Source organism: Xenopus tropicalis, chromosome 3 (assembly GCF_000004195.4).
Source record: "Xenopus tropicalis strain Nigerian chromosome 3, UCB_Xtro_10.0, whole genome shotgun sequence".
NCBI classification, from domain to species: Eukaryota; Metazoa; Chordata; class Amphibia; order Anura; family Pipidae; genus Xenopus; species Xenopus tropicalis.
Window position 1 is genome coordinate 8,191,193 of NC_030679.2, and position 114,059 is coordinate 8,305,251.

Consider the following 114,059-nt stretch of genomic DNA (forward strand, 5'->3'; position numbering starts at 1 on the left):
AGGCTATGAGCAAACTTAGGGGGCTGTTCCTGCTGAATTGTGCTTAGTACAGGGGAATCCCTATGTGCCATAGTTTTATGGTATCTTTCTGTACAGGCTATGAGCAAACTTAGGGGGCTGTTCCTGCTGAATTGTGCTTTGGATCATTTTCATTATGTCATTTTTTTTGTGTTCTCAGTAATTTCATTGTTTCTCCCCCTGACAGATGAAGTCAGACAGGAAGCATAATGCTGGGTATATTTGGCTGACACCCAGGAGAGAGTTAGCAACAAACAATAGCTGAGTTTATGAAATGTGTGACTGTCCCTCCATCTCTGTTCTTTCCGTAGGGAAAACAAATTTTCCCAATATATGAAATTCAGAGGCGCTAGGGGGGGTTCCCTGGTTATTACACAGGCTGGGCCTGTAACAGTGATGTTTTCTCCAGGGTCACACGGTCCAATGGAAAGGCTGCCTGCTCTCTACTCCAGCAATTTTTGGATGGAGAAATATAGTTACCGAAGGTTTATATGCCCTTTAAGTTTGTTTTTGGGATTCTAATGGTGCCCCTACATGGGCCAATTGTGACCAATCGGTCTAAGGGACCCATATCGGCAGCTTATCGGCCCCCATACACGGGCCTCATACACGGGCCGATTCTAGCTGCCGATATGGGTCCCTTAGACCGACTCAGCAGCTAATTGCCCCGTGTAGGGGCACTAACGACGGGTCTGTCCGACCGACATCTGGCCTGAAATCGGGCAGATATCGATGGGGCAGGTTAAAAAATTTAAGGTCCCCATACACGCTGAGACCCGTTCACTTGGCGAGATCACCAAGCGGATCTTCACCCGATATCCCCATCTATGGGTGGGCGATATTGGGGAGCGTATAGTTAAAAAAAAAAAATAATTAGATCGTTTTGCCCTGGGGCCAAACAATCGAATTATATTGGCGGCAATGGGGCAGTCGGTTCGGGGGCTGCATCAACGAGCCAATGAGGTCCCCGATCCGACTTAATTTTCTAACCTGCCCGATTGATATCTGGCCAATTTCAGGCCAGATATCGGTTGGGCAGGCCGGTCGTTACTGCCCCTACACGGGCTGATAAGCTGCTGAGTCGGTCTAAGGGACCCATATCGTCAGCTACAATCGGCCCGTGTATGGGGACCCTTTAGTCAGATTGGGGACCACATTGGCTCGTTGATGCGGTTCCCGAGCTGACAGACGCCTATACCCGTCGTTATAATTCGATCATTTGGCCCCAGGGCAAAACGACCGAATTAGCCTGAATTCACCCGATATCGCCCACCCGTAGGTGGCCACCTTAAGAATTGTGGTTTAACAAGAGCCGAGGGGCTGCAGGTCTGATCTGAACCTGACTTAAAAACGGGCATAACTACAGGAACTTATTATTTCCTATTAAAATGTAGGAAAAGGTGGTAGAATTATACACACTGGGGGCAGGGGGCGCTGCTGCAATGAGGGAAGATGAGAAACCTGCCTCGTATTGCCCCAAAAGGTAACGGGGCAGCAAAATTCCATTTCTAGTAACTTAAAGAGATTAAATAACTATTTTTAAATACAGGTATAGGAACCCTTATCCAGAAAGCTCGGGAACAAGGGTATTCCGGATAAGGGGTCTTTCCATAATTTGGATCTCCATACTTTAAGTCTACTAAAGAATCAATAAAAGATTAAATAAACCCAATAGGGCTGTTCTGCCCCAATAAGGGGTAATTATATCTTAGTTGGGATCAAGTACAGGTACTGTTTTATTATTACAGAGAAAAGGGAATCATTTAACCATTAAATAAACCCAATAGGGCTGTTCTGCCCCCAATAAGGGGTAATTATATCTTAGTTGGGATCAAGTACAGGTACTGTTTTATTATTACAGAGAAAAGGGAATCATTTAACCATGAAATAAACCCAATAGGGCTGTTCTGCCCCAATAAGGGGTAATTATATCTTAGTTGGGATCAAGTACAGGTACTGTTTTATTATTACAGAGAAAAGGGAATCATTTAACCATGAAATAAACCCAATAGGGCTGTTCTGCCCCGATAAGGGGTAATTATATCTTAGTTGGGATCAAGTACAGGTACTGTTTTATTATTACAGAGAAAAGGGAATCATTTAACCATTAAATAAACCCAATAGGGCTGTTCTGCCCCCAATAAGGGGTAATTATATCTTAGTTGGGATCAAGTACAGGTACTGTTTTATTATTACAGAGAAAAAGGAAATCAGTTTTTAAAATTCTGAATTAGTTGATTAAAATGGAGTCTATGGGAGATGGGCTTTCCGTAATTCGGAGCTTTCTGGATAACGGGTTTCCGGATAAGGGATCCCATACCTGTAGTAATTTCAGCACAGAGAGCGAAGGCTGCCTCAGGGCGGCACTAGGGGCCGAAACTCCCCCGACTGGGGGTTATGGGATGTGAGTGTAGGTAATACAAGGCTTGGGGGGAACCAGTGGTTAAACTTTAGGGGTGTAACTGCCCCAGGGACCCGCTGCCATCAGTGGCATGAAGCTGCCTTTTTCTCTATGTTTATTTAAACTTGGCACCCATTGGGGCTTCTGATTTGGGGGGTAGCAGGCGCAGGGGTGGGCAAACTACGGCCCGTTTGGATTTTTAATCTGGCCCGCCAACTCCGCAAGTCTCATCACAAGTCTCTATTGTGGCCCTTCTTTCCTAAGGATAATCCCAGTAACCAAGTCGGAGAAGTTCCTAGGGCAGGAGTTTCCCCGGGGTATTTTGCTGAGTCAGAGTCAAGTGTTTATTTGTCAGTCCCAGCTGCCAGCCCTGGGGGGGGGGGTATGGTGTTGTCATTACAGCAGTGGGTTCCCCGATATAAGTCGAGAAAGATCCCTGGGAAGACATCAAAACAACAATGGAGACGCTTCTGAGGCAACATAAGAGTTAAAAAAAAAGTTGAGAAACTTTTAACCCCACCCCCACAGCTAGGCTCCTCCTCCTTCTCCTTTACTACATCCTGTTCTACTGAGTGAGTTTCAAAACTGACTGAGGTTCAGACTCTCAATCATCAGACCAGGAAGCAGCGAGGGATTTCATTGCCCTGAACAGAAAAGAACCGTTTCTACCCAAAGAAGCCTGAAATAGTCCCAAAGTCGGTCATTGGCCGCCTCAGGATCTTATTAACCCTTCTCATTCTGCACTGAACGCCTGACTTTGGCTTGGGAGCAAGTTGATTGGTAAGTCTTGGGGGTGGGGCAGAGAGGGAAAGTGCAAAGGAAAAATATTCCATATATATATATATATATATATATACCTTCTTCTAAACGGAGTGGGTGCCCGTTGGAAGGCCCTACTGGTAAATAAAGCATTAGAGAGGTTATTATATGATCCCCTTATATATTTATACATAGTTATCATGTCCCCCCTTAAGTGCCTCTGCCCCAGTGTAAACAAACCCAACCCAGTCTTCGTAACTGAGACTTTCCATACCCTTTACCAGCTTAGTTGCCCTTCTCTGGACCCTCTCTAACTCAATCATGTCCCGTTTGAGCACTGGAGACCAGAACTGAACAGAATATTCTAGATGGAGTCTATAGTAAAGGTGGGGGGGTCCTATAGTTACGCCACAGGAGGATAAACCTGGTTGTAACCCTCGTTTGACAGCTCTGAAAATCTATTTTCCGGGTCGGGCAAGGCGCGGCTCAGGACTGTCACAAGGAAAAGGTTTTGATTCTGAGATTGGTGATCGTAGATGAGTCACGTTTAACTGCGCAACAAGAGTGCAAGCTCTTCAGGACAGGGAAATGACCCTGGACAAACAGGCAGCCGGTTAGTTATATATAGTTAAAGGAGAACTAAACCCACTTAGCTAACAAACATTCCCTTCCCCTCCCGAAACTCAGCTCCCCAAGACGTCCCTGTTCCCCCGTATTGCACAACACAGTTCCTTTCTATATATAATATATATTAATGCTCGGCATTCTGCACCATATAACCAGGGGCTGAAGCTTGTTGGGACTTGTAGTCCAGCAACTTCCCAAAGATCCTCCAGTACTGTTTTATTATTACAGAGAAAAGGGAATCATTTAACCATTAAATAAACCCAATAGGGCTGTTCTGCCCCAATAAGGGGTAATTATATCTTAGTTGGGATCAAGTACAGGTACTGTTTTATTATTACAGAGAAAAGGGAATCATTTAACCATTAAATAAACCCAATAGGGCTGTTCTGCCCCCAATAAGGGGTAATTATATCTTAGTTGGGATCAAGTACAGGTACTGTTTTATTATTACAGAGAAAAGGGAATCATTTAACCATGAAATAAACCCAATAGGGCTGTTCTGCCCCCAATAAGGGGTAATTATATCTTAGTTGGGATCAAGTACAGGTACTGTTTTATTATTACAGAGAAAAGGGAATCATTTAACCATGAAATAAACCCAATAGGGCTGTTCTGCCCCAATAAGGGGTAATTATATCTTAGTTGGGATCAAGTACAGGTACTGTTTTATTATTACAGAGAAAAGGAAATCATTTAACCATTAAATAAACCCAATAGGGCTGTTCTGCCCCAATAAGGGGTAATTATATCTTAGTTGGGATCAAGTACAGGTACAGTTTTATTATTACAGAGAAAAGGGAATCATTTAACCATTAAATAAACCCAATAGGGCTGTTCTGCCCCCAATAAGGGGTAATTATATCTTAGTTGGGATCAAGTACAGGTACTGTTTTATTATTACAGAGAAAAGGAAATCATTTAACCATTAAATAAACCCAATAGGGTTGTTTTGCCCCCAATAAGGGGTAATTATATCTTAGTTGGGATCAAGTACAGGTACTGTTTTATTATTACAGAGAAAAGGGAATCATTTAACCATTAAATAAACCCAATAGGGCTGTTCTGCCCCAATAAGGGGTAATTATATCTTAGTTGGGATCAAGTACAGGTACTGTTTTATTATTACAGAGAAAAGGGAATCATTTAACCATGAAATAAACCCAATAGGGCTGTTCTGCCCCCAATAAGGGGTAATTATATCTTAGTTGGGATCAAGTACAGGTACTGTTTTATTATTACAGAGAAAAGGGAGTCATTTTGAAAAATTAGAATTATTTGCTTATAATGGAGTCTATGGGAGATGGGGTTTCCGTAATTCTGAACTTTCTGGATAATGGGTTTCCGGATAAGGGGTCTGATACCTGTATTATTATTCATCCTGGCATTAGGGAGATCATATGGCATATCAAAGAACTTGACGAACCTGACGTCCATATATAGCTCTGTGCCAAGGGGCATTTAAACATGTACTGGGGATATGGGAACAATATACAGAGCTTTACTGCAATCTGTAGCACCTCTGTATCTAGGGTAGGGGAATCACGGCAACAGGAAAATTATTGGTACATTCAGTGCCCACTTGTTATGTATAGGAAGCATAGTGCCATGCATGGTTGGCACATAAACTGCATCTCTCTGTTCTGGTTACATAGAGATCTACTCTGTCCCCCCCAGGAGCTGCCAGCATGGTGATCATACAAGAGGGCATGATGGAGGAGGTCCCACTGAGCGATGAGGAGAATGGCATTGAATACAAAGTGCTGATGGCCTATGCCAAGCGCCAGCTCTCTGACAGCAGATACCAGCGACTAGTAAGAAATGGCAACGTGGCACCGGCAATGCCAGAGGCAGAAGGCGCCACCGGGCACGGGGCCACAAGCAATGGCTCAGGGAGTGACGGAATCCAGTCTGCGGCCAACAAAAAAAAGAAGACGGGAAAGAAGCAGAAACGTTGGCGCAGATTGATACCCAGCTGTGTAAGGGCAGAGGAGGAGATGGGCAAGAAGAAGGACAAGGTGCCCGCAGGTGAGAGAAAAGGCACATTCTGTGCCAACTTACACTGTGTGCCCAGCCAGTCAGCAACCAGCTTTTACTAGTCTAATGGCATTAAACCAAGCAGAGCTGATTTCTGATTGGTTTCTCTGGATTCCAGATCTGTTAATAAGGTAAAGGGCTTTCGAGGGGAATAAAACTGCAAAATAGCCAGATATCAGAAACGTCCCTAGTACTGACGTGCGGGTCAGGAATTTCCCACATTTTACCTGCCCCTTCTCAAAACCCACATCTGAGCCCCCCCGGTCAGGGAGGAATGGTTTCCTCTGGGGGTTACAGAACTGGGGATGGTGGGCTATGAATGGTGGGGATGGACCTTGCTAGAAAATGGACTGCAATCCCCTACTGGAGTTGGTATGGACCGCAAACCCCTAATAGGGAAAATATGGGCTGCAACCCCCTACAAGAGTTGGTATGGCCCGCAACCCCCTACTGGAGTTGGTATGGCCCGCAATCCCCTAGTGGAGTTAGTATGGGCTGCAACCCCCTACTAGGGATAATCTGGGCTGTAACCCCCTAGTGGAGTTAGTATGGACCGCAACCCCCTACTAGGGATAATATGGGCTGCAACCCCCTACTGGAGTTAGTATGGACCGCAACCCCCTACTAGGGATAATATGGGCTGCAACCCCCTACTGGAGTTAGTATGGACCGCAACCCCCTACTAGGGATAATATGGGCTGCAACCCCCTACTAGGGATAATATGGACCGCAACCCCCTACTAGGGATAATATGGACCGCAACCCCCTACTAGGGATAATATGGACCGCAACCCCCTACTAGGGATAATATGGGCTGCAACCCCCTACAAGAGTTGGTATGGCCCGCAACCCCCTACTGGAGTTAGTATGGGCTGCAACCCCCTACTAGGGATAATATGGGCTGCAACCCCCTACAAGAGTTGGTATGGCCCGCAACCCCCTACTGGAGTTAGTATGGGCTGCAACCCCCTACTGGAGTTAGTATGGGCTGCAACCCCCTACTGGAGTTAGTATGGGCTGCAACCCCCTACTGGAGTTAGTATGGGCTGCAACCCCCTACTAGGGATAATCTGGGCTGTAACCCCCTACTGGAGTTAGTATGGACCGCAACCCCCTACTAGGGATAATATGGGCTGTAACCCCCTACTGGAGTTAGTATGGACCGCAACCCCCTACTAAGGATAATATGGGCTGCAACCCCCTACTGGAGTTAGTATGGACAGCAACCCCCTACTAGGGATAATCTGGGCTGTAACCCCCTACTGGAGTTGGTAAGGCCCGCAACCCCCTACTAGTTATAATATGGGCTGTAACCCCCTACTAGAGTTAGTATGGACAGCAACCCCCTACTAGGGATAATCTGGGTTGTAACCCCCTCCTGGAGTTAGTATGGACCGCAACCCCCTACTAGGGATAATATGGGCTGTAACCCCCTACTGGAGTTAGTATGGACTGCAACCCCCCTACTAGGGATAATATGGGCTGCCACCCCCTACTGGAGTTAGTATGGACCGCAACCCCCCTACTAGGGATAATTTGGGCTGTAACCCCCTCCTGGAGTTAGTATGGACTGCAACCCCCTACTAGGGATAATATGGGCTGTAACCCCCTCCTGGAGTTAGTATGGACCGCAACCCCCTACTAGGGATAATATGGGCTGCAACCCCATACTGGAGTTAGTATGGACTGCAACCCCCCTACTAGGGATAATATGGGCTGCCACCCCCTACTGGAGTTAGTATGGACCGCAACCCCCCTACTAGGGATAATCTGGGCTGCAACCCCCTACTGGAGTTAGAATAGACCGCAACCCCCTACTGGAGTTAGTATGGACCGCAACCCCCCTACTAGGGATAATATGGGCTGCAACCCCCTACTGGAGTTAGTATGGACAGCAACCCCCTACTGGAGTTAGTATGGACCGCAACCCCCCTACTAGGGATAATATGGGCTGCAACCCCCTACTGGAGTTAGTATGGACAGCAACCCCCTACTGGAGTTAGTATGGACCGCAACCCCCCTACTAGGGATAATATGGGCTGCAACCCCCTACTGGAGTTAGTATGGACCGCAACCCCCCTACTAGGGATAATATGGGCTGCAACCCCCTACTGGAGTTAGTATGGACCGCAACCCCCCTACTAGGGATAATATGGGCTGCCACCCCCTACTGGGGATCTATTCTGTATTTAGGAATGGAATCTTCCATCCTTGGGGGTATATACAGTATGATATACTGAATATATGTAATATAATGCACGGTATATATAATTCTGTGTGTGTTTATGGCCAATAGAGGCAGTGACGGCGGATTCAGACACTAATCGGGCCAATGCAATCGCCCATCGCCTACAGAAAATCATCAAGTCTCTCTCGAAAACCAATGAACTGGAATTTCGAAGCTTCATGCGGGAAACAAGTATAGAGGCAGACGGAGGTAAATGAGCACAGATCTTTTATATCAGTAGGGGCTGACATATCGTTTTCCCTGATGATACCGTACAATGGAATTTGTTTGTATTTATACATGGGCCCAGGGCTGCCGTGGGTAATAATGGGGCCCTATGATATTCTGTTAGCAGAGCCCTTACATGCAATATCCATTCATGCCCACTAGTAGTACTGTTCTATTGGTTCAGTAACTATGCATTGGGCGATACAAGCAATATGGCAGCTCCTAGGGCTACATTAGGGAAGCTACTTTTAGTAATGCGTGATCTCTGCTACTCAGTAGGGGCAAGTTACTGTACTGAGTCTTTGCTTTATGCCCGACCCCAGTGTCGGACTGGGACCCCAGGGGCCAACCAGAAAGCCTTAGGCCAGTGCTGTCCAACTTCTGCGGTGCCGAGGGCCGGAATTTCTCGCACATACATGGTGGAGGGCCGCTAATGGAAGCCACCCCCCCCTTTTAAACCATACCCACTTCAAACCACACCCATTTTATCACAATGGTGGTAGTGCAGCAAAAACCCAAATGCTTGGTCCTCACTGCAGGGATATAAACCATCATTCATATGTGAAAGAATTATATTATGTCATATAAAGACACACCCTAAAATCCATATGACTCCTCCTCCCCTGTGGATAGCACAGCAACCCCCAGCACATAATTACACACCTTAGGGACCATTTAATGGCTGTTTCCAACTGCTAACAAACTCCCACAACAAACCCCTGCCAGGTTCACCTCCCACAGGCAGCATAGGGTAGCACTCTACCTGCCCTACGCTACCTGAGTGTGCCATACTCTGCCTGCCCCATGATGCCTGTGTCTGCCATATGCTGCCTTTGTGTGCCATACTCTGCCTGCCCCATGATGCCTGTGTCTGCCATATGCTGCCTTTGTGTGCCATACTCTGCCCTACCCTGCCTGTGTGTACCATACTCTGCCTGCCATATGCTGCCTGTGTGTCATACTCTGCCCTACCCTGCCTGTGTGTTCAATACCCTCCCTGTCCTATGCTGCCTGTTTGTGCCAACGATGTAGGGATTAAAAGGTGTAAACAACACAGGGGATTATATGTTTAAACAATACAGAGGGATTACAGCCTGAATCTGAGGTGAGAACCATGCAGGGGGGCAGTTAATCTCAGTATTGATACCATTTAAATCTTATACAAGGATAAACCATCAAAGCAGCCAGACAGGTGGGGGGCCACACAGAGGGGGGTCGCGGGCCGCATGCGGCCCGCGGGCCGCCAGTTGGACAGCACTGCCTTAGGCTATAGGCTCACTTCGCCCAACCTCTTTATTCTCCCAGTCCCTTTTATTTCCATGCTAGCATCTATTCTTCCATCTATTTCCCCTCTCTCTTCCCATTCAGAAATAGGGAATGGCCATGAAACCGGCCAAATGGGCAGGAGCAGGAGGGCCACTAACACCTGGGCCCACCGGAGTTTCCCTGGTATCCTGATAGGCCAGTCCGACACTGCCTTGCCCAGAGCCTGTCTCTCTAATTCTCAGCATTTTGTTTCACAGACGACAACTATGAACAGTTGATACGGGAAATTGCATTGGTTCTGCGGTCTTCTGGCGACCATCTCAATGACCAGGTAATTGTGCTGCAGCGGAGGAGGCATGGATTTAATTGTGTATTAAAGATGCAAGAAAGTCCTCCAATAACATGGCCTCAACCCTTTCTCCTTGTAGATTGTAAGCTCTTTTGGGCAGGGCTCTCTTCACCTCTTGTATCGGTTATTGATTGCTTTATATGTTACTCCTTGTAGAGTGTAAGCTCTTTTGGGCAGGGCTCCCTTCCCCTCCTGTATCGGTTACTGATTGCTTTATATGTTACTCCTTGTAGATTGTAAGCTCTTTTGGGCAGGGCCCTCTTCCCCTCCTGTATCGGTTATTGATTGCTTTATATGTTACTCCTTGTAGAGTGTAAGCTCTTTTGGGCAGGGCTCCCTTCCCCTCCTGTATCGGTTATTGATTGCTTTATATGTTACTCCTTGTAGATTGTAAGCTCTTTTGGGCAGGGCTCTCTTCCCCTCCTGTATCGGTTACTGATTGCTTTATATGTTACTCCTTGTAGAGTGTAAGCTCTTTTGGGCAGTGCTCCCTTCCCCTCCTGTATCGGTTACTGATTGCTTTATATGTTACTCCTTGTAGAGTGTAAGCTCTTTTGGGCAGGGCTCTCTTCCCCTCCTGTATCGGTTATTGATTGCTTTATATGTTACTCCTTGTAGAGTGTAAGCTCTTTTGGGCAGGGCTCCCTTCCCCTCCTGTATCGGTTACTGATTGCTTTATATGTTACTCTGTATGTCCAATGTATGTAACCCACTTATTGTACAGCGCTGCGGGATATGTTGGCGCTATAAATAAATGTTAATAATAATAATAGTTACCTAACATAGGGAGACTGGGCATATTAGGCTGTTGATACAAACATCAGAAGAGGGGATATAGCACTATTTAGGGGTTCAGCTCCGATCCCATGGAGTAATAATAACTTGAAGACAAGGCAAGGTTTGCTGGCGGGCCCCTGGCTGCTGAGACAGTCTTCAGCCTGAGATAATTCCCCCCCTTTTTTTTTACAGATAAAGGCAGAGCAGAAGGAGAAAATCAGTGGTGCCTGGTCCTATGGGTTCTTCCAGAGACTGACCGATTTTTACCTTCAAAGTTCCCCGTCGAGCAAAATGGAAGAGCCGGAGACACAGAGCAGCAAGGTGGCACTTTGCATCGACGTCACCACCAGGCTGACGGCCCTCGAGAGCCTGCCCCCCAACAAGGTCATGGTCTATGGCGCTAAATACCTGAAGGAAAAATATACCTCTTGGATTGAAGACCAAGGCGGTTGGGTAAGTAGCAGGGATGAAGGGGAGGGCAATGGGCACGTAGAAGTAATAAAGGTTTCAATTTCTGCCAGTGGCCATCCACTGCATGGCACCGCAGGGGTTAAACTCCTCCCCCGTAGCTCCGGTTATGGAAACGAAACTGCCCTTCTGTTTGCTTTCTGTAGTATCGTATCAACACTCTCCCTATGCTTGCATAACTAAAAGATGTGCCCATAGGCTTCTGATTGGTTAAATCGACATGCATACATAATAGGCAGATTAATATGCAGAAGTAGCAGCCAGTAAAGAAGAACCTTTGTTCTTTGCTGATATAAAACACATTTTTCATCTGAAAATCGTTTTATGCTGTCGGAATTGGGGGTGGGGCCTATAGTTCTATACATCATAAAACCTACTCTCTCTCCTTTCCAGGAAAAGGCAATGGGGATCGAAGAAGAACTCGACTGATACACAGTAAGCAACTAAAGTCGCCCTATGCTGGACTGTTTGATAGCTGCTACCTCATACTGCAAGGATGAATATAAAATGGAGGGATAAAGAACACTTTTTCTATGAATACTATAGCCCACATGAACATATATAATACATACAGTTTAATGAATATGACTCAAGCAGAGACTGATGAGGATTGGTCAGCAGTAGTAAACAGACATTGGATGTATCCGTACTTTGCTGTGTTAGTGCCGACATCAGCAACCACATTGGAGATGCAAGATGGCAACCTGTAGGGGGTGCTGTGATGGAACTTTATGTAAACAAGTCAATGCTTTACATTCCTGGGGCTTCCCTACATCATCCCCTGCAAACAAAATATGGCGGGGGGGGGTACCAAGGGGGGGGTGGGGGTACCAGTATAGCCCAAGGTACCACTGGCACAGACCAAGGAAGAATGTGCTAAGTGTAAGTATTAATTGAGAAAAAAAAGACTGTCTCTTTAAGATGAGCAAATGATAAAGAACTGGGGGCCTGTATTCCGTCCCTGCCCAATTTTCTGTGCTGTGGGTTCCACCTACTGGTTGGCAGAGGGTATTACAGCTGAGATATTATTACATTATGGCAACTTCTGTGACCGCCGCTGCTGCTGCTGCACTACAAACAATGATAGAATATTTATGCTTATTTTTGTTATTATTATAGATAAAAAAAAAGTGAATTTGAAGCAGAGCATTGAGCTCGCTTAACCCTTTCTATGCCAGTGGTTTGAAGAGGTTTAAAAACAATGGGAAACAAGTCTCTATGGCGCTGGCTTGTACTTCAGGTGACGGGGAGATGTGATTTAATGGCATTTGTTTGTGCTTTAACTTCTTTTAGGGCTGGGTAGAGAGGGTTGTTTTACTGGGGCCCCACCCCTCAGACGGGGCTGTTGGTATTAAGGATAAAATGTGCCTTATTGCTTGCGTTGCATTGTCCTACCAGCACCCTACTGGGGTGCTGCAGGTACTTTTGTAATAAAACTTTTGGGTTCAAACATTCCCTCCGTGTTGCACCAACTCAAATGTGAATCAGAATTAAATAAATCATTAATAAAGCTCAAACTGAACCAAAATAATGTTGGGTATTTTTTTTTTCCATGAAATATGATGGTGTAACAGTCACTTCTCTGAGAAATATGTTGTGGATGGAGGGAGTCTATTATTGCATTGCAGCTCCAACCCGGCCCGAGGAAATAAGGCTCAATGGCACTCTGCAGCTCCAACCCGGCCCAAGGAAAGTCTCCCATAGGGCTCAATGGCACTCTGCAGCTCCAACCCAGCCCAAGGAAAGCCTCCCATAGGGCTCAATGGCACTCTGCAGCTCCAACCCGGCCCAAGGAAAGTCTCCCATAGGGCTCAATGGCACTCTGCAGCTCCAACCCGGCCCAAGGAAAGCCTCCCATAGGGCTCAATGGCACTCTGCAGCTCCAACCCGGCCCAAGGAAAGCCTCCCATAGGGCTCAATGGCACTCTGCAGCTCCAACCCGGCCCAAGGAAAGTCTCCCATAGGGCTCAATGGCACTCTGCAGCTCCAACCCGACCCAAGGAAAGCCTCCCATAGGGCTCAATGGCACTCTGCAGCTCCAACCCGGCCCAAGGAAAGCCTCCCATAGGGCTCAATGGCACTCTGCAGCTCCAACCCGGCCCAAGGAAAGTCTCCCATAGGGCTCAATGGCACTCTGCAGCTCCAACCCGGCCCAAGGAAAGTCTCCCATAGGGCTCAATGGCACTCTGCAGCTCCAACCCGGCCCAAGGAAAGTCTCCCATAGGGCTCAATGGCACTCTGCAGCTCCAACCCGGCCCAAGGAAAGTCTCCCATAGGGCTCAATGGCACTCTGCAGCTCCAACCCGGCCCAAGGAAAGTCTCCCATAGGGCTCAATGGCACTCTGCAGCTCCAACCTGGCCCAAGGAAAGTCTCCCATAGGGCTCAATGGCACTCTGCAGCTCCAACCTGGCCCAAGGAAAGTCTCCCATAGGGCTCAATGGCACTCTGCAGCTCCAACCTGGCCCAAGGATAGTCTCCCATAGGGCTCAATGGCACTCTGCAGCTCCAACCTGGCCCAAGGATAGTCTCCCATAGGGCTCAATGGCACTCTGCAGCTCCAACCTGGCCCAAGGAAAGTCTCCCATAGGGCTCAATGGCACTCTGCAGCTCCAACCTGGCCCAAGGAAGTCTCCCATAGGGCTCAATGGCACTCTGCAGCTCCAACCTGGCCCAAGGAAAGTCTCCCATAGGGCTCAATGGCACTCTGCAGCTCCAACCCGGCCCAAGGATAGTCTCCCATAGGGCTCAATGGCACTCTGCAGCTCCAACCCGGCCCAAGGAAAGCCTCCCATAGGGCTCAATGGCACTCTGCAGCTCCAACCTGGCCCAAGGAAAGTCTCCCATAGGGCTCAATGGCACTCTGCAGCTCCAACCCGGCCCAAGGAAAGTCTCCCATAGGGCTCAATGGCACTCTGCAGCTCCAACCCGGCCCAAGGAAAGTCTCCCATAGGGCTCAATGGCACTCTGCAGCTCCAACCCGGCCCAAGGAAAGCCTCCCATAGGGCTCAATGGCACTCTGCAGCTCCAACCCAGCCCAAGGAAAGTCTCCCATAGGCTCAATGGCACTCTGCAGCTCCAACCCGGCCCAAGGAAAGTCTCCCATAGGGCTCAATGGCACTCTGCAGCTCCAACCCGGCCCAAGGAAAGTCTCCCATAGGACTCAATGGCACTCTGCAGCTCCAACCCGGCCCAAGGAAAGTCTCCCATAGGGCTCAATGGCACTCTGCAGCTCCAACCCGGCCCAAGGATAGTCTCCCATAGGGCTCAATGGCACTCTGCAGCTCCAACCCGGCCCAAGGAAAGTCTCCCATAGGGCTCAATGGCACTCTGCAGCTCCAACCCGGCCCAAGGAAAGTCACGATACTGAAGCTTGAATGAATTCTGAATACAATTTTGTTGCAGAAATTATTGCAAAGTAAAAAAAAGTCGTGGAAAATCTTCACAGTTTTAAAAACCGAAAAAAATTAAAAAAATTTCTATTCGTAACCAATCATACATTGATAAATGGGTCCCTATGCATAATGTACGCATGCTCGGGTATGAGAAGGCCAGCGGGACCCCTAGGGGGGTGCATGGGGGCCCTGGCAGGGGCCCTTTGGGGGGTGTGGGGGCTTCCGGGTGGGCCTTACACCCCCTAGTCTCCCTAGCACATAAAATACAGGCAATAGTTTTTTATTCAGTCGGATGAATAAGTAACATGGCTTAAAGCCGGGGCCCTCAAACTTCTGAACCAAGGGGCTGTATCACCTCAGACTGTTGGGGGGCCAGACCGCCATCACCAGCACCCTTCCCCCGCCACCGGCAGACTGTGGCCCAAACAGGTCGCATTCCACTCTTTTCCAACGACCCCCCCCCCCCCCGGCGCTCCGTTCATTCTCGCTGAGTCCTACCTGTTCCAGTTCCCCCCCCCCCGGTCTGCCGTCCGTCCTCCCTCTCAGCTCCTCTCTCTCTGCTACCAGGAGTGAGGATGGGATGCAGCTGGGGGGGGGGGGGGGGCAGGTTAAATTCCCTTGGGGGGGGCCTGACCACTCGTTGCCGCCACCGTCATCAAACTGTACTAGGTGGGCACTGCTGGCTACCAATGTATTAGGGGGACACTGCTGGCTACCAATGTATTAGGGGGCACTGCTGGCTACCAATGTATTAGGGGGACACTGCTGGCTACCAATGTATTAGGGGGGCACTGCTGGCTACCAATGTATTAGGGGGACACTGCTGGCTACCAATGTATTAGGGGGACACTGCTGGCTACCAATGTATTAGGGGGGCACTGCTGGCTACCAATGTACTAGGGGGACACTGCTGGCTACCAATGTACTAGGGGGGCACTGCTGGCTACCAATGTATTAGGGGGGCACTGCTGGCTACCAATGTATTAGGGGGACACTGCTGGCTACCAATGTATTAGGGGGGCACTGCTGGCTACCAATGTACTAGGGAGGCACTGCTGGCTACCAATGTATTAGGGGGGCACTGCTGGCTACCAATGTATTAGGGGGACACTGCTGGCTACCAATGTATTAGGGGGGCACTGCTGGCTACCAATGTATTAGGGGGGCACTGCTGGCTACCAATGTACTAGGGGGCACTGCTGGCTACCATGTACTAGGGGGGCACTGCTGGCTACCAATGTATTAGGGGGCACTGCTGGCTACCAATGTATTAGGGGGCACTGCTGGCTACCAATGTATTAGGGGGACACTGCTGGCTACCAATGTATTAGGGGGGCACTGCTGGCTACCAATGTATTAGGGGGACACTGCTGGCTACCAATGTATTAGGGGGACACTGCTGGCTACCAATGTATTAGGGGGACACTGCTGGCTACCAATGTATTAGGGGGGCACTGCTGGCTACCAATGTACTAGGGGGACACTGCTGGCTACCAATGTACTAGGGGGGCACTGCTGGCTACCAATGTATTAGGGGGGCACTGCTGGCTACCAATGTATTAGGGGGACACTGCTGGCTACCAATGTATTAGGGGGGCACTGCTGGCTACCAATGTATTAGGGGGGCACTGCTGGCTACCAATGTACTAGGGGGGCACTGCTGGCTACCAATGTATTAGGGGGGCACTGCTGGCTACCAATGTATTAGGGGGACACTGCTGGCTACCAATGTATTAGGGGGGCACTGCTGGCTACCAATGTATTAGGGGGACACTGCTGGCTACCAATGTATTAGGGGGGCACTGCTGGCTACCAATGTATTAGGGGGGCACTGCTGGCTACCAATGTATTAGGGGGACACTGCTGGCTACCAATGTATTAGGGGGGCACTGCTGGCTACCAATGTATTAGGGGGACACTGCTGGCTACCAATGTATTAGGGGGGACACTGCTGGCTACCAATGTACTGGTCGCATTCCCCCCCCAGCGCTCCGTTCGTTCTCGCTGAGTCCTACCTGTTCCAGTTCCCCCCCCCCCCAGTCTGCCGTCCGTCCTCCCTCTCAGCTCCTCTCTCTCTGCTACCAGGAGTGAGGATGCAGCCGGGGGGTGTGGGGCAGGTTAAATTCCCTTGGGGGGGGCCTGACCACTCGTTGCCGTTGCCACCACCGTCATCAAACTGTACTAGGGGGGCACTGCTGGCTACCAATGTACTAGGGGGGCACTGCTGGCTACCAATGTACTAGGGGGCACTGCTGGCTACCAATGTACTAGGGGGGCACTGCTGGCTACCAATGTATTAGGGGGACACTGCTGGCTACCAATGTACTAGGGGGGCACTGCTGGCTACCAATGTATTAGGGGGGACACTGCTGGCTACCAATGTATTAGGGGGACACTGCTGGCTACCAATGTATTAGGGGGGAACTGCTGGCTACCAATGTACTGGTCGCATTCCCCCCCCGGCGCTCCGTTCATTCTCGCTGAGTCCTACCTGTTCCAGTTCTTCCCCCCCCCCCCCCCCCCCCCCCCCCGTCTGCTGTCCGTCCTCCCTCTCAGCTACTCTCTCTCCACTACCAGGAATGAGGATGCAGCCGGAGGGTGGGGGGGCAGGTTAAATTCCCTTGGGGGGGGGGGGGGCCTGATCCAGCCCGCAGGCTGTAGTTTTAGGACCGCTCGTTTGAAGGGTTAAATAACCTGAACCCACTGATTTCAAACTACATTGTATGAACCCTTGGATGTAGCCCATTCCCAGCTCTATACCTGGCATCCTCAAACCACGCCCCCCCAAGGTAATTCACCCGGCTCCCACTAGGGGGAGGACTTTAGTCCAGCCTATGAACCCCAGTTCAACACAGTATCTCACCCGATCAGATTCTATTATTAACTTACATAAGAACAAACCACTCAGCCTGCGCTCTCTCCCCCCGACTCCCCTATAATAAAAGGGAGCGGAACGTTCATCAATACAAACAGCAGCCACAATAAAGCAGCGCTGAGACCTCACTTCCCGCTCAGGAGAGAACACTGACAGCTCCTCATCGTGGTTTGTGAGTTCAGACACTTTAGAGCGCATCTCACCAGGTACAACCTATAGAAATGATCCCTGAAAGTATAGTCTTACTGATACCCTGGAACCAGCAGCCCCCCACCGCAGAAAAGTGTTTGTTACACTTGTGGCGACAAACTATTACGCCACAGAACTAACGCGTAGTGGCCACTGGGAAAAATGTTCATCTTCTTTAGCTTGAGATTTACTTTCTCCAAAGTTGAAGGATTTTGTCTGAAAAGTGTTCAAACTAAAGCCTTCAACTAAAAGTACCGGGCTAATTTGCATTTGGAACGCCCACCGACCAATTGCGGAGCGGAGGGCGTTCCCACAAGGGATTGGATTTCATTACATCTCGCTGTGTCAAAGCTAAAGGCTGCTGCGCATGCACCGACGTACAAAACCCGGAAATCCGGCAGGTGAGGCATGCTGGGAAATGAAGTCCCATGGGCAAATGCCAGTGTCCATAAAGCGGCACCTGATTCAGATGTTTCAACAAGCAGTTACCCCCCCAGACATGTAGGCTGCTAGTACATTGGTAGCCAGCAGTGCCCCCCTTGTACATTGGTAGCCAGCAGTGCCCCCCTAGTACATTGGTAGCCAGCAGTGCCCCCTAGTACATTGGTAGCCAGCAGTGCCCCCCCTAGTACATTGGTAGCCAGCAGTGCCCCCCTAGTACATTGGTAGCCAGCAGTGCCCCCTTATACATTGGCAGCCAGCAGTGCCCCCCTAATACATTGGTAGCCAGCAGTGCCCCCCTTATACATTGGTAGCCAGCCCAGCCAGCAGTGCCCCACCCCTGGCGTCTTTTTCGGCTCCTCCGACATCATCTTTGGGTCCCCCCTTATACATTGGCAGCCAGCCCAGCAGTGCCCCCTAATACATTGGTAGCCAGCCCAGCAGTGCCCCTAATACATTGGTAGCCAGCCCAGCAGTGCCCCCTAATACACTGGTAGCTGCCCAGCAGTGCCCCCCTAATACACTGGTAGCTGCCCAGCAGTGCCCCCTAATTCACTGGTAGCCAGCCCAGCAGTGCCCCCCTAATACACTGGTAGCCAGCCCAGCAGTGCCCCCTAATACACTGGTAGCCAGCCCAGCAGTGCCCCTAATACATTGGTAGCCAGCCCAGCAGTGCCCCCTAATACACTGGTAGCCAGCCCAGCAGTGCCCCCCTAATACACTGGTAGCCAGCCCAGCAGTGCCCCCCTAATACATTGGTAGCCAGCCCAGCAGTGCCCCTAATACATTGGTAGCCAGCCCAGCAGTGCCCCTAATACATTGGTAGCCAGCCCAGCAGTGCCCCTAATACATTGGTAGCCAGCCCAGCAGTGCCCCCTAATACACTGGTAGCCAGCCCAGCAGTGCCCCCCTAATACACTGGTAGCTGCCCAGCAGGGGCCCCCTAATACACTGGTAGCTGCCCAGCAGTGCCCCCCTAATCCACTGGTAGCCAGCCCAGCAGTGCCCCCCTAATACACTGGTAGCCAGCCCAGCAGTGCCCCCTTATAAACCGGTAGCCAGCCTGAAAATACTGCCCCCTAGTGTGCACCATAGGGACTGTGGATTACTTACCTTTTTGCATAGGACCAATATTTTTTCCTTGACATTTTTTTAAAAAAACAAAAACAAACCCAACGGGTGAATTTAAATTTTTGCCGTTTTGTTTTATTATAAAAATCAAATTTTTTTCTTTTCCGTTACAACGCAAGGTAATAGTAATTATGAAATATTGTTTTTTTTTTTTTACATGGTCATTTTTTATTATACACAGCTTATAAAGTAAAGCACTTATTTTACATACAAATGAAATCGTGTTGCTAGTGGCTCTGAGCTGGCCAAATGTTGGCCGTTACACAATAATACATACCCTTTGTGCAATATCTGTCGTACCGGTTGGCAGGACAAATGGAGCTGGGGGGGGGCGTAGAACAATATAAAAACCACAGGGATATAGTGTTTCCTTCACTTTGTAAGAACTGTACAGATCGGGGGGGGGGGGGGGTATAACGCGGGGGGGGGTGTCAATGTTCTGCTGGGGGGGGCATAGGACCCCCAAAGTTTAGCATAAAGTCACAGCACTTACTGGTCTCTATTATATTAAAGGTACATGCCACCCAATTAAACTCAAGGGACTGAAATCTGCCCTGCTCTTAAAGGTACAGAGTTGAATGCACCAGCGAGGGGCGGAATGTACCACATTGCAGCTGTGGGGGGGGTACCTACCATTAAAGAACAATAAAAAACACATTTCATTTACACACTGCCCCGCCAGTCGGAAGGTTGCACCGAGCATCCCTATAGAAGCATTTAGCTCCTCCCACCCCATGGCTCCTCCTCAATCAAGGGGGCATGTGGGAAATGGTTCCGTTTAAAACAACCGTGAAAGTCAAATTCTAAGCAATGTGGTTAGTTCACCTTAAAATTAACCCCTCGTATGACGTAGACTGCGATAATGTGCAATTATTTCACTTTAGGTTCAAGCAGCTCTCTGGTTGCTAGGGTGTTGTTTACCCTTAGCAACCAGGCAGTGAATAGGAGAGAACATAAGGAATGAAAAATAATAACGATAAGACTGTGGGGCCTCTCGGAGAAATAGCTTTTTGGCTGCCGGGGGCCAGTGACCCCCCCATTTGAAACCTGGAATAAGGAATGCAATCCATTTAAAAAAATGAAGAACTGAAAAGTTGCTTAGACCGGGACATTTTATAAAATTAAAAAACTATCCAATTAAAGGGGCACATCAACATAAAAACCCCTCTGTCCAATAGCTGAATGATTGGTGTTTAAACTGCCTATGGAACTAAAATGGCCCCTATGAACAGTCCTTGTACTAAACTAATACAGTTCTCACCTTTAAAGGGATTATGAGCCGTTTCCACAGTAGAAATGGGCCACTATCCCTTTAATAAACCATCCAGTTGCACCCCTTTATGGACCTGCGTCGGCTACCCCCCTATGTCTCACTACATGAAGTCGTGCTTGGGGGGGTGGGCTAAATGCCGACCCCCCCAGGCTAGAACCCAAGTACTAAGACACTAGTGAGAGGATACATTGCTAATAAATGGTGTCGCTATCACTTTAAATTAAAGAGGACACATGCTTACTTCTTTCTGAGCCATTATGTGTCTTTAAGGAATGGTATGAAGCCCAGGGGCAACTTCAAGCACCCCGCCGCCCCCCCAGGGCAGACCTTCGACGGCACGCAGGGAGCTGCAGTCGCACAACAAGTGCCCCTGCTACTAGAAAACAGCACAGAAAGTGCATGAACCCTGTATAGTGGTAGTTAATTACGTCAAAGTACTGCAAGGATATATTCTCCATAAACAAAAATGGAAGTTAAAAAAAAAAAAAAAAAAATACCCCACAAGTTACAATTACGTTTTATAAATACAATACAGTATAAAACAAAGATAAAAACAGACTTAACCCTTCTGCTGCCAGAGGCCGCTAGCCCGCATCTAGCAGTAGGAAGGTTAAATAAAATAAAAAAAAACTACTTTGGTGATGAACTGATAATGAAGACACGATCACCTCTATTGTCTTCCCAGTAGCGCCCCCTTGGGGCGGTTTAGTGGTATCGGTAGCGCTTTGTGGTAGTGGTACGGCTACACTGTAGTGGTTACGTGGTCGGGGGGGGAAGAATCAAACGGCTGGCTGCTAAAAAATCTTTCTAGCAACCTTCTTTGGCCCTCAAGTCAAAGATAAAATCATAAAATAAAATACACAAATTAAACAATTATTGTTGCCACTCAATCAATTATACAAGCCCAAGTCAGCTTGATGCACTCCCATATAGCCACAGTACAAGCCTGTATGTCTGCCCTGTATCCAGGTATATTGATACCTGGATACAGGGCAGGCATACAGGCTTTTAAGGGGCAGCTGGAGTAAAATGTAATTTAATATGGTGGGATAAGGGACCAGTGAAGCTACTGGGCTTTCATGTAGCAGAGATTCCATGTTATCCCCATAACCGCCAAGAGGGGGCAGGCTTGCTCTGCGCCTAAGCTTGGCACCAGTCGAATGGAGGAAAGAAAGGGTTAAAAAAAAAATAAAAACAATTAAGAACCATTCTCTAAAATCCGCTGGTCTGTGCTCACGTGCATTTTTTTTTTTTTTTGGTATTAAAGACCTCTTCCTATCCTATCCGTCTATTTAAGGCATTTTGTGTATTCCATTTGCAAAAATAGATATTTATATAGAGATATATATATATATATATATATTTGTACAAATTACTGTTTCAGTGGTCATGGGATTTCTTCCACACAAAAAGGCAAGGGGATTGCCCTTTCCGGGGAAGGATGGAAATATAAGCGTTACATTTATGGCACAAGTATGAAGAGGTGTAAAAAGGGTTAAGAAAATATAAATATTTGTTGTTTTTTTTTTTATCGTCTCTGTACAAACGTCCATTGTCGGAGACCCTTCTGCCCTCCTCTGGAGGGGTTCATGGTTCTGGAAACTATACACAACGGGGGCCGGGGGGTTAGATTGGGAAAGTACTCTCTCTTCATACAGTATTTACAGAGTGGGGGGGTCTCAGGAAGAGTCTGTACAAGGTGACGGAGGAGGGGGGTAAAGGTGGTGAGAGTAGCTTCGTTCCGTGTAGGGAGAGGGCGGGCAGCTTTCGTAGTTCTCCTCGGCTGAAAGGTACTGGCTGCGGGGGGTTGGAGGCGGAGGCACCGGTTCCGAGTCGTAGTTGAGATCGCTGGTGTAGCCCTTCGCCGCGGCGGAGGTGATCCGGTGGCTGGGGGTGTAGTCGCTGTCGCACACGTCGGTGCTGCAGGGAGTTGTAGGAGGGGCAAAATGCCGGTAGCTGTAGGGTCTGTAGCTGAGGAAGAAAGAGAAACATTAGGAAATATAGCAGACTGCTTTTTATCCCCAGGAATATAATGATTTTGACATGTTAAGGTCCCCATACACAGGCCGATTCTAGCTGCCGATATGGGTCCCTTAGACCGATTCGGCAGTTTATCGCCCCGTGTAGGGGCACTAACGACGGGCCTGTCTGACTGATATCTGGCCTGAAATCGGGCAGGTTTAAAACTTTAGTCGGATCGAGGACCGCATCGGCTCGCTGATGCAGTCCCTGAACCGACTTTGCCTATACCCGTCGTTATAATTTGATTGTTTGGCCCCAGTGCCAAACAATCAAATTAGCCCGGATTCTCCCGATATCGCCCACCCGTAGGTGGGGTATATCGGGAGAAGATCCGCTCGCTTGGCGTCTTAAGGTGTATGGGGACCTTATGTGATGTGGGGTAGTGCACAGTGTGTGTCCAATACACATGGGGTAGTGCACAGTGTGTCTCCAATACACATGGGGTAGTGCACAGTGTGTGTCCAATACACATGGGGGAGTGCACAGTGTGTCTCCAATACACATGGGGGAGTGCACAGTGTGTCTCCAATACACATGGGGTAGTGCACAGTGTGTGTCCAATACACATGGGGTAGTGCACAGTGTGTCTCCAATACACATGGGGGAGTGCACAGTGTGTCTCCAATACACATGGGGGAGTGCACAGTGTGTGTCCAATACACATGGGGTAGTGCACAGTGTGTCTCCAATACACATGGGGTAGTGCACAGTGTGTCTCCAATACACATGGGGGAGTGCACAGTGTGTGTCCAATACACATGGGGTAGTGCACAGTGTGTCTCCAATACACATGGGGTAGTGCACAGTGTGTCTCCAATACACATGGGGTAGTGCACAGTGTGTCTCCAATACACATGTTTTGGATTCACTCCCACGGTCGTTACAACTCGATCGTTTGTGTATATATACACAGGAACAAACGGAGCACACCATCCAGAGAATCCAAATCCCTGGGTGCTGGCAAAAGCAGAGGGCCGCACACACTGGGACTTTGCAAAAAAAAAAAAAAAAAAAAAAAAAGTATTTATTGAAAAAGATCCGACGTTTCAAGCACTAACGGCGCTCTTCTTCAGGGAAAAACTGTTTTTTCCCTGAAGAAGAGCACTGTTAGTGCTCGAAACACACAGGGACTTAGATATATATATGAATAGCCCCAAGCTGAGCTGAGACTGCCCCAGCAACAAAGAAGCAGCCAGTTGTAGAAAAAAAGTCCCTCTCTAGTAGCAGCCTACAGCAGGGCCTTCTAGATACTGTGGGGGGGGGACTGGAGTAAAAAATGCACTCACCTGTATGATCTGTGGGTGGAAGGACTGTTTGAGGAGTAACCAAATTCCATTGTGTAATGGGAACGCTCCGTGGCTGGGGAGGGAGGTGGGTTCAAGATCTATAACCAAAGGAAAAGAATATTCAGGTTTATGGAACATCTTCTGTTTATGTATAAACACCGTATGGGGTAGGAAACACGGCAGCTGGATACCTACCGGTGGGAAATAGGTTCCTTTAGTGCTGGAGGAGCTGCTGGATGAGGCTCCGGTCACATGAGCCCGGTCATACGGTGGCCCGCTGCTTCCAGCCATAATGCTGAGAGAGCTGATAACAGATTTCCCACGAGACATCCCTGTGTTAAGCAAGAGAGTGCTTAGATAAGTGCTTTCTGCATCAGCAGACCTTAGAAATGATTCATCACTGCATTGTTAAACTGCAACACCCCTTTGTATTTCACCCTCATCTGGCGCAGCGGTTGGATCCCTGTTACTTAAGCTGGTTTCAACAGAGTTTAATGGCTTTCTACTAATGAATGGCCCATGGAAAGTACAGCTCTGTGATCTCTTCCCACAATGGCCCGCAGCTGTTACATGACACTGCTGCGCACACAATGCAACAAGATGCTCTCGCTGTTTAATAGAAGAACTGGAAACTTTGCTGCATCCTCGCATTAAAGGCAGCGGGAGGATAAAAACCCCACAACAAAGGGGCGAGAAGGAATCATCGCAAGGAGCCAAGCTGCAGGGGATCTTTTTTTTTTTTATCCCCACCCCTAGATTTATTTCTGTTTAACTTTGTATGTGAGCTGGAGAATGCACAAAACCACATGAAAGGCCTCATAACAAAAAAACCTGCGAGTGGAGGAAATGATCCATTACAAGCAGGTTCCTGCATGGACTGGCAGTCAATACAGGCATGGGATCCCTTAACCTGTTATCCAGAAAGCTCCAAATTATGGAAATCCGGTCTCCCATAGACTCCATTTTAATCATAATAATTTAGAAATTTGAAACGGATTTCCTTTTTCTCTGTAATAATAAAACAGTACCTGTACTTGATCCCAACTAAGATATAATTACCCCTTATTGGGGCAGAACAGCCCTATTGGGTTTATTTAATGGTTAAATGATTCCCTTTTCTCTGTAATAATAAAACAGTACCTGTACTTGATCCCAACTAAGATATAATTACCCCTTATTGGGGCAGAACAGCCCTATTGGGTTTATTTAATGGTTAAATGATTCCCTTTTCTCTGTAATAATAAAACAGTACCTGTACTTGATCCCAACTAAGATATAATTACCCCTTATTGGGGCAGAACAGTCCTATTGGGTTTATTTAATGGTTAAATGATTCCCTTTTCTCTGTAATAATAAAACAGTACCTGTACTTGATCCCAACTAAGATATAATTACCCCTTATTGGGGCAGAACAGCCCTATTGGGTTTATTTAATGGTTAAATGATTCCCTTTTCTCTGTAATAATAAAACAGTACCTGTACTTGATCCCAACTAAGATATAATTACCCCTTATTGGGGGCAGAACAATCCTATTGTGTTTAATTTATGTTTTATTGATTTTTTTAGTAGTCTTAAGGTATGAAGATACAAATTACGGAAAGACCCCTTATCCGGAATACCCTTGGTCTCGAGCATTCTGGATAACAGGTCCTATACCTGTACAAGAGCATTCAGCATTATATTTATTGTATCTAAATGGAAAGAGTACCATCTTGGAAAATAAACAGCAGGCATTTTGGTGCTGGAGTCACCGGCTCTGTACTCACCAGGCAAGGATCCAGTCAGGGAGCTCGGATGTGGCACGTATGCTAAGGGGACGGAGGCGGGTCCATGCACCACATAATCGTTGGCCATGGTCTCCCCGTCTCCTTTCATGCGACGACACAGCACTCGCTGACAGATAAAATACACTCCCCCTACTACGAATACGGTGAGGATCACGCCGATGATGGAGCCGATGGTGTTGGTCGATGGAGGAGGTGGTTCCTCTGTGGGATCTGGAAAATGTAAAATAAATTGTGTGGAGAGTTGAAGAGTAGGCCTGGAGAGAGCCTTTAGCCTTGCAGATTAGGAGAGGTATGCACAGCTTGCATCAAGGCAAAGGTTCAAATACAACTCCCAGAATATCATGGCAATATTTGGCTGATGCTGATAGTTGCACATCAACATCTAAAGGGTGAAGACACACAGAGCTACTAGAAGCAGCTACTTTTTCACACCTACTAAGCACCAGAAAATCCCCTGCCATAGACAATACAGAGGATTGCCTCTGCTAAAACACATGTAGAGACAGTTATCAGTAAATGATCAGCATTGTCTATTTTAGTAGCCACGACAAGTAGCTGCTACTAGGGCTACTGGGTGTCTTCACCCTTCAGGGGTGCTAAAGTGCAATGGCAAGCTTGAGACTCCCATGCAACTTTTAGGGTAAAGACACACAGCTACTTAGTAGCAGCTACTTGTCACGGCTACTAAACCCCAGAAAATACCCTGCCATAGACAATACTGAGAATTGCCTCTGCTAAAACACACGTAGAGACAATTATCAGTAAATGATCAGCATTGTCTGTTTTAGTAGCCACGACAAGTAGCTGCTACATTAGCTCCGTGTCTCTTCACCCTTAAATACAAGTCCCAAATCTCTGCAGGACCCCGAATGTGACATGCCAGGTTTGTAACAGAACACACACACTATATGACTTTTTGCTGACAACTTTATTACTGAAACTTAGGCCAGCAGTTATAATAGCAGCACTTACAGCAAGCTTGCTCGTCTGAGCTGTCACTGCAGTCCGGGCTGAGGTCACAACGCCTGTGCTTCCCGATGCACTGTCCGCTGCCACAGTGGAACTGGTCTGGAGCACAGACTTCTGCAGAAAGACCAGAAAAAGCATCTTCATTATTAGCAGCCTTCATAATTGACTGGTTCAGTGTGTCAACTTAGCTTATTCATTTCACATCACTGGTACCTTAGGGGTAAAGACACACAGAGCTACTTAGTAGCAGCTACTTGCCATGGCTACTAAAAGCCAGAAAATCCCCTGCCATAGACAATACTGAGAATTGCCTCTGCTAAAACACAAGTACAGACAATTATCAGTAAATGATCAGCATTGTCTATTTTAGTAGCCACGACAAGTAGATGCTACTAGTAGCTCCGTGCGTCTTCACCCTAAAAGACACTGGGGCTCATTTATCAACACTGGGCAAATTTGCCCGTGGGTAGTAACCCATAGCGACCAATCAGTGACTGGCTTTTTTCAGCCAGCTGCATATACAACAATGAATGCAACAATTTCATTGGTTGCCATGAGCTAATGCCCATGGGCAAATTTGCCCAGTGTTAATAAATGAACCCCACTTTCTTTTCCCAACAGGCCTCTTTTAAGAGTGCTTTCACAAACTCTTCAATGCATATAAGGGGGGGGATTCAAACACCAACAAATGAATGTCTGAATAAAACCATTTTCAGAAGCAAGCCCGTACCATTGCAGTTTTTCTCATCAGACTTGTCCTGACAGTTGGCTTCTCCGTTACAGCGCAGAGAGGAGTCAATGCACTGGCCGCTGGCGCACTGGTACTGCGTGTCCGAGCACATGGGGCAGTTCTGCTCGTCGCTGTGATCCTCGCATTCTGTAAAGCCGTCGCAGCGCCATTCCGCCGGGATGCAATCAACCTCGCCGGTGAAACAGGTGAACTGCAGGGGAGAGCAGGTAGGAGGCTCTGTGGGGAAAATAAAGGAAATTATGTTATACCCACTTAATAACATTTTAGGGTACATCTAGATATACGCAAAGAATAGACACATAAAAAAAATCAAAATATAGCCACAGGATTGGATGTCCCAATTGTAACCACTAGATGGCAGTGTCAGAAAGCGGAAATGCACACACATGCTTTCTCTGGGTAATTCTGCGTATAGTAGCAATACCCTGTACCCAATTTTGTATCAATGAAAGAAACCAGAAGACAAACCTTATATAAAAACAAACAGGGTGTGTTTTTGCAGTTACCGTATGGCCTGAATACTATAACAGACAGAATCTAATCCCTTAATGGCCTAGCACAGGCACTAATATTCTGTTACACAAACAATGACTTTCATTGAGTGCTCTGACCTCTAGTAACCTACAAGCAAAATAGAGCAAATGTGACCCAGGGCGAAGAGCCGGCCGGTTACAACAGAAGCCTCTGGCAGTGGAATCAGAAAAGAACACAGTATCATGGGGTTGTATAGCTTTGAGGGTCCTCATTGTAAGCAGCAGTCCTGCCCTGCTTTATGGCTGAGATTCTAGCTATCTGTATAACAGAGCATTCTGTCACAGTGGCACAGATCCTATCTGATCCCCCCATTGTAAGCAGCAGTCCTGCCCTGCTTTATGGCTGAGATTCTAGCTATCTGTATAACAGAGCATTCTGTCACAGTGGCACAGATCCTATCTGATCCCCCCATTGTAAGCAGCAGTCCTGCCCTGCTTTATGGCTGACATTCTAGCTATCTGTATAACAGAGCATTCTGTCACAGTGGCACAGATCCTATCTGATTCCCCCATTGTAAGCAGCAGTCCTGCCCTGCTTTATGGCTGAGATTCTAGCTATCTGTATAACAAAGCATTCTGTCACAGTGGCACAGATCCTATCTGATCCCCCCCCATTGTAAGCAGCAGTCCTGCCCTGCTTTATGGCTGAGATTCTAGCTATCTGTATAACAGAGCATTCTGTCACAGTGGCACAGATCCTATCTGATCCCCCCATTGTAAGCAGCAGTCCTGCCCTGCTTTATGGCTGAGATTCTAGCTATCTGTATAACAGAGCATTCTGTCACAGTGGCACAGATCCTATCTGATCCCCCCATTGTAAGCAGCAGTCCTGCCCTGCTTTATGGCTGAGATTCTAGCTATCTGTATAACAGAGCATTCTGTCACAGTGGCACAGATCCTATCTGATCCCCCCCCATTGTAAGCAGCAGTCCTGCCCTGCTTTATGGCTGAGATTCTAGCTATCTGTATAACAGAGCATTCTGTCACAGTGGCACAGATCCTATCTGATCCCCCCCATTGTAAGCAGCAGTCCTGCCCTGCTTTATGGCTGAGATTCTAGCTATCTGTATAACAGAGCATTCTGTCACAGTGGCACAGATCCTATCTGATCCCCCCCCCATTGTAAGCAGCAGTCCTGCCCTGCTTTATGGCTGAGATTCTAGCTATCTGTATAACAGAGCATTCTGTCACAGTGGCACAGATCCTATCTGATCCCCCCCATTGTAAGCAGCAGTCCTGCCCTGCTTTATGGCTGAGATTCTAGCTATCTGTATAACAGAGCATTCTGTCACAGTGGCACAGACCCTATCTGATCCCCCCATTGTAAGCAGCAGTCCTGCCCTGCTTTATGGCTGAGATTCTAGCTATCTGTATAACAGAGCATTCTGTCACAGTGGCACAGATCCTATCTGATCCCCCCATTGTAAGCAGCAGTCCTGCCCTGCTTTATGGCTGAGATTCTAGCTATCTGTATAACAGAGCATTCTGTCACAGTGGCACAGATCCTATCTGATCCCCCCATTGTAAGCAGCAGTCCTGCCCTGCTTTATGGCTGAGATTCTAGCTATCTGTATAACAGAACATTCTGTCACAGTGGCACAGATCCTATCTGATCCCCCCATTGTAAGCAGCAGTCCTGCCCTGCTTTATGGCTGAGATTCTATATATATATGATTAGCAGTAATACAAAATAAATCTACACAGCACTCACCCCCACAGGACAACTCATCTTCCTGCAGAAGGACAAGGTGCATCGGGCAAGAACAGCGGGTGGTTCCATCTCCTTTCACTATGCAGATGTGGGAGCAGCCCCCGTTATCCTGGGAACAAGGGTGTTCCTCTGTTAAAACAGAAAAGGGAAAAGAACAATGAGAAAACAAGGCCATGATTCCAAATTTCAAAGCTTAATACCCCAAGATTTGTAATTTTACTAAATAATTCTAATATTTGAAGTGGTTGTTGCTTAGCAACTCCAAAACGTATCTACAGAAAAGGAAATTAGTATTAATAAGTGGATACTAACTGTATTCGTCCATGCTCAGTTCTGTCACAGCATGGATATCAGTCAGCAGAGGGATACGAGCTTGGATCTTGGTGCGACCCACGCGTCCGGTTTTCTCAATGCGCTCAATCATTTGTTGTTGCCGGTCAATCCAATACAGGTGATTGCCAAAAACAGTGAGTCCGACTGGCTGCAGCACGTTAGAATCTTCTAGAACTATGCGATGGCCACCTGGAAAGTACCAGAGAGCAGTGTAAGCGTTGACCAATAACATAATTAAAGGCCATTTTACTGTAACGATCAAAACTAGGTATGCAAAAAAAATATGTAATAAATGCACTTGGAACAATGAATGAAGTAGGAATCACTCTATCCAAACGGAAAGCATGTGATTAAAATCACACAGCATTCTTACTTTCCCATTAAGTTGGTACTAGACCACAGAACGGAACCATACTAGAACTCATAACTGTCATTTTCAGTTTTAGTCCTATAAATTCGCTATTCTCGCACTTTACCGGATAGGTCACTGCTTTCGATCCTCCTCAAGTCAGAGTCGGCCCAGAAAAGTTTCCCCATTTTGTTGTCGAGCGCAAGCGCCACTGGTTTGCTCAGGCCGGTGAAAAACAGCACCTCTCGCTCTGTCCCATCAAGAGCAGCTCTTTCGATTTTTGGCGATCGCTCCTGGAGGTTGGTGAAATACATGTACCTAGAAGATCAAAGCAAATGGGAGTTTCAATGCAAAGCTGGTTCAGAACCCCTACCGGCCCATTAACCTGGAAGTGTAAATGGTTCACAATATTTAATTTTTTCAAATTATACACCATATCCCAACTCCATAAGCAAAGAAACTACCCACACAGTCAGGAAATCAAGGCAGATCTGCCCCAAAACAGACAAATTTATATTGGTCATTTTTTGTTTTTGAACTCAGGGTGCTGAACTCAGGGTCGGACTGGGGGGTGAAGGGCCCACCGGGGCCCGTGCCCATAGCCTGCCCATATGGCCAACGCCCATAGCCTCCCCCCCCCTGGAGGGGCCCCCCTAACCCCCCTCGCAGGTTCCCCCACCTGACGTTCTTCCCCGAGCGCGTAAATTTAACACGTGGGGACAGGAGCGGTCGTGCAGGGGGAGCGCCACAAGGGTTGGGTCTGGGCCGCTGGGGCCCACCGGGATTTTTACCGGTGTCCCGGTGGCCCAGTCCGACCATGGCTGAACTTTTTCACAAACAACTGACATTTATACTGTAAGAACGGACTTCTGCAGAAATTTATATTTATTTATTTATATTGGTCTTTTTTGTATCTGACTTTTTAAAAAACTGTGGTTATGCTGACGAAGGGAGGGAGCGCCCCCCCACCCCGAAACGTTGATTATTTTTATGGTACATTGGCAATGGGGTAAGCTCCTCAGCTGAAATTTTGCTTGAGTGCAGTCTCTATTTCTGCTTTGTTCTATACATTGTTGGGGCGTTGCCATACATCTAGAAGACTTTGCACCACAGAAAATTGCGGGTGAGTGCAGCTGTGCCCCAAAACAAACCATCTTGTGGGTGGTTCTGTAGGTACCCACCACCACAGACCTGATTGTAGATCAGGGAAAAAGAATAAACTATGCGTAGATAAAGTTCTGTATTTCCTACCCTCTCTCTGGATTCACAAGGATAGCTCTGGGACGGTCTTGTTCTCCCTTTAGAACCACCCCGATGGCTCTCCCGTCCAGCCGCGTGACGTTGATGACATTGGTGGCTTCGCAGGTCCAGTAAATCAGGCGACTGTAGACATCGATGCTCAAATCGTACGGCTGCATGTCTATATTCTGGTTGGGGACGGTGCTTGCCACTACGGTCATGCTCTGTGAAAAGGGACAGGTAAAGAATAAAAGGATGTTGTTAGTATCAGTGTTATTTGTGCAGCTTATGATGCAGACTGAAACCTGCTGATGTCCCATATCCATAACCCTTGTGATACACAAGCTAATCATATGAAGACACAATGCCGAACATTCTTTACAACACATATATACATATATACAATATACAGATGGGAGAAAGCCATGTGACTCATAAGGTGTTTAAACTCATGATGTTCTAGATCATGGGTCCTCAAACTTTTTAAACCGGGGGCCAGTCCATAGTCACTCAGTCTGTTGGGGGGCCAGACTATATTCAGTCCTCAAACTCCAGCCCTCGGCCCCTGCGCCCCGCTGTGTCTTCACCCCTGGCTACTACCTGTCTGGAGTCGCACCGGCCAACTCTAATTACGTTGGACGCGACACCCTGGGGCTGAGGACTGGTCAGACAGGTAATAGCCATGGTTGAGGACGCAGCAGGGCTGGGTAAATGATCTTGGGGGGCCACTGGACCCTAGCAACCAGACAAAAAGCTAAACAATTAAATAAAATAAAGCCCAATTGAGGCTAATTGTACCTGGCTGCCATCTTCCTGAGCCCGGCGTATATTCTGCCGCGAGTCAATCCAGTAGAGCTGCTTCTCCAAAGGGTCGTAGTCGATGGCTCGGACGTTGCGTAGGTTGTGAATGGGCAGGATGATGTCGGGACTCTGCTGCTCATCGATCACCATGCGGTTTATGGCATTTTTCTGACTGAAGAGCAGGAAGGAACTTGGAGCTGAAACACACAAAACCCCATTAGTTTTCTTTAGATTGATGCGTATTTCACGACAATACATTATGATTTTAAATATTCCATCTACTAGAGAGATATTATCTATATATTATCAATATATATGGCTATATAGAGATATATATATATTATATACTTTTACTACACTGCTCAGTCTCCTTAATGGCATTTTGGAGATCTTGGGTCATGCAGCAGGGCAGGGACGTGTATCAGCCCAGCATTTCATCACAATAACCCCCCCACCACCCCCAAAGCCAGCCACAGAATATGCTTGACTTACGACTGCAGGTTTTGTTGTCCGCATTCAACGAGTGGTGTACCGGGCACCCACAGGTATAGCCGCTGACAGGTGTGGCCAAGCATAGATGAGAACAGTGACCATTGCTGGAGGCACACTCGTTCCAACCGGCCTGCCGGGAAGAGTGAAATACTAGGATGTCCATGACGTAGTCCAGGTCATTCTGGATCATGGTCCGATTCTGCCCGCTGGTCTTGTTGGCTCTCTCAATACTCCGTTGGCTCCAGTCTGTCCAGTAGATATAGTCCTGGTACTGGGTTAACCCAAAGGGGTGGGGCAAGTCGTCGGCAATCACTACCCGGTCCAACCCTAAGAGCACAAGAGCATGATTACTAAAGGCAACATTTCAGCTGAATACATGTGGCATGATCATTTAACAAAATTATAGAATTATTAAGTATAGGATCAGTGGTGTTTGGCCTTCTCTAAGGCCAAACAGAATAGGCAACAATGACAGAGCATTGATAAACAAAAGGTGGGCAATTAAGAATGCCTACTGACCCATTTATGGGGTATATGGCTGACCCAGAACTACTACTACTACTACTACTAGTACTAGTCAGCAACAGGCTATATTTTGGCTACTTAACTATTTAATAACATATAAAAGCCATTAAAAAGGGGAAGAAAAATAATCCGTTCCCATAAATTTTAAAGCGGTACGGTAAGAATTACAGATAGTTATAAGACAGAATGAGAGCATCGTGTCAATTTTTGGATTTTCTATTTGGACAAACCAACACCTAATGGGTTAAATGATAGAATGGAAACCCATGTGTTTTAGAATTAGGAATAAGGTATGTTAATAGCTGGTATAAAATACGGGCTAGATAGTGTTATGTGATATTTGATTTGTTGCATTTATTTATTTGCTTCATTAGGTATGGCTTGTATTTTTATTGGTTATTACTGGAGTTAACTTCTGCCACTAAAAAGGAAGGATTTTTCGTCGGGGACTTGTTGATGGGGTCCCCGAACCGACGGACGCCTATACCAGCTGTTCTAATTCGATGGTTTGGCCCCAGGGACAAATGACCGAAATAGCCCAATATCACCCACCCGTAGGTGGGGATATTGGGAGAAGATCCACTCGCTTGGCGACATCGCTGTATGAACACTGATAAGTATATGTAACCGGATCCAGCAGATTGGAAAAAGGCTATTTGCCCAATAAGCTTTTTTTAAAATCACGCTTGTGAGTAGTAATTAAATGTTTTTTATAATCAACACTATTAGCACTTGTAACTTTCTTTTTTTTTTGTCCAAAACAAACGTGCCTGGCCCTTTAAGAGCAAATGCCATAAAGCGTCAGGGCGTAGGGGATGCGCAAGGCACGGGGAAGATGCTGATAGAAAGGAGGCTTTTGTACAAAGCGGATCAGTTACTGAAAACATGATGTTAAACATTTCCCCCTGCAGATAAATCCTTTTTAATGCAAATCAAGTGCGCACAGCGAGCGGAGCTTGGCACCTCTCCACGTACAGGCGGGCTCCGGCGCAGCCGGCCGGGTCTGTGCAACGGGCTGCAGAATGAGCAGCACAGCTGGGGGGGCAGCCGCTTCACCCCTATAGTCAGTCCTATGCAAACATAAGCCTGACTATAAACAATAATAATTAGCTGGGTTATTAGGGCAAAGACACGTGGGGGGAGAACAGGGAGGGAATTGCTTCTCACCCAGCATATTTGAAGATTCAATAAGATTAGTATCCAGATCCGTCCAGTAAAGCCGCCTCTCCGCATAGTCAATTGTCAGCCCGTTGGCCCGGCCGACATCCGGCACCAGAGTGATGCGCCCACTTCCATCCATGGCGGTCCTGTCAATCTTTGGTTTTCCACCCCACTCAGTCCAGTACATAAACCTACAAGGAAAGAAACAGAACATATCACATACAATTCACATACTATTCACAATATTATCATCACAAATGGACCTTATTTTACATAGAGGACCAAATAGAAGGATAAGCAATAAAGACTACTTACAAACTGTATAACTAGATCAGCATCTCAGGGTAATACCAGAGTGGGCTAATTCAAACTTAGGGGGCTGTTCCTGCTGAATTGTGCTTAGTACAGGGGAATCCCTATGTGCCATAGTTTTATGGTATCTCTCTGTACAGGCTATGAGCAAACTTAGGGGGCTGTTCCTGCTGAATTGTGCTTAGTACAGGGGAATCCCTATGTGCCATAGTTTTATGGTATCTCTCTGTACAGGCTATGAGCAAACTTAGGGGGCTGTTCCTGCTGAATTGTGTTTAGTACAGGGGAATCCCTATGTGCCATAGTTTTATGGTATCTCTCTGTACAGGCTATGGGCAAACTTAGGGGGCTGTTCCTGCTGAATTGTGCTTAGTACAGGGGAATCCCTATGCTGCCATAGTTTTATGGTATCTCTCTGTACAGGCTATGAGCAAACTTAGGGGGCTGTTCCTGCTGAATTGTGCTTAGTACAGGGGAATCCCTATGTGCCATAGTTTTATGGTATCTCTCTGTACAGGCTATGAGCAAACTTAGGGGGCTGTTCCTGCTGAATTGTGCTTAGTACAGGGGAATCCCTATGTGCCATAGTTTTATGGTATCTCTCTGTACAGGCTATGAGCAAACTTAGGGGGCTGTTCCTGCTGAATTGTACCTATTCTGGGACATACTTATGCTGGCAACATTTCATGGTATCTCTCTCAACCCCCGAGATTCTCTGAACAATAACACAACATCCCTGGGGTCAGTAAGCAGACAATTGTGCATTTTCTGGCCAAAACCCAGACAGATGCTGTGCCCACAACATGCAGGGAGGGCGGCAGCAGAGCAGCAGTTTCTCTGTGGGTGTATTTTTATCAGGAGCAGATTCTGCGCTTCGGGAGTGTGGGACATAACACATGTTATGCCTATGAACATTGCAAGCCTAAATGGCCATACAACAGGCAAATATTTCACATATACATTTAAATGCTGAATGAGAAGAACGATAAAGCAGTAATTATAGAGTTAAAATCCCTAAAACATTAGGGGGCTCACTCCCCAGGCTTGCAGTGATATACGCTACCCTCTCCCAGTGTTCTGCCCCCACTACAACTGCCCTGACCTACTTTAAACTTAATATCAGTTAACAGGGAAATGGGATAGGGCCCGGGTCTGTCTGGCTCAATTACCGGCTCATATTTCATGTTTGTGTTCCCACTGAGGATAATTAATGATACCAGACTGTAGCCTGCGCCCATAATGTGGCTTTGTCAGGGCCAACAGAATAGCGCACAAAGAGCCCCGGGGGGACTGACAAACACACACAGGATAGGATAGGGTCGGGTACGGGGGGGAATTTTTGTCAACCAATCCATTGCTAGTACAGGTATGGGCCATCTCCCATAGACTCCGTTATAAGCAAATAATTCTAAATTTTAAAAATGATTCCCTTTTCTCTGTAATAATAAAACAGTACCTGTACTTGATCCCAACTAAGATATAATTACCCCTTATTGGGGGCAGAACAGCCCTATTGGGTTTATTTAATGGTTAAATGATTCCCTTTTCTCTGTAATAATAAAACAGTACCTGTACTTGATCCCAACTAAGATATAATTACCCCTTATTGGGGCAGAACAGCCCTATTGGGTTTATTTCATGGTTAAATGATTCCCTTTTCTCTGTAATAATAAAACAGTACCTGTACTTGATCCCAACTAAGATACAATTACCCCTTATTGGGGGCAGAACAGCCCTATTGGGTTTATTTAATGGTTAAATGATTCCCTTTTCTCTGTAATAATAAAACAGTACCTGTACTTGATCCCAACTAAGATATAATTACCCCTTATTGGGGCAGAACAGCCCTATTGGGTTTATTTAATGGTTAAATGATTCCCTTTTCTCTGTAATAATAAAACAGTACCTGTACTTGATCCCAACTAAGATACAATTACCCCTTATTGGGGGCAGAACAGCCCTATTGGGTTTATTTAATGGTTAAATGATTCCCTTTTCTCTGTAATAATAAAACAGTACCTGTACTTGATCCCAACTAAGATATAATTACCCCTTATTGGGGGCAGAACAGCCCTATTGGGTTTATTTAATGGTTAAATGATTCCCTTTTCTCTGTAATAATAAAACAGTACCTGTACTTGATCCCAACTAAGATACAATTACCCCTTATTGGGGGCAGAACAGCCCTATTGGGTTTATTTAATGGTTAAATGATTCCCTTTTCTCTGTAATAATAAAACAGTACCTGTACTTGATCCCAACTAAGATATAATTACCCCTTATTGGGGGCAGAACAGCCCTATTGGGTTTATTTAATGGTTAAATGATTCCCTTTTCTCTGTAATAATAAAACAGTACCTGTACTTGATCCCAACTAAGATATAATTACCCCTTATTGGGGCAGAACAGCCCTATTGGGTTTATTTAATGGTTAAATGATTCCCTTTTCTCTGTAATAATAAAACAGTACCTGTACTTGATCCCAACTAAGATATAATTACCCCTTATTGGGGCAGAACAGCCCTATTGGGTTTATTTCATGGTTAAATGATTCCCTTTTCTCTGTAATAATAAAACAGTACCTGTACTTGATCCCAACTAAGATATAATTACCCCTTATTGGGGCAGAACAGCCTTATTGGGTTTATTCAATATTTAAATGATATTTAGCAGACTTAAGTTATGGAGATCCAAATTACAGAAAGATCCCTTCTCCGGAAAACCCCAGGTCCCGAGCATTCTGGATAACAGGTCCCATACCTGTACTTGCACAATACCTGCAAAGTGGTAGGGTATCAGAGTGTTTCCCTGGCTTTGTGGCCAGTCCACATGTACCATGCTTGGTTACCAATTTGTACCCTCTCCCCCAACCCAGATGATAATACTATTTCCCCCCTTAGTTGGCCGACCCACATTCAGAGTGACATCACTTCCAGTTTCGCAGGCCCCCGGGTCAGAAGGTAAACTAACCTACTGTGGGGAGGGTTGTGTTTGCTAGCCCGGGTCAGGTCTGCCCAATCAGACCCATGCAGGTCTCTATCCTAGGAGATGATGACGGACACCCCCCCCTTCCTTAAAGAGAACCTGTCACCCACACATAAAAAAAAACCAATATAATTAAAGTCCTTTATAAATTAAACATGAAACCCAAATTCTTTTTTGAATTAAATCGTCCATACCTGTTATAAATGCATTTAAAAATCTGAGCTGTCAATCATATATTGCCTGCCCCGCCTCTATGCCGAAGGCATAGAGGCGGGGCAGGCAATATATGATTGACAGCTCAGATTTTTAATTGCAACTGCTTTCATTTTCCATTCAGCACTTCCTAGATATCACCTAGATGCAAAATGCATACAAAAACTTGCCTTTGTGTCCACAAAATGGCGCCGGTACCCCTGCTCACCCCCATTTCCCTTCCTTCATCGATTGCACAGCATTATTCACAATGCCAGCCAATAGGATTAATGCTTATGGAACAGAACTTTTTACGGGTGACTGCACCTTTCCTGCTGATCAGATATGCACCAAAGAAGTCCCTAATGCCAAAATAGTTATTCTGCCAATAGGGGGGGGGGGGGGGGGTCCCAAAGAGAACTTACCCTATAAAGGGGGATGTAAAATGTCCATACAACACTTCCACTGCTCTTCAAATAAAGATGTTTTTTGCAGCACAAACAATTAATAGGTTAAAAAATAAGATTTCACGGGGGGCTCATGAGTCTTTGCGCCCCATTGAAAATAAAACAAACATCTACACCGTCATTTGTACCAATATCTAAAATCAATAGAAGCTACAAAACCCAGAAATAAATCCCCTTACGAAAGGGGTGGGGAGAAGCTTCCAGCTGAAATGGAAAGCCTTTTGGGACGAGGGGGCCAGATGCAGACAATTCCAGGCAGTGTCGGTGTTTATGCAGCAGCCTGGAGCCGACTCGGTTCCTCCCTGGAGTTTACTAAAATCCAGATTCAGTTCCGTCCCGCATCTGGAAAACTACACAGCAGGGACGCCCAGCAGCAGAGGTGGAACCTTATCAATTAGCCGTGGAATGTGCACAATTTGCCAGTCAACTCCCTCTCGGCCCGAGCGGAGGAAATGGACTTTTCACCAGCTGCCCGCAGAGTCACTTCCAGATAAAACATATAATTAATATATATATATATATATATATATATATATATATTTCCCCCAGCCTTGCTTATAAAGCCAACTGCACAGTATGCAAACTCACAGAAATAAATCTGTCTAAAGTAAACAAAGTTTCAATAAAAAGAAATAGTTTTCAGATCCAGTATTTGGATTCCCCCCCTTATCCTGCTCCTCTAAGGAACAGATCTGGCCAAAACCTCATAGAAAAAGAACATTTTCTTTTAAATACAAAACCTCAAATGACGATAGGAAGGAAGAGCTGGGAGAAAAGTTAACTAATGCAGAGCAAACGCTGAAATTCCTAATATAATATCATTGCAAATTTGCAAAAGATCTGTTTGTTAGGCACGGTCACAAGTAAAGGTCCCCATACACGGGCCGATTCTAGCTTCCGGCATTAGTCCCTTAGACCGATTCGGCAGCTAATCGGCCCGTGTAGGGGCACTAACGACCGGCCTGCCCGACCGATATCTGGCCTGAAATCAGCCAGATTTCAATCTGGCAGGTTAAAAAACTCTAGTTGGATCGGGGACCGCATTGGCTCGTTGATGTGGTCTCCGGACCGACTTTGCCTATACCCGTCGTTATAATACGATCGTTTGGCCCCAGGGATTCTCCCGATATCACCCCAAAGATCCGCTCACTTGGCGACATTGCCAGCGAGCGGATCTGAAGGTGTATGGGCACCTTAAATCACTGCACAATCTGACCCCAAGCTTGGCCTTGGAAACAACCAATCGGTCACACGAAAGATCGTTAAATCCGCCACTAACCTTCAGGGCTGAAACGGCAGATAAGGAGGTAGAAACAATAGGGTTTCTACCTCTTTCTGTCGATTCAGCCCTGACGGCAGATTTTGCTCAGGCACCTTCTATGGCGCCCGATCAAAATCTTTTAACCTGGCCGATCGGCGAGTCGACCGATATCAGCAGCCTCCTGCAAGGTTTTGTACGATATTATCGGTGCGTGTATAGCCAGCTTTAGACTGGCTCAGACTAAGGGCAAATGAAGACCAGCTAAATAAGGACCTCAACATTGCGTCATTCAATGGCATTTTCAAACTTGCCCAATAAATATTTGGCCGATATTTAGACAGATATCAGTTGGGCAGACCATTAGGATGCCCCCATACATCAAGTCTGAAGGCATGAGTAAGCTTAAGCTGGCCATACACGGCAAGATTCGCTCATTTGGCAAGGTCACCAAACGAGTGAAACTTTCTACCAATATGCCCACTTAAAAGGGTTGATATTAGAGCGTGGCAGATTATAACCAACCACCTACTTACCCTTCTGCTGGATCCAATGCAAGAGCCCTTGGGCTGTCGAGGTCTTTCCAAACTAGGATCTGTCTGTGCTGTCCATCCAACTTCGATACCTCAATACGGTTAGTACCAGTATCCGCCCAGTATAGATTTTTCCCCAACCAATCCACTGCCATTCCTTCTGGATAATCCAGGCCGAACTGTACCACATGTTCAAGGGCACTGCCATTCATGAACGCTCTACTGATTGTCTGTAAGGGTAAAAGACATTCAGTGCCGATTTACCTAGTGTAAAGCCAAGATACTTCACCTTCAAGCAAATTACATAAAAGAAATTCAGGCCTAGCGCTAGTGCATTCACTCACCTTTAGACTGACGTCTGTCCAATAGATTCTATTGTCCGTGACGTCAAAATCGAGAGCCGAGGCTTCTTTCACTCCAGTCAGGGGTATGGCTACATGGCTATTACTAGTCTCCAGGGATATACGGCGAATGTCAGCTCTGCGGGAGAACAGGAGAAAAGCTTCGGGGACGATGCAGGTTTTCATGTCACTGATCAGTTCCAAGCCGATAGGGCAGGCACAGCGAGGTCCTTGCGGCCGGAACAGGCAAAGGTGACTGCAGCCGCCATTGTTTTCAGCACAGCCATTTGTACCTAGAACACAATCATATATATATATTATTAAATACCAAAAAATGGCCAAATGCTTGCTTTATCCTTATTTGGACTATTGCACACTATCAAGGCCTTACTGTAATAATATAAAACTCAGCAGGGACCACCTACCAGACATTTTATGTATGTTGGTGGCTTTCAGCCCCATGAGATCAGGCAGCTGGTCTATAATGACCTCGCGCTCTCCTGTACGCTTGTGAACCCTTTCAATGCTGCGTCTCTGCCAGTCAGTCCAATACACATAATCGCCCAGAAGTGTGAAGCCGAAAATATGGGGCAGCTTGTCTTCCACCAGAACTCGCCTGCCTGTGCCATCTGTTGTCATAACCTAAATGAAAAAAAGAATAAAGTATATTAAATTACATCAATCTCACAACAACTTTGTGTCAGACTAGCAACATCCATTAGAAATATTTCCCTTCAAAGTATCACACACCAGCAAATAAGGAATGGGAGGCATCGGGTGATTGAGTAGAGTAAAATACTCAAGATCACCCTTGTGAGATGCAATGCATAATCCCTTTGTATAATAACTTTTAGTATGACACAGACAGTGATATTGCTTTCACTGTTTAGCCATTTTTCAGTTTAGTTTTTTGCTCAGCATCTATCTGGTTAATATTATTAAAATGGTAGCCTCATAGAGCAATAGTAGTTTGGCTGCTGGGGTCACTGACCCCCATTTAAGGGTGAAGACACACTACTTTTTCATGGCTACTAAACACCTGAAAATCCCCTGCCATAGACAATGCTGAGAATTGCCTCTGCTAAACCACACGTAGAAACAATTATCAGTAAATGATCAGCATTGTCTGTTTTAGTAGCCACGACAAGTAGCTGCTACTAGTAGCTCTGTGTGTCTTCACCCTAAAAGTCCCCATTCACATTAAGATCCGCTCGCTTGGCGAGATCACCAAGCGAGTGGATCTTCACCAGATATCCCCACCTACGGGTGGACGATATTGGGGAACGTGTAGGGCCAAACGATTGAATTATATTGGCGGCAATGGGGCAGTCGGTTTGGGGACCGCATCAACGAGCCGATGAGGTCCCCGATCTGACTGAATCTTCTAACCGATTGATATCTGTCCAATTTAAGGCCAGATATTGGTCGGCCAGGCCCCTCCACGGGTCGATAAGCTGCCGAATCGGTCCAAGGGACCCGTGCTGGAATGAATACCGAACCGAATCCTGGATTTGGTGCATCCCTAACTTGAATTAAAGCAAAACAAGGGCTCGTGGGAAAGGGCCTTTCTGACTCCTGTGGTCTATTCAGTGCAATGAGGTACTCTGCAAAAACCACAACACGGCAGAGATAAGTCTTCCCATAAATGAGATCCCCATTTAGTGTCCCCAGCGATAGTCGAGTCTTTGCATCGAGTGTGAAAGAACCTTCAAGTGGTTTGTGCATTTGAAACCACTTTGCGGTGCACAGTTTCACATTCTGGATCAATATCTAAACACTGGGGTCAACCGCAAAAGGGGGGAAAAAAAAAAAAAAATCTTCAACAGGAAACACGTGTGGCTTAAACCACTTCCACCGTATTAGGCGGTGTTAGAGCTGGCAGGGGAAAGTGCATGATACACCTTCAAGGGTCTTAAAGTGGAACTGTCAGAGCCATAAGAATCAAGAAAACAGGGACACTATATTGATCGATTTTGGGTTAAAAATTCCACTCGGAGCAGGCGTCTGCTGCTTAGTAAAAGAATACATTTCTCAGTGCCCCGGTTAACTCACCTCTTGCTAATAATGTATTCTGGGCAAGGTTGAGAGTGCCCCATGGTGTGTGGCTTACACAAAAATGCCTCCCCTACTGCCCACAGACCCAGGACAATGCACGGCAGCCATTTCAATCCCGAGTAAGATTAATGTCACTGCCGTAGACAGTCTGCTGCGGGCTGCCAGATAAAGTGGGGAACAAAGGCTCCTTCTGAACCCCCCGCCGGGCTCCATTAACCACAGCCGTCAGCTTATCGCCGTCTCAGGGGTTGGCAAAGAACCCACATAGCAAAGGCGGCGCTGAGGAATAAAACTGCAGCTCGTGACTAGCAGGCCGACACAATTAAGGCAGCTTCCCCACGCCGGGCCTTTTATTGCACTCACAGCGAGCACCTTGGGTATGTGCCACTCAGCAATAGGGAAGGGCTAAAGGCTTCCATTAGTGGCAGAAAATAAACAAAGAGCCATTCGGGTTAATGCTAATACAGGTATGGGATCCCTTATTCGGAAACCTGTTATCCAGAAAAGCTCCGAATTACGGAAAGTCCGTCTCCCATAGACTCCATTATAATCAAATAATTCAGATTTTTTAAACTGATTTCCCTTTTCTCTGTAATAATAAAACAGTACCTGTACTTGATTCCAACTAAGATATAATTACCCCTTATTGGGGCAGAACAGCCCTATTGGGTTTATTTAATGGTTAAATGATTCCCTTTTCTCTGTAATAACAAAACAGTACCTGTACTTGATCCCAACTAAGATATAATTACCCCTTATTGGGGCAGAACAGCCCTATTGGGTTTATTTAATGGTTAAATGATTCCCTTTTCTCTGTAATAATAAAACAGTACCTGTACTTGATCCCAACTAAGATATAATTACCCCTTATTGGGGGCAGAACAGCCCTATTGGGTTTATTTAATGGTTAAATGATTCCCTTTTCTCTGTAATAATAAAACAGTACCTGTACTTGATCCCAACTAAGATATAATTATCCCTTATTGGGGGCAGAACAGCCCTATTGGGTTTATTTAATGGTTAAATTATTCCCTTTTCTCTGTAATAATAAAACAGTACCTGTACTTGATCCCAACTAAGATATAATTACCCCTTATTGGGGGCAGAACAGCCCTATTGGGTTTATTTAATGGTTAAATGATTCCCTTTTCTCTGTAATAATAAAACAGTACCTGTACTTGATCCCAACTAAGATATAATTACCTCTTATTGGGGGCAGAACAGCCCTATTGGGTTTATTTAATGGTTAAATGATTCCCTTTTCTCTGTAATAATAAAACAGTACCTGTACTTGATCCCAACTAAGATATAATTACCCCTTATTTGGGCAGAATAGTCCTATTGGGTTTAATTAATGTTTTATTGATTTTTTAGTAGACAAGGTATGGAGATCCAAATTAAGGAAAGACCCCTTATCAGGAACACCCATGGTCCCAAGCATTCTGGATAACGGGTCCTATACCTGTAGTATCAAAACAGAACCCCCAGTAGTATTGTAAAACCCTAAGAAAGGCTTGCTGATGTACTGCCTCTTTCCAGTGTTCGTACAGGTATCTGACCCCAAAAGCAAAGAGATAAAGAAAAGCACTGTAATTCTACAATTTTATAAAGTTCTTTTCAGCCCCTCTGTGTTCGTCTTCCAGTCTCTCAATTACAGTAGTGTCTGGTTGCTAGGGTAAACGACAGCCTAGCAACCAGACAGCTGCAGAAATTTCAAACTGGTGAGCTGCTGAACAAATATCTAAATAAAGGTGGCCATACATACCTGAATGTCAATGGAGGGAACGAACCATCTTTCCTGTGACCAATGGTGGCAGGAAAGATCAGGGCTGAATTGTCAGATACAGAGGTAGAAACAATATGGATTATACCTCCACCTGACAATTCAGCCCTAAACGCAAATTCTGCTCAGGTGCCTTCAACGGTGCACGATCAAAATCTTTTATCCCGTCCGATCGACAAGACGACCAATATCCAAAATCCTTGCATTATTGGTTGTCTCGTCAATCCGTCAAACACACACTGAATAATGTACGAAACACGGTTTTGTACGATACTATCGGTGTGTATGGCCAGCTTAATTCAAGCACTAACCCTTTAAGAAGTAAAATATTTTATATAACAAAGTCTCGTCATTTTGTACGAAACTTGGACCCACCTCTATCTTATCGGTCTTGGCATCTCCCCAGTAGATTTTCCCTTCTGCATAATCCAGTGCCAGACCATTGGGCCAACCAAGTGAGGTGTTCACTAATATAATCCTGTCTGAGCCATCCATTGCAGCACGCTCAATTTTAGGGATTTCTCCCCAATCAGTCCAATACATGTACCTATATAAAAAAAAAAGTATATTATTTTATTATTCAGGTTTGGAACCCTTTCTCTGGAAACCAGTTATCCAGAAAGATCCAAATCTATGTCCCATAGACTCCATTTTAAAAAAAAATATATCCTTTTTCTCTGTAATAATAAAACATACATGCAACACTGTTCTAGTACCTATAGGGCTTTCGGTATACAAAAACCACTGATGTTGTATGGGTGCTATAAGCTATGGGGTATTCCTTGGTTGGTAAAGGGGGAAAAAAATAAATAAATCGTACCCATTCATAGGATCTAGCACTATGGCTCGTGGTTCATCCAGGTCCTCGGATATGAGGATCTTGCGCATAGTCCCATTCAGCCGAGTGACTTCAATGCGGTCCGTCCCCGTGTCGGTCCAGTACAAGTTCCGAGCCACCCAATCAACAGCGATACCATCCGGATGGGCCACTTGGGAGGTGACAATGTATTGACTGGAAGAGCCATCGATCTGTGTGCGGCGTATGGCTCTCACCTCGTCGTCCGTCCAGTAAATGTACCCTTCTACAGGATCATAGTCAATGGCAATAGCGTGGCGAATATCGTCCAGTGGCAAAACAATATCTGTGAAGTCCGGAGTGTCCAGCGATATTCGCCTGAGGTCCGTCCTGCGGACAAGCAGCAGCAACTCTGTAGCACCTACACAAATGGCAAAGAGATGCAAAAGTTCAACTCAAGATACATGTTATTTTAAAATTCATTCATTCAATTCTTCATTTTTATTTTGGCAGTTTAGCTTTCTGTTAGTTTGTAATTGCAGCAGCTAACTAGTTGCTAGGGTCAATTTAATCTAGCAACCAGGCAGCGGTTTCAAATAGAGATAGCAATATCATTAGAGGAGGGTCTAAATAGAAATATAAGTAATAAAAAGTAACAACAGCAATAAAAAAAAAATGTAGCCTCGCTGCCGGGGTCAGTGAACTCCATTTGAAAAAACTATAAACAAATAAAAATTGAAGACCTTCAGCTTTGTACAGGTATGGAATCCCTTATCCGGAAACTCGATATCAAGAAAGCTCCGAATTACGGAAAGCCTGTCTCCATTTTAATCAAATAATTCAGATTTTTAAAATTGATTTCCTTTTTCTCTGTACAGGTATGGGATCCCTTATCCGGAAACCCGTTATCCAGAAAGCTCCGAATTACGGAATGCCTCTCTCCCATAGACTCCATTTTAATCAAATTATTCAGAATTTTAAAACTGATTTCCTTTTTCTCTGTAATAATAAAACAGTACCTGTACTTGATCCCAACTAAGATATAATTACCCCTTATTGGGGCAGAACAGCCCTATTGGGTTTATTTAATGGTTAAATGATTCCCTTTTCTCTGTAATAATAAAACAGTTCCATGTAATTGATCCCAACTAAGATATAAATAATGCTTATTGGATGCAAAACAATCCCATAGGGTTTAATTAATGTTTTATTGATTCTTTAGTAGACTTAAGGTATGGAGATCCAAATTACGGAAAGACCCCTTATCCGGAATACCCTTGGTCCCGAGCATTCTGGATAACGGGTCCTATACCTGTATTAATAAAACAGTACCTGTACTTGATCCCAACTAAGATATAATTACCCCTTATTGGGGCAGAACAGCCCTATTGGGTTTATTTAATGGTTAAATGATTCCCTTTTCTCTGTAATAATAAAACAGTACCTGTACTTGATCCCAACTAAGATATAATTACCCCTTATTGGGGGCAGAACAGCCCTATTGGGTTTATTTAATGGTTAAATGATTCCCTTTTCTCTGTAATAATAAAACAGTACCTGTACTTGATCCCAACTAAGATATAATTACCCCTTATTGGGGGCAGAACAGCCCTATTGGGTTTAATTAATGTTTTATTGTTTTTTTTTTTAGTAGACTTAAGGTATGAAGATCCAAATTATGGAAATACCCCTTATCCGGAATACCCTTGGTCCTGAGCATTCTGGATAGGGGGTCCTATACCTGTACAGTGAAGCCTACAGTAGCTAAGCTTGACAAAGTACCTATGTTTCCTTTGTACAGCTAAAGCTCAATATCCAATAGAAAGTCTTGTCATGCTATGGTATATCTGTTTAGTAATCAAGTAAGTGGCAGTAAGGTGCTACACCACGAGAACAGTAAGTGGATAATGCAGCCCTCCAGCTACAAGTCATATAGAAGAAGATCAAAAGCAGGAGGGCTGCACAATGGATTTTTACAATGACCAGCTGCCAAATTCCCACATATGGAGCTAATAGCAGTAAATCTGTTTGCTCCCTATTAATGCCGTATTTTATGTCTATCACATTATCTAAATCTGTGTTTTATTATTTGGCAATGATTACATAACACGCGTGTGTGTGTGTGTGCGCAGCCACAAGGCTTCCCACTTTTATGCCTCGGTGCGGAACACATCCGAAGGGAGGGGGGAATCAATGTTTAGTCTAGGGATTTTTTTTTCCTTCTTCGTGTTCTAGAATTACAACTTTTTCAGGTAGTCGCAGTTGGTTCAAGGGCAGGACCAACATTCCAGCAGCCGACAAGGGGGGAGCCAGACGGGGGGCTGAGCCAAAACAACCGAAAAGGGGGTTTGGAGGGTGGGAAGGCAAGACTCGTGGTCCTGGAAGGAGATTGCAGCTAAGCTTTACTCATTGATAGGGGGGGGGGGGAGCTGCCATGTTGCAGGTCTCTCTCTCTCTCTGACTAAGGTTGCGTGAGAGAAACCAGACAAATGTCAGCAGTGCACACCTGCAGTGATTGTTATCTGCATAGTAAACATTGCACAAACACACAGACGCTGCTTCCTCTCTCCCCTCCGGCACAGATAACTTCGGCAGGGTCGGACTGGGCCACTGGGAAAAAAACCCAGTGGGGCCCAGACCAGACCCTTGCCGGCGCTCCCCCACGGTGTTCCTTCCCATAATGCGTTGAACTTAATTGCGCTCAGGGGGTTAGGGAGGCTCAGCGGGGCCCCTAGGGGGTATGGGGGGACCTGCACCCCCCAGTCCAACACTGAACTTCGGGCCAGTGTCCGACGGACCCACGGGGATATCAGGGAAACTCCCGGTGAGCCCTCCTGCTTCGGACCATTTGGCCTAATTCATAGTCATTTCTATTTCTCTATGGAAACAAATTGATTAAATATAAAGAAGAATAGATTATGGTACGTAAAAGATAAAAAACTAGAGGTTTGGTGAAAAGTCTTCTTGTGGGCCCTGGCATCCCAGTCCGACACTGCTCCGGGCCCACCAAATGCTTGGTATTCAGCAAGGCCTTTATAGTTTGCAAGATTAAAATATCAGCATGGCCATGGCTGGCAAAATGAAAAAAATATAAATAACATTTAAAAAAAAAAAAAATCATCACAATGGGGGTCACTGACCCCAGCAGCCAAAAAACTATTGCTCTGTGAGGCTACAATTTTGTTAGTTATTGTTAATTATCTTATCTTTCTAGTCAGGCCTCTCCTACAAATATATTAGTTGTTCACTCATAAAACTACCTGGTTGCTAAGGTCAATTGAACCCTGGCAACCAGATTGCTGAAAATCCAAACTGGAGAGTTGCTGGAAAAAATTTAAAATGAAATACCCAGTTAAGTAAAAGGTGAACAACCCCAAGTAGCTCTCGTCTAGCATTCCCCAATGTGTTATAAGGAAGAATTTACATGTATTTTTTTGGAAGCGCAAAATCTCCCCACCCAGTTCAGAAGAGAAAAATAATTCTTTGACAAACAATGCAGTATTGTTCTGGCCGCTTACATGGCCGGCGATCCAAGCCCTGCAGCTAAACCTTCCACAGATCTGGCTGCCCTGAAGACAAAGATCCCTTATCCGGAAAAGCCCAGGTCCCGAGCATTCTGGATAACAGGTCCCATACCTGTATTAGTGTTGCATTGTTGTAATTGATTATTATGGAGTCTGTGGAAGATGGCCTTCCCATATTTGGATAACAGAGATATAGATATGTATCTATACAGGTATCCAGAATGCTTGGGGTTTACTGGTTCCGTAATTTGGATCTCCATACCTTGAGTCTGCTAAATATCATTTAACCATGAAATAAACCCAACAGGGCTGTTCTGCCCCAATAAGGGGTAATTAAATCTTAGTTGGGATCAAGTACAGGTACTGTTTTATTATTACAGAGAAAAGGGAATCATTTAACCATTAAATAAACCCAACAGGGCTGTTCTGCCCCAATAAGGGGTAATTAAATCTTAGTTGGGATCAAGTACAGGTACTGTTTTATTATTACAGAGAAAAGGGAATCATTTAACCATGAAATAAACCCAATAGGGCTGTTCTGCCCCCAATAAGGGGTAATTATATCTTAGTTGGGATCAAGTACAGGTACTGTTTTATTATTACAGAGAAAAGGGAATCATTTAACCATGAAATAAACCCAATAGGGCTGTTCTGCCCCAATAAGGGGTAATTATATCTTAGTTGGGATCAAGTACAGGTACTGTTTTATTATTACAGAGAAAAGGGAATCATTTAACCATGAAATAAACCCAATAGGACTGTTCTGCCCCCAATAAGGGGTAATTAAATCTTAGTTGGGATCAAGTACGGGTACTGTTTTATTATTACAGAGAAAAGGGAATCATTTAACCATGAAATAAACCCAATAGGGCTGTTCTGCCCCCAATAAGGGGTAATTATATCTTAGTTGGGATCAAGTACAGGTACAGTTTTATTATTACAGAGAAAAGGAAATCATTTTTAAAAATTAGAATTATTTGCTTATAATGGAGTCTATGGGAGATGGACTTTCCATAATTCGGAGCTTTCTGGATAATGGGTCCTATACCTGTATATATAAAACCAAACTGAGAACAAACTGAATTTGCACAAATGACAGATGTTAGGAAAGATTGGTAACTATGATGTTCTGGTATCTCTGGTCACTTAACAGCTGCTTTGGTGGGAATCCCATAATATCCCAGTAGTAGCATCCCGCCACACACACGCACACTACTAAGCATGAGATCACCCACAGCCGGCAAGAGCAGCTTTGCTTTCCAAGAAGTGTCTCATCAGTGATTCATTTTTTAACCTCCCTGATGGATTTCCATTTAAAGGAGAACTAATGCTTAACAGAGAAGGAGGGTAGAAATGCTACACATTATGTTTTGGAATTCTGAACAAGATCAAGCCCTTAAGCTGTGAAGATCAATGCCTTCAAACATGCTCCCAATAGAATCCTATTACAGGTATAGGACCCATTATCCAGAATGCTCGGGACCTGGGGTATTCCGGATAAGGGGTCTTTCCGTAATTTGGATCTTCATACCTTAAGTCTATTAAAAAAATCAATAAAACCCAATAGGAGTGTTTTGCATCCAATAAGGGGTAATTATATCTTAGTTGGGATCAAGTACAGGTACTGTTTTATTATTACAGAGAAAAGGGAATCATTTAACCATGAAATAAACCCAATAGGGCTGTTCTGCCCCCAATAAGGGGTAATTATATCTTAGTTGGGATCAAGTACAGGTACTGTTTTATTATTACAGAGAAAAGGGAATCATTTAACCATGAAATAAACCCAATAGGGCTGTTCTGCCCCAATAAGGGGTAATTATATCTTAGTTGGGATCAAGTACAGGTACTGTTTTATTATTACAGAGAAAAGGGAATCATTTAACCATTAAATAAACCCAATAGGGCTGTTCTGCCCCAATAAGGGGTAATTATATGTTAGTTGGGATCAAGTACAGGTACTGTTTTATTATTACAGAGAAAAGGGAATCATTTAACCATTAAATAAACCCAATAGGGCTGTTCTGCCCCAATAAGGGGTAATTATATCTTAGTTGGGATCAAGTACAGGTACTGTTTTATTATTACAGAGAAAAAGGAAATCAGTTTTAAAATTCTGAATTATTTGATTAAAATGGAGTCTATGGGAGACAGGCTCTCCGTAATTCGGAGCTTTCTGGATATCGGGTTTCCGGATAAGGGATTCTATAACCGTACATCTTTCCAGCCCTCAAATGGGGATCACCGACTACCAGCCAAAAAAAACAAAAAAAAACTATTGCTCTGTGAGGCTACAATTTTATTATGGTTACTTTTTTATCCTAATATCCTATATCTTCATATTCCAGTACCTTATTCAAACCACTGCCTGGTTGTCAAGGTAAACAAGACCCTAGCAACCAGATAGCTGCTAAAATACCAAACTGCAGAGCTGCTGAACAAAAGGCTACAAAATACAAAACATGGCCACTGGGCACTCACCATGCATGCACATCTTCCCGTCCTCCATGAGGCGCACACCTGTGGGACAAGCGCACTGATAAAACGGCTCCATGGGAGACATTAGGCATAAATGAGAGCAACCCCCGTTGTGTACTGCGCAGGGATTTGTGGCTGCAAGAGGAAAGAAATGTCTGCATGAATTTACAAGCATATGAAGAGATCATAATAAGACACTATAAGGGGCTCCATGATATCTGAAGGAGGCCCTGGCATTACTAGATTTTTATATTATGTATGTGTATGTGTGTATATATATATACCTGTGCCCCCCCCCCCCGCAGGGGCCCCCCTAAACCCCCTCACAGGGCCCCGCATCCAACATCCTCCCCAGAGGGCGTAAATTTAACGCGTAAGGGGAGGAACGGTCGGGCAAGGGGTGCGCCGGCAATAGTTGGGTCTTGGCCGCCGGGGTCCGCCGGGATTTTTCCTGGTGTCTCTGCGGCAACAACTCCCATTGACTTCTATAGATACTCACAAGTCTTTAGATCAGTGGTTCTCAACCTTCCTCATGTTGTGGTGACCCCCAACCATAAAATTATTCCTAAGCCCATCGGAAATACGTGTTTTCCGACGGTCTTAGGCGACCCCTGTGAAAGGGTTGTTCGACCCCCAAAGCGGTCCCCGACCCACAGGTTGAGAACCACTGCTTTAGATGGCGAATTTTATTTTGTTTTTTTGCACTTAATATATACCAGACATTCGAGTAATCAAAACATAACTCAAATTCGAGTTTTTTTTAAGCTCAAAACATTAAAAAAAAAAAAGCAAACTCAACGAGTTTCATGACCTGTAAAAAAGCACTTGGCCTTCAAACATTGTGCTTTTATTTGGTCAGGGAACTCCTATAATAATGAAATATCGCTGCCCGACAAGAACTGACCGTTTGGCTGTCTCAGACGGCTAAAAACATGGATGTCCATGGGGGAGAAAATGTCCGAATCCACCTCTCGCCGGTCCTCTCCAGTGTACTTGTTACAGGCCAGGATGGAGCGGGTGGTCCAGTCTGTCCAGTAGATGGTGTCCCCAAATAGAGTCAGGGCGAAGGGATGAGCAAGAGAACCTTTAATAACCGTTTGCCTGAGGAGACAGAGAAACCAGGGTCGTTACAATATATTACTAGAACAGGACATTCTGTACTTCTCTCGCTGATTAAAGACAAGGGTATCCTTATGTCTGGGAACACAATCTGCTACAATATTACCATAAAACATACTCAATTTCACGAAAGTTTTGCCACTTGAGAGCGCCAATTCTTTGAAGACTGACCTCTTCACTACCCTAGAAGACGTGGAAGCTTTCATACATATCAATAAATGCGGACAAATGGTAAAATAAGTATCACCGAGACCGGCAGATACATCAGGGCAATTACATGGCTGCAATCAGCCTGCACGAATATCCGAGTGCTTTGTTACTAGGTAACGGCCAGTAAGTGGCCAGCATTAGGGCGATACCATGGCAACAGTCTCACCATTAAAGATAATGGGAATCACTGGGCTAATGGAGCACATAAGCCACTATAAGCCAATGAAGGGTCCATTGCTATTTTCTATCATCAGAAGCCATCTGGGATTTAGTAGCATCACAAGCTGCGCCGGAATAAACAAGTGGCAACACAACTCTACCGATGCTTATTACAGGGCACACCATTCTATGTGTTAAAATGGCCATACACGCTAAGATCCGCTTGCTTGGCGAGGTTGCAAAGTGAGCGGATCTTCTCCTGATATCCACACCTACGGGTCGGCGATATCAGGCTAGTTCAGGCTAATCTGGTAGTTTGGCCCTGGGGCCAAACAATCAAATTAAGGCGACGGGTATAGGTGCAGTCGTTTCGGGGACCACATTTTTAAACCTGCCCGATCGATATCTGCCAGATATCGGTCAGACAGGCCCGTCGTTAGTGCCTCTACATGGGCCGAAAAGCTGCCGAGTTGGTCTAAGGGGTCGATATCAGCAGCTACAACTGTCCCGTGTATGGCCACCTTTACCTTAATCTTCTCACCAGGGTAGGGGTAAATTCCTATCTTATCGGCCCGTGTAGGGGCACTACCGACGGGCCTGCCCGACCGATATCTGGCCTGAAATCGGCCAGATCTCGATCGGGCAGGTTAGAAAATCTAGTCGGATCGGGGACCTCATCGGCTCGTTGATGCGGTCCCCGGACCGACTTTTCCTATGCCCGGTCGTTATAATTCGATCGTTTGGCCCCAAGGCCAAACGATCGAATAATCCTGGGTTCTCCCGATATCGCCCACTCGTAGGTGGGGATATCGGGAGAAGATCCGCTCGCCTGGCGACATCCCCAAGCGAGCGGATAGGCCAGTGCATGGGGACCTTTATTTTGCATTTTCCAATAGGGAACTGATTAACGACCTGGAGATAATGCCGTCCCAATCAATATCTGGCTGGCGTTCATTCTGATAGCAATGTAGCGGGGAAGAATACCTCATGGGCCAAGGCCCAGTATCTATTATTCAATATCTATTAGACCTTTTCATTTCACTTTCTGTGACATTTAATCCACAATGTTTATAGCAACATAATCGGCCAAAATTGCCTTTCCTGAGGGATTTTATTCCGGATCTGATATTTCCCCAATAACGCTGCCGTAGCCAGATCCTGGAGTCAGTGCATTCCTTTGACTTGAGCCGAGGGTTCCCAAACCCCATATGATTTTGGGTGGTGCGGCCAAAGCAATACAGTGATATGTTTGGCCTGACTGCACTGCTGCACCTTCCTCAGTATCTTTACTTACTGTACAAAGCACTATAACATTCTAGGCGTCCTTATTTCGAGAAGTAAAGGGGAGCTTTTATGGTCATTCTATATTTGTCAATTGGAAATATTAAAAGGTAAATGTATATATTTTTCCCACCTATATCTTTTATGGGTTGCTGCAGTTTCACTCTTACTGTGTTATATTTCTATTACAGTCTACAGCATGTATGACCTAGCGGTCAATAGAGTGCAGAGGTCCAAAAGCCTATAGCCCGTACAGAGCACAATTCAGCAGGAACAGCCCCCTAAGTTTGCTCATAGCCTGTACAGAGAGATACCATAAAACTATGGCACATAGGGATTCCCCTGTACTAAGCACAATTCAGCAGGAACAGCCCCCTAAGTTTGCTCATAGCCTGTACAGAGAGATACCATAAAACTATGGCAGCATAGGGATTCCCCTGTACTAAGCACAATTCAGCAGGAACAGCCCCCTAAGTTTGCTCATAGCGTGTACAGAGAGATACCATAAAACTATGGCACATAGGGATTCCCCTGTACTAAGCACAATTCAGCAGAAACAGCCCCCTAAGTTTGCTCATAGCCTGTACAGAGAGATACCATAAAACTATGGCACATAGGGATTCCCCTGTACTAAGCACAATTCAGCAGGAACAGCCCCCTAAGTTTGCCCATAGCCTGTACAGAGAGATACCATAAAACTATGGCACATAGGGATTCCCCTGTACTAAGCACAATTCAGCAGGAACAGCCCCCTAAGTTTGCTCATAGCCTGTACAGAGAGATAGCATAGAACTATGGCAGCATAGGGATTCCCCTGTACTAAGCACAATTCAGCAGGAACAGCCCCCTAAGTTTGCTCAGTCTTTAGAGTACTGTAGAACAGGTCCACACTAAATATGTAATGAATAAAAAGTAAGTGCCTTGTCACATCTGAAGCCATTTCTCTGCTCTACTTCTCATCCTGAATTTCCTCCGATTGTACAAACTCTGCTCCATTCACCAGAAAAATCTTGTCTAAAAAGGGGAGAATTCAGTCACAAGGCCTTTCTTTATGTAATGGGCCTGAGAATGGCAGGAACAAAGAGGACTTTATAGGGAGTGGGGGGGGGGGGAGGACTTCTGCTGGCCATTAGCATTTCCTGCCCGGAGCTGGTGAGATTATCGCAAGTGTAATCAGACACAGGGAGCAATGGGAAACAGACGGGGAGAGGTGAGCAGCCGGCTAGAATAAACACGTCGGGCTGGAAGGATCTGAGCTGGAGGGAGCGCTCACAGCTGGAACAGTTTGGTAGCTACAAATACAACAAATTTGGGTTCAACAACCTCTGGGATGGCCCACTTTTAACCCTTCTGCTCCCAGTAATAGGAAGCGCTTTAAATGCAGGAAGTCGCGCTTATTTGTTAACGGGGCCCCTCACTTACGGAAGGGCCACCCCTGTGTTTTGGAAAGGAAAAGATTTTTTTTTTTTAATTTGGATTAGGTAAGGAATCTGAAAGGCATCTAGAGCCGAGATGTAATGTTTGCTCACAGGTATGGGATCAGTCATCTGGAAATTCGTTATCCAGACAGATCCGAATTACGGAAAGGCCATCTCCCATAGACTCCATTATAAGCAAATAATTCTAATTTTTGAAAATGATTTCCTTTTTCTCTGTAATAATAAAACAGTACCTGTACTTGATCCCAACTAAGATATAATTACCCCTTATTGGGGGCAGAACAGCCCTATTGGGTTTATTTAATGGTTAAATGATTCCCTTTTCTCTGTAATAATAAAACAGTACCTGTACTTGATCCCAACTAAGATATAATTACCCCTTATTGGGGGCAGAACAGCCCTATTGGGTTTATTTCATGGTTAAATGATTCCCTTTTCTCTGTAATAATAAAACAGTACCTGTACTTGATCCCAACTAAGATATAATTACCCCTTATTGGGGGCAGAACAGCCCTATTGGGTTTATTTCATGGTTAAATGATTCCCTTTTCTCTGTAATAATAAAACAGTACCTGTACTTGATCCCAACTAAGATATAATTACCCCTTATTGGGGGCAGAACAGTCCTATTGGGTTTATTTAATGGTTAAATGATTCCCTTTTCTCTGTAATAATAAAACAGTACCTGTACTTGATCCCAACTAAGATATAATTACCCCTTATTGGGGCAGAACAGCCCTATTGGGTTTGTTTCATGGTTAAATGATTCCCTTTTCTCTGTAATAATAAAACAGTACCTGTACTTGATCCCAACTAAGATATAATTACCCCTTATTGGGGGCAGAACAGTCCTATTGGGTTGATTTGTTATATGGAGATCCAAATTACAGAAAGACCCCTTATCCGGAAAACCCCAGGTCCCGAGCATTCTGGATAATAGGTCCCATACCTGTACAGGACTTGGCTGAAAGCACAAGTCACTCCTGTATTTGATACATTGTGCCCCTTTTCTTGTTAACTGGAAGCCCTGGTTGGTCCCCTACTGAAATGACATACGGGGCCCAATAGCCTGTAGGAGCAATGGAGGTTGCCCCTCGTGTCAGAAAGGAAACAGGAAGGACAGTTATCTCCCTATGTTGCTGCGTGTGCATTCTGGGAGGAAACAGGGACGTTTCTGGTAACAATGAGTAAGTGGGGGCCACAGGAAAACCATCTGCTGTGTGTGTGTCAGTAGGGTTACACAGCTTTTGCTTTTTGGCAGTGCTGATGTAGCAGTAAAAAGTGTGGTTTACCTTTAAATTAAACTTTTAATATGTTATAGAATGTCCTATTCCTAGCAACTTTGCTATTGGTCTTCATTGTGTATTTTTTTTTTTTTATTATTTGCCTTCCCTTTCTACATCTACCAGATTTCAAATGAGGGGCAGACAAAATGTGATCTTTTTTATAACTTGTTATTACTTATCTTTCTACTCACTCCCTCTCCTACTCATATCCCTTGACTCTCATTCAACCTACTGCCTGGTTGCTAAGGTAAAGAAGACCCTAGCAACCAGATAGCTGCTAAAATTCCAAACAGGAGAGCTGCTGAAAAAAAAAAAAATAACTGAAAAAGTACAATTGCAAATTGTCTCAGAATGTCTGTCATACTAAAGGTTAATGTAATGGTAAACAACTACTTAAAAAGGGAAAATACAATAAGCATCACAAGATCATCAGTATAGAACTAGTGAAAACCCTGCATAGAACTGTGTATAACATTCTCTGTACTGGCACAAATTCTTTTTTTTCCACTTTGCAGTCATGGGATTTGGTATCAATAATGCTTTTTATTCTATAAGAACAAGTCTGGACTAAGCAACCTGCAGAAATAAGGCAACTTGGGGGGGGGGGGGGGGGTGATTAAAGGGGATGTAAAGCCAAAAATAAACAATTCTACTTTTCAATATACATTCATTACACAACGTCACTGGTTTTAAAGTCCTTTTAAACCCTTTTAAAGGAGAAGGAAATGTATTTATCATAAAAGTCTATATAAATACAGACATAAGCACTCACAGAAAACCTTCCTTAAGTCTGCTAAAAAAAATTATTTAAACAGTAATAAAACCCAATAGGATTGTTTTAGCTCAAATGCGAATTAATTATATTATCCTTTGGATCAAGTACAGGTACTGTTTTATTATTACAGAGAAAAGGGAATCATTTAACCATGAAATAAACCCAATAGGGCTGTTCTGCCCCCAATAAGGGGTAATTATATCTTAGTTGGGATCAAGTACAGGTACTGTTTTATTATTACAGAGAAAAGGGAATCATTTAACCATGAAATAAACCCAATAGGGCTGTTCTGCCCCAATAAGGGGTAATTATATCTTCGTTGGGATCAAGTACAGGTACTGTTTTATTATTACAGAGAAAAGGGAATCATTTAACCATGAAATAAACCCAATAGGGCTGTTCTGCCCCAATAAGGGGTAATTATATCTTCGTTGGGATCAAGTACAGGTACTGTTTTATTATTACAGAGAAAAGGGAATCATTTAACCATTAAATAAACCCAATAGGGCTGTTCTGCCCCAATAAGGGGTAATTATATCTTAGTTGGGATCAAGTACAGGTACTGTTTTATTATTACAGAGAAAAGGGAATCATTTAACCATTAAATAAACCCAATAGGGCTGTTCTGCCCCCAATAAGGGGTAATTATATCTTAGTTGGGATCAAGTACAGGTACTGTTTTATTATTACAGAGAAAAGGGAATCATTTAACCATTAAATAAACCCAATAGGGCTGTTCTGCCCCAATAAGGGGTAATTATATCTTAGTTGGGATCAAGTACAGGTACTGTTTTATTATTACAGAGAAAAGGGAATCATTTAACCATTAAATAAACCCAATAGGGCTGTTCTGCCCCCAATAAGGGGTAATTATATCTTAGTTGGGATCAAGTACAGGTACTGTTTTATTATTACAGAGAAAAGGGAATCATTTAACCATGAAATAAACCCAATAGGGCTGTTCTGCCCCAATAAGGGGTAATTATATCTTAGTTGGGATCAAGTACAGGTACTGTTTTATTATTACAGAGAAAAGGGAATCATTTAACCATGAAATAAACCCCCAATAAGGGGTAATTATATCTTAGTTGGGATCAAGTACAGGTACTGTTTTATTATTACAGAGAAAAAGGAAATCAGTTTTTAAAAATTAGAATTACTTGCTTATAATGGAGTCTATGGGAAATGGCCTTTCCGTAATTCGGAATTTTCTGGATAAGGGATCCCATACCTGTACTGCAACACCCACAAACCCAGCAAAGGCTTGAAGTAAGGGTTAAACATTTCCTTCAGAAAGCGGGAACACCCGAGAGAGGGGGGGAAAAACTCAAAACAACCGGCAGAATTTCATAGCCCGGAGGCAGACGAACAGCAAATCACGACAGGACTGGTAGCAGTGTAATAACTTGTGGCACCGGCAGCTGTGTAAATATTCCCCTGCTTGTTACAAGGAAGCGCTCCTATAGCAACGGGCTGCCATTTGTGTCCTCCTCAAAGTTCCACAGAATCTGATGCCAAGTCACGAGCGGCACTGAAGCCAATAAACTTTACACAAGGCAAATACAAAACTAACAAAGTGTACAGGAATTTAATCAGTTAACTATTTCACAGCTACTTGCTCCGGTTAAAGGGGATGTCCACCCAAAAACAGCGTTAATAATGTTATAAAGTTATTTGTAAATGTAATTGCTGTTGAACGCAACCAGGACATTTATATTCTCAGCACTTCCGGCTCCGACTGCTTAAACATTGCAGCAGAAGCCATACTGGCTTCTGCAACAGGGTTATGGGAGATAGCTCTTAGTACCAGTTGATCCAGGGACTGGTCCGATTGCCATCTTGGAGTCAGGAAGGAATTGTTTCCCCTCTGGGGCAAATTAGAGAGGCTTCAGATGGGGGTTTTCGCCTTCCTCTGGATCAACTGGCAGTTAGGCAGGTTATATATAGGCATTATGGTTGAACGTGATGGACGTACGTCTTTTATCAACCTAACTTACTATGTTATTATGTAATTCTAAGCAACTTTCTAATCAGTCTTCATTTTTTTTTTATAGTCTTTGAATTATTTGTCGTCTTCTTCTGACTATTTATCGACTTTCAAATGGGGGTCACTGACTTAAAAAGGCAATTGCTAAGGCAATTTGAATCCTAGCAACAAGATAGTGCTGAAATTTCAAATGAAGACTAATTGGTAATTGTCTTAGAAACTTTCTCTTTAAATCATATATAATGTTAACTCAAAGGTGAACAACCCCTTTAATCAGAAGTTTGCATAGAATTACATTTCTGCTCATTATGTAACAATGTTTGGGTGGAGTTGCCCTTTAATTGAGAGTGCAGAACTGCCGAAGCCCATCAAGTAGACCAAAAACTGTAGTGTAACATCAGCTTATTTGTCCTGCAGTTGGACCAATCACACAGCAGTGAAGCAGGGCCCTTATTTCCATAATGCTGACAAACTTTGATTTTTCAAAACCCTAAGGGTGAAGACACACTGGGCTACTAGTAGCAGCTACTTTTTCACGGCTACTAAACTCCAGAAAATCCCCTGCCATAGACAATACTGAGAATTGCCTCTGCTAAAACACACGTAGAGACAGTTATCAGTAAATGATCAGCATTGTCTGTTTTAGTAGCAACGACAAGTAGCTGCTACTTGTAGCCCTGTGTATCTTCACACTAACACAGAAAACCAAAGACAAGTTTCATTTACCGATGGGATCCATCCAGGTTGGCCTTGTGGATAAAGCTCAGCTTGGCGTCTGCCCAGTATAGTTTCTGTTCATCATAGTCCAGCGTCAGCCCGTTCGGCCAGTAAATGTCGGAATCTATTATGACAGAACGCAAAGAGCCATCCATTCCGGCTCGCTCGATCTTTGGCACGTCTCCCCAGTCTGTCCAGTACATATACCTGAAATTAGAAAGTTTGTTTGTATTTAATCATTTGCATGTTAACAGTCACTTAGCTGCTGGCTTGGTCCAGCTTATTGCCCTGTGTATGTGGCCAGATAATGATCTACAATTAAAATCCCAACGAGACGTGGACCCATTGGCTCCTTGCCCTGACAGCAAGCAATTTGTTGATTGGATCATACTGGTATCACCCACTACAAGGTGGGCATATTGGGAAAAGACTGTTCATTTGCTCCATGAAGCTAAAATATCATTCAGTATCTAGTAGAATTAAGTCTAAAACAACTGGACTTTTCTGAGTTTTTCTTGAAAACGTTTCACCACCCATCCGAGTGGCTTCTTCAGTTCAAATGACTGGTAGGGAATTCCCCGGTATTTAAACTCTTGATGGTAGTAGAGTCACAGACATCCAATCCTTATATCATTCCTATTTTTTTTTTTTTATACTTTTATTTGTATTCAAGTCCTCTCATATTCATCTTCCTCTCATTCACACAACAGCCTAGGAGCTATATTTTTAAAAATGATTTCGTTTTCTCTGTAACAATAAAACAGTACCTGTACTTGATCCCAACTAAGATATAATTACCCCTTATTGGGGGCAGAACAGCCCTATTGGGTTTATTTAATGGTTAAATGATTCCCTTTTCTCTGTAATAATAAAACAGTACCTGTACTTGATCCCAACTAAGATATAATTACCCCTTATTGGGGGCAGAACAGCCCTATTGGGTTTATTTAATGGTTAAATGATTCCCTTTTCTCTGTAATAATAAAACAGTACCTGTACTTGATCCCAACTAAGATATAATTACCCCTTATTGGGGGCAGAACAGCCCTATTGGGTTTATTTAATGGTTAAATGATTCCCTTTTCTCTGTAATAATAAAACAGTACCTGTACTTGATCCCAACTAAGATATAATTACCCCTTATTGGGGCAGAACAGCCCTATTGGGTTTATTTCATGGTTAAATGATTCCCTTTTCTCTGTAATAATAAAACAGTACCTGTACTTGATCCCAACTAAGATATAATTACCCCTTATTGGGGGCAGAACAGCCCTATTGGGTTTATTTCATGGTTAAATGATTCCCTTTTCTCTGTAATAATAAAACAGTACCTGTACTTGATCCCAACTGAGATATAATTACCCCTTATTGGGGGCAGAACAGCCCTATTGGGTTTATTTCATGGTTAAATGATTCCCTTTTCTCTGTAATAATAAAACAGTACCTTGTACTTGATCCCAACTAAGATATAATTACCCCTTATTGGGGGCAAATCAATCCTATTGGGTTCATTGAATATTTAAATGATTTTTAGCAGACTTAAGTTTTGGACATACAAATTATGGAAAGATCCCGTATCAGGAAAACCCCCAAGTCCCATACCTGTACACAAGTACTATAAAAGGAACAATGACTAAATTTTAAAGTTCCTATACATTTTTTCCTTATAACTTAACACAAATTTCAGGTTTTAAAAGGGCGGTTGACCATTAAAATACCTTTTAGTATGACGCAGACATTCATATTCCAAGACTATTTGCAATTGGTTTTCATTTGCTATTTTACAGCTTTAGAATTATTTAGCCTTCAGCTCTCCAGCTGCTGTCCGGTTGCTAGGGTGCATTTTTCCCTAGCAACCTGATAGCGGCTTGCATAAAAGACTGCACAATTATAAGCATAAAAAACGCTGCACTGCTATTTTTGTTCATTTCTGGGATCTTGGCTGTGACATTTCTTCTGGCTGGAGAGCCACTGAGTTAAAAAACAAGGGGAAAAAATGTTTATTGCACCCAAGCTGTATAATTACACAGGCCGTAAACCATCCCCAGCAAAACAAGTTTGGTGCTACAGTGACCAATAAAAACAAACGTACTGTCTGACGTGGCACGAATGGGTTAAGCAAAGAGGCTATACATAATCCTGCCTAAACGTATGATGACTAGAAATCACGAAAAAAAAACCCCGTCGTGCACAATTAACCTTTGTAGTTGAGTCCTCCAGAGACAAGTTTAAACAGATAATTATGCCACCATCAATTAGCAAAGCATTATGTGAAAACATACATCTCGTGTTCCTCAAACCTCAAGATCTGTACAACTTGCCGTGGAGAGCAAGAACACAAAAGCTCAGACCCCACCCCAGAATTTAACAAGAAGAACATTAATGCTGGATAAACAAGGGCAAAGGCAGTCCAGTTTTAACTTGCTCCTTGGGTTATTACACAGCTCCCTGGGAATCCCCGCTATGGGTACAGCTCCGGCGCTGAACGGAAGCACCAAAAAACAACATTGAAGGAGAAGGAAAGCTAAAAACTCAGTAACCTTTTAGAAAGGTCTATGTAAACACAGCCATTGAGCTGCGCTGAGTCCTCTATCAAAAGAAACACAGGATTTCTTTGTTTTTTGTAAACATAATGTTCCAGGACCGGCCAGGACCTAAACCGAACCCTGCCAAAAAAGGCATAATCCTGGTCGATTACCGAAGCGAATCCTGGATTCGGTGCATCCCTATTTAAAATAGTAACTGGGCCCAAAGCGACCTATAAAGGAGCATCAGTAGATCATATGATCAAAAAGCAAAGGACCGAAACCGAACCCTGCCAAAAAAGGCATCATTCTGGATTTGGTGCATCTCTATTTAAAATAGAAACTGGGCCCAAATCGACCTATAAGGGAGCATCAGTAGATCATATGATCAAAAAGCAAAGGACCGAAACCGAACCCTGCCAAAAAAGGCATCATTCTGGATTTGGTGCATCTCTATTTAAAATAGAAACTGGGCCCAAATCGACCTATAAGGGAGCATCAGTAGATCATATGATCAAAAAGCAAAGGACCGAAACCGAACCCTGCCAAAAAAGGCATAATCCTGGCTGAATACCAAACCAAATCCTGGGTTCGGTGCATCCCTATTTAAAATGGAAACTGGGCCCAAAGCGACCTATAAGGGAGCATCAGTAGATAATATGATCAAAAAGTAAAGGACCGAAACAGAACCCTGCCAAAAAAAAGCATAATTCTGGCTGAATACCGAACCGAATTCTGGATTCGGTGCATCCCTATTTAAAATCGAAACTGGGCCCAAAGCGACCTATGTTTTTAGTAAACATGATTTCCAGGACTGACCAGGACCGAAACAGAACCCTGCCAAAAAAGGCATAATTCTGGCTGAATACCGAACCAAATCCTGGGTTCGGTGCATCCCTATTTAAAATTGAAACTGCGCCCAAAGCGACCTATAAGGGAGCATCAGTAGATAATATGATCAAAAAGCAAAGGATCGAAACCGAACCCTGCCAAAAAAGGCATAATTCTGGCTGAATACCGAACCAAATCCTGGGTTCGGTGCATCCCTATTTAAAATCGAAACTGGGCCCAAAGCGACCTATAAGGGAGCATCAGTAGGCCACATAGTAAGGACAATACAAAGGGGCTTCAGCCTTCAGGTCACTCTGGCTAGAACTAGCAATGGGAGTCCCTGACAAAAGGTCAGAAAGGTTAAAGAAAACAATTCCAAAAACCCCACAGGCTAGAGTTGAACTTCCTTTGGGCAATATATCACAACAGCGTTATTAGGAGCCATTAGAGCAGCGAGGCATTTATTGTCAGTTTAAGCATAATAGCCCAAAACATCATTAGGAGGGAAACAAAAACAGCAATAAATGCCCAGTGCTTACATTATAGTACCTTCTCTATTAGTCAGACCATTTAAGAAATGAAGTTGTAAAACAGCAGGCACTTTGGGCATCGGGCGCTGGGCGATGCCAGCCGTCGTGTCATACGCTGTGTCTAATAAAGCCACAGACTCGCTATACAGAAAGTGTTATAAAAACCAGCGGGGCATGAAAGCTGTATTTAAATGGGCATGTGTAGGCGGGCATTCTGACCCACGGCTGACTTGTACAGTGCCAGCTTATGTGGGTTTATAAAGCCACAGGGGGTGTATATGGTATCATTTCTTTTGGACTTCTGCACTTCTCTTTCCCCCTCTTCTTTTACTGTTTTTTCATGTATGAAAACCATTGAAATATCCTTTCAATAAAAATTCAAGTTACAAAAAAAAAAAAGAAATACTAATAGTGAATTAGCACCAGAAAGACCAGGGGGGAAAAAAATTACCAAAAGTGAAAACAGCAGGCACCAATCACGAACATCAGTATTGTCAGCAGTAAAGCAAGCCATACACGCACTGATGATATCGTAGGAAACCTCGTTTTGTACGATATTCGGTGCGTGTACGGTTGCACGACAAGGCGACATATCGCAAAAGGCTGCGGATATCGGTCAACTCATCGATCGACTAGGTCAGGGGTCAGGAACCTTTTTGGCTGAGAGAGCCATAAACACCACATATTTTAAAATGTAATTCCGTGAGAGCCATACAATATGATTGGCCACGAATGCTGTGGGGCAAGGTAGGGCGGGTTCCAAGGATGCTGGATGCGATGCGAAGAGGGCATGGCCTGTGCTCAGAGGATAGAAGACGTGTTCTAAGGCAGACAGGTTATATATAGGCATTATGGTTGAACGTGATGGACGCACGTCTTTTTTCAACCTAACTTACTATGCTACTATGAGGGCGTGGCCTGCGCTCGGCAGATAGAAGATGTGTTCTAAGGATTAGAATATGTCTTCTATCCACCGAGCGCAGGCCACGCACCCGTTATATATTTTTTATTAAAGATTTGGCAGTGAGCCAGATGCAGCCATCAAAAGAGCCACATCTGGCTCCCGAGCCATAGGTTCCCTACCCCTGGACTAGGTTAATCGGGAGCTATTGAAGGCGTCCAATCAAAATCTACGTCCAGGGCTGAATAGGCAGAAGGAGGTAGAATCCCTATTGTTTCTACCTCCATATCTGGCGATTCAGCCCTGAACCAATGGTCCCACAAAGAGCTACGTGTATGGGCTTAATAGTGTCCATACATTGAAACATGGGCTTGTTTGGAGATAATGCCAAAAGGAGTGGATATTTCCCCGAGGTGGGTGATATCGGGTTGATCTTGGATCACAATTGCAGCTATGCAGTTTGTTGGATCAAGGACCGTATCAACATGCAGATCTGGTCCTCAATTTGACAGAAAAGTGAAAGCTACCCAATCGAACATTTGGCCGATTTTTGGCCAGATATCTTTCAGGTAGGGCCGTCAGAGGGACCCAAACACAGCAGTTTCTATCAGCCCGTGTGTGACCAACTTTAGAGGTAAAAGCCAAATAAAAGCTTTTTGACCAAAGCGGTCCTTCTGAAAGGCACTGCAGAAGTCAAAATATTATATCTGCCTAGTCCATAGGCATATTTATATGGAATATAAAACCTAAACTTACCATGCTAGAATTCTTAACATGCTAGAATGTGCTGCTAATAAAATTTAATTAAAGGTGTCTTAATGCTAATGTTGGATAGGTTGGAAAAACGTTTGTATACAAAACCAACATAATGGGAACCTATATATAGCTGTATTCCTAAGAACCAATATCAGCCTCGCCTTCAATTAATTCATCCCCCATTTTCCCTTTAATTCAATCACCTCTCATTATAATTAACCGAGCTTCTCTTGAAACCCCCCCGCCCCCCCTTATTTACATGCACATACTGTGGGAATTACCATGAGGGGAACTCAGTAATGGGGTTGGAGTGGAGAAATTACCATTTCAAGTGAGGAGTCTATTAACATATAGACATATATGAGCCAATGTGGTCTTCGATCCAGCAGAAAAATTAAACCTGTCCTATCGTCATCTGCCCGATTATCGGGCAGATACCGGTCGGGAAGGCCTGTAAAAGGTGGCCATACACGCTGAGATCCGCTCGCTTGGCAAGGTCACTAAGCAAGCGGATCTTCTCCCGATATACCCACCTACGGGTGGTTGATATTGGGCTAACTCAGGCTAATTCGGTTGTTGGGCCCCAGGAATTAGAACGACAGGTATGGGCGCAGTCAGTCCGGGGACCGCATCAACGAGCCGACGTGGTCCTCGATCCGGCTAAATTTTTAAACCTGCCCGATCGATATCTGCCCAATTTAAGGCCAGGTATCGGTTGGGCAGGCCAGTCGTTAGTGCCCCTACACGGGCTGATAAGCTGCTGAGTCGCTCTAAGGGACTGATATCGGCAGCTAGAATCGGTCCGTGTATGGGCACCTTAAGAGGGCCCCATATACAGGCAGATAAGCTATCTAATCAGTCTGAAAAACCTGAATCTGCAGCTTAAATCTGCCTGTGTATGGCCACCTTTACAGGTATGGCATCCCCTCTTTCACCATCACTTCAATATGTACACGGTGAGAAAGGGGTTTAATAGCTCTGCCAGCCAAGTGGTCAATACATGTTAGTCTAAAGGTCCCCATACACGGGCCGATTATAGCTGCCGATATCGGTCCCTTGGACCGATTCGGCAGCTAATAGGCCCGTGTATGGGCAGAACCGAGAGGCCTGGCCGACCGATATCTGGCCTGAAATTGGCCAGATATCGATCGGCCAGGTTAGAAAATCCAGTCGGATCGGGAACCGTATAGGCTCGTTGATGCGGTCCCCGAACCGACTGCCCCATGGCCGCAAATGTAATCCGATCGTTTGGCCCCAGGGCCAAACGATCGGATTATTTTTTTTTAAGGTACTTGCTACCCGATATCGCCCACCCGTAGGTGGGGATATCGGGTGAAGAGCTACTCGCTTGGCGACATCGCCAATCAAGCAGATCTTTTAGTATGTGGGCACCTTAAGAGAGTTAAACCATGATATGCCACTATTTTTGGTAATTAAAAAAATGTTTTTTTGACATATGAGATTATGTGAAAAGGGGGGAATTGTTTTTTCCACTTTAAACCCTGCACACTGTGTAAACAAAAATGCCCCCCACCGTCCCTTAAATCAATAATATCAGCTATAATTAGGCAACAGCCAGAGAACCACAAACTGTCGTTTGTTGCAAAGTCCAGCGGTTGCTTCAGGCCGAGGGCAGAGGGGCAGAAGGAGAGTGTGAAAGGGAAAGAAGCAGAGATGGTTTAGGGAGCCAGCCAAAGCCACAATGCCAGAAGGGGAAAGACGGGAGGAGATCGGGGCTACTGCGGAACAATGGCCAGTGTTGTCTCGGAACAGAAAGCTTGCAGCTCCTGCGTTCCACATGTAAGCAATTTACGATTCTCTGAATACCAACGTTCCCCAAGGCTCTCTAGTGAGTAGGTACAAAGAGTACCAAGGAGGCAGGGGGGCCGGGGAGATTTCCTTTCTAGCACTGTTGTAAGCTCCGCTGGGGACAAGGAACGACGTTAATGACGAACAGTCTCTGTAAAGTGCTGAATAACGTGTCGGCGCCGTATAAAGGGACCGTATTAAACTGCTGTGGGTGGAAGATTGAATTAACATATAAAAATCATATAGAAATCTAGGGGGTAGCCTTGATCAACATCCCCCTGTAATAAAATACCATTATCCAGAAAGTTCCGAATTACAGAAAGGCCATCTCCCATAGACTCCATTATAAGCAAATTACTCACATTTTTTTTAAAAAAATCAACCCGAACCTAATTCTGGATTCAGTGCATCCCCCTGGGTTTATTTAATGGTTAAATGATTCCCTTTTCTCTGTAATAATAAAACAGTACCTGTACTTGATCCCAACTAAGATATAATTACCCCTTATTGGGGCAGAACAGCCCTATTGGGTTTATTTAATGGTTAAATGATTCCCTTTTCTCTGTAATAATAAAACAGTACCTGTACTTGATCCCAACTAAGATATAATTACCCCTTATTGGGGCAGAACAGCCCTATTGGGTTTATTTCATGGTTAAATGATTCCCTTTTCTCTGTAATAATAAAACAGTACCTGTACTTGATCCCAACTAAGATATAATTACCCCTTATTGGGGCAGAACAGCCCTATTGGGTTTATTTCATGGTTAAATGATTCCCTTTTCTCTGTAATAATAAAACAGTACCTGTAATTGATCCCAACTAAGATATAATTACCCCTTATTGGGGGCAGAACAGCCCTATTGGGTTTAATCAATATTTAAGTGATTTTAAGCAGATCCCTTATCCAGAAAACCCCAGGTCCCGAGCATTCTGATAACAGATCCCATACCTGTCGGGGGTGGTTGCATGTGTAGATGACAGATCCCTTTTAAAAAGAAAGAATCAAAGTGAACTACAAAAAGTTGCTAATTATAAGACTGCCTGTATCCCTTTAAGGCTTGTACCATTTCTCTTCAACGAGGGGGGGGGTTAAAATTCCAAGTCGTTTGTCGGCATGGGATGAGGTTTGGAGCTTTGGAAACAAGCGGTATCCAGTTGCAGGCTGCTGTATGCGCATGGCCGGGCTTCAAAGAACACATTTCGGAGGGGAGAGTGTGTAAATATAAAGCAGATCCATGTGCAAATGCCACAGGAGAAAAAAAAAAAACAATCAAGCCTCAAACTCACCCCAAAATCACAAAACACTTTTTTTTTTTATAAACAGATTATTTCTTATCTTGTTAAAGATGTATAAACATACATACCTCCTCCCAATATCTGGAATTCATTAACTCAAGCAAAATATCTGCCTTTTCTTCGAGCTGTCAAAGGCTGCCACTTCCAGCACTTTAACCTCTAAGAAACTAACCAGACCTGCCTTTCATTCTCTCGCTCTATAGCCATTCTGCCCTCCTATTCACTGCATTCTTTCCTACAGGCTAAATAGGAAGGGAAACCAGGAATTTAGAAAACCATGAATCGCAGTTTCAGAAGGAGGCAGCGCTACACATTAGAACAGCTTTCAGCTAACCTATTGTTTCTCCTACTCCCTTGTAACTGGAGGAGTCCCCAGCCGGACTTGGGTTTCTTACTATTGAGTGCTATTCTGATACCTACTGGGAGCTGCTATCTTGCTCCCTTCCCATTGTTCTGCTGATCGGCTGCTGGGGGGAGGGGGGGGTATCACTCCAACTTGCAGCACAGCAGTAAAGTGTGCCTGAGTCTGAGCTTTCAGCCAGCGCTACACATTAGAACTGCTTTCAGCTAACCTATTGTTTCTCCTACTCCCATGTAACTGGAGGAGTCCCAAGCCGGACTTGGATTTCTTACTATTGAGTGCTATTCTGATACCTACTGGGAGCTGCTATCTTGCTCCCTTCCCATTGTTCTGCTGATCGGCTGCTGGGGGTGAGGGGGGGGGAGATATCACTCCAACTTGCAGCGCAGCAGTAAAGTGTGCCTGGTCACAGGCACATGGTTCTTGTCCCTTCACTCCCTTGTGGCCTGTGAACAATTGGATCAAACCAATATTGCCAGTGAAAGATCCACTCACTTGGTGACCATGGCAGACAAGCACGTGTATGGCCGCCTTTAGACGGGGCCCCAAGCCTTCCCGGTTTTCTAGTGCCTATCTTGGCTATACCCAGACAACTACAAACTGTAAAATTTTACAGGACATTCCTCTGGGTAATTAATAAAAAAAATATAGAGGTGCACTCCATGGGTCTCCCTATAATAAATTAATTCATGGGGAGACCAGATCTTTTGGTAAGATAGCATAGCAAGCATATGGCTGCAAGATGTGGCCGCCCAAGGGGAGATACTTCCTACTCGGAATCCATGTCTTTCAAGAATGATAGAATTTTCCATCCTCTTATTGATATGTGATTGGGCCCCATACAGCTGGCACGAGGCGGCCATGCACTGCCTGATCTGTATGGCCACATACTATATGGTCGCCTTGCTACTGGACACAAAGAAGGGGGGCCACCATAAATGCACAGAGATGGCCACCTCCAGTCAGCGGCCATTAATGGCCACCCTTACAAAGCAAGCTAACGACTTGCAAGCATGTAGCACACCCTTATTTCCAGGGCCGGACTGGGCTGCCGGGACACTGGGAAAAATCCCAGTGAGCCCCGGGGGCCCAGACCCGACCCTTGCCAGCGCTCCCTCTGCCTGACTCTACCTCCCCTGGCGCGTTAAACTTAAGGTGGCCATACACGTTTAGATCCGCTCGCTTGGCGATCTTCTCCCGATATCCCCACCTACAGGTGGCCGATATCGGGTGAACTTAGGCTAATTTGGTCGTTTGGCCAAATGATCAAATTAGAATGCCGGTATTTGGCACAGTCAATTCGGGACCGCATCAACGAGCCAATGCAGTCCATGATCCTATTAAATTTCTTAACCAGCCCGATCGATATCTGCCTGATTTCAGGCCAGATATCGGTCGGACAGGCCCGTCGTTAGTGCCCCTACACGGGCCGATAAGCTGTTGAATCGGTCTAAGGGACCCATATCGGCAGCTACAATCAGCCCGTGTGTATGGCCACCTTGGGGGACCCTGCGTGGGGTTAGGGGCACCCCTGCAGTCTGACCCTGCTTATTCCATTTGGACCAAAAAAAATAAACTAAAACAAGAATCACTGCAGGGGCAGGTTTAAAAACAAAAAGCCCATAATATGTCAACTCCACTGCAGCTCTGTTCCAGAATACTGTTATTAAAGCACCTTTCATGTTGAGAAAACACCGTCCAGTTTCACAGGAATTCCTACAATAGCATCAAAAGGACAATTAATCACAATCAAATGACAAGCTGACTGCTTAATGCTCGGCAATTACTGCCACAGCTTTCGTGGGTGTAATTGATGTTTTTGTGCACCTTTATGCTGAAAGGGCCTCTCTCTTTACCCGGAGCCATGTGCATTGTAATAGCAAAAAAATCCAGGGCTGTTTAAAAGCCATTAGATTTATGCTTAAAAAAAAAAATCACACTGGTCTAGGGGCAGTTTTTACCCCCATACACACCCGATGGAAGTATAAGCGGCATCACATTTTTATTAGAGATGCACCAAATACAACCATTTTTTTTTTTTAAGTATTCGGTTTTGGCCATGGTCCCGGCCAAACTAAATCCGAATTAGCAAATGCTAATTAGCATTCGGAAAGGTTAAATGGTAGGGGGAAATTTTTTTTTTACCCTTCCCGATCCTAATTAGCAAATGCTAATTAGGATTCGGATTCAGTTTGGGATTTGGACGAATATGTCAGGGTGGGTTCGGCCGAATCCAAAAAAGTGGTTTGTATTATTCTTGTGGAACAAAAAAAAATACATTTTAGCAGTTTATGCCTGCAGACCTTTATGTACCCATTAGGGGATAAGGAAAATGAAATTTAATGGGGGTGCCAACTGCAACTATAACCCCAGGTGCAAAAATCCCCCTTAACCATCATTGCCTAGACTTTCCCCTCACCTCTCACTTATTGCATTGTTTTTAAGTTTACACTCTGTCAGGCCTCGATTGGTGGAGAGGCCACAAAGGCCCGGGCCTAGGGGGGCACAAATCTGGGGGCGGCAAGTGTTGACATTTTTCTCCCATACGGAGCAATGGGGACCTCTCCAGGGGGGCCCACGAATGGGGCTGAGCGTAGAAATACGGCGCTGCACACCCCTCCCATAGTTTTTAAGTTTATTATTATTAACATTTATTTATAAAGCGCCAACAAGGCTATTGTGATACTAATATCTACAGTTAGTACTAGTGGTTGTATTTATAGTTTATGTATGTGAGTATAGATTGGTAGGTGTGGGTTAGGTGTGCTGGGTTTACTTGGATGGGTTGAACTTGATGGACACAGGTCTTTTTTCAACCCTATGTAACTATGTAACTATGTAACTATGTAACATATCCCGCAGCGCTGTACAATAAGTGGGTTTCATACATTGGACATACAGAGTAACATATAAAGCAATCAATAACCTATACAAGAGGTAAAGAGAGCCCTGCCCAAAAGAGCTTACAATCTACAAGTTTACACTCTCTCCCTATTGCTAACCGCAAGCTAAAAATGCAGAGAAGCGCAGCCGCGTACCTCACCAACATCTTCTTACCGACTGAAGACTCTTTGTGTCTCACTGCCGACACCTAACCAGCTTGGGCATGCTCAGTTCGTCTGTGTCGGCGGTAAGACCTGAAGAGTCTTCAGTCAGTAAGAAGATGTCGGCGAGGTACATGGCTGCGCTTATCTGCATTTTTAGCTAGCGGTAAAGGTCCCCATACACGGGCCGATTGTAGCTGCCGATATGGGTCCCTTAGACCGATTCGGCAGCTAATCGGCCCATGTATGGGCACTACTGACGGGCCTGCCCAACCGATATCTGGCCTGAAATCGTCCAGATCTCGATCGGGCATGTTAGAAAATCTAGTCGGATCCTTGATGCGGTCCCCGGACCGACTTTTCCTATACCTGCCGTCATAATTCGATAGTTTGGCCCCAGGGCCCAACGATCGAATTACCATGGATTCTCCTGATATCGCCCACCCGTAGGTGGGGATATCGGGAGAAGATCCACTCGCTTAGCGACATCGCCAAACGAGCGGATCTTATGGTGTATGGGCACCTTAAATGATGGGGAGAGAGTGTAAACTTTTAGATTGTAAGCTCTTTTGGGCAGGGCTCCCTTCACCTCTTGTATTGGTTACTGATTGCTTTATATGTTACTCCTTGTAGAGTGTAAGCTCTTTTGGGCAGGGCTCCCTTCACCTCTTGTATCGGTTATTGATTGCTTTATATGTTTCTCTGTATGTCCAATGTATGAAACCCATTTATTGTACAGCGCTGCGGGATATGTTGGCGCTTTATAAATAAATGTTAATAATAATAATAAACTGGGGGGGGTATAGTTCTCCTATAAGGGTTAAATTAGTAGACAGGGCAAGAAATTCAAGGAGTGCATTTGCAAATACAAACGCTAGAATGGATTCCCAATAGGGCCCCCACCTGCAATAATGCACAAGTCAGTCATTAGTGAGCTGGCAATTCCCCTTGAAAGGACTAAATTCTCCACATTTCTGCACATTCCGAAGGATTCAGATGCGGCAGAAGAATGTATCTTGAAGGTATACACACGCACACAAATAAATCTTGCTCATATGAAAGTTATTTTAAGATTCGACCCACACCCACCCGTGGGAAAAAGCTGATTTTTCCATGTGCGGTATATTACAGTAGGCTGGGGGGGCTCTCTTTTTCCTTTCGCTCTATGGTCGGGATGATGTAGTTTACTAATTAAGATTTGCAATGAAATTAAGATCTTAGGAAGACTAAATCTGCTCAGCTGGCTCAATAACATCCTTGGGAACCACAATATATACACCGCTGGTAATTTTATATAACGACGGAGGACCCAGGGGTTGTTCTAACAGCATATGGCTGCCATACACTGCCTCATGTACAGCAGCTTTATGCAATCTAACACATACATGACCCAGATTATTTTCTGGGGCCTCAGGCTGCTGTCAAGACAAACTATTCCACTGACAGACCTGCTCAAGGCAACAAGTGAAAGACACCCAAACACAGAAGATTTTAGGTTGTAAGGAAACACAGAAAAGCATATACACAAACACCTAATGCCCATGATCCAGTTCCAGTGGACTTGCTGTGAATTGGATCAACAGATTTGGACAGTTGGAACAAAGTTGCATAATACTGCATCAGTTTCCTTAAGGGTGAAGGCACACTGGGCTACTAGTAGCAGCTACTTTTTCACGGCTACTAAACTCCAGAAAATCCCCTGCCATAGACAATACTGAGAATTGCCTCTGCTAAACACACACGTAGAGACAGTTATCAGTAAATGATCAGCATTGTGTTTTATAGTAGCCACGACATGTAGCAGCTACTTTAGGGCTCTGGTACACGGGGAGATTAGTCGCCCGCGGCAAAACTCCCTGCTCGCGGGCGACTAATCTCCCCGAGTTGCCTTCCCTCTGCCATCCCACCGGCGAACATGTAAGTCGCCGGCGGGATGGCAGACGCGGCGGGGCGATTTCGGGAAATCGCCGAAAAAGCCTCGCGAGTCTTTTTCGGCGATTTGCGCAAAATCGCGCCGCCGCGTCTGCCATCCCGCCGGCGACTTACATGTTCGCCGGTGGGATGGCAGAGGGAAGGCAACTCGGGGAGATTAGTCGCCCGCGAGCAGGGAGTTTTGCCGCGGGCGACTAATCTCCCCGTGTACCAGAGCCCTTATCATGGCTACTAAATGCCAGGAAATACCCTGCCATAGGCAACAGAGAATTGCCTCTGCTGCTGTCGCGGGCGACTAATCTCCCCATCTGTCACAGCCCTTAGGGTGAAGACACACTGGGCTACTAGTAGCAGCTACTTTTTCACGGCTACTAAATGCCAGGAAATCCCCTGCCATAGACAATACTGAGAATTGCCTCTGCAAAACACACGTAGAGACAATTATCAGTAAATGATCAGCATTGTCTGTTTTAGTAGCCACGACAAGTAGCTGCTACTAGTAGCTCCATGTGTCTTCACCCTAAGGGCAGTGGCACACGCCAAGATTAGTCGCCCGTGACAAATCTCCCTTGTTGCGGGCAACTAATATCCCCGATATGACGAGAATGTAAATCGCTGGTGGGATGGCATTCGCAGAGCAGTGATTGCGAAAGTTGACTCAAGAGGCAACTAATCTCAGCGTGTGCCTCAGCCCTAAGGGTGAAGACACACTGAGCCACAAGTAGCAGCTACTTTTTCATGGCTACTAAATGCCAGGAAATACCCTGCCATAGACAGTACTGAGAATTGCCTCTGCTGCTATCGCGGGCGACTAATCACCCTGTCTGTCACAGCCCTTAGGGTGAAGACACACAGAGCTACTAGTACCAGCTACTAAACTCCAGAAAATCCCCTGCCATAGACAACACTGAGAATTGCCTCTGCTAAAACACATGTAGAGACAGTTATCAGTAAATGATCAACATTGTCTATTTTAGTAGCCACTACTAGTAGCTCTGTGTGTCTCCACCCTTAGGGCTCTGGCACACGGGGAGATTAGTCGCCCGCGAGTTGCCATCACCTGCCATCCCACCGGCGAAAACGTAAGTCGCCGGTGGGATGGCACACGCGGCGGCGCGAGGCACACGGGGAGATTAGTCGCCGGCGACAAAACTCCCTGTTCGCGGGCGACTAATCTCCCCGTGTGCCAGAGCCCTTAGGTGAAGCAGCTACTTGTCTGGGGTTTAGCAGCCGTGACAAGTAGCTGCTACTATGTAGCTCTGTGTGTCTTCACCCTTAATGCTGAAATCTGACTGCTAGCACAAAAACTGAAAGCAACCCCTCTGAGCCAATGATACCGCTGAAAGGCATCATGGTTTCCGCCAACCCAAGAATTTGAGTAGACAAGCTTAGTCTTTAAAACAGTTATGATTGAATAACTCACCCTCGGGTAGGATCAAGTGCAATTGCTCGAGGCTGATCCAGCTCCTGCCAAAATAACACTTTCCGCAGCGACCCATCCAGATTGGAAACCTCAATCCGATTTGTTTCCGAGTCGGTCCAGTAAAGTTTTTCTCCGAGCCAATCGCAAGCCAGTCCGTCTGGCGAAAGTAAACCGCTTATCACAACGTCGTGCGAGCTACCAGTTTTGTTAAAATCAATCCTTTTGATTGCTTCTTCGCTCACGTCGCTCCAGTATATCAGGCCGCGGAAAAAGACAAAGTCAACAGCGGCTGCATCTTCCAAGCCGCTGACCACAACAGTGGAGTTCCCCTTCATTCCGGCAGCGTCCACCAGTCGCAGGTCACGGCGATTGGCATAGAGCAGTAACGGAGATGCTACGGAAAGAGCGCATGAAATACAAGTTATTACAAACAAAAAAAAAAAAAAATATATATATATATATATATATGCAAGAAGTACTCTGCACCCATTATCAATATATAATTAAATATATAAATCTTGATAAGGGTCCCGGGTGAGGACCAAAACGTCAATCCAAATGTGTGATAGGAACCTTAGATTGTAAGCTCACTGGGGCAGGGACTGATGGGAATGTGATAGGGACCTTAGATTGTAAGCTCACTGGGGCAGGGACTGATGGGAATGTGATAGGGACCTTAGATTGTAAGCTCACTGGGGCAGGGACTGATGGGAATGTGATAGGGACCTTAGATTGTAAGCTCACTGGGGCAGGGACTGATGGGAATGTGATAGGGACCTTAGATTGTAAGCTCACTGGGGCAGGGGCTGATGGGAATGGGATAGGGACCTTAGATTGTAAGCTCACTGGGGCAGGGGCTGATGGGAATGTGATAGGGACCTTAGATTGTAAGCTCACTGGGGCAGGGACTGATGGGAATGCGATAGGGACCTTAGATTGTAAGCTCACTGGGGCAGGGACTGATGGGAATGCGATAGGGACCTTAGATTGTAAGCTCACTGGGGCAGGGACTGATGGGAATGTGATAGGGCCCTTAGATTGTAAGCTCACTGGGTCAGGGGCTGATGGGAATGGGATAGGGACCTTAGATTGTAAGCTCACTGGGGCAGGGACTGATGGGAATATATACATAATGTTTGCAATGAGACACTTGCCATAATTGCTACAATAATGTTACCCCACCAGGCACAGGATACAAATAACTGGACGGAGACACACTACTCGCCAGCTGCTCTCTAACAATCTATGGAGACTGTAACACAATGTGTCATTTTTAAAACAACACTAAAAAGGATTATGTTCTATATATTTTTACCATCCAGAGGCAGTTATCGGCCGCTTAAGCCATGCAGGGAGTCCAAAACACAAACAGATGGTTTTATAGAACATCTGCAGCCCATTACGGGTAACAGTTTACAGGACATCAGCGTTTACTTTGCCCCCACCCCCCCCCCCCAAAAAAATAGTCACATGGTGTAAACAAACAGCAGGCATCATGGGAAGGAAAGAAGAGATAAGAAAGCAGCGGGGAGCCCCGGGAGTTATTTTGCTAATGAAGGCACGACCACGGGTTCCTTGTTAGGAGCAAGCGCGGCTGAAGAGGGGTTAAATTTCCAAAGGGAAAACAAAGACTTCCAGGTGTAGGGAGATCATAGGGAGCGATGCATGCCAAAGCCAGATGGGACAGACACAATAGGAGGATGCATGAAATCATTACGTTCTCTTTTAGTCATCCTTATCCCAAAGTGATCCGGAGGCTGCCAAACGGCCGAATTTAAACTTACTGGATAGGGTACAAATCAGTGTCTTAATTGGAAACTATTTTATCTTTCTGGCTTAAGGTGGCCCATACACCTTAAGATCTGCTCGTTTGGCGATGAGCAGATCTTCTCCCGATATACCCCACCTACGGGTGGGCAATATCGGGAGAATCCAGGGCCAAACGATCGAATTATAACGACGGGTATAGGCAAAGTCGGTCCGGGGACGGCATCAATGAGCCGATGTGCCCCCTGGTCCGACTAGATTTTTTAACCTGCCCGATCGATATCTGGCCGATTTCAGACCAGATATCGGTCGGGCAGGCCCATCGGTAGTGCCCCTACACGGGCCGAAAAGTTGCCAAGTCGGTCTAAGGGACCCATATCGGCAGCTACAATCGGCCTGTGTAAGGGGACCTTTATTCTGTGCCATCCTCTAATGGGCAGCAAAATAAATAGTGTCATTAGTAAAGGGGAATTTCATCCCAAAACAAACGTAATAACAGGCTACTACTTTAACTACCTGGCTGTTGATATTTTCGGCACTGCTGGTTCTGAATATGGAAACAATGTAGCAGAAGCCAGCTGAAATGCAGGCCTGAGAGAGAATGAACATTTGCTACATTATTCCTAAAGTCAGAACCAGAGGACAGGAACGGCCTAAACAAATGTTGCATTCCAATTTTATTAACAAATGTTTATAGCAAGTTGTTAGAATTAAATTTGGAAAGGGGATGCAGATCCCCTTTGAACAGAACTTGGGGCACAAAAATTTTGATTCCCCCCCCCCTTTCTCTAGGCACCTCAACAGCCATGTGGCGCTGCTCCCCCCGTTTCGATTTCCACTTCAGCAGAGTAAGATGGGTAACTTTGTGGCCATGTTGGTGCACCTCAAGCATTTACCAGAACTTTGCCAGCGAGGTTTCAGCGAGTGTAATTATCCAGAACCCTGGGTGCATTGGCACAGCAATTCCTAGGTAAGCCTGTGATACACGTAAAGCAGGGGTCCTCAAACTAGGGCCCCCCCAAGGTCATTTACCCGGCCCCCGCTGCATCTTCACCCCTGGCTACTACCTGTCTGCCTCAGAGTGGTCCTCGGTGTCACATCACCGCATCCCACCGGCCGACGCTAATGACGGGCGCTAGGGTCGAGGATAACGCCGAGGCAAAAAAGGTAGTAGCCAGGGGTGACGATGCAGCAGGACCGGGGGGGACTAACTATAGTTTGGCCCCCCAACAGTCTGAGGGACTGTGAACTGGCACCCTGTTTAAAAAATTTGAGGACCCCTGATGTAAAGCAATCAGGTATCTGGTAGGAAGTTTCCAATTCACCAACCAGGCCACCTTAGGGTTCCCTGCCTAAGCTGCTGCTCTTAAAGTGCCCATACACGTTAAGATCTACTCGCAATCCACTCCCGATATCCCCACCTACGGGTGGGCGATATCAGGCAAATTTAGGCTAATTCAGTCATTTCATAATGACTAGAATAGGTGAAGTTGGTTCGGGGACCGCATCAACGAGCCGATGCGGCCCCCGATCCGACTGAATTTTTTAACCTGCCCGATCGATATCTGGGCGATTTCAGGCAAGATTTCAGTTGGGCAGGCCCGCCGTTCCTGCCCCTACACGGCCCGATAATCTGCCGAATCGGTCTAAGGGGCCGATATCGGCAGCTACAATAGGCCCGTGTATGGCCACCTTTAGCCTTCCCACCCACAGGGGGCAAATGGTAAGTAAAAGCATTGCCTGGTGCAGGTCAGGTAGCGGGTCTGGGGAGGGGGATGGCAGGTGTGGGTCAGCGGGTCCGGGTTGGACACGGGTCTGCTTGCAGGACTCTAATGTAAAGCACTTGAATGGAACAATAGTCTGAAACAGGCCTTCTGTGTATTAATCTATCCATACACAGTCTAATAGAAGCAGCCGATATGAAGAGGCCTTCCGACCAACATCTGGCTAAAAATATGCATTGGGCAGATTATAAAATCCCATCAAGTTGAGTGGTCCTCTTTAGCTGGTCCCCCCCAGGGCCAAACGACCGAATTAGCCCAATATCTCCCACCCGTAGGTGGGGATATCGGGAGAAGATCCGCTCGCTTGGAAACCTCGCCAAGTAAGCAGATCTCAGCGTGTATGGCAACCTTAACTGACCATGCTAAACAAGCAGATCTGGCGGGAGTATGGCCAGCAATGTAAAAATGTACAGGATTCAAGGAGAACAAAACAAAATACAAGATCATTCTGCCGCCCTGGTTTCCAGGCATTCTGCACATACAGTTAGTATTAAACGTCTTGCCAGATGGATACAATGTGGCAGGCGAGCGGTTAGAAATTAAAGTAAAAAAAAAAGAAAAAAACGCTGATTCGATTTTACCAAATGAGCGTTGCTATCCAAAGAAAACAGCTTTTGGAAATACTTCCTAATCCCCGTGCCCGGCGCAAAAATAACAGTTTCACTGATTGAGAGCCAAAAGTTTGTTAATCAAAAAAGGATTTCATTTCCCTTTCGCACAATTAGAAGAAAAGAAAGTGGTACATTCCAGCTTTCGGAATAACTGGAAAGTTTCCGTCCCGGAATATTTAATCAAATTCTCCGATGGGCAGGAGCTCGGCAAAAGAACTGCGGAATGAACAGACATTTGAGAAGTGTTTTCTGTCCCACGATATTGGAATGTAGGATTATTTTTTTTTGGGGGGGGGGGCCAGGATTTAACTTGCCTGTTATTGGTCTGGAAGTATCTAAAGTGTCTGGATAAACCAGCGCTTGTTCCTGGTCATACAACTAATACACTAACTATTAAAAGAGCTAGGGGGTTCAGGCTAAATGGCAAACAGGCCGGTAAGATATAAAGGCTAATATACAAATTTATATACATTGCACTCACTTCAACGTTAGTTGCCTCACTTTGCTGAATAAGGTGCAAAAAATACAATGGTTCTATTTTTTGGGCTCTGTTTCTGTGTATGCAACTGACTTTGCACCTAACAAATCTGACCCCTAATGTGCCAACTTTGTCCTTCCAGATGAGCCAACAGCATATTGTCCCTTAAGGTCCCCATACACATTAAGATTCGCTCACTTGGTGAGATCGCCAAGCGAGCGGATCTTCACCAGATATCCCCACCTATGGGTGGGCCCTGGGGCCAAACGATCTATTGGCGGCAATGGGGCAGTTGGTTCGGGGACCGCATCATGCTGATGCGGTCCCCGTTCCGTCTGAAATTATCCAGATATATATTAGGCGTTATCAATACATAGATGCAGTCCTCTCCCAAAAGGCCAGGATGTCATACACAAACCAATATTATTGTACGAAACCTTGGCTGAATCGTCAGGTAAAGGTAGAATCCCTATTGTTTCTACCTCCATATCTGACTATTCAGCCCTGAACGTCAATGGAGGGAACAAACGATCTTTCCTGCAACCAATGGCTGCAGCAAAGATCATAATTGGTACATGTATGGCCATGTATAGACTCATGTCAGAATCCAACGGCTGGCCCAAACAAGATCCAAAGGGGTGGGATCCATTGTCCGAATCTGCAACATGGACTAAAGTAGGGCAAACACTATAACCCAAAGCAAGGAGTCAACCAGAAGTTTAAGCTGTTTACCACCAAGGCTATAAGTTTCTGCTCTGGCCCCCTTAGATGAGGGATCCCCAACCTTGTGAGCCAAAGTCAAATGTAGAAAGACTTGGGGAGCAACACAAGCACCATAACAGTTCATGGAGGAGCCAAATAAGGGCTGTGATTGGCTATTAGGCAGCCTCTATGCACCCAATCAGCTTACAGGGGGCTTTATTTGGTAGGAAATCTTGTTTTTATTCAACCAAAACTTGCCCCCAAGTCAGGAATTCAGAAATAGCTCCCTGGTTTGGGGGCACAGAGAGCAACATCCAAGGGGTTGGGGAGCAACATGTTACCCCTGAGCCACTGGTTGGGGATCACTGCTTTAGACCATGTCAGTTTTCAGGTCGCTGTATGGTGCCAAATCAAAGTCCTGCCTGTCTGACGGATATCAGCCCCCGAAAATAACAGGTATCCATCGGGCAGGTTAGAAATTCACTGGAATAGGGCAGCTATTGCCCTTTGGTATAATCCTCTACCAGCAAGTCTGCATAGACCTCCATTATGATCAAATAATAGATCAGCTCGGTCTGGTCCCCAATGCGTTGGGAAATAATCTTCTCATTTGGCCCGAGCAGGTCTTTCCAGGTGTGGCCATTTTTATGAATACCCCATGTTTTAGTTCGGTATAAAACCTCATTTACTTCAATATGACAGCAGCCTGTGCCTCTTTGCTGTAATGCAGGTACTTTCAACAACAGGTCGGAAGTCACAACTCCCAATGACAACTGGTCTAACTACAGGCTACATATTACTAATGGCAACATTGTGTAGAACAAAGAAGGAAAAGGAGACAAAGTAAAGTTGAGCTGTTCCTGACATTCCTGAAGAAGGGAAAAGGCTTCTGCATTGGGGGGGGGGGGGGGGGGGAGACAGGGGTATCGATAATATTCAAAAACAGAAAATTGCCAAGAATTAAGATACTGACTTTTGTTTACAAGTATTTAAGCAAAGAAGGTAACACTTAGTTACAGCAATAGATACAATGTCTAACAGATCAGTCCCACACACACACACAGCATCGCCACTAGTCACGTACTAGTAGGAAACATGAGCCGCAGGAGTAGCCCTACTAATTACTTAGTTACCCTACATTACCCTCCAATCAGGCCATCACCTTATTTTGATTTTTTACAGCCATTTGTCCACCGGTCAGACAATTTCACCCTGACTGCTCGGCTCTCTCCAGCCCCCAAGGTGTGGGGTTTAATGAGAGTTTTGGCACAAATGGCCCAGTCGGAGCATTTATAGAGGGGCCTGAGCTGCTGCCAACTGGATCCTCATACAGGAACAATAAAGCTAACAATCAAATTCTCATGATTCACAGACTTTCCCACATCTGTAAAGCAGTCAGTCACCCCCTCGCCAGCTTCTCCCCCAAAAGCTGCCAGATACGCCCTAACAAGCCTCTAACCCAAAAGCAGCCAGGTACCCCCACACAAGCCTCTCCCCCCAAAAGCAGCCAGGTACCCCCTCACAAGCCTCTCTCCCCAAAAGCAGCCAGATACCCCCTAACAAGCCTCACCCCCAAAAGCATCCAGGCTCCCCCTCACCAGCTGCTCCCTCAAAAGCAGCCAGATACCCCCTAACAAGTCTCTCCCCTATAAGCAGCCAGATACCCCCAAACAAGCCTCCCCCCCAAAATCAGCCAGATACCCCCAAACAAGCCTCCCCCCCAAAATCAGCCAGATACCCCCTAACAAGCCTCTCCCCCAAACACAGCCAGATACCCCCTAACAAGCCTCTCCCCCAAACACAGCCAGATACCCCCTAACAAGCCTCTCCCCCAAACACAGCCAGATACCCCCTAACAAGCCTCTCCCCCAAACACAGCCAGATACCCCCTAACAAGCCTCTCCCCCAAACACAGCCAGATACCCCCTAACAAGCCTCTCCCCCAAACACAGCCAGATACCCCCTAACAAGCCTCTCCACCAAACACAGCCAGATACCCCCTAACAAGCCTCTCCACCAAACACAGCCAGATACCCCCTAACAAGCCTCTCCACCAAACACAGCCAGATACCCCCTAACAAGCCTCTCCACCAAAAGCAGCCAGATACCCCCTAACAAACTTGTCCCCCAAAAAGCAGCCAAACACCCCCAGACCAGACTCCCCGCCTCCCCCCCCAATAGCAGCCCTCACCTGTTTGTTTCTCCCAGGAAGTCAGTCCCCTAAAGCAGCCAGACACCCCCTCACCAGCTTGTACCCCCCCCCATACAGCCAGACACCCCCTCACCAGCTTGTACCCCCCCATACAGCCAGACACCCCCTCACCAGCTTGTACCCCCCCATACAGCCAGACACCCACTCACCAGCTTGTACCCCCCCCATACAGCCAGACACCCCCTCACCAGCTTGTACCCCCCCCATACAGCCTGACACCCCCTCACCAGCATGTACCCCCCATACAGCCAGACACCCCCTCACCAGCTTGTACCCCCCCATACAGCCTGACACCCCCTCACCAGCTTGTACCCCCCCCATACAGCCAGACACCCCCTCACCAGCTTGTACCCCCCCCCATACAGCCAGACACCCACTCACCAGCTTGTACCCCCCCCATACAGCCAGACACCCACTCACCAGCTTGTACCCCCCCCCATACAGCCAGACACCCCCTCACCAGCTTGTACCCCCCCCATACAGCCTGACACCCCCTCACCAGCATGTACCCCCCCATACAGCCAGACACCCCCTCACCAGCTTGTACCCCCCCCATACAGCCAGACACCCCCTCACCAGCATGTACCCCCCCATACAGCCAGACACCCCCTCACCAGCTTGTACCCCCCCCATACAGCCAGACACCCCCTCACCAGCTTGTACCCCCCCCATACAGCCAGACACCCCCTCACCAGCTTGTACCCCCCCCCATACAGCCAGACACCCCCTCACCAGCATGTACCCCCCATACAGCCAGACACCCCCTCACCAGCATGTACCCCCCCCATACAGCCAGACACCCCCTCACCAGCATGTACCCCCCCCATACAGCCAGACACCCCCTCACCAGCATGTACCCCCCCATACAGCCAGACACCCCCCCCATACAGCCAGACACCCCCCAGTATTCTCCCCTAGAGCAGAGCCGCCAGTTTCCCTACCCGATGCCCCGTATATCCGTGCGGCCCAGCTCTCCCCCCCCCCCCATCCGTGCGGCTCCCCGGATCTCTCCCCGGATCTCTCCCCGGACCTCTCCCGGCTCACTCACCCCTCAGTAAGCAGCTCAGGCTGCAGATGAGCAGGCTCCTCAGCAGGGCCCCCATGTCTGTGTGTTACCGGCGGGGCCCGGACATTCCGCACTGCGCTAGGGGCTCAATGCTCCCCCGTAAGCCAGCCCCGGCTTCTCCGCTCCGACCCCTCCATGCTGCGTGTAAACCCGCCGCGGCTTCTCTCCTCCTCCTGCTCCCAAGCGGAGTGATACCAAGCCGATAGCCGTGTTCTTTCACGTTCCCACGAAAAAAAAAGCGCGATTCCTGATACCGAAACCTTCAAATTGAATCCCTTGTCCGGAAAATATTACCCAAACCGCACCAACAAAGTGGGAGAGATGGGAGCCGGAAGAGACGCACTCTGAATTCCTCAGGAACTACATACTCAAACCCATCCCCCCACCTTAAGCTATACCCATCCGCTGCCGGAACTACTAGCGCTGGCCTAGCCTCACTGAGGGGAAGCGAAAGCCTGGGGCCGGAGTAAGTGGGAGGCCGACTGGGACTCTAGTGGTTTCATGTGGGAGGCTATGGGCACAGTTACTAAATGCAGCTTATTTCCTGCGAGAAATTCCATAAAATAGGCATTGTTTTGTTAGCTGAAATTTCCCCTTGCCTCTTATTTAACTGTGTAATCCAAGGAATTCGCAGGAAAACAATCACCACAACGTCATGTATACAAAGCTGTGGTAAGGGGTTGTAATCTGTAATCTTGCTCTGCTCTATGGCTGAGATTCTAGCTATCTGTATAACAGAGCATTCTGTCACAGTGGCACAGATCCTATCTGATCCCCATTGTAAGCAGCAGTCCTGCCCTGCTTTATGGCTGAGATTCTAGCTATCTGTATAACAGAGCATTCTGTCACAGTGGCACAGATCCTATCTGATCCCCCCCATTGTAAGCAGCAGTCCTGCCCTGCTTTATGGCTGAGATTCTAGCTATCTGTATAACAGAGCATTCTGTCACAGTGGCACAGATCCTATCTGATCCCCCCATTGTAAGCAGCAGTCCTGCCCTGCTTTATGGCTGAGATTCTAGCTATCTGTATAACAGAGCATTCTGTCACAGTGGCACAGATCCTATCTGATCCCCCCCATTGTAAGCAGCAGTCCTGCCCTGCTTTATGGCTGAGATTCTAGCTATCTGTATAACAGAGCATTCTGTCACAGTGGCACAGATCCTATCTGATCCCCCCATTGTAAGCAGCAGTCCTGCCCTGCTTTATGGCTGAGATTCTAGCTATCTGTATAACAGAGCATTCTGTCACAGTGGCACAGATCCTATCTGATCCCCCCCATTGTAAGCAGCAGTCCTGCCCTGCTTTATGGCTGAGATTCTAGCTATCTGTATAACAGAGCATTCTGTCACAGTGGCACAGATCCTATCTGATCCCCCCCCATTGTAAGCAGCAGTCCTGCCCTGCTTTATGGCTGAGATTCTAGCTATCTGTATAACAGAGCATTCTGTCACAGTGGCACAGATCCTATCTGATCCCCCCATTGTAAGCAGCAGTCCTGTCCTGCTTTATGGCTGAGATTCTAGCTATCTGTATAACAGAGCATTCTGTCACAGTGGCACAGATCCTATCTGATCCCCCCATTGTAAGCAGCAGTCCTGCCCTGCTTTATGGCTGAGATTCTAGCTATCTGTATAACAGAGCATTCTGTCACAGTGGCACAGATCCTATCTGATCCCCCCCCCCCCCCCCCCCCCATTGTAAGCAGCAGTCCTGCCCTGCTTTATGGCTGAGATTCTAGCTATCTGTATAACAGAGCATTCTGTCACAGTGGCACAGATCCTATCTGATCCCCCCCCCATTGTAAGCAGCAGTCCTGCCCTGCTTTATGGCTGAGATTCTAGCTATATGTATAACAGAGCATTCTGTCACAGTGGCACAGATCCTATCTGATCCCCCCCCATTGTAAGCAGCAGTCCTGCCCTGCTTTATGGCTGAGATTCTAGCTATCTGTATAACAGAGCATTCTGTCACAGTGGCACAGATCCTATCTGATCCCCCCATTGTAAGCAGCAGTCCTGCCCTGCTTTATGGCTGAGATTCTAGCTATCTGTATAACAGAGCATTCTGTCACAGTGGCACAGATCCTATCTGATCCCCCCCATTGTAAGCAGCAGTCCTGCCCTGCTTTATGGCTGAGATTCTAGCTATCTGTATAACAGAGCATTCTGTCACAGTGGCACAGATCCTATCTGAACCCCCATTGTAAGCAGCAGTCCTGCCCTGCTTTATGGCTGAGATTCTAGCTATCTGTATAACAGAGCATTCTGTCACAGTGGCACAGATCCTATCTGATCCCCCCATTGTAAGCAGCAGTCCTGCCCTGCTTTATGGCTGAGATTCTAGCTATCTGTATAACAGAGCATTCTGTCACAGTGGCACAGATCCTATCTGATCCCCCCCCCATTGTAAGCAGCAGTCCTGCCCTGCTTTATGGCTGAGATTCTAGCTATCTGTATAACAGAGCATTCTGTCACAGTGGCACAGATCCTATCTGATCCCCCCATTGTAAGCAGCAGTCCTGCCCTGCTTTATGGCTGAGATTCTAGCTATCCGTATAACAGAGCATTCTGTCACAGTGGCACAGATCCTATCTGATCCCCCCATTGTAAGCAGCAGTCCTGCCCTGCTTTATGGCTGAGATTCTAGCTATCCGTATAACAGAGCATTCTGTCACAGTGGCACAGATCCTATCTGATCCCCCCATTGTAAGCAGCAGTCCTGCCCTGCTTTATGGCTGAGATTCTAGCTATCTGTATAACAGAGCATTCTGTCACAGTGGCACAGATCCTATCTGATCCCCCCATTGTAAGCAGCAGTCCTGCCCTGCTTTATGGCTGAGATTCTAGCTATCTGTATAACAGAGCATTCTGTCACAGTGGCACAGATCCTATCTGATCCCCCCATTGTAAGCAGCAGTCCTGCCCTGCTTTATGGCTGAGATTCTAGCTATCTGTATAACAGAGCATTCTGTCACAGTGGCACAGATCCTATCTGATCCTGTAGCAGTACAAGCCTTTTACAATACACACATATTATATTTGGATTGATTTTGCAGATTATTATATAAATTGTTTTTGGATTTGGTGAAATGATAGACCGTAAATATTTTGCACACCCTAGAGGGCTTTATAGCAGTCCCTTCCCAGTCTGAGTTGTCTTTAGCAGTTGTTGTTCTTTCCCAATGAAAGGTTATGTCACACTTTTTACAACCTTCCTGCAGTGACTAATTGCAAGGGGAAATCTTCCCAGTATGGCACAGGTTTGTCTCTGTAAATTAAGGCACATGAGGGAATGTTGCTTTACGACTCTCACAGCACTTGCTAGTTGCTGGGAAGCTGACACTTAAGCTGGCCATACACGCACCGTTAATATCGTACGAAACCTCGTTTCGTACGATATTCGGTGTGTGTATGGCATGTCGGCGAGTCGACCGATATCGCAGGAGGCTGCTAAAATCGGTCGACTCGCCGATCGGCCAGGTTAGAAAATTTTGACCGGGCGCCATAGAAGGCGCCTGACCAAAATCTGCCGTCAGGGCTGAATCGGCAGAAGGAGGTAGAAATCCTATTGTTTCTACCTCCTTATCTGCTGTTTCAGCCCTGAACGGTGTGTGGCAAATCTGACAATGTTTCGTGCGACCGATGGTCGCAACGTGTGTGGCCACCTTTAGCCAGCTTGGCCTCCTTGTGAGCTTTGGGGCTGCTGCATCCAGGCTTTACTTTTACGTTTTTCTGGAACCAATAACATTGAAATGTGTGTGCTTATTTGTGCCCTGGGTACCCCTGGAACTATAGCAGGGTGACTGTTACCCCAATGTTTCTATATATCTGTAACCTTGTTATGGGCTAAGGGGGCCCAGCCTGAAGGCCAGTTAGGGGGGGATTTGGGGTGAGTGCTTATTTGTGCCCTGGGTACCCCTGGAACTATAGCGGGGTGACTGTTACCCCAATGTTTCTATATATCTGTAACCTTGTTATGGGCTAAGGGGGCCCAGCCTGAAGGCCAGTTAGGGGGGGATTTGGGGTGAGTGCTTATTTGTGCCCTGGGTACCCCTGGAACTATAGCGGGGTGACTGTTACCCCCAATGTTTCTATATATCTGTAACCTTGTTATGGGCTAAGGGGGCCCAGCCTGAAGGCCAGTTAGGGGGGGATTTGGGGTGAGTGCTTATTTGTGCCCTGGGTACCCCTGGAACTATAGCGGGGTGACTGTTACCCCAATGTTTCTATATATCTGTAACCTTGTTATGGGCTAAGGGGGCCCAGCCTGAAGGCCAGTTAGGGGGAGATTTGGGGTGAGTGCTTATTTGTGCCCTGGGTACCCCTGGAACTATAGCAGGGTGACTGTTACCCCAATGTTTCTATATATCTGTAACCTTGTTATGGGCTAAGGGGGCCCAGCCTGAAGGCCAGTTAGGGGGGATTTGGGGTGAGTGCTTATTTGTGCCCTGGGTACCCCTGGAAATACAGCAACATGACTGTTAGCAATATCTATACTACCCACTAGGAATACACTGACAAGCAACACAAGCTGCCAAATACGCTAAGATACACCCCACATTTTACCATATGTTCTAAAAAAAGATAGAATAGATTTGCTGCATAACAGAACAATATTGAGCACTGTGGTACATTATAACTCCAATCTATTTACTGCTGGGTTTATAGTTATGGGCAATTGCTATTAAAAACAGCATTGGTCTGTCCTCTGGTTCCATCTCTCAAAGACATTGCAGCAGAAGTCAGTCCCCCACAAGTCTTTTAATGACCTGGATTATGCTAAATTGTTTCAGGAGTCAGGACCAATAGTGCTGGGAGGATAAACAGCCAGATGAATACTGCTTTAGATTACATTTATAAATAACTTTAAAACCAATGAAAGTTTGGATGCAACAAAACACTATTTGGTTAGAGTTCCCCTTTAAATAAATAAATATCCTTCGCTAGCAGCATTGTGGTAATTAAGCCCTTTTGGCTTTAGAGGCTTCACCCCACGCTCCTGGGAGACTTCACATCTGGAGCTGTATGTTCCTCACACAGATGAGAGCTCTCTGCATGTCTCTGGGGTCAGATAAGGCCATGGATGGGCGCAGGCTGCAGGCAGAACCCAGACATCTGACGCTGATTATACAACAAAGAACATCTGTAATCCTTGCCTCTGCTGTAGGTGCGATGGGCTCAGCTTTGCCTTTATTTGGGGGGCAACAAGCATGATACATTGTTTACATTTCTATGCAATTACCAGCAGGGCCACGATCAGAAATCACGGGGCCCCTCACAACAACATTTTCTGCCCCCCCTCCTCCCATGCCTCCAGTGGCCCCTCCCCCAGTGACACACAAACATTGGTAGCCAGGGCCCCCTAAAACATTGGTTGCCAGGGGTTACATTTTGCGTTGGTTCCAGGGCGGGGACCCCCTAAAACATTGTTAGACAGCCCAGGGCCTCCTAAAACATTGGTGGTTCTCACCCAGTGTCCTCATACTATGGCCTGCTCCGCCACTTCTTCCTCCCACTCCCCCCCCGTGTCCTCCTGCTCCCCCCCGAAGCATCCTCCCCAAGCATCCTGCAGCTCCTCCCCAGCATCCTCCTGCTACCTCTGGCTCCCCCAGCGTCCTCTGGCTTCCCCCAGCATCCTCCGCCCCCCTCCAGCATCCTCCGGCTCCCCCTAAGCATCCTCCGGCTCCCCCCAAGCGTCCTCCAGCTCCCCCGAAGCATCCTCCGGCTCCCCCCAAGCATCCTCCAGCTCCCCCCAGCATTCTCCAGTTCCCCACCCCCCAGCATCCTCCAGTGTCCTCCTTCCTGCAGCTCCCCCCAGCATCCTTCTGCTTCCTCCAGTTTCTCCTGCTTCCTCTGGCTTCCCCTGCGTCCTCCAGCTAGGTCCCCCAGCTCCCCCCTGCATCTTCACTTTTATAAGGTTGTGCCACGTGCCCCGTCACATGTACGCCCGGGGTGCGACCAATAGGATTACCCACTGACCACCAATGGCAGGGCTTGGAGTTGATTTAAGAGGGTCTAAGCTACTAAGAAAACTGTAGCATGGCCCGGGACAACTGTCCCCCCTGATGGCGGCCATGATTACCAGGGATCTCAACCCAAAAACTGAAAGAAAATGTCATTCTCGCCAACATCCTAATATCCATTCATTATGTGTCCGTGTAATTGCTGTTGAAAGCAGTATCTGCATGGCTATTTATGTTCTCTGCATTGCTGGTTGTGACTGCTCAAGCCTACATCCACGGCCCTATCATCAGCGGAAGTGACTCTCCTTCACCCTCCCAGCTCTATCGCTGAATTTCCAGAACTCTCCAGAATAAGAAAATCTATTTATATAAGCACCCGAGGGCCACCCTAGGCACGTGCCCTTATTCCACCTGTTTGTGGCCTGCAACTAAAAATACTATCTGGTTGTTGTGGTCACTGACCCTGACAAAAAAAAACAAAAAACAGTTGACTGTAAGACTTTGTTTTATTGTTATGTTTTTATTTATTCCTTATACAGGTATCAGACCCCTTATCCAGAAACCCATTATCCAGAGAGTTCTGAATTACGGAAAGGCCATCTCCCATAGACTCCATTTTAATCAAATAATTGACATCTTTAAAAATGATTTCCTTTTCCACTGTAATAATAAAACAGTACCTGTACTTGATCCCAACTAAGATATAATTACCCCTTATTGGGGCAGAACAGCCCTATTGGGTTTATTTAATGGTTAAATGATTCCCTTTTCTCTGTAATAATAAAACAGTACCTGTACTTGATCCCAACTAAGATATAATTACCCCTTATTGGGGCAGAACAGCCCTATTGGGTTTATTTAATGGTTAAATGATTCCCTTTTCTCTGTAATAATAAAACAGTACCTGTACTTGATCCCAACTAAGATATAATTACCCCTTATTGGGGCAGAACAGCCCTATTGGGTTTATTTAATGGTTAAATGATTCCCTTTTCTCTGTAATAATAAAACAGTACCTGTACTTGATCCCAACTAAGATATAATTACCCCTTATTGGGGCAGAACAGCCCTATTGGGTTTTTTTCATGGTTAAATGATTCCCTTTTCTCTGTAATAATAAAACAGTACCTGTACTTGATCCCAACTAAGATATAATTACCCCTTATTGGGGCAGAACAGCCCTATTGGGTTTATTTAATGGTTAAATGATTCCCTTTTCTCTGTAATAATAAAACAGTACCTGTACTTGATCCCAACTAAGATATAATTACCCCTTATTGGGGGCAGAACAGCCCTATTGGGTTTATTTAAGGGTTAAATGATTCCCTTTTCTCTGTAATAATAAAACAGTACCTGTACTTGATCCCAACTAAGATATAATTACCCCTTATTGGGGGCAGAACAGCCCTATTGGGTTTATTTAATAGTTAAATGATTCCCTTTTCTCTGTAATAATAAAACAGTACCTGTACTTGATCCCAACTAAGATATAATTACCCCTTATTGGGGGCAGAACAGCCCTATTGGGTTTATTTAATGGTTAAATGATTCCCTTTTCTCTGTAATAATAAAACAGTACCTGTACTTGATCCCAACTAAGATATAATTACCCCTTATTGGGGCAGAACAGCCCTATTGGGTTTATTTAATGGTAAAATGATTCCCTTTTCTCTGTAATAATAAAACAGTACCAGTACTTGATCCCAACTAAGATATAATTACCCCTTATTGGGGCAGAACAGCCCTATTGGGTTTATTTAATGGTTAAATGATTCCCTTTTCTCTGTAATAATAAAACAGTACCTGTACTTGATCCCAACTAAGATATAATTACCCCTTATTGGGGGCAGAACAGCCCTATTGGGTTTATTTGCTGTGTAAATAATTTTTTAGCACACTTTACATTATTCAACACTCACTAGAAAAAAAAGTAAAGACCAATTGCAAATAGTCTTTGTTTACTTTGTAATATGAATTATTAGTAGATTAGTGATAGGTGTGTAAGGATTGCAAAGGAAGGCTAATTGTGTTTCTGAGGGTAATGAACCCTGACTCTGGTATTGGGCCTAGGCTTGGACCTTCTCCCTACACCTTTATTCTGGGGCTTCTTCCCCTGGTTCTGGTTCTGCCAGCTTGAGCTCAGAATCTAGCCAGGGGTAGGTGATTCCATGGGGGGCTGCATCAAACCAGGGGGGCAGTTTTGAAGACCATGAATGCAGTGAGAGACATTTATTGTAATTGTTATTAACAGTTAAATAAAAAATAATGGTTTACATTGCTGTATTTTCCATACTTACTGTACCAACCCATAGGGGCAGCAGCCCTATAACAGTAATAACCCAGGTGTTCACAGCAGCTCCCCATCTTGGATCCTGTTAGGCCTTCTTTTGTGTGTCAGTGGCACTGCACGTGCTCTGATTTCCTGTCTTGAAGCTAAGATTATGAATTCACTATTATGCAGACTGCACTGATTTCTATGCTGCCATGTAATGTGACGCTGATGTAATTGTTAATCTTCCTTTTCTTTTGTTTTTTTTTGTTAGGCAGGTGGTTCCACTATGTACCCCTATTTCTGGACCAGAGCCAGGTGTGCCGGGCCAGACAATTTAATGGTCTGTAATTTTTTATAGATTGGGGTTTATCAGTCGGCATAGGTTCAGGCCCGGAGTGGCAATCTGTGTATTCTGGCAAATTCCAAAGGGGCTGCTGTAAGAGGCCACAGACAGTCACTATTTATTGGGCTGGGGGGGGGGGGGCTGTTTGTGCCTCTGGGTACTGGGAATGCCAGGGGGGCTGTAAGAGGCCACAGACAGTCACTATTTATTGGGCTGGGGGGGGCTGTTTGTGCCTCTGGGTACTGGGAATGCCAGGGGGGCTGTAAGGTGCCACAGACAGTCACTATTTATTGGGCTGGGGGGGGCTGTTTGTGCCTCTGGGTACTGGGAATGCCGGGGGGGCTGTAAGGTGTCACAGACAGTCACTATTTATTGGGCTGGGGGGCTGTTTGGGCCTCTGGGTACTGGGAATGCCAGGGGGACTGAAAGGTGTCACAGACAGTCACTATTTATTGGGCTGGGGGGGCTGTTTGTGCCTCTGGGTACTGGGAATGCCAGGGGGGCTGTAAGGTGCCACAGACAGTCACTATTTATTGGGCTGGGGGGGCTGTTTGTGCCTCTGGGTACTGGGAATGCCAGGGGGACTGAAAGGTGCCACAGACAGTCACTATTTATTGGGCTGGGGGGGCTGTTTGTGCCTCTGGGTACTGGGAATGCCAGGGGGACTGAAAGGTGCCACAGACAGTCACTATTTATTGGGCTGGGGGGGCTGTTTGTGCCTCTGGGTACTGGGAATGCCAGGGGGGCTGTAAGGTGCCACAGACAGTCACTATTTATTGGGCTGGAGGGGCTGTTTGTGCCTCTGGGTACTGGGAATGCCAGGGGGGCTGTAAGGTGCCACAGACAGTCACTATTTATTTGGCTGGGGGGTGGGCTGTTTGTGCCTCAGTATTTATTGGACTGGGGGGGGGGCTGTTTGTGCCTCTGGGTAGTGGGAATGCCAGGGGGCTGTAAGGTGCCACAGACAGTCACTTTTTATTGGGCTGGGGGGGGGCTGTTTGTGCCTCTGGGTAGTGGGAATGCCAGGGGGGCAGTAAGGTGCCACAGACAGTCAATATTTATTGGGCGGTGGGGGGGGGGGGCTGTTTGTGCCTCTTGGTTTTGGGAATGCCAGGGGGGCTGTAAGGTGCCACAGACAGTCATTATTTATTGGGCCGGGGGGGCTGTTTGTGCCTCTGGGTACTGGGAATGCCAGGGGGGCTGTAAGGTGCCACAGACAGTCACTAATTATTAGGCTGGGGGGGGCTGTTTTTGGCTCTTGGTATTGGGAATGCCAGGGGGGCTGTAAGGTGCCACAGACAGTCACTATTTATTGGGCTGGGGGGGGGCTGTTTGTGCCTCTGCGTACTGGGAATGCCAGGGGGGCTGTAAGGTGCCACAGACAGTCACTATTTATTGGGCTGGGGAGGGGGGCTGTTTGTGCCTCTGGGTACTGGGAATGCCAGGGGGGCTGTAAGGTGCCACAGACAGTCACTATTTATTGGGCTGGGGGGGCTGTTTGTTCCTCTGGGTACTGGGAATGCCAGGGGGGCTGTAAGGTGCTACAGACAGTCACTATTTATTGGGCTGGGGGGGCTGTTTGTGCCTCTGGGTACTGGGAATGCCAGGGGGGCTGTAAGGTGCCACAGACAGTCACTAATTATTAGGCTGGGGGGGGCTTTTTGTGCCTCTGGGTACTGGGAATGCCAGGGGGGCTGTAAGGTGCCACAGACAGTCACTATTTATTTGGCTGGGGGGTGGGCTGTTTGTGCCTCAGTATTTATTGGACTGGGGGGGGGGCTGTTTGTGCCTCTGGGTAGTGGGAATGCCAGGGGGCTGTAAGGTGCCACAGACAGTCACTATTTATTGGGCTGGGGGGGGGGGCTGTTTGTGCCTCTGGGTAGTGGGAATGCCAGGGGGCAGTAAGGTGCCACAGACAGTCAATATTTATTGGGCGGTGGGGGGGGGGGGGCTGTTTGTGCCTCAGTATTTATTGGACTGGGGGGGGGACTGTTTGTGCCTCTGGGTACTGGGAATGCCAGGGGGACTGTAAGGTGCCAAAGACAGTCACTATTTATTGGGCTGGGGGGGGCTGTTTGTGCCTCTGGGTACTGGGAATGCCAGGGGGGGCTGTAAGGTGCCACAGACTATCACTATTTATTGGGCTGGGGGGGGGGGCTGTTTGTGCCTCTGGGTATTGGGAATGCCAGGGGCCTGTAAGGTGCCACAGACAGTCAGTATTTATTGGGCCGGGGGGGCTGTTTGTGCCTCTGGGTAGTGGGAATGCCAGGGGGGCAGTAAGGTGCCACAGACAGTCACTATTTATTTGGCTGGGGGGTGGGCTGTTTGTGCCTCAGTATTTATTGGACTGGGGGGGCTGTTTGTGCCTCTGGGTAGTGGGAATGCCAGGGGGCTGTAAGGTGCCACAGTAAGTCAATATTTATTGGGCTGGGGGGGGGGGGCTGTTTGTGCCTCTGGGTAGTGGGAATGCCAGGGGGGCAGTAAGGTGCCACAGACAGTCACTATTTTTTGGGCTGGGGGGGCTGTTTGTGCCTCTTGGTTTTGGGAATGCCAGGGGGGCTGTAAGGTGCCACAGACAGTCATTATTTATTGGGCCGGGGGGGCTGTTTGTTCCTCTGGGTACTGGGAATGCCAGGGGGGCTGTAAGGTGCCACAGACAGTCACTAATTATTAAGCTGGGGGGGGCTGTTTTTGGCTCTTGGTATTGGGAATGCCAGGGGGGCTGTAAGGTGCCACAGACAGTCACTATTTATTGGGCTGGGGGGGGCGCTGTTTGTGCCTCTGCGTACTGGGAATGCCAGGGGGGCTGTAAGGTGCCACAGACAGTCACTATTTATTGGGCTGGGGGGGGGGCTGTTTGTGCCTCTGGGTACTGGGAATGTCAGGGGGGCTGTAAGGTGCCACAGACAGTCACTATTTATTGGGCTGGGGGGGCTGTTTGTTCCTCTGGGTACTGGGAATGCCAGGGGGGCTGTAAGGTGCTACATGTGACCAAAAACCCTTATACTGGCCCCATGTTTAGCCAGTGCATGATCTAGCCAAGATGGTGGCAGCCCATTGTTCTGTTTTCCTGCCGAAAGGGTTTTAAACAAAGAAGCTCCCAGAAGTCCCCTCCAGAGGAGCTGGGCATGTCCCTCCTAGGTTAAACCCCTCCCCTAATGATGCTGCAGGGGACCCTGCCAATTGGAGCTGCTAGGGTTGGGTTAAGCAGAAGCAGGGTCAGCCTCCTAACCAATCAATCCTAGGGGGTGTGGAAAAGAGGGGAGGTACCAGCAGCAGGGTAGAAAACCCAGAGGTTGTGGGTGGAGAAGGAGCTTTTTGTTGATCTGGGTGTAACCTCGCTACGGCAGGACACCCTCCCCTGCGGTTCCTTGGGATCCATCCTAGCTCAGGCAGGAAGATTCCCTCCAACTGGATTACCCTAACCCCTGTGGAAGGACTGTTTGCCCCTGGAACCAAGGTAGTGTGTTTCTGTGGAACTACCCAAAAAGGAACTTTGTTTATTCCCATTGGAACTGCCTGGGGAGGCTACCCAGGTAATTGTGACTGTCTGGGTGGGACACCTTTGTGTATTGGGGGTTGGGCTGGGAGACTCGGCCTTTGTTCCCTGGAGACTGTGCAGAGGGGGGTTGCCCTGAAGACTCCCTGTAGGAGGATTGATGTGATTGGGACTTGTGGACCTTCCATGCGTATTGCCCTTTCCCTGTTTATCTACGTTTGGTTGTAATAAACCCCTGGGAAACAACCCCTGTGGCACGTGTGGTATTTCCCTGATTGTGCTAGCGGCTCATACGTCATACGTTGTGTGACATTTCTGGTGGCAGTGGTGCGGATATGGATGCTAGCACATCAGGGAACTACTTGGACCTTACAGCTCATGAGCTCTCTGAGCTCCAGCTCCCCACGCTGCAACGGCTCTGCCACCGGTGGGGTATTGACCCAGAGGGGAAGCGGAGACACGAGCTGATGGAGCTACTCACTCCCCATGCTCAGCCTACCCAAGAAGGCGACACCCAGGGGGACCCGGAGACTCCTGAGGGGGGAGAAGAGATGTGTAACTTGCATCAAGATGCAGCGGAGGGAGGTGAGGACAGCACTCTCACTATGTTCCATAAACACTTAGCTGCTATTGGCCCAGGCCTGTCCCCAGCAGAACGGCTAGAGGTATGGCGCCTAACTTTGCAGGCCAATCAGCCTGGGCCCTTGAGCTCTGGGCCTGCTGTGGGGTCACCCAATGCTCAGCGGCGAGTGGTGAAATTGACTCATGCTGCTTTCCCCACATTTGATGAATCTAAGCAGAGCATAGACGGTTTCCTTCGCTCCTTTGAAGGTTTGTGTGAGGACCACCGAGTCCCTCAGGAGGAGTGGGTGCTTATCCTGGCGGGTAAGCTCACAGGCAAAGCTAATGAAGTTTATCAGGAAATCCCATATCCTCAGAGGGCGAATTATGGGGAAGTACGGCGGATACTTTTAGCCAGCTATTCCATTACGCCGGATTCCTACCGGAGAACATTCCGTAGCCTGGTTAAAATCCCTCAAGATACCTACCAGAACTTTGGTGGGAAACTACAAAGGGCATTTCGCCACTGGATACGCGGCAACAAGACCCACACTCTGGAAGACTTATGCCAGCTTATCCTTAAGGAACAATTCCTTGAACGATGCCCCACTGAGGTACGGGAGTGGGTAAGTGACCGCAAGCCAGGCACCCTAGATGAGGCCACCCAGCTAGCGGATGAGTATATTGAGAACCGCTCCCAGGCCCGCCCCCTTACCCTTGCTTCAGGTACTATGGTCAACACCCGTGGTCTGGACCGCCCCCAGCCTCCGCGGTTAAACCATTTACCTAATCGCACCCTCTCAGCACCTACTCGCGCAGCCACACCCCGGACCTGTTTCCGTTGTGGATCTCTGGCCCATTTATCTCCAGCCTGCCCTTTAAATCTACGTCCTGCCCCGCCAGGGCCCACAGGGAGGCTCTCTGCACCTCGGCAGGTCGCTGCTGTCTCTTCACCAGGACCCAATATTCGTCAGCAGGTTATCCAGACAGTACGGCAGCTTACCACAGACCCAGCGGTTGCCCCTCCCAGGCCAAGAGAGGATGTAATAGAGGAATATGTTGTCTTGGGGATGGGCTGGGACAACAGTGGACAGCCCAGAAAACATGTACTTCCTGTCAGGATCAATGGTAGGCAGGTGGAGGGGTTCTTAGACTCAGGATCATTTATTACCCTAGTGGAGCCCCATATTGTCTCTGCAGATGCAGTGATTCCTGGCAAAACTGCCCGCATTGTTCTGGCTGGGGGGCACAAACAAGATATTCCCATAGCCCAGGTCACCTTGGATTTAGGACACGGACCGTTTACTCATCGAGTTGGCATACTGCGACAACTGCCTGCTGAGATCCTCCTGGGCAATGATGTGGGCCATATTGAATGCAGCCTCTCCCGAGATACTAATGAAGTCAACGCTGTCTCCATGGATGCGCCACAAGGGGTAAGAGAACCTGCAGCTGACTGTGACAGTCCCCCTACCCCTGACTTGCTCCACCCCACTACCTTTAGGGAAGCTCAGCACACTGACCCTACCTTAGAATGTATACGAATTAAGGCAGGGAAACCCCCAAATGAGCGAGGGGAACAGATTGTTTGGGAGCGGGGGCTACTCTATAGGATTGTGAAGGGGACCCCCAACCAGCCATGGAAGTGTTCCCGACAACTTATAGTACCCCTGAGTTACCGGGCTCAGCTTCTTCACATGGCCCATGAGATCCCTTTAGCTGGACACCAGGGGGTTACCCGTACTCGACACCGATTGACCCAAAATTTTTACTGGCCTGGCATCTCACAGGAGGTGACGAGGTACTGCCGCACATGTGACAGCTGTCAGAGGACTGGCAGGGCCAATGATAAGCCCAAGTTTCCCCTCTGCCCCTTGCCCATCATCAGTGAGCCCTTCCAACGGGTGGCAGTTGATCTTATTGGGCCCCTTAGCCGGCCAAGCCGTTCTGGAAAACAGTATATCCTCACTGTAATGGATTATGCCACCCGGTACCCAGAAGCTGTAGCATTGCGTAAAATTGATGCCCCCACAGTGGCTGATGCCCTTATCCAGATTTTCAGCCGGGTGGGCTTTCCTAGTGAAATATTGTCAGACCAGGGACCCCAGTTCACATCCCAACTACTGCAATGCCTGTGGCAGCGTTGTGGGGTCCGGGCGATCCACTCATCCCCATACCACCCCCAAACAAATGGTCTTTGTGAGAGATTTAATGGGACACTAAAGACCATGTTACGGACATTTGTGGAATCTGGCGAGAAGGACTGGGAGCGTTATTTGCCCCATTTGCTATTTGCCTATCGAGAAGTTCCCCAAGAGTCCACAGGATTCTCTCCCTTTGAACTGTTGTATGGTCGAAGGGTCCGAGGCCCCTTAGATTTACTATGTGAATATTGGGAAGGGGCCCCACAATCACAAGAGGTCCCCATAATCCCCTATGTATTAAAGTTCCGCCAGCGTCTGGAACAAATGACCAGCCTGGCACATGATCACCTCTCCGCAGCTCAGCAAAGACAGAAAGTGTGGTATGACCGCAAGGCCAGGGAACGCAGGTTTATGGAAGGAGACAAGGTGCTTCTCCTAGTACCCACACGTCATGACAAGCTCCAGGCTGCATGGGAAGGACCCTATGTGGTCACTCATAAGCTTCATGATACAACCTATGTGGTAACTCCCCCTGAGGACCCATCTCACTATAAGACTGTCCACATAAATATGATGAAGCCTTATCACATCAGAGAGGACATTGTTAGTGCCATATGCAGTGCACCAGTTGAAGGTACTGATGATCCTCCAATCCCCAACCTTATTGAGGAGGCCACTTCAGCCAGGGGAATAGATGCAGTTACCATAAGTGACCACCTTCACCTATCTCAACAAGACCAACTTCGTAAAATTTTACGTTCCTATTCTCCCATGTTTTCGGCGAACCCAGGGCGCACCCACTGGGCTGAACATAAAGTTGATACAGGAACTCAGTTACCTATACGTAGCCCTGCTTACCGAGTGGCCGAAGCAGTTCGGCCAGAGATGAAAAGTCAGATAGATGAGATGTTGGCCTTTGGGGTTATTACTCCCTCCCATAGCCCATGGGCTTCACCTGTGGTGCTGGTGCCCAAGAAAGATGGTAGTACCCGATTCTGTGTGGACTATAGACGACTTAATGATGTGACCACCACTGATGCTTACCCAATGCCCAGGGTAGATGAGCTCTTAGACCGGCTGGGAAATGCAAAATATTTGACTACCCTTGATCTCAGCCGCGGTTACTGGCAGATTCCCCTTGCCCCTAGTGCCCAGGAAAAGTCAGCCTTCCTCACCCCCTTTGGTTTATATCAATTTACGGTAATGCCCTTTGGTATGAGAAACGCGCCCGCAACTTTCCAACGCCTGGTGAACAGGCTGCTGGAGGGAATGCAGGACTTTGCTCAGGCCTATCTGGATGACATAGCTGTCTTTAGCCAGACTTGGGAGGAGCATCTCCAGCACCTCCAGCGAGTTTTTGCTCAAATTCAGGATGCTGGGCTTACCCTTAAGCCAGAAAAGTGCCACTTAGCCATGGCCGAGGTACAATACTTGGGACATAGAGTTGGGGGTGGACAGCTTCGCCCTGATCCTGCTAAAGTTGAGGCAATTTGTCAGTGGCCTATACCCAAAACTCAAAAACAGGTATTAGCCTTCTTAGGAACTTCAGGTTATTATCGGAAATTTATCCCTAACTATAGTACTGTTGCCAAACCCTTGACAGATCTGACAAGTCGCCAACGTTCTCGAACCATTGTGTGGACCCCAGAATGTGAGTCAGCCATGAACGCTCTAAAGCAAGCTCTGGCTAGTTCCCCTGTGCTGGCGGCCCCAGATTTCTCCCGGCGCTTCATTTTGCAGACTGATGCTTCCAATTTTGGCCTTGGAGCAGTACTTTCCCAAGTTAATACCTATGGTGAGGAGCACCCCGTTGCCTACCTGAGCAGGAAACTGTTACCCCGAGAGGCTGCCTATGCCACCATTGAAAAGGAGTGCCTGGCAATTGTATGGGCTTTACAAAAACTGCAGCCCTATCTGTATGGCAGAGAATTCACTGTTGTGACAGATCACAACCCCCTCAGTTGGTTACAGAGGGTCTCAGGAGACAATGGGAAACTTCTAAGATGGAGCCTCCTGCTTCAACAGTATAACTTCACCATTCAACACCGAAAGGGAAAAGAGCATCACAATGCAGATGGACTCTCACGCCAGGAGGACTAACCGACCAGCGGTGGTTCCTGAGGCCCTCCCTAATAAAGGGGAGCCCCAGGGAAACCACCTGCGCCAGGGGGGAGAAGTGTGACCAAAAACCCTTATACTGGCCCCATGTTTAGCCAGTGCATGATCTAGCCAAGATGGTGGCAGCCCATTGTTCTGTTTTCCCGCCGAAAGGGTTTTAAACAAAGAAGCTCCCAGAAGTCCCCTCCAGAGGAGCTGGGCATGTCCCTCCTAGGTTAAACCCCTCCCCTAATGATGCTGCAGGGGACCCTGCCAATTGGAGCTGCTAGGGTTGGGTTAAGCAGAAGCAGGGTCAGCCTCCTAACCAATCAATCCTAGGGGGTGTGGAAAAGAGGGGAGGTACCAGCAGCAGGGTAGAAAACCCAGAGGTTGTGGGTGGAGAAGGAGCTTTTTGTTGATCTGGGTGTAACCTCGCTACGGCAGGACACCCTCCCCTGCGGTTCCTTGGGATCCATCCTAGCTCAGGCAGGAAGATTCCCTCCAACTGGATTACCCTAACCCCTGTGGAAGGACTGTTTGCCCCTGGAACCAAGGTAGTGTGTTTCTGTGGAACTACCCAAAAAGGAACTTTGTTTATTCCCATTGGAACTGCCTGGGGAGGCTACCCAGGTAATTGTGACTGTCTGGGTGGGACACCTTTGTGTATTGGGGGTTGGGCTGGGAGACTCGGCCTTTGTTCCCTGGAGACTGTGCAGAGGGGGGTTGCCCTGAAGACTCCCTGTAGGAGGATTGATGTGATTGGGACTTGTGGACCTTCCATGCGTATTGCCCTTTCCCTGTTTATCTACGTTTGGTTGTAATAAACCCCTGGGAAACAACCCCTGTGGCACGTGTGGTATTTCCCTGATTGTGCTAGCGGCTCATACGTCATACGTTGTGTGACACTACAGACAGTCACTATTTATTGGGCTGGGGGGGCTGTTTGTGCCTCTGGGTACTGGGAATGCCAGGGGGGCTGTAAGGTGCCACAGACAGTCACTATTTATTGTGCTGGGGGGGGCTGTTTGGGCCTCTGGGTACTGGGAATGCCAGGGGGCTGTAAGGTGCCACAGACAGTCACTATTTATTGGGCTGGGGGGGCGGCTGTTTGTGCCTCTGGGTACTGGGAATGCCAGGGGGGCTGTAAGGTGCCACAGACAGTCACTATTTATTGGGCTGGGGGGGCTTTTTGTGCCTCTGGGTACTGGGAATGCCAGGGGAGGCTGTAAGGTGCCACAGACAGTCACTATTTATTGGGCTGGGGGGGCTGAACTCTATACTGGCTGAAGGGTTACTTATAATGCATAGAAGTAGGGTGAATCTTCTGTACCATATACCAGCAGGGGGTAACAGCGCTCAGAGGATATCTCCTGTATTATATACCAGCTGGGCCCTCTTATACTGCTCAGAAAATATCTCCATTACTCCCCTATCAGCTCCCCAGTGTAGATTCTTCTGTTCTATGATTATTTCCATGTATCCTTATCAGATTTCCAGAAATGACCCTAAAATGCACTTGCTGATTTTGGCTTGGAATTCCCATTGGCCCTGCGCTGTAGCTCCGCTCACCTATCAATTGGCTTCTTATTGCCAGTGATATGAAAGGGATTTTTCCTGTGACAGTTGCTTCCAGCTGCCATAGACACTGTGACAGGGACAGTTTAATAGCTGGCATCATAAATCATGAGCTGCCCTTGAAAATACAAAAGGGGGAGGCCGGTATGCCAGTGGCGCGGGTTGGGCCTCACATCAATGGTCCTTCAGATCAATTCCCTGGCCTGGTGCCTCTGCTTCCATCAATGGGGCTCAATTGTGATACCAATTCTGATACATATATGTACCTAGGCATCAGCTATGAGACCCAATTCTATTTTGATGGACGGGCTCCCTGGCCAGAATCGAACTCCAGACCTGGCGATGTAAAGCCGGCTCCCTACCACTTCGCTATACTTCCTCCCACTTGTAACATGGTTTTTGGTAATCTTGTCTTCTGCATATTGGCGGTTGGTGTATCCTAACCGACTGCCTGAAACACTCAGGGTTAGAGCCTGCTGCTTGCCCCAAGCCCTATATAACTAGGGGGGCTGTTATAGTAGGGGGGAATGAATCCTCCATTTAGCAACATTCTCTGGGGGGGGAGTCACAGAGGGGAGAGAGGCCTTTTTTGCAGTAAAAGTGGTGGGAAAACACTTTCTCACAGAAATCCGCCTAAATTCCAACTCAACCGCCATTTTCCCATTTTTGGGGAAAGAAAGACTGTCTTTTAAAGGACATTTTTCCCACCATTTTCAAAATGGAGCGAAGCTCAGTGTAACTGTCAGATCAATTGTAAGCTCTGCTGTTTTGCTTGGTTTCACCCAGTCTCCATTTCCTCTGTTTGTGCCTCTGGGTACTGGGAATGGCAGGGTTGCTGTAAGGTGCCACAGACAGTCACTATTTATTGGGCTGGGGGGGCTGTTTGTGCCTCTGGGTACTGGGAATGCCAGGGGGGCTGTAAGGTGCCACAGACAGTCACTATTTATTGGGCTGGGGGGGCTGTTTGTGCCTCTGGGTACTGGGAATGCCAGGGGGGCTGTAAGGTGCCACAGACAGTCACTATTTATTGGGCTGGGGGGGCTGTTTGTGCCTCTGGGTACTGGGAATGCCAGGGGGGCTGTAAGGTGCCACAGACAGTCACTATTTATTGGGCTGGGGGGGCTGTTTGTGCCTCTGGGTACTGGGAATGCCAGGGGGGCTGTAAGGTGCCACAGACAGTCACTATTTATTGGGCTGGGGGGGCTGTTTTTGCCTCTGGGTACTGGGAATGCCTGGGGGGCTGGAAGGTGCCACAGACAGTCACTATTTATTGGGCTGGGGGGGGGGGCTGTTTGTGCCTCTGGGTACTGGGAATTCCAGGGGGGCTGTAAGGTGCCACAGACAGTCACTATTTATTGGGCTGGGGGGGGCTGTTTGTGCCTCTTGGTACTGGGAATGCCAGGGGGGTGCTGTAAGGTGCCACAGACAGTCACTATTTATTGGGCTTGGGGGGCTGTTTGTGCCTCTGGGTACTGGGAATGCCTGGGGGGCTGTAAGGTGCCACAGACAGTCACTATTTATTGGGCTTGGGGGGCTGTTTGTGCCTCTGGGTACTGGGAATGCCTGGGGGGCTGTAAGGTGCCACAGACAGTCACTATTTATTGGGCTGGGGGGGGGCTGTTTGTGCCTCTGGGTCCTTGGATTGACGGGGGGGGGGGGGCTGTAAGGTGCCACAGACAGTCACTATTGGGCTGGGGGGGGCTGTTTGTGCGTCTTGGTACTGGGAATGCCAGGGGTCTGTAAGGTGCCACAGACAGTCACTATTTATTGGGCTGGGGGGGCTGTTTGTGCCTCTGGGTACTGGGAATGCCAGGGGGGCTGTAAGGTGCTACAGACAGTCACATTTTTTTGGGCTTGGGGGGCTGTTTGTGCCTCTGGGTCCTTGGAATGACGGGGGGGGGGGCTGTAAGGTGCCACAGACAGTCACTATTTATTGGGCTGGGGGGCTGTTTGTGCCTCTGGGTACTGGGAATGCCAGGGGGGCTGTAAGGTGCCACAGACAGTCACTATTTATTGGGCTGGGGGGTCTGTTTGTTCCTCTGGGTCCTTGGAATGACCGGGGGGGGGGGGGGGCTGTAAGGTGCCACAGACAGTCACTATTGGGCTGGGGGGGGCTGTTTGTGCGTCTTGGTACTGGAAATTCCAGGGGGGCTGTAAGGTGCCACAGACAGTCACTATTTATTGGGCTGGGGGGCTGTTTGTGCCTCTGGGTAGTGGGAATGCCAGGGGGCTGTAAGGTGCCACAGACAGTCACTATTTATTGGGCTGGGGGGGGCTGTTTGTGCCTCTGGGTACTGGGAATGCCAGGGGGGCTGTAAGGTGCCACAGACAGTCACTATTTATTGGGCTTGGGGGGGCTGTTTGTGCCTCTGGGTACTGGGAATGCCAGGAGGGCTGTAAGGTGCCACAAACAGTCACTATTTATTGGGCTGGGGGGGCTCTTTGTGCCTCTGGGTACTGGGAATGCCAGGGGAGCTGTAAGGTGCCAGAGACAGTCACTATTTATTGGGCTGGGGGGGCTGTTTGTGCCTCTGGGTACTGGGAATGCCAGGGGAGCTGTAAGGTGCCAGAGACAGTCACTATTTATTGGGCTTGGGGGGGGCTGTTTGTGCCTCTGGGTACTGGGAATGCCAGGAGGGCTGTAAGGTGCCACAGACAGTCACTATTTATTGGGCTGGGGGGGCTGTTTGTGCCTCTGGGTACTGGGAATGCCAGGGGGGCTGTAAGGTGCCACAGACAGTCACTATTTATTGGGCTGGGGGGGTTGTTTGTGCCTCTGGGTACTGGGAATGCCAGGGGGGCTGTAAGGTGCCACAGACAGTCACTATTTATTGGGCTGGGGGGGCTGTTTTTGCCTCTTGGTACTGGGAATGCCAGGGGGGCTGTAAGGTGCCACAGACAGTCACTTTTTTTTGGGCTTGGGGGGCTGTTTGTGCCTCTGGGTCCTTGGAATGACTGGGGGGGGGCTGTAAGGTGCCACAGACAGTCACTATTGGGCTTGGGGGGGCTGTTTGTGCGTCTTGGTACTGGGAATTCCAGGGGGGCTGTAAGGTGCCACAGACAGTCACTATTTATTGGGCTGGGGGGCTGTTTGTGCCTCTGGGTACTGGGAATGCCAGGGGGGCTGTAAGGTGCCACAGACAGTCACTATTTATTGGGCTGGGTGGGCTGTTTGTGCCTCTTGGTACTGGGAAAGCCAGGGGGGCTTTAAGGTGCCACAGACAGTCACTTTTTTTGGGCTGGGGGGGGCTGTTTGTGCCTCTGGGTCCTTGGAATGACAGGGGGGGGCTGTAAGGTGCCACAGACAGTCACTATTGGGCTGGGGGGGGCTGTTTGTGCGTCTTGGTACTGGAAATTCCAGGGGGGCTGTAAGGTGCCACAGACAGTCACTATTTATTGGGCTGGGGGGCTGTTTGTGCCTCTGGGTAGTGGGAATGCCAGGGGGCTGTAAGGTGCCACAGACAGTCACTATTTATTGGGCTGGGGGGGGCTGTGTGTGCCTCTGGGTACTGGGAATGCCAGGGGGGCTGTAAGGTGCCACAGACAGTCACTATTTATTGGGCTGGGGGGGCTGTTTGTGCCTCTTGGTACTGGGAATGCCAGGGGGGCTGTAAGGTTCCACAGACACTCACTATTTATTGGGCTGGGGGGGCTGTTTGTGCCTCTGGGTACTGGGAATGCCAGGGGGGCTGTAAGGTGCCACAGACAGTCACTATTTATTGGGCTGGGGGGGGGGCTGTTTGTGCCTCTGGGTACTGGGAATGCCAGGGGGGCTGTAAGGTGCCACAGACAGTCACTATTTATTGGGCTGGGGGGGCTGTTTGTGCCTCTGGGTAGTGGGAACGCCAGGGGGCTGTAAGGTGCCACAGACAGTCACTATTTATTGGGCTGGGGGGGGCTGTTTGTGCCTCTGGGTACTGGGAATGCCAGGGGGGCTGTAAGGTGCCACAGACAGTCACTATTTATTGGGCTGGGGGGGCTGTTTGTGCCTCTGGGTACAGGGAATGCCAGGGGGCTGTAAGGTGCCACAGACAGTCACTATTTATTGGGCTGGGGGGGCTGTTTGTGCCTCTGGGTACTGGGAATGCCAGGGGGGCTGTAAGGTGCCACAGACAGTCACTATTTATTGGGCTGGGGGGGGCTGTTTGTGCCTCTGGGTACTGGGAATGCCAGGGGGGCTGTAAGGTGCCACAGACAGTCACTTTTTATTGGGCTGGGGGGGGGATGTTTGTGCCTCTGGGTACTGGGAATGCCAGGGGGGCTGTAAGGTGCCACAGACAGTCACTATTTATTGGGCTGGGGGGGCTGTTTGTGCCTCTGGGTACTGGGAATGCCAGGGGGGCTGTAAGGTGCCACAGACAGTCACTTTTATTGGGCTGGGGGGGGATGTTTGTGCCTCTGGGTACTGGGAATGCCGGGGGGGCTGTAAGGTGCCACAGACACTCACTATTTATTGGGCTGGGGGGGCTGTTTGTGCCTCTGGGTACTGGGAATGCCAGGGGGGCTGTAAGGTGCCACAGACAGTCACTATTTATTGGGCTGGGGGGCTGTTTGTGCCTCTGGGTACTGGGAATGCCAGGGGGGCTGTAAGGTGCCACAGACAGTCACTATTTATTGGGCTGGGGGGGATGTTTGTGCCTCTGGGTACTGGGAATGCCAGGAGGGCTGTAAGGTGCCACAGACAGTCACTATTTATTGGGCTTGGGGGGCTGTTTGTGCCTCTGGGTCCTTGGAATGACGGGGGGGGGGGGGCTGTAAGGTGCCACAGACAGTCACTATTGGGCTGGGGGGGCTGTTTGTGCGTTTTGGTACTGGGAATTCCAGGGGGGCTGTAAGGTGCCACAGACAGTCACTATTTATTGGGCTGGGGGGCTGTTTGTGCCTCTGGGTACTGGGAATGCCAGGGGGCTGTAAGGTGCCACAGACAGTCACTATTTATTGGGCTGGGGGGGCTGTTTGTGCCTCTGGGTACTGGGAATGCCAGGGGGGGCTGTAAGGTGCCACAGACAGTCACTATTTATTGGGCTGGGGGGGGGTGTTTGTGCCTCTGGGTACTGGGAATGCCAGGGGGGCTGTAAGGTGCCACAGACAGTCACTATTTATTGGGCTGGGGGGGCTGTTTGTGCCTCTGGGTACTGGGAATGCCAGGGGGGGCTGTAAGGTGCCACAGACAGTCACTATTTATTGGGCTGGGGGGGGGGCTGTTTGTGCCTCTGGGTACTGGGAATGCCAGGGGGCTGTAAGGTGCCACAGACAGTCACTATTTATTGGGCTGGGGGGGCTGTTTGTGCCTCTGGGTACTGGGAATGCCAGGGGGGCTGTAAGGTGCCACAGACAGTCACTATTTATTGGGCTGGGGGGTCTGTTTGTTCCTCTGGGTCCTTGGAATGACGGGGGGGGGGGCTGTAAGGTGCCACAGACAGTCACTATTTATTGGGCTCGGGGGGGCTGTTTGTGCGTCTTTGTACTGGAAATTCCAGGGAGGCTGTAAGGTGCCACAGACAGTCACTTTTTTTTGGGCTTGGGGGGCTGTTTGTGCCTCTGGGTCCTTGGAATGACGGGGGGGGGGGCTGTAAGGTGCCACAGACAGTCACTATTGGGCTGGGGGGGGCTGTTTGTGCGTCTTGGTACTGGGAATTCCAGGGGGGCTGTAAGGTGCCACAGACAGTCACTATGTATTGGGCTGGGGGGCTGTTTGTGCCTCTGGGTACTGGGAATGCCAGGGGGGCTGTAAGGTGCCAGAGACAGTCACTATTTATTGGGCTGGGGGGGGCTGTTTGTGCCTCTGGGTACTGGGAATGCCAGGGGGGCTGTAAGGTGCCACAGACAGTCACTATTTATTGGGCTGGGGGGCTGTTTGTGCCTCTGGGTACTGGGAATGCCAGGGGGGCTGTAAGGTGCCACAGACAGTCACTATTTATTGGGCTGGGGGGGGCTGTTTGTGCCTCTGGGTACTGGAATGCCAGGGGGGCTGTAAGGTGCCACACTATTTATTGGGCTGGGGGGGGCTGTTTGTGCCTCTGGGTACTGGGAATGCCAGGGGGCTGTAAGGTGCCACAGACAGTCACTATTTATTGGGCTGGGGGGGCTGAACTCTATACTGGCTGAAGGGTTACTTATAATGCATAGAAGTAGGGTGAATCTTCTGTACCATATACCAGCAGGGGGTAACAGCGCTCAGAGGATATCTCCTGTATTATATACCAGCTGGGCCCTCTTATACTGCTCAGAAAATATCTCCATTACTCCCCTATCAGCTCCCCAGTGTAGATTCTTCTGTTCTATGATTATTTCCATGTATCCTTATCAGATTTCCAGAAATGACCCTAAAATGCACTTGCTGATTTTGGCTTGGGATTCCCATTGGCCCTGCGCTGTAGCTCAGCTCACCTATCAATTGGCTTCTTATTGCCAGTGATATGAAAGGGATTTTTCCTGTGACAGTTGCTTCCTGCTGCCATAGACACTGTGACAGGGACAGTTTAATAGCTGGCATCATAAATCATGAGCTGCCCTTGAAAATACAAAAGGGGGAGGCCGGTATGCCAGTGGCGCGGGTTGGGCCTCACATCAATGGTCCTTCAGATCAATTCCCTGGCCTGGTGCCTCTGCTTCCATCAATGGGGCTCAATTGTGATACCAATTCTGATACATATATGTACCTAGGCATCAGCTATGAGACCCAATTCTATTTTGATGGACGGGCTCCCTGGCCAGAATCGAACTCCAGACCTGGCGATGTAAAGCCGGCTCCCTACCACTTCGCTATACTTCCTCCCACTTGTAACATGGTTTTTCGTAATCTTGTCTTCTGCATATTGGCGGTTGGTGTATCCTAACCGACTGCCTGAAACACTCAGGGTTAGAGCCTGCTGCTTGCCCCAAGCCCTATATAACTAGGGGGGCTGTTATAGTAGGGGGGAATGAATCCTGCATTTAGCAACATTCTCTGGGGGGGGAGTCACAGAGGGGAGAGAGGCCTTTTTTGCAGTAAAAGTGGTGGGAAAACACTTTCTCACAGAAATCCGCCTAAATTCCAACTCAACCGCCATTTTCCCATTTTTGGGGAAAGAAAGACTGTCTTTTAAAGGACATTTTTCCCGCCATTTTCAAAATGGAGCGAAGCTCAGTGTAACTGTCAGATCAATTGTAAGCTCTGCTGTTTTGCTTGGTTTCACCCAGTCTCCATTTCCTCTGTTTGTGCCTCTGGGTACTGGGAATGCCAGGGGGGCTGTAAGGTGCCACAGACAGTCACTATTTATTGGGCTGGGGGGGGCTGTTTGTGCCTCTGGGTACTGGGAATGCCAGGGGGGCTGTAAGGTGCCACAGACAGTCACTATTTATTGGGCTGGGGGGCTGTTTGTGCCTCTGGGTACTGGGAATGCCAGGGGGGCTGTAAGGTGCCACAGACAGTCACTATTTATTGGGCTGGGGGGGGCTGTTTGTGCCTCTGGGTACAGGGAATGCCAGGGGGGCTGTAAGGTGCTACAGACAGTCACTTTTTTTTGGGCTTGGGGGGCTGTTTGTGCCTCTGGGTCCTTGGAATGACGGGGGGGGGCTGTAAGGTGCCACAGACAGTCACTATTGGGCTGGGGGGGGGCTGTTTCTGCGTTTTGGTACTGGGAATTCCAGGGGGGCCGTAAGGTGCCACAGACAGTCACTATTTATTGGGTTGGGGGTCTGTTTGTTCCTCTGGGTCCTTGGAATGACGGGGGGGGGGCTGTAAGGTGCCACAGACAGTCACTATTTATTGGGCTGGGGGGGCTGTTTGTGCGTCTTGGTACTGGAAATTCCAGGGGGGCTGTATGGTGCCACAGACAGTCACTATTTATTGGGCTGGGGGGCTGTTTGTGCCTCTGGGTAGTGGGAATGCCAGGGGGCTGTAAGGTGCCACAGACAGTCACTATTTATTGGGCTGGGGGGGGCTGTTTGTGCCTCTGGGTACTGGGAATGCCAGGGGGGCTGTAAGGTGCCACAGACAGTCACTTTTTATTGGGCTGGGGGGGCTGTTTGTGCCTCTGGGTACTGGGAATGCCAGGGGGGCTGTAAGGTGCCACAGACAGTCACTATTTATTGGGCTGGGGGGGCTGTTTGTGCCTCTGGGTACAGGGAATTCCAGGGGGGCTGTAAGGTGCCACAGACAGTCACTATTTATTGGGCTGGGGGGGCTGTTTGTGCGTCTTGGTACTGGAAATTCCAGGGGGGCTGTAAGGTGCCACAGACAGTCACTATTTATTGGGCTGGGGGGCTGTTTGTTCCTCTGGGTAGTGGGAATGCCAGGGGGCTGTAAGGTGCCACAGACAGTCACTATTTATTGGGCTGGGGGGGGCTGTTTGTGCCTCTGGGTACTGGGAATGCCAGGGGGGTTGTAAGGTGCCACAGACAGTCACTATTTATTGGGCTGGGGGGGCTGTTTGTGCCTCTGGGTACAGGGAATGCCAGGGGGGCTGTAAGGTGCTACAGACAGTCACTTTTTTTTGGCTTGGGGGGCTGTTTGTGCCTCTGGGTCCTTGGAATGACGGGGGGGGGGGGCTGTAAGGTGCCACAGACAGTCACTATTGGGCTGGGGGGGGGCTGTTTGTGCGTTTTGGTACTGGGAATTCCAGGGGGGCTTTAAGGTGCCACAGACAGTCACTATTTATTGGGCTGGGGGGCTGTTTGTGCCTGTGGGTACTGGGTATGCCAGGGGGGCTGTAAGGTGCTACAGACAGTCCACTTTTTTTTGGGCTTGGGGGGCTGTTTGTGCCTCTGGGTCCTTGGAATGACGGGGGGGGGGCTGTAAGGTGCCACAGACAGTCACTATTGGGCTGGGGTGGGCTGTTTCTGCGTTTTGGTACTGGGAATTCCAGGGGGGCCGTAAGGTGCCACAGACAGTCACTATTTATTGGGCTGGGGGGTCTGTTTGTTCCTCTGGGTCCTTGGAATGACGGGGGGGGGGGGCTGTAAGGTGCCACAGACAGTCACTATTTATTGGGCTGGGGGGGCTGTTTGTGCGTCTTGGTACTGGAAATTCCAGGGGGGCTGTAAGGTGCCACAGACAGTCACTATTTATTGGGCTGGGGGCTGTTTGTGCCTCTGGGTAGTGGGAATGCCAGGGGGCTGTAAGGTGCCACAGACAGTCACTATTTATTGGGCTGGGGGGGGCTGTTTGTGCCTCTGGGTACTGGGAATGCCAGGGGGCTGTAAGGTGCCACAGACAGTCACTATTTATTGGGCTGGGGGGGCTGTTTGTGCCTCTGGGTACTGGGAATGCCAGGGGGGCTGTAAGGTGCCAGAGACAGTCACTATTTATTGGGCTGGGGGGGCTGTTTGTGCCTCTGGGTACTGGGAATGCCAGGGGGGCTGTAAGGTGCCACAGACAGTCACTATTTATTGGGCTGGGGGGGCTGTTTGTGCCTCTGGGTACTGGGAATGCCAGGGGGGCTGTAAGGTGCCACAGACAGTCACTATTTATTGGGCTGGGGGGGCTGTTTGTGCCTCTGGGTACTGGGAATGCCAGGGGGGCTGTAAGGTGCCACAGACAGTCACTATTTATTGGGCTGGGGGGCTGTTTGTGCCTCTGGGTACTGGGAATGCCAGGGGGGCTGTAAGGTGCCAGAGACAGTCACTATTTATTGGGCTGGGGGGGCTTTTTGTGCCTCTGGTACTGGGAATGCCAGGGGGGCTGTAAGGTGCCACAGACAGTCACTATTTATTGGGCTGGGGGGGCTGTTTGTGCCTCTGGGTACTGGGAATGCCAGGGGGGCTGTAAGGTGCCACACTATTATTGGGCTGGGGGGGGCTGTTTGTGCCTCTGGGTACTGGGAATGCCAGGGGGGCTGTAAGGTGCCACAGACAGTCACTATTTATTGGGCTGGGGGGGCTGAACTCTATACTGGCTGAAGGGTTACTTATAATGCATAGAAGTAGGGTGAATCTTCTGTACCATATACCAGCAGGGGGTAACAGCGCTCAGAGGATATCTCCTGTATTATATACCAGCTGGGCCCTCTTATACTGCTCAGAAAATATCTCCATTACTCCCCTATCAGCTCCCCAGTGTAGATTCTTCTGTTCTATGATTATTTCCATGTATCCTTATCAGATTTCCAGAAATGACCCTAAAATGCACTTGCTGATTTTGGCTTGGAATTCCCATTGGCCCTGCGCTGTAGCTCAGCTCACCTATCAATTGGCTTCTTATTGCCAGTGATATGAAAGGGATTTTTCCTGTAACAGTTGCTTCCAGCTGCCATAGACACTGTGACAGGGACAGTTAATAGCTGGCATCATAAATCATGAGCTGCCCTTGAAAATACAAAAGGGGAGGCCGGTATGCCAGTGGCGCAGGTTGGGCCTCACATCAATGGTCCTTCAGATCAATTCCCTGGCCTGGTGCCTCTGCTTCCATCAATGGGGCTCAATTGTGATACCAATTCTGATACATATATGTACCTAGGCATCAGCTATGAGACCCAATTCTATTTTGATGGACGGGCTCCCTGGCCAGAATCGAACTCCAGACCTGGCGATGTAAAGCCGGCTCCCTACCACTTCGCTATACTTCCTCCCACTTGTAACATGGTTTTTGGTAATCTTGTCTTCTGCATATTGGCGGTTGGTGTATCCTAACCGACTGCCTGAAACACTCAGGGTTAGAGCCTGCTGCTTGCCCCAAGCCCTATATAACTAGGGGGGCTGTTATAGTAGGGGGAATAAATCCTCCATTTAGCAACATTCTCTGGGGGGGAGTCACAGAGGGGAGAGAGGCCTTTTTTGCAGTAAAAGTGTGGGAAAACACCTTCTCACAGAAATCCGCCTAAATCCAACTCAACCGCCATTTTCCCATTTTTGGGGAAAGAAAGACTGTCTTTTAAAGGACATTTTTCCCGCCATTTTCAAAATGGAGCGAAGCTCAGTGTAAACTGTCAGATCAATTGTAAGCTCTGCTGTTTTGCTTGGTTCACCCAGTCTCCATTTCTCTGTTTGTGCCTCTGGGTACTGGGAATGCCAGGGGGGCTGTAAGGTGCCACAGACAGTCACTATTATTGGGCTGGGGGGGCTGTTTGTGCCTCTGGGTACTGGGAATGCCAGGGGGGCTGTAAGGTGCCACAGACAGTCACTATTTATTGGGTTGGGGGGCTGTTTGCCTCTGCGGTACTGGAATGCAGGGGGGCTGTAAGGTGCCACAGACAGTCCACTATTTATTGGGGCTGGGGGGCTGTTTGTGCCTCTGGGTACTGGGAATGCCAGGGGGGCTGTAAGGTTGCCACAGACAGTCACTATTTATTGGGCTGGGGGGGCTGTTTGTGCCTCTGGGTACTGGGAATGCAGGGCGGTAAGGTGCCACAGACAGTCACTATTTATTGGGCTGGGGGGGGCTGTTTGTGCTCGGGTACTGGAATGCCAGGGGGCTGTAAGTGCCACAGACATCACTATTTATTGGGCTGGGGGCTGTTGGCCTCTGGTATCTTCTCTCT

At 47.3% G+C, this 114,059-nt stretch overlaps 2 protein-coding genes and 1 non-coding gene across 5 annotated transcripts; 1 reads left to right on the forward strand and 2 right to left on the reverse strand.

Moving 5' to 3' along the window:
- The first annotated feature begins 2,973 nt into the window (after nt 1-2,973).
- On the forward strand, nt 2,974-12,682 carry bcl2l14 (BCL2-like 14 (apoptosis facilitator)). 3 transcript variants are annotated; one of them, XM_012958588.3, is made up of 6 exons: nt 2,974-3,199; nt 5,458-5,830; nt 8,136-8,276; nt 9,818-9,891; nt 10,879-11,139; nt 11,548-12,682. In XM_012958588.3, the coding sequence occupies exons 2-6, from the start codon at nt 5,491-5,493 to the stop codon at nt 11,581-11,583; spliced, it is 852 nt and encodes a 283-aa protein (XP_012814042.1). In that variant the 5' UTR covers nt 2,974-3,199; nt 5,458-5,490; the 3' UTR covers nt 11,584-12,682. The 3 variants fall into 3 exon arrangements, with proteins under 3 accessions (XP_012814042.1, NP_001120425.1, XP_012814041.1); NM_001126953.1 differs by having other exon boundaries at nt 3,063-3,199; nt 5,480-5,830; nt 11,548-12,274; XM_012958587.1 differs by lacking the exon at nt 2,974-3,199 and adding an exon at nt 3,632-3,791 and having other exon boundaries at nt 5,480-5,830.
- A 4,764-nt stretch (nt 12,683-17,446) lies between these two features.
- Nucleotides 17,447-17,666, reverse strand: LOC116409882. Its single transcript, XR_004222136.1, has one exon. It is a non-coding gene; the product is annotated as a small nucleolar RNA U3 (small nucleolar RNA).
- Nucleotides 17,667-19,232: 1,566 nt separating this feature from the next.
- lrp6 (LDL receptor related protein 6) lies at nt 19,233-84,519 on the reverse strand. The gene is made up of 23 exons (XM_031898568.1): nt 84,127-84,519; nt 75,525-75,918; nt 60,123-60,320; nt 52,045-52,241; nt 51,144-51,275; nt 45,163-45,559; nt 44,718-44,889; nt 40,930-41,146; nt 40,508-40,797; nt 40,167-40,393; nt 34,423-34,607; nt 32,731-33,057; nt 32,236-32,435; nt 31,450-31,661; nt 30,326-30,516; nt 29,829-30,038; nt 29,517-29,645; nt 27,252-27,488; nt 26,525-26,635; nt 25,532-25,762; nt 23,960-24,096; nt 23,765-23,862; nt 19,233-22,427 (listed from the first exon to the last, which is right to left on the reverse strand). Exons 1-23 carry the CDS (start codon nt 84,179-84,181, stop codon nt 22,136-22,138), a joined length of 4,839 nt encoding a protein of 1,612 aa, XP_031754428.1. The 5' UTR covers nt 84,182-84,519; the 3' UTR covers nt 19,233-22,135.
- Between the last annotated feature and the right edge of the window lie 29,540 nt (nt 84,520-114,059).

Bases quoted from the DNA above. Each gene is read 5' to 3' on its own strand.
- bcl2l14 (XM_012958587.1), top strand. From the start codon at position 3,767: ATGACCCTGGACAAACAGGCAGCCG. The intron at 3,792-5,479 runs GTTAGTTATATA...TGTCCCCCCCAG, and splicing joins CCTGGACAAACAGGCAGCCG to GAGCTGCCAGCATGGTGATC. The intron at 9,892-10,878 runs GTAATTGTGCTG...TTTTTTTTACAG, and splicing joins GCGACCATCTCAATGACCAG to ATAAAGGCAGAGCAGAAGGA.
- lrp6 (XM_031898568.1), bottom strand. From the start codon at position 84,181: ATGGGGGCCCTGCTGAGGAGCCTGCTCATCTGCAGCCTGAGCTGCTTA. The intron at 52,242-60,122 runs GTAAATGAAACT...CTGTCTCCTCAG, and splicing joins AACCTGGATGGATCCCATCG to GCAAACGGTTATTAAAGGTT. The intron at 41,147-44,717 runs GTGGGTCCAAGT...TTTTTCATTTAG, and splicing joins CCAAGACCGATAAGATAGAG to GTTATGACAACAGATGGCAC.